General features: G+C 59.3%; 2 protein-coding genes across 6 annotated transcripts; one reads left to right on the forward strand and one right to left on the reverse strand.

The window, feature by feature from the left end:
• Positions 1-1,825: 1,825 nt before the first annotated feature.
• On the forward strand, positions 1,826-28,429 carry CTXN1 (cortexin 1). Of its 5 annotated transcripts, none has more exons than XM_068165018.1 (4): positions 1,826-2,028; positions 23,157-23,404; positions 25,837-25,946; positions 26,875-28,429. In XM_068165018.1, exon 4 carries the CDS (start codon positions 26,989-26,991, stop codon positions 27,241-27,243), a length of 255 nt encoding a protein of 84 aa, XP_068021119.1. In that variant the 5' UTR covers positions 1,826-2,028; positions 23,157-23,404; positions 25,837-25,946; positions 26,875-26,988; the 3' UTR covers positions 27,244-28,429. The 5 variants fall into 5 exon arrangements, with proteins under 5 accessions (XP_068021119.1, XP_068021117.1, XP_068021120.1 ...); XM_068165017.1 differs by lacking the exon at positions 1,826-2,028 and adding an exon at positions 18,488-18,640; XM_068165016.1 differs by lacking the exon at positions 23,157-23,404.
• Positions 28,430-33,647: 5,218 nt separating this feature from the next.
• LOC137454742 (fibrillin-2-like) lies at positions 33,648-115,708 on the reverse strand. The gene is made up of 65 exons (XM_068164987.1): positions 115,655-115,708; positions 110,170-110,472; positions 103,493-103,575; positions 103,295-103,393; positions 98,936-99,031; positions 95,913-96,008; positions 84,270-84,467; positions 83,289-83,414; positions 77,762-77,887; positions 73,067-73,219; positions 72,301-72,498; positions 71,544-71,687; positions 70,839-70,958; positions 70,432-70,557; positions 69,392-69,514; positions 68,443-68,718; positions 67,912-67,965; positions 67,578-67,703; positions 66,932-67,057; positions 64,940-65,059; positions 64,290-64,427; positions 64,156-64,206; positions 63,632-63,757; positions 62,947-63,174; positions 62,669-62,794; positions 62,238-62,366; positions 61,509-61,634; positions 61,112-61,237; positions 60,053-60,175; positions 58,831-58,956; positions 58,504-58,629; positions 57,839-57,961; positions 57,281-57,403; positions 56,857-56,982; positions 56,288-56,410; positions 55,348-55,470; positions 54,250-54,411; positions 53,735-53,803; positions 53,340-53,465; positions 52,855-52,980; positions 52,258-52,407; positions 51,579-51,650; positions 50,720-50,845; positions 49,863-49,988; positions 48,439-48,564; positions 47,670-47,786; positions 47,068-47,196; positions 46,378-46,497; positions 45,024-45,149; positions 44,733-44,885; positions 44,158-44,223; positions 43,669-43,794; positions 43,288-43,407; positions 42,762-42,884; positions 42,281-42,412; positions 41,246-41,371; positions 40,368-40,574; positions 39,585-39,710; positions 38,652-38,774; positions 38,022-38,138; positions 37,062-37,190; positions 36,598-36,717; positions 35,507-35,738; positions 34,651-34,819; positions 33,648-34,170 (listed from the first exon to the last, which is right to left on the reverse strand). The coding sequence occupies exons 2-65, from the start codon at positions 110,337-110,339 to the stop codon at positions 33,796-33,798; spliced, it is 8,622 nt and encodes a 2,873-aa protein (XP_068021088.1). The 5' UTR covers positions 110,340-110,472; positions 115,655-115,708; the 3' UTR covers positions 33,648-33,795.
• Between the last annotated feature and the right edge of the window lie 19,885 nt (positions 115,709-135,593).

Below are 135,593 nucleotides of genomic sequence, written 5' to 3' on the forward strand. Positions count from 1 at the left end.
CAAAGTCTCTCTGCAGCCTTCCTGCAGGATCCCTTCAGGCCCTGGCAGCAGCTCTGAGCTCCCCCTGGAGCCTTCCCCTCCCCAGGCTGCTCAGCCCCAGCTCCCTCAGCCTGTGCTCAGAGCTGCTCCAGCCCTGGGCTCCCCTCTGTGACCTCCTCTGGGCTCTGTCCTTCTCCTGCTGGGGACACCAGAGCTGGACCACCTCAGCCTGCAGTGGTGTTTGGAGCACCCTACCCAAGCTCCGCTCTGACCACCTCACTGCCCAGCACCTGAAGGTCTCTGTCCCACCTGTGGGCATGGCCTGAGCACCACCTGTGGCCCCATCCTGCCCCAGCACCAGCTCTGAGCACCCTCCCAGTCCATTTTCCACTCTGTAGGTCTGCTCTGAACCATTCCAGTGACATCTTCCCGCCTGGGAAGGTGCTGGGACAGGAGATGGGAGGCTGCTGGGGGAGGCTCAGGAGCTCCAAGCCCCCTTGGAAAGAGAGGAAGGGGAGCAGGGCCCCACCCCCCGTGCCCTGCTCCGGGGCTGGAGCAGGAAGGCAGAGCTGGTGCAGAGCCCAGGAGAGCAGGAGGGATGGATCCAGCCAGGGCTGGCTGCGGTGCTGAGCTTGGCTGCAGGCTGAGGGTGTGCTGGGGAGCACCAGCAGCTCCCTCACTGCTCTCCTGGCACCTCCAGCAGCAGAGGGGAGCTCTGCTGGGCTTGGGCAGCACAGTGCATGCCCAGTGCCAACTGGTGCTGAGCAGCAGCACTGCTCTGATCCCACCCTGGCATCTGGCAGGGATCTCATCCTGACCAAAAGATCCACAGGGCTTGAGCCTGGATCCTTCTGCCTGCCCCAGCAAGTGCCAGGCTGTGCCCCCTGCCCTGGCATCCCCTCTGCTGTGCCCCTGCCCTGGCATCCCCTCGGCTGTGCCTCCTCCCTTCCTGCTCTGCTGCCCACAGGTGCCCCCCACCCCCCACCCCCTGCTCTGACCTCTGCCACCATTGTCACCTCCTCACCTCCTTTTGGTGCCACAAGCACCCCTGGGGCCCTCTCCCCCTGCACAGCCTCCCCCTCCCCACGGGCACCCCGCAGCCCTGCATCCCCCCTGCCACCCCCAAGGCCTTGCCTGCCTCCCCTGCCCGTGGCACTGCCCCCACCTTGCCCACCCCCTGCAGCCCTGCCCTCCACCTCACTGCCCCCCCAGCACCCCCAGTCCTACCCTGCCCACCACAGCCCCCAGCCCCCTGCAGTCCCCAGAGCATCCCCACAGCCTTGGGGGGGGGCACCACAGCCCCTGCAACCCCCCTGCACCACCCCACGCCCCTAGGCCTAGCCCCCCTCTATCCCCTCCAGGCTGTCACAGCCCCCTGCATCCCCTGGGGGTACCACATCCCCCTGCCCCCGTCCCCACTTCCCCCTGCACCCCCGGGGCACAACATCCTCCTGCACTCCCTGCACCCTTTGGGTACCACATCCCCTCCCCCCTCATCCCCCTGCACCCCCCCACACCCCCAGCCCCTCCCTTGCATCTCCCGGCTGCCACATGCCCCCGCGCCCCCCTCCCCCCCCTTCCTGCATCCCTGCGTTATCCCACCCCCGACCCCTCCCCTGCATCCCCACCTTATCCCCCCCCGCCCCGCCCTTATCCATCCCCACATCCCCCCCCCCCCCTCCTGCCTCCTCCCAGCCTTGCGGCCCCCCCCAGGCACCACACCCCCCACACCCCTCCCCTCCCCGCATCCCCACCCCGCATCCCCAACCCCCCCACCCCACCCCGGGCCCCACCCCAGCCTTTCCCACCCCCCTCCCCCCCTTCCTCAGCCCAATCAGGGCGGGTTGGGCGAATTCAAACCCAGCCCCGCAACACCGGCGGCGGCTCCGCTGCCTTCCTTCCCTTCCTTCCCTTCCCGTCCCCGTGCGGGCGGAGGATGCGCCGGTGAGGAGCGGGGGACCGGGAGCGGGGCGGCCGGGGGGGCCGCTTCGGATGGGCTCGGGGAGCTGCGGGGTGGGCACGGCCCCATCCTGCCCACCCGGAGAGGAGGTGAGACGGGGAGGGAGGGGAGGGCGGGGGTGGGGTGGGGGGGAACCGGGAACCGGAGGCAACCGGGAAAGTTTGATGGCAGCATCAGCGGGGCGGAGGCTGAGCGGAGCCCCCGGGGCGGGGAGGGGGCTGCAGGGGCGGGGGGGGGGCTCCTGGGCGGGGGGGGGGGGGGGGGGGGGTGTTTGTGTGTTGAGGGGGGAGGGAAGGGAGCTGCTCGCTGCTCCTCGTCTCGGTGTCCCCCCCGCAGCAAGGCCGGGGCGGGAGGGGGGCACCCAGGGGCGGCTTGGGGGTCCCTGGGGAGGGGTTGTGAGAGTCGAGGGGGTGCGGACTGCCCCCCCCCGGGAGAAGGAGAGAAAGAGGAGAGGGCGGGGGGCGGCTTTGGGCAGGAAGCTCGGCGGCTGCCGGCCGGAGCGGGGAGGGGAGGGAAGCAGCCTGGGCGTTTTGGGGCAGATTCGGTGGAATCCAGGAAATTTCTGCAGCTGCTGCAAACCTGCTGCTGGGAGAGGAGTCCTGGCTGGCAGCGATGCCTGGGAACGACCCTGGGCAGGAGGTGGGAGGGGGGCCGGGGGGGAATGCTCGCTAGGCGCCCACCCCTCAGCCCCTTCCTTGCGTCTGGATGGCAGAAACTTTCGGCTGCAATGGAGGCGATTCCTCCCCCCTGGAGCTGCAGGTCTGCTGGGGCGGGGAGGGAGGGGGGGGACGACGCTGCTCGGAGCCTTGGGAGAAAGCAATGAGGCACAGCAGCCCCCCGAGGAGCTGGGGGAATCGGAACCGGCCCCCCCCCGAGCCCAGCACCGCCGCCCGCGGGAGGGGTGGGGGCCGCGGGGGTGCTCCACGCAGGGCTGCGAGCGCTGGGCAGCCCTGCCCCAGGCTGTGGGCATGGAGCACCGGCAGGGAAGGGCTGGCTGGAGGCAGCTTTGGTGCAGAGCCTCCTCCTAACCGTGAGGAAAAGAGCTGCTGGCAGCAGGAGCTGGGGGTGGGGTGGAGAGAGGAGGATGAGGATGATGATGATGATGGGTTTAGGAGCTTCACTCCCCCCCATCCTGTCATTCCCAGAGAGGTTCTGCTTCCTCCCAGCTCCTGTTGGCTGCCATAGATCCACCCAGGAGCAGGGACAGAACATGCAGCAGGTTTGTGGCTGCCGGGGGAGAACCACCCAGAGCCCTGGGGGGCTGCTGGGGAGGCAGAGCTCCGGTGCCACCCAGCCCCACAAGTGCCCCTGGTCACCCTGAGCTGGGCTGAGCTCAGCTGGCTCCCAGCAGAGCTCTGGAGGCCTCCCAGCAGCTCAGCTCCTGCCAGCCTGGGGCATGGATGTGGAGCTGGGCAGAGCCACTGCACCCTGCTCAGGAACCTGTTGGTCACCCAGCCTGGGGCTGCACCCAACCAGCACAGCTCCTTTGTCATGAGCCTGGGGGACTCTGCACACCCCTGAGGAGGAGGAGGATGCAATCAGCATCTCAGCAGTCCCTCCAGCAGCTCTTCTCACCCCAAATCAAAGCCCCTCGAGGACTTCTCCATCCTTCTGTGCCCCTCTCCCCCCTGCCACAAGCGCACCCAGACAGCCCCCAGGCCCCTGGAAGGTGAAGAAATCCTTCTGCTGGTGTTCCCTCCCTGCTGAGGAGGGTGCTGGACCCCCAGGTCGGGACTGGGAGGTGGCAGAGTGGCCACCAGGGACAGCCCAGGGCTGGTTCTGGTGGTCTCAGCCAGGTTGGTGCCCGGGAGGGGGATAGGGAAGGTCCTGGCTGGGTGCAAACTCTTTGTGCCTTGCTGCACAGCCCCAGCCTGCAGGCACAAACTGGAGCCCAGGAGGCTCCACCTGAGCAGGAGGAGAAACTCCTTTGCTGTGAGGCTGCTGCAGGCCTGGAGCAGGCTGCCCAGAGAGGTTGTGGAGTCTCCTGGTGTGCAGAGCTCCCAGCACCCCCTGGGCACTGTGCTGCTGGGCAGGCTGCTGGGGGAGCCCTGATGGAGCAGGGCTTGGGCTGGGTGAGCTCCAGACGTCCCTTCCAGCCCCTCCAGGCTGGGGGCTGTGAGTGCAGGAGAGGCAGAGGGCTGTGGCAGCAGTCTGTTCCCTCAGCCCTGTGGCTCCTCCGTGGCTGACAGGAGCTGGTGGCATCCTCTGGCCCCTGGCTCGGAGCTGCCTCCTGCTGCCAGCAAACCTCTGATGCTGCTCTCTGAGCAGCTGCTCCTGGGAGGAGAGCACTGCTGGGCTGCAGAACATCCTCTCCAAAGCCAAACTGCTGATGGCTCTGAACCTGATACTCCAAAGGGGAACTGCATGGCCATTAGGCAGCTCCCCCCCAGCTCCCCGGGCAGGGCTGCAAGGGCTGAAGGCATCAAGGGAAGAGAAGAAGCTGCCAGATGGGGGGAGGGAGGGAGGCAGGGGCTGGCTCCTCCAGGACCAAGGCAGAGAGCAGCAGGAGCTGAGGGAGGCTGCTGGGAGGTCTGTGACAGGAGGAGCTGTGGAAGGAGGTGAGGAACAATTCCCTCTCCAGGCACAGGCTGCCCAGGGAGGTGGTGGAGTCCCCAGCCCTGGAGGGGTTCAGGAAGCCTCTGGAGATGGCTCCTGGGGCCCTGGTTTGGAGGGCAGGGAGGTGCTGGGCTGCTGCTTGGACTGCAGGAGGAGCTCAGAGAGCTTCTCCAACCCAAACCATTCCATGATTCCATAGGGAGGAGCTGTGGGAAGGACCCACAGTGGGGTCTGGAGTAGCCAACCCTCCAGGGCTCAGCACCCCTGAAGTCCCCACCCTGGCTCTGCTCCCTGCAGTGTTCTGTAGCTCTCAAAGCCCTTTGTGGGCCCAGGGCTGCCCTTGGTGGGAGAACCTTTCCTCAGCCCTCCTGGCAGGCCAGGCCAGAGGTTTCTGCCAGCTCCCAGCAGTGCTGCAGGGACCTTTGGGGCCCCTGGGCATGGGGGGCTGGATGGAACCATTCCAGCAGCAGGTGATGCTGGCTCCCTGACAGCTCTACCCTGGGCTGGATCTGCCTTCCCCCAGCTCTGTCCAGAAGACCTCTGGGCACACCTTGGACATCCTGGGTGAGGGATTTGTGAGACCATTCTGCAGCTGGGAAGTTTCTGTGGTGTAGGGAGGAGGAAGGATGCTGGGAGCTGGCTGAGTGGTGGTCTGGAGGCTGGGAAGCTGCCAGGATCCATCAGGACAGATGCAGCCATGGATGTTGATGGCTTCTCAAACCCTTGCCTGCTCCTCTCCTGCTGTCCTGGCAGGGCTTGGTGCTCCTGGGTCTCTCCAAAGCAGACACCGAGGCAGAACCTCCTCTGGGGAGGACTTCTGCACTCTATTTGGAAGCAGATTTTGCTGCTTGGATTACTCAGAGGTTCAGAGCAGAAGGACTTTGAGCTGAGCTCAATGTGCCCCACAGGAGAGTGGACACTTGAGCCCCTGGACAGCTCCTGAGAGCTCCAAACCAGGCAGGACCTCCCTTGTGGAGCTCCTCTTCCAGCCTGGTTTGTGCCCTGTAACCCCAAACTCCTCTCAGCAGCAGGCTGTGGAGCAGAAGCAAACCAAGCTCTGCTCTGCTCCCACCTCCCAGAGGGGTCACAGCTCACCTGCAGGATCCCTGGCAGAAGGGAGATGCTTGGGGTGCTGGGTGGTGCTGGCCTGCAGTGCTGAGGGTGCAGGCAGCTGCCTGCAGCTTCACCTGGAAGGGTTTGGGGTCGGAGAAGACCTTCCAGAGCCTCCAGCCCAACCAGTCTCTGAGTCTGCCCAGGCTGGGGCTGAGCCATGGCCCTCAGCAGCACAGCTCTGGGGCTCTGAGACCCCTCCAGGGCTGGGGATTCAGCCACCCCCCTGGGCAGCCTGGGCCAGGCTGTGCTGGTCAGAGCCTGCCCTGCCCGTGGGGGGCTGGGAGGTGCTGCCCACGCACTGCCAGGCTGGCATCTGCCACGGGTGCCTGCACACCTCAGTGCCAGCCTTGCAAGGGAGGAGGACACAAGCAACAGGACCTGGATCTCCCCATCTGGCCTCCAGGCTGGAGGTGCTGGAGGTGCCAGCTCTCCTCTGGTGCTCATCCTGGGCGTGGGCTGTGCTGATCTCATCTTCAGGAGCAGCCTCCAGACAGAGCTCTGCTTGGGGAGGAGCAAACTGGGCTGAGAGTGTGGAGCTCCCAGGAGGGACTGCAGAGCCTGGGGGCTGGTGGTCAGCAGAGCCTGGGGGCTGGTGGTCAGCAGCCCCCTCCCAGGGCCAAGTCCCTGCAGCAGTGTCTCCCCCCGGGGCAGGAATAGGTTGCTGAGGCAGTGCCAGCACGGCCCCTGGGGGCCTCATCCTCAGGGCCATTCTGTTCCTTGGCTGACACCTGGCAGCAGTAGCCCCTGGCCAGCTGGCCCAGGGCTGCAGACAGGGCTTGTGAGCTGTGCCCACCTGGTGGGGCACCGCCAGGCCCTGGCAGCACCGCAGGGAGGGCATCGGTGGCCGCGGGGCAGGGGGAGTGCTCCTCAGCTCGGGAGGGCTCAGGCAGTGCAGAGAGGAGCTCCGGGGACCCTCCGTGGTGCAGCCAGGCTGCATTGCAGCTTTGGGAGTTTAATTGTGTGCTAACGAGGGGATTGAGGCCTGGGAGGGTGATGCTGGCCAGCTCCTGCTCTCTTCCAAGGGCTTGGTGATCTTCTCCCTCTCTCCTCTCCCTCCCTCCTCCCTGGCCTCTTCCTGGAGCAGCCTTTTGGCTTTCCCTCCCCCACTGGAATCCAGAAGGGGTTGGAGGAGCTTTAAAGGCCCCTCCTGAGCTCCTCATTGCAGGTCAGGAGTGCATGGCACACGACCAAGGCTTGGGAGGGGGTTTGGCTCCCGCAGTACCCCCCCGGGGGGTGGCTGAGAGCTGCTGCCTCGGGCAGGGCTGCACCGGCAGCCAGCTCCCTGCCAGCTCCATGGGGTTGGTGCCAGCGGTGCTGGAGACTCAGGAGCTGTGTGGGAGGACCCAGAGAGCAGAGCTGAGGTGACCACAGGGGACAGAACCTCGTCCCCACCAGCCAAGGGCAGTCTGCTCCTCCCTCTGAGGTGCCAGGGCTTGGGGTGCTGCCCACCTCCAGGTCGTGATTCTCTGTTCCAGTAAGAGCAGTGTCTGGGGCCTGGGGCCAGCCACCCTCCCTGCTGTGCCAACCTGCTTCCAGGAATGCTCCTGGGGCTGCCACCCAGGGAGAGAGCAAATCAAGCAGCAGTGACAGGCACTTGGCAGCGAGCTGGCACAGAGTGTCCTGGCACAAGGGGCAGGTCCAGCACCGCCCTCTGAGCCTGGCTGGCTGGCACTGGGCCACAGCCTGGCTTGGGGGGCACCCAAGTAGCTGCAGCCCAAGGTGGTGGTGCAGGAGTGTCTGCTGGGCAAGGGGCTGGGGAGGAGCAGCTGAGGCATTGCTCAGCCTGCAGGAGAGGAGGCTGAGGGAGACCTCACTGCTCTCTGCTGCTCCCTGAGAGGGGGCTGGAGCCAGGGGGGGTTGGGCTCTGCTCCCTAGGTGAGATCAGGTGAGAGAAGGAGAGGAACTGGCCAGGGCAGGGCTGGGTTGGACCTGAGGACCAATTTCTCTGCTGCAAGAGTGGTCAGGGACTGGAGCAGACTGCCCAGGGAGGTGGTGGAGCCTCCATCCCTGAAGGTGTGCAGGAATGGCACTTGGGGCCATGGCTTGGTGGCCAGGCTGGGGTTGGGTTGGGGTTGGGCTGGAGGATCTCAGAGGTTTACAGCAGCAAGGCCCTGGGCTGCCATGAGCACCACAAAGCCATCAGCCAAGGCAGGAGGCTGTCCTCTCCCAGCACAGCTGCACCTCGGCCATGCTGCCACAGCCTGGAGGAGTTTCTGGCCCTGGAGAGGCTGTGGCTGCAGCCTGGGGTGGGGAGAGGCTGCTGGGTCAGGGGGACCTGCCCAAGCCCCCCCTGTGAGCCAGGACAATGCTGTGGCTGCCTGGCAGGTGGTTTCCCCTGCTGGCTCTCATCTGTGTCCACCTCCCAGCACGTCCCCAGAGCAGCCTCTGGGTCTGGTTAGGCTCAGGAAGCTCAAGCACCTCAGGGCAGCCACCTTGACCCACACAGTTCCTGTGCTGCAGGGCTGCCTCGCTGCTGGCTGGGCTGGAGGAGAGCTTCAGGTGCTGGGAGCTGGAGGCAGAAGCGAGGTTGGATCAGCAGCTGCCCCGGGGGAGGCAGAGCCGGCTGGGCTGGGCTCCTGCAGCGCTGTCTCTCGCTGCTGCTGGGAGATAACAGCACTTGGAGTCAGGAGCAGCCTGCTCCAGGCATGGGAACAGCATCGATTTCCAGGAGCTGGAGGGCCCTGGCCCTGCAATCGATCTGCATTTTTATCAGCTCATCTCAGCCGATGGGAGATGCTTTGACACTGCTGCTGCTGCCGGGGAGGAGGAGGAGCTCTGCTCTGGGATTGCTGCCGTTGGTTGCCTCAGGTCTTCTGCTTGGCCCTGCAATGTCATTCACCTGCCAGGGCTGTCCCTCCTGGACTGTGTCCCCCCGATGGCAGCGGGGGTTGGGCCAGAGGAGCTTTGCAAGTCCCTTCCCACCCAACCCAGAAGCTCTCTGAGGTCCCTTCCCAACCCAACCTTTCTGTGATCCTCCTCTTGGGCTGTCCCAGGTCCCACCAGACCTGAGCAAGGTGCTCTCAGGCTGGGAGGCCATGGAGGCAGGAGGGAGCAGGGAGCCTTGGAAGAGTTTCTCCTGGTCCCTTGTCGGTGGTGCAGCCTCCTGCTGGTCCCTCTGAGCTCCCAGCGCTGCTCCCACCCTGCTGGGGGAGGCAGCAGGGCTGGAGAGGGTTAAGGAGGAGCAGGAGGGTTGGATTTGATTAGCAGAGCAGGGCAGGGAAGGCTTTGCAACACATAAAGCTGTTAGAGAGGGATCAATTGTTCTCTGCCGGTGCTGGGCCAGCAGCAGGAGGGAGAAGCTTAATTGGGAGCTAATGAGATTTGGGTTAGGTAGGAGGAGCCGTGGGTGGGGGGCGAGGGGCTGCTGGCAGAGTCCCCTCCAGCTGCAGGCCAACAGATCCAGGCTCTGTCTGGAGCAGCCTTGGAGCTCCCCCAGGGCTGGGCAGGTGGAGCTGGGAGAGTCATTGATCCAGGGAATGGGTTGGGCTGGAAGGGACCTTCAAGATCATCCAGTCCCAGGCCCCTGCCATGGGCAGGGACACTGCAGGGTGGCTGCTGCTGCTCCCCACCCCGGGCTAAGGCATCTCTGGAGGCTCTCCCTGGCTGTGCAGGTTCCTGGGCAGGAGTCCTGAGGCTCTGGCACCCTCTGCCCTCTCTGCTGCTCCCTCATTTCACTCTCCAGTGGAGCTCTTCTCCTCAGCTGGGTTTTGGTTGATGGCTTCAGCTGGCAGCTCCCCTCCAGCACACTGCAGCTGACCTTCATCCCCCCAAGGGCTCACAGCTGACTTCTGGCCCAAGTGTCCACCAGGACCTCTGTGTCCCCTGCTGCAGGTCTGCTCTGCAGCCCTTCAGAGCCCTGCTGTACAGCACCCATCTGGCTCAGCTGCAGGACTTTCCCTGCTGAGCTCTCTGTGAGCTCTTCCCTCCAGCTCCCTGAGGTTTGGAGGCTCCCTCTGCTCCCTGTGGGATCTGTGAGCAGCCAGCAGTGGCCCTCTGAGTGCAGCAGCCCCCAGGGCATTGTTCACCCAGCTCACCCTCATGCAGTGGTTTGGCCTGGGAGGGACATTAAAGATCATCCAGCTCCAGCCCCTCTGCTCCTGCCTCTGGAGCTTCTTGTCCCCTAAGCTCTCTGGGTCTGGTTCCACCTCCCCTCCTGCCCTGCTCAGAGAGGGACCTCTGTGGGAACAGCTTCAGTGGTGGTGTGGTAGGAGCTGACCTCTTCCTGTTGCCCTGGGCATGAATCCCTCTTGCCCCTCTGTCCAAGGGGCACCCTTGGGATGAAGCCATCTCTTCCTCTTCCTCCTAAATCCCTGCTGCTGGAGGCTGCTTGTGGTTGCAGCCTGAGGGACTGATCCCTGCCCTGAGAATCCATGCTCTGGAGCTGAGGGCAAGCCCCAAGCTGGGCACCCCTCTGGAGAGCTCCTGGGAGCTCCTGGAGTGGATTTTGGGCTCTCCTTGTGCCAGGCCTGGGTCCTGAGCAGAGGACACTGCATCACCTGCAGTGTAGTGGCAGAGGCCTTCCCTGCCAGCATGCTCATTAGGGTGCTTTAATTATGGAGATACTCAGCCTAATTGTGTCCCCTGGTCCCTGCTCTGCTGAGATTCTATCTGCTGCTCACTCTCTGCACCCTGGCTGCTCTCCAAGCCTCTCTGCTGTGCAGATGGAGCCTGCACAGGGGAGCCTCACCCAATGGGCCAGGCAGTTTGGGATGCTGCTAACCACCTGGGAGAAGAGCTGCAGACACCAGAGAGGACCCCAGTGCAGCCCTGCTCATGGTTGGTGTCCCCATGATGACAGTGCAGGAGGGAGCTGTGCAGGAGGGAGCTGTGGAGCTGTGCAGGAGGGAGCTGTGGAGCTGTGCAGGAGGGAGCTGTGCAGCTGGGAGCTGTGCAGCTGTGCAGGTGGGAGCTGTGCAGGAGGGAGCTGTGGAGCTGTGCAGGTGGGAGCTGTGGAGCTGTGCAGGAGGGAGCTGTGCAGGAGGGAGCTGTGCAGGTGGGAGCTGTGGAGCTGTGCAGGAGGGAGCTGTGCAGGAGGGAGCTGTGCAGGTGGGAGCTGTGCTGGTGTGTGCTGTGCTGGTGTGTGCAGCTCTCTGGGCCCACTGGAGGTGCCCAGGAGGTTCAGTGAGGCCAAGTGCAAGGTCCTGCACTTGGGTTGGGCTATCCACACAGGATGGGGATGAAGGGCTGGAGAGCAGCCCTGGGGATCAGAAGGACTTAGGGCTGCTGGGGAGGTGAGAAGCTGGAGATGAGTTGGCATTGAGTGCTGCCAGCCCAGAGCCAGCCCTGCCCTGGGCTGATGCCTGGCAGCAGAGGCAGGGAGGGGATTCTGCCCCTCTGCTGTGCTCTGCTGAGACCTCCCTGCAGTGCTGGGGCAGCTCTGGAGTCCTCAGCACAGACAGGGACCTGCTGGAGTGGGGCCAGAGGAGGCCACAGCAATGATGGGAGGCTGCCCAGAGAGGTTGTGGAGTCTCCTTGTGTGCAGAGCTTCCAACCCCCCTGGGCACTGTGCCCCTGGGCAGGCTGCTGGGGGAGCCCTGCTGGGGCAGGGGCTTGGAGTGGGTGATCCCCAGAGGTCCCTTCCCACCCTCAGCACGCTGGGCTCTGATGATTCTGTATTTGCTGTTCTCCAGAGCATGGAGGAGAGCAATCAGCTGCCTGGAGTCATCTGCCCTGACTCAACACAGCCATTACTGAGCCCCCTTTCAGCACTGCTCCTCCAAGGCAGCCACAGCAGAGCTGATCCAGCCCTGCTGATTCAGGCCTGGTAGAGCTCAGACTGATGCTCAGCTCCACCAAGCTGTTCCCACTGGCCCACTGCCTGCCTGTCTCTCTTTCTGTCTTGGCATCCTCTTGCTGTCCCCTTGGCTGCAGCTCAGCTTCCCAGAGCAGCTGAGGTGAAGGCAGGAGCCCTGCCCCTGAAACCCAAGCAGCCCAGGACCGCTGTGCCTGCGGCTCCAGCAGCTCCCCTGCCAGGCAGCTTCAGCTCCCTGGTGAGCTCTAGGGACCCTGAAGCAAAGTAAGGCAGCAGCAGCTTCCCTTCCCTTCCCTTTGTCCCCCAGCCTGTCCCTGGGCACAGGAGCACACAGGTTGGAGAAGACCTTCAAGTCCAACCACTGAGTCTCAGCTCTGACTCCTCTCCTGGAGGAGTGCAAAGGCTCTGGGCTGGGAGAGTGAGGCTGGAGAGGAGGAAGCAATTCCTTGCAGGGAGGCTGGGGAGGCTCTGGCACAGGCTGCCCAGGGAGGCTGAGGCTGCCCAGGGAGGCTCTGGCACAGGCTGCCCAGGGAGGCTCTGGCACAGGCTGCCCAGGGAGGCTCTGGCTGCCTCCTGCCTGGAGCTGTTCAAGGCCAGGCTGGGCTGGGGGGAGGTGTCCCTGCCCATGGCAGGGGGCTGCAGCTGGGTGGTCTTTAGGGTCCCTTCCAACCCAACCCATTCCAGGATTGTCCATGCTCCTCTGATCCCCTGAGCACCTCCCTGTGTAGATCAAAGCCCTCTTGGACACATCCTGCTGGGCTCAGCCCTCGCTGCCTCCGTGCCTGAACCGCTGGGAGATGCAGGCAGGTGCAGCCCCTCCAGGAGCTTTATATTAGGCACCCTCTTGCTCCTGGAATAGCTTCCCAGACAAAACTGGGTTATGATGCAATTAAGGCTGAGAAATGAATCAGTGATTTGAGGGGGAAATTAAACCTCCCTCCCCCCCCAGCAAGGGAGGTGGCAGCGATCCCACGCCGAGCTCTGCCGGCGGGCAAGGCTGTGCAGAGGCAAGGGGCAGGGGCTGAGGAGCCTCAGCCGTGCCCAGGAGCTGTGCCAGGCCACGGTCAGAGGGTGGAGACCTCCAGCTCAGGCAGGGTGGTGAGGAAAGCTGCCTCCTAACCTGGCTGCTGGTGGCAGTGCAGTTCAGGTAGCTCCTGGGTACCATAGCAACCTGCGCCGGCCACCAGCGCCAGCCAGGATGCTGCAGGAGCTGCCAGGCTGAGAGCAGCTGGGAGTGCAGGCATGGAATGGTGGAATCAGAGCATTGCTTGGGCTGGAAAAGCCCCCAGAGACCACCCAGTCCAACCAGCAGCCCACCACCACGGCCCCAGGTGCCATGGCCACAGGTTTCCTGAGCACCTCCAGGGCTGGGGACTCCACCACCTCCCTGGGGCAGTCCCTGACCACCCTGGCAGCAAAGGAATCTTTCCCAATCTAAGCTGGAAGTGCACTGCTGAAGGGTCAGGAGGAAGCTCAGCAGGCTCCAAGAGGCACCATGCATGGGTTGATCCCTGCCAGAGGTGGCTCTGGGTTTCTGCACTGATGTGGTTGAACTTCTCCTTCAAGCAGGGCTGAGAAGGGGCCTGGAGCCCTGGGCTGGGGGAACCCCAAGGTCAGGGTCAGGCTGATGGGAGAGGGGAGGCAGCATGGGCAGCTCAGGGACCAAGAGCTGTGTCCACAAGCTCCTCCCTGGCAGTGTGACCTTAGGAGAGGTCCTGAGGTCTGCAGGGGGGTGGAAGTGACTCTGCTGTGCCTGGAGGAAGCTGCTGAGCTCTGCTTGCAGCAGGATACAGCCAGGAGAGGACAGGGGAGCAGAGCTGCCAGAGCTGAGCCAGCAGCCCCAGCAGCTTGCAAGACTCTCCCAGAAGGCCCTGAGGAGCCAGCTTGGCTGAGCCCTGACCTCCAGAAGCTGGGACTGCAGCTTGGGTTCACCACCCAGCTTAATGAGGCCAAGAGCACCCAGCCAAGGCTAAGAACTCCTCTGGCCTGGGGCTGGGTGACCCTCCCTGCTCCTCCCCCTTGGCCACAGCAAACAGGAGCTTGGCATCTGCAGAAAGGTTGCTGCTCCTCCTGGGGAGCTGCTAATGAGCTGGTGAAGGGCTGCTGCTCTGCAGAGCAGATGGTCACTGGGAGCCTTCCCTTGCAGCCAAGGCACTGCTGGAGTTGCTTTCTGCAGCCCTGCTGAGGGCCCTGGAGGTTGGAGGCAGCAAGGTCCCCCTGAGGAGCTCTCAGCCAGCAGAGGGTGGGAGGCAGAGCTGCTTCTGGTCCCTCAGGAGGTGTTTCCATCTCTCCTTGCTGGAGGTGACAGCTCCAGCCCTGGGCTGAACACTTGGCCAGGTTCTCACCCCCTACTCCTCTGGGCTCAGCAGAGATGGATGCTGGAGCTGGCTGCCTTTGGTAGGATCCTCTGGACTCTGAATGGTCACAGCTGGAAAAGTCCTTGAAGCTCATCCAGTCCAAACCATCTCTAGCTCTAACCAAGGCTGGGGCTGAACCATGGCCCTCAGCACCACAGCTCTGTGCCTGGGGAGGAGCAGCTGAGGGAGCTGGGGGTGTTGAGCCTGGAGGAGAGGAGGCTGAGGGAGAGCTCATTGCCCTCTGCAGCTCCCTGAGAGGAGGCTGCAGCCAGCTGGGGTTGGGCTCTGCTCCCCAGGGCCAGGACAAGAGGAAACAGCCTCAGGCTGCCCCAGGAGAGGTTCAGGTTGGCCATGAGGAACAATTTCTTCCCTTTGAGGGTTGTCCAGGCCTGGCCCAGGCTGCCCAGGGAGTCTCCATGCCAGGAGGGGTTTCAGAGCCCTGGAGATGTGGTGCTGAGGGCCATGGGCTGGTGGTACCCTGGCAGTGCTGGGGTGAGGTTGGACTCCCTGATCTTGAAGGTCCCTTCCCAACCCAACCCAGGAATCTCTTTTGGCTTTCAGCAGGCTGAGCTGAGGAACCTCAGCAGAGACCTCCAGGGATCCAAGTTCAGCTTCCATCTGCTCCATGGCCTGGCCATGGAGGGGTCTCAGGCTGGTCCCTGTGCCCCTGCCCAGCCACCACTCCTGGCTCAGCAGCTCTGCTCCAGCTTAGCAGGGAGGAAAGCAGAGAAGTTAATTTATTACTGCAAACGACTCTGAAGTAATTAATTGATCTTGTCAAAGGCAAGAGATGATTCCAGGGCTCTGTAATCCCAGCAGAAAGATCCTTCTTGTCCCCTGACAAGGCAGCTGTGATAGAGCTGTTCCACCAGCACAGGCTGGAGTCAGGGTGGGGACATTCCACTTAATGACTCACTCTAATTAGGGTGAGGCAGGCCAGGTCCCTGTGCCCCAAGCCTCCAACCCCCTGCCCCAGCCTGCCTGCGGGCAGCTGCTGGGGCTCAGCCTGTGTCAGCCAGGCAGGAAGGGTCCCTGGTGAGCAGAAGTCTGGGCAGCTGCATGTGGAGGGGACAAGAGAGCTGGGAAGGAGAAGGTTGGTGACCAGCAGAAGGAAGGAGGATAGAGGACATCAATAGCTAAAGGGTGAGAGGATGGAGCCAGGGTCCAGGGCTGGGGAGGAGCAGCTGAGGGAGCTGGAGGTGTCCAGCCTGGAGGAGAGGAGGCTGAGGGAGAGCTCATTGCTCTCTGCAGCTCCAGCTCCCCTCTGGAGGAGCCAGCTGCTCCTGAGGAGCCACCAACAGGACAGCTCTCCCCTCACTGCCACCCAGGCTTCAGGAGGGAGGCTCAGGGCAGCCCTTGGCTCTTTCCAGGAAAGGAGCTGGGAGTGTGCCACCAGCCCTGCCAGTCGCAGGGGATGAGGAGAGGGATCTGTGCTTCCAACCTGGCTCCTTGCTCCTTGGCAGGCTGCAGCAGCTCAGCACGGTGCCTGCAGAGCAGGGAGAGGCCAGAGGCTTGCCTGACTTACAGAACCTGAGGGCTGTCTCAGCTGGAGAAGCCCTCCAAGATCACCCAGCCCAGCCAGCAGCTCAACCCCCCCAAGCCACGGCCCCAGCTGCCTTGGCCGCAGGTTTCTTGGCCACCTCCAGGGCTGGGGACTCCACCACCTCCCTGGGCAGGCTGTGCCAAGCCCTGACCACTCTGGCAGCAAGGGAATTGTTCCTCCTGTCCAACCTGGCCCTCCCCTGGCACAATTTGAGGCCATTTCTTCTCCTCCTATCCCCTGATTCTGGGGAGAAGAGACCAACCCCAACCTGGCTGCAGCCTCCTCTCAGGGAGTGGAGTCTCCATCTCTGGAGCCATTCCAAGCCTGCCTGGATGCCATCCTGTGCAACCTGCTCTGGGAGGAAGAGACCTCTAAGGTCAGGCAGCAGGGTTGGACTCAGTGATCTTCAGAGGTCCCTTCCAACCCCTGTGAGCTGTAGAGAGCCAGAAGCTCTTCCCTCAGCCTCCTCTTGCCCAGATCCAAGGGCCCCAGTTCCCCCAGCAGCAGTGTTCTCCCTTCTCTGCAGCAGCAGCAGCAGTGCAGCCTCCCAGGAAGCCAGAAGTTAATTTTCATTAATTGCCTTGGGGCAGCCAACTTCCAACCTCTGCTCAGCACATCCTGCATGGAGAGGGAGCCCTGGCCAATGTGTTTTGCCTTGAAGTGAAGCATCCCAGGGAGTGCTTGCCATCAGGGCTGCCCTCAAAGCCACGAGGAGTCCTAGCATGTCACAGGGCTCTCCCAGTGCAGCCACTGCAGCAGCTGACCAAATCACTTTGTCAGCACTAAAGACATATATATATATAAAAGGCAACAAGCTCCAGTGCTGAGATCCTGCTCTGAGCTGTGTGGCATCCCAGAGGTGAACAGAGGAGCTCTGCTCCCCTCCTTTCTAGGGTGCTTGGAACTCTAGCTCCAAGAAGGACACTGAGGGGCTGGAGTGGGTCCAGAGAAGGGTAATGGAGCTGGGGAAGGGTCTGGAGAGCAGGGCTGGGGAGGAGCAGCTGAGGGAGCTCTGGGGATGTTCAGCCTGGAGAGGAGGAGGCTGAGGGAGAGCTCTCTGCTCTCTGCAGCTCCCTGAGAGGAGGCTGCAGCCAGCTGGGGTTGGGCTCTGCCCCCAAGGGACAGGAGGGGCAATGATCTCAGGCTGCCCCAGGGGAGGTTTAGGTTGGAGATTAGGGAAAATGTCCTCCCCAGAAGGGTGAAGGCTGCCCAGGCAGTGGGGGGGTCCCATCCCTGGAGGGGTTTCAGAGCTGTTTGGCTGAGGAGCTGAGGGCCAAGGTCTGAGCTGTGCACAAGGAGAGGCTGTGGCTGGCCTGGGTGACCTGCAGCTCTCCTCCAGCCAGGGCATCCCAGGAAGGCTGAACCTTGGCTCAGTCCTCTCAGAGCAAGCTGCCAGGGGGGGTTGGAGCTGGATGGTCCTTGGGGTCCCTTCCAACCCTGACAATTCTCTAAGCTCCCTGCTGCCTCCAGCTCAGCCTCACCTCAAGCCCTGCTGGTGCCCTGCTGGGGCAGCAAATCCACTCCCTGAAGCAGGGGCAGGATCAAGGTTTCTGGGTGCCAAAGGCTTCCATGGGCCCCAGGGACCTCCCCCCTGAGCTTCCCCCAGGCTCAGGCAGCTTTTCTCAATTGGCAGAAGCTATTCCCAGGCACTGACACCAAATCAGCTGCCTGTGGGAAGGGCTCATGCTGCACTGAGCTGGGGGTGCTGGGGATCACCATCCTCTGGCTCTGCTCCACCTGGAGGAGGTGGCTTTGATTGCTTGGTGATTAACTGGGGCAGGATGAATTCTGCTTTGCTTTTGTTCTGCTGAAATCCTGGCGAGGAAGCAGGGTGGGGAGGGGCAGCAGCAGCTCCCAGCAGCCCCCCACAGCCTTGGCATCTCAGCCACCTCTCTAGCTGACTCCAGCAGCCCCTTGGAGCCTTCTCTGTCCCATCCTCAGCACCTGGATGAGGAGGGATGAGTTCACTTTGCTCCAGAGCAGGCAGCAGTGGCTGTCCCCCTGGTTTAACTCAAACCTACAGTGGCTCAGGTGGGAAAGGAGCTCAGAGCTCATCTGCTCCAACCTCTGCCATGGGCAGGCACAGCTCTCAGCTGCTCAAAGCCTCATCCAGCCTGGCCTTCAACACCCCCAGGCAGGAGGCAGCCACAGCCTCCCTGGGCAGCCTGTGCCAGGCTCTCAGCAGCCTCACATTGAGGAACTTCTTCCTCAGCTCCACTCTAACCCTGCTCTGCCTCAGCTCCAAACCATTCCCCCTTGGCCTGGCTCCAGACACCCTCAGGAGAAGTCTCTCTGCAGCCTTCCTGCAGGATCCCTTCAGGCCCTGGCAGCAGCTCTGAGGTCCCCCTGGAGCCTTCTCCATGCTGAACACCCCCAGCTCCTCCACTCTCCCTGCCTCTATCCTCCTGGGTCTCCTGGACAGCAGGCTCTGAGCTCCCTCCTGGTCCCTCCTGCATGGGGATTGGCAGGTGCCATGCTCTGCTCTTCCTCAGGTGCCACACATGCCCCAGCAGTGGTGGCTTAGAGAAGAAACTGCTCAAAGTGGCAGCCTGCTCCCAGGGCTTGGCCTGGTGACCTTCCTGAAGTGGCTGGGAAGGGCCAAATCCTTCTGGCTGGGACCCCGGGCCCAGTCTCAGGCCATTTCCTCTTCTTATATCACCTGAGAAGAAAGCAACCCCCCCCGGCTGCAGCCTCCTCCCGGGGAGCTGCAGAGGGCAAGGAGCTCTCCCTCAGCCTCCTCCCCTCCAGGCTGCTCCTCCCCAGCCCTCTCCTCCAGACTCTTCACCCTCCGGACACACCACCGACAGTGCTGACGGTTTGGAGGGGCCAGCAGCCCCCCAGGAGCCGCCCCGGGGGCTTGGAGAGGCTCTTGTGGGGCAGCGCAAGGCTCCAGGAGCCATCGCGGGGGGGGGAGCAGGCTCAGCCCCCAGCCTTGCTCTCTCCCACGGTCTGGCTCTCGCAGGCAGGCGGCTCACGAAACTTCTCTTGTCTCCAGTTGCTGGGCTCCACCTTTTATTCTAATCGCTCCTGCATCGCCATAGGAACCCGCGGGCGCCGGAGCGCCGAGCGGCAGCCTCCCCCCGGCAGCCTCCCCCCGGCAGCCTCCCCCCCGGCAGCCTCCCCCCGGCAGCCTCCTCCCCGGCAGCCTCCCCCTGGCAGCCTCCCCCCGGCAGCCTCCCCCCCGGCAGCCTCCCCCCGGCAGCCTCCCCCCCGGCAGCCTCCCCCCCGGCAGCCTCCCCCCGGCAGCCTCCCCTCGGCAGCCTCCCCCCCGGCAGCCTCCCCCCGGAGCGCTCCGGGAGCGCCGCGGCTGCTCCTTCCCCTTCCCCTTCCCCTTCCCCTCGGGATGCCAGCTGATGGAGCCAGGAGCCCCGGCCGCTCAGGTACCCTCTCCGTGCCCCAGCCCCGCTCCAGTGCCCACGCCGTGGGCAGCGCAGGGAGCCTCTGCCGTCGGCTTTCGGGGACCCCTCGTGGCGGTGGGCTCAGGAGCTGCGGCTGGGGCTGATTGCTGCTGGGGTCCTGCAGATCTGCTGCAGGTGGTTTGGGGGTGGAAGAGGGCAGGGGGGGGTGGGATGGGTGGGAGCAGCCTTGCTTGGGAGGTTATCTTCATCCGTGGCTGGGCTGGGCAGTGGTGGCAGCTCCCCGAGTGCTGGGGGGGCAGTGGTGGCAGCTCCCTGTGTGCTGGGGGGCAGTGGTGGCAGCTCCCTGAGTGCTGGGGGGCAGTGGTGGCAGCTCCCTGAGTGCTGGGGGGCAGTGGTGGCAGCTCCCTGTGTGCTGGGGGGCAGTGGTGGCAGCTCCCCATGTGCTGGGGGGCAGTGGTGGCAGCTCCCTGTGTGCTGGGGGGGCAGTGGTGGCAGTGGTGGCAGCTCCCCGTGTGCTGGGGGGGCAGTGGTGGCAGTGGTGGCAGCTCCCTGTGTGCTGGGGGGGGCAGTGGTGGCAGCTCCCTGTGTGCTGGGGGGGCAGTGGTGGCAGCTCCCTGTGTCCTGGAGGGCAGTGGTGGCAGCTCCCTGTGTGCTGGGGGGGCAGTGGTGGCAGCTCCCTGTGTGCTGGGGGGCAGTGGTGGCAGCTCCCCGTGTGCTGGGGGGCAGTGGTGGCAGCTCCCCGTGTGCTGGGGGGCAGTGGTGGCAGTGGTGGCAGCTCCCCGTGTGCTGGGGGACAGTGGTGGCAGCTCCCTGTGTGCTGGGGGGCAGTGGTGGCAGCTCCTGGTGTGCTGGGGGGCAGTGGTGGCAGTGGTGGCAGCTCCCCGTGTGCTGGGGGGCAGTGGTGGCAGCTTCTGGTGTGCTGGGGGGCAGTGGTGGCAGCTCCCTGAGTGCTGGGGGGCAGTGGTGGCAGTGGTGGCAGCTCCCTGTGTGCTGGGGGACAGTGGTGGCAGTGGTGGCAGCTCCCCGTGTGCTGGGGGACAGTGGTGGCAGTGGTGGCAGCTCCCTGTGTGCTGGGGGGGCAGTGGTGGCAGCTCCCTGTGTGCTGGGGGGCAGTGGTGGCAGCTCCTGGTGTGCTGGGGGGCAGTGGTGGCAGCTCCCTGAGTGCTGGGGGGCAGTGGTGGCAGCTCCCCGTGTGCTGGGGGGCAGTGGTGGCAGTGGTGGCAGCTCCCTGTGTGCTGGGGGGGCAGTGGTGGCAGCTCTCTGTGTGCTGGGGGGCAGTGGTGGCAGCTCCCTGTGTGCTGGGGGGCAGTGATGGCAGCTCTCTGTGTGCTGGGGGGCAGTGGTGGCAGCTCCCTGTGTGCTGGGGGGCAGTGGTGGCAGCTCCCTGTGTGCTGGGGGGCAGTGGTGGCAGTGGTGGCAGCTCCCTGTGTGCTGGGGGGCAGTGGTGGCAGCTCCTGGTATGCTGGGGGGGCAGTGGAAGGGAGGCACAGGGAGGGTGTGCTGCAGAGCCCCCCCAGGAGATTTGGGGGTGAGCCTGGCTGGGGCTGGGCTAAGCCTTCACCCTTGGCTGAAGTGTTGGCAAATGGAGCCTGGGGTACCCCTCCTGAAGCCTGGGGCAGCCCTCCTGGAGCTTGGGGCACCCTTCCCAGAGCCTGGGGCAGCCCTCCTGGAGCCTGGGGCAGCCCTCCTGAAGCCTGGGGCAGCCCTCCTGAAGCCTGGGGCACCCTTCCCAGAGCCTGGGGCACCCCTCCTGAAGCCTGGGGCACCCCTCCTGAAGCCTGGGGCACCCCTCCTGGAGCCTGGGGCACCCCTCCTGCTCCCCCTGGCACCTGGCCCAGCCCTGTGGCTGGATGGCTCCTGGACGTTGCCCACCCACATGCTGAGCCCTCAGAGGGTTCGTGAAGGAGCTCTCAGGATCCTGCTGTAGCTAACAAGGCTTAGGGAGCCCAGGGGTGGGTGGTGGTGCCTTGGCAGAGTCTGGCACTGCCTGTTCCTGGGCAGCTGCCTGGTGGTTGCTGGACAGCCACCCTGTAGATGGCTCAAGCCATAGCTGAAGGTGCAGGGGGGGAGTCTCAGCACCCTCCTGGGGCACAGCATCGTCTGTACCCAGCTTGGAGGGGCCAGGAGGGTCTCTCCCTACTGGGGGCATTCAGTGGAGGGTGCTGGGGTTGAGGCTCAGAGTAAGGAGGCAGCTGAGGAGGAGAGGTGGCACCTGCTGCTCTCCCAGCAGAATGGGTTCCTGCTCTGAGGGTCAGCTGTGATCCTGCTGGGCCTGGCTGGCTGCTGGGGAAGGATGGGGAGGTGGCCTCAGGGTGAACCTCACACCAGTGGCTGCTGGCAAAGCCAGGAGCAGGTTTCCAGGGAGAAAGCAGCAGAGAGGCTTCGAGAAGCGAGGGAAGGGAAGGCAGAAGCAGAGCTGGACGGTGCTAGCCCTGTTTGCTCACAGGCTGCATCCCATAACCCAGCTGGAGGACACAGCCCTGAGTCCTCAGCAGCTGCTGGTGAAGCTGAGAGCTTCAGCACCTTCCTTCCCGTGGGGCAGAAACCCCTCTGAGGACAGCACCCAGCAACCTGCTCCAGGGCCCTGCCTGCTGCTGGAAGTCCAACTTGCCCTGGCAGAGCCTCCAGCTGGCAGCCACCCAGTGACCCAGCAGGCTCCCTCCATGGCACCCAGCAGCAGCTCTGCCTGAAAAAGGCAATGAAAACCCTGCACAGGCTCCAGCTGCTCCCTGAGCTCCTCCTGTGACCACCAGGCACGAGGCTGCTCTTCCCAGAAAGGCTTCCAGCTGCCTCCCTCCCAGCAGGGCTGAGCTGACCCGCCTCAGACAGACAGACAGACACTTTGGGAGTGACAGAGGGAGCACAGCAGCCCTGGTAAAACCTTTTCCCATCTTAGGAGCTTAGGTGCCAGAAATCCTCCTGCTCAGGCAGCAGCTTGCTTGCCTGCAGAGCCCAGCCAGGGCTCTCTGCTTCCTCATCTCCCTGGAGATCACATTTGCTGCCTGCTTGCAACAGGCTGTTGGGCACCAAGGGCAGCCATGCAGTGAACCAAGGGGAGCAGGCAGAGCCAGGGCCCTGGAGACCCCCACCCAGAGCCCCCAGAGCAGCTCTCAGCCTTTTGTTAGTCCTTATCCTGTGCAGCTTCCCTAATCCTGCTGGGTCTGGCCACAGAACCATCCTCTGCCAGGCACTGCCAGGACCCTGGCTGCATCCATCTCTTGGGTTTCACTCCTGGGTGCCTCAGCCAGGTTTGCCTGGGGAGGAGCAGCAGGTTTGTGCTTCTCAGAGCCAGGTTGGTTTAGCACCACCCTGATGACTCCAGTCCTGTTCTTGCTCTCCCTGCACTCATCTTCTTCTGCTAAATGCCTTTTGGACTTCAAGCCTGGGGCCCCCTCCCTGCTCTCCTCCACCCCAAGCAGCTCCACTTTCTACCTTTCTTTTTTTTCAAGCCATTAGTCTCCTTCCTGCCTCTTACATAAATGATCCCAGTGTCTATTTTGGGGTGGCAAAAAGTCCTCACTTGGGGAGGTTTCACAGTGTGCAAACAGAGCAACTCCCTGGGCTGCAGCTCTGGCAGGGTGCAGCTAAACCCTGCTCCATGTCCTGGCATCTTCCAGCCTCCATCCCTGGAGCAGCTCAAGCCCTTTCCCGGTGCAGTTCTGCTTCATTGTGCAAATCCTGTTGGGCTTTTGGAACTCCTTCCAGTGCCAGGGTGGTGCAGAGCTGCTGTAGCCTCTCCCAGCACCCTGAGACCTAACTTGGGAAGCTGCCTGGATCCAGAGTTAGGCTTCACTGCTCCCCAGCCCCTCCAAGGAGCATGGATGCTGCACTAACAGTGCCCAAACCCCAGCATGGAGGGGTGGGAAGGGACCTCTGGAGCTCACCCAGCCCAACCCCCCTGCTCCAGCAGGGCTCCCACAGCAGCTTGCCCAGGAGCACAGTGCCCAGGGGGCGTTGGGAGCTCTGCAGAGGAGACTCCCCAGCCTCTCTGGGCAGCCTGCTGCAGGCCTCCAGCAGCCTCACAGCAAAGAAGTTTCTCCTCCTGCTCAGATGCAGCCTCCTGGGTTGCAGTTGGTGCCTGTTGCCTGGGGAGCAAAGCATGACTTCAGCAGCTTCAGCTGGTGTCTGGTGGTGGGAGTAAGCTGCTTGAAGGAGGAACAGATTTGCCTTTGAGCAAGGTTCCTCCACTGTAAATTGGAAGTCAGCAACACCCAAAATGTTAGCACCCAGAAACTGCTTCCTGCCTGGCACAGAAGATTTCTCCCTTGGCTTTTCCTAATTAGGCTCTGACTCTGCTTTGGACACCTCCTGGAATCTCAGACTGGTTTGGGTGGGAAGGGACCTTTAAAGGTCACCCAGTCCAGCCCCCCTGCAGCCAGCAGGGACCTCTCTAACCGCAGCAGGTTGCTCAGAGCCCCAAACAAGCTGAGCTGGGATGGTGCCAGGGATGGGGCAGCTCCCAGCCTCTCTGGGCAGCCTGGGGCAGGCTCTCACCACTCTGTGTCAAATATTTCTCCCTTCTTCCTCTCTCTTTTAGTTTCAAACCACCACCCCTTGACCCTGCTCAAACCTCTGTCCTCAGCTTTCTTATGAGGAGCAGCTGAGAGACCTGGGGTTGTTCAGCCTGGAGAGAAGGAGGCTGAGGGAGAGAGACCTTCTTCTACAGCTCCCTGGCAGGAGGCTGGGGAGGAGCAGCTTGAGGGAGCTCTGGGGGTGCTCAGCCTGGAGAAAAGGAGGCTGAGGGAGACCTTCTTCTGCAGCTCCCTGGCAGGAGGTTGGAGCCAGGTGGGGATTGGTCTCTTCTCCTAGGGAACAAGGGACAGGATGAAAGGAAATGGCCTCAGGCTGCCCCAGGGGAGGTTTAGGTTGGACATGAGAAGAAACTCCTTCACTGGAAGGGTTCTCACAGCCTGGCACAGGGAGGTGGCTGAATCCCTACCCCTGGAGGTGTGCAGAAGCCACAGAGCTGTGGAGCTGAGGGACCTTGGTAGAGTTAGAGTCTGGCTGGCCTGGATGCTCTTTTCCAGCCCAGATGATTCTGTGGTCCTTACTGCCCCCTCCATGCCCGGCAGGAAGCTCCCCCTGGGGTTTTCTCTCCTCCAGCCTCTTCTTCCCCCCCCCCCCGCCATCCCTAGGTGCTGCCTCCCGCTGCGAAGCCTGCGAGTCCTGGAGCGCAGGGATGCTGGCAGGATCTGGGTGCCATCCAGCCAGCAGGCTGAGTCATGCCGTGGTGCTGTGCAGCTCCATCCCCACCCGGAGCCCCTTCGGTACCCACTCAGCTGCTCTGCTCGGAGGTGTCTGCAGTGGGCAGGGCTGAGCTCCCCCCCCTCAGCAGATGGCATCCCGTGGCGCTGAACAGCCCCGCGGGGCTGCCGCTCCGGTAAACAACTCATCAGGGGCTGCCGCTCCCCAATTAGCCTTTGATTGGTGTCTGGGAGCCGGGCAGGAATCATCTCGGCGTGGCCTTGCCTCGGCCCTGGGCACTCAGCCTCTTCCTCCAGGACTTTTCTCCACGTTAAACAATCGCCTCGCATTGTTCCACCTGGGTTTTTTTTTCCTCCCCTTTTTCGGTTGCTTTTTCCCCTCTTCCTTCCCCCCCCCCCCCCCCCCGGTTCGTTTTTTAATGTCTTTATTTTTTTTTCCCCTTTAAAAATGGTTTTCTTTCCTTCTCTTTTTTAAATGAATTTTTTTATCTAATGGGGGAGGGTGGGGGGTGGGTTTCCTTTTTTTTCCCCCTGTGGTTTTTATCCATTTTTCCCCTTGTTTTGTTTCCCCCCTCCCCCTTTTTTTTTTCCCCTTTTTTGCCCCCTGGTTTTTTTTCCCCTGTGTTTTTTTCCTCCCTCCCCTTTCCCCCCTGGTTCTTGCCCCTCTTTTCCCCCCCCTGATTCTTACCCCTCTTTCCCCCCCTGCTTTTCCCCCTCTTTCCCCCCCTGCTTTTCCCCCTCTTTCCCCCCCTGCTTTCCCCCCTCTTTCCCCCCGCTTTTCCCCCTCTTTCCCCCCCTGCTTTCCCCCCTCTTTCCCCCCCTGCTTTCCCCCCCTCTTTCCCCCCCTGCTTTCCCCCCTCTTTCCCCCCTGCTTTTCCCCCTCTTTCCCCCCCTGCTTTTCTCCCTCTTTCCCCCCCTCGTTCTTGCCCCTCTTTTCCCCCCTGCTTTTTCCCCCTCTTTCCCCCCACTCTTTTCCCCCTCTTTCCCCCCCTGCTTTTTCCCCCTCTTTTCCCCCCTGCTCTTCCCCCTCTTTCCCCCCCCTGCTCTTTGCCCCTCTTTCCCCCCTGGTTTTGCCCTTCTTTCCCCTGTGTTTTTTTCCCCTCTTTCCCCCTCTTTCCCCCCATTTTCCCCCTTTCCCCTTTCCCCCTTCCCCCTTCCCCCCCCCTTTTTTTTTCTCTGTGGTTTTTAACTTTCTTTTCCCCCCTGTGATCTTTTCCCTTTTTTCCTCCTGTTTTTCCCCCCCTTTTTTCCTGTTTTTTCCCCCTTCTTTCCCCCCTTTTTTCCTGGTTTTTCCCTTGTGTTCCCCCTCCCCCCCCCGTGTTTTTTTTCCCTTTTTGTTTCCCCTGGTTTTTTTTTTTTCCTCTTTTTAAATTATTTTTTTAAAGTTTTTTTCCCCTCTTCTTTTCTTTTTTTCCCCTCTTCTTTTGAGTTACTAAGGGAACATGAATCTTAATAAAACTCCATCAATGGTTCCTTAAATAACAGCTGCCTTCCTGGAGCTGTCTTCTCACTGGGCTGGGGGTTTGCTGGGGGGGGTTGGTTGGTGGTTGGTTCTTTTCCCTCTCTCTGCTCAGAATTCCCCAGCAGCTCTCCAGAGTGTTCCTCCCCCAGCAGCTCTCCAGAGTGATTCCCCCCCCAGCAGCTCTCCAGAGTGATTCCCCCCAGCAGCTCTCCAGAGTGATTCCCCCCAGCAGCTCTCCAGAGTGATTTCCCCCCCCAGCAGCTCTCCAGAGTGATTCCCCCCCCAGCAGCTCTCCAGAGTGATTCCCCCCCCAGCAGCTCTCCAGAGTGATTCCCCCCCCAGCAGCTCTCCAGAGTGATTCCCCCCCCCAGCAGCTCTCCAGAGTGATTCCCCCCCCAGCAGCTCTCCAGCCACTCTGCCCCACACCTCCAGCCTTCAAGGGGCTGTTGCTGAGGCTCAGCTGTGCCTGGTGGGGTTTTGTGACGACTCCTAAGTGCCTGTGGTCCTCTTAACCCTTTCATTCTCTTTGTCCTTCTCCTGTGCATCCCTAGCCCAAGCAAGCTGGACCCTGGAGATCTTTGCTCAGTGATGTGGCTGGACACAGCCTTCTCCTCCTTCTGCTGGAGTAGTGATGCTGGTGTCCCCCTGCAGCTGCAGTGAGGTAGGTGCCCTCCTTCTCCTTGGTGCAGTCCTTGTGCCAAGGGAAAGGCAGCAGCTGGGCATGTGGCCCTCAACAGGAGTGGGCAAACTCCTGTGTCCACCCTGGGAGACCTTCAAAACCAGACTAGATAAAGCCTTGAGCAGCCCACTCTGACTCCACAGCTGGCATCCTTTCCAGGGTGAATTCTCCTGCTCCAAAGGGGTCCTGCAGCATTGGCCTTGAGAGGTGGGCACCTCTCCAGGGCAGGGCTGGGGAGTTGTGAGTGGAGAGCCAGTGTCTGTACCAGTGCCCTGGGCTGCCCAGGGGGGTGGCTGAATCCCCATCCCTGGAGGGGTTTCAAAGCTGCAGAGCTGTGGTGCTGAGGGCCATGGTTTAGCCCCAGCCTTGGCAGAGTTTTCCAACCCAAACCATTCAGAGGATGTTGGGGGTTGGAAGCACCTCTGCTATGGAGACAGATTGAGAGAGTTGGGGCTGTGCAGTCTGGAGAAGGATCCAAGGAGACCTTCTGGTGGCCTTCCAGCATCTGAAGGGGGCTTCAAGAAAGCTGGGGAGGGACTTTTGAGGGTGTCAGGGAGTGATAGGACTTGGGGGGATGGATCCAAGCTGGAGGAGGGGAGATTTAGATTAGACATGAGGGTGGTGAGAGCCTGGCACAGGTTGCCCAGGGAGGTGGTGGAAGCCTCAGCCCTGGAGGTTTTGAAGGCCAGACTGGAGGTGGCTGTGAGCAACCTGCTCTGGTGTGAGGTGTCCCTGCCCATGGCAGGGGGGTTGGAGCTGGCTGATCCCTGAGGTCCCTTCCAGCCCTGACAATTCTCCTAGGAGATCTTCAAGTCCAGCCCCAGTCCTACACCTCTTTACCTCCACAGTTCGCAGAGCTGGTGCAGCCCCAGCCTCCCTCACCCCCTCTGCTTTCATTCCCCCTCCCCAGGCGCTCTCCCCCCGGCCGGCAGTGGATCCCGAGGCGCTGCAGGCGGCCATGGAGTGAGCGGCGCCGCGGGTGCGGGGGGGCACAGCGGGCGGCGCCCTGCTCCTCGCCTCTGCCATGAATGATGCATCGACCATGGAGTATGAACTCCTCTCCCCCTCCTTGGTGGAGCACCCAGCCAGCTCTGCAGGCATGGATGCTGAGCAGAAGACCGTCTTTGCCTTCGTCATCTTCCTCCTGGTCTTCTTGGTGATGCTGATGGTTCGCTGCTTCCGCATCCTGCTGGACCCCTACAGCCGCATGCCTGCCTCCTCCTGGACTGACCACAAGGAGGGCCTGGAGCGGGGCCAGTTCGACTACGCCTTGGTGTAGACCCCGGGGCGAGCCTGGGAGGGGCTCTCCGTGCCTCCCACCCCAGCCGGCCCCAGCCCCGGCCCCCTCCGTCCCCTCCCCCCCCCCCCCCTTTCCTCCGTGGTGTTGCCCCAGCCCAGCAGGGATGCTCTGGGCCGGGAGGTGAGGTCAGGTTCTTCCCCGGGGTTGGGGTTTTCTAGGGGTTTCTCTCTTTTCTAAGCACTTTTCTGTTCTCTTGGCAGTCTGTGGGGCTCTTGGAGAGATGTTCTGGGGTGGGGGTGACTTGACCTGGCGTGGTCCCCGCTGCCCACCGCGCCCCCGGGGCGGTGCCACCTCCTGCAGCGAGGGGCAGGAGGGGATGGGGCAGGGCATGGCTGGACCTGCCCTCAGCCACAGCCTGTGGGGCTCCTGCTGCCGTGGGTGGCTTTGCCTGGTGCCAGGCCAGAGCTTTGATCCCCACCTCCTCCTTCCCCCCACCTCACCCCCATCTGCATCCTCCAGGGAGTGCTGCCCGTGGTCCAGTGCCTGTGTGTGTGTGTCCTGTAGCTGAGCTGTGTCTGTCAGGGGGTTTGTAGGCACCAGACCCAAGTGCTGGCTTTGTTCTTCTCTGTGTGGCAGGCCCAAGTGAGGGGGAGATGGAGACGCCCCCCCACACCCCCTATCCCCCCGTTTGCAGCCCCCTTTTGGCACCCAGCCCTGCAGCCTGCTCTTTGCTTCACCCCGTGGTGACCTGTCCCTGCCCAGCTGCTGGAAATGGTCTGAGCAAGGTGCAGGCAGAAGGCTGCCTGCAGACCTGCCTGGGTGGCCCTGGAGGGAGCCAGGGTCCACCACGACACGTGGGAGATGTTCCTCAGCCAGCCCGAGCCTGGCAGCCTCCCACCAGTATCCCATTCTGGGATTCCAGCAGGATCTGGGTGGCCAACCCATGTCCGGGGGGGTTGCTGGGAGTGGTCAGCCCTTCCCTGGCCTCCTGCAGGGTCGCAGAAGGGCTTAGTGAATAATGGAGGGGAGCACAAAGCTGTCCTCCTGCCCCTCTGTGGGGACCATGCCTGTTGGGTAGGGCTGCTGCAGCTAGCCCTGGGGCTAGCAAGAGCCATGGTGGGGCATGGCTGGGGGCCACTGAAAAGCTCTGTGCTAAGGGATTGGAGCCCATGGGGGAGGACCTCTTCCCCCACCGTGGAAATAAAGCTGCACTGTGCTAACCCCACCCAGCTGCTCCTCTGCTCCTTGATGCCTCCCAGCAGGTCCAGCTGCTCCTCAGTCCATGCTGGGGCTGCCCCATCTCTGTCTGAGCCATTAGGGGCTTTCACCACCTCCCTGAATCCTGGGGGTCCATACCTGGAGGAAGAGGCAGGGTCACTGTTGGCTGCTGCAGAGCAGGACGTGGGCACCACGCTTGTGACCTCCTCTGGCGGCACACTGCTGGACATAGGTCACCCCAAGCCACTCACCTCCTGCCCAGCCCAGCAAGCTGTCTGGGGGCCAGGTTCCAGCTGCCTGAGCTCAGGTTTCTCTCCTTTGCCCAGGCTGCAGCCCGTGGGAGTTCCCCTGCTGCTCTCCCAGCAGGCAGCAAGGTGCTGATGGGCTCCATCCTGCCGGCCAGGGATGCTGTGGCCCTGCCTGCCCTCCTGTGGCTCTGCATCCACGACAGGAGCCCAGGAGGAACTTGCTAAGAACCAGATGGGAGCAGGGTGGAGGTGGTGGAGTCCCCAGCCCTGGAGGTGCTCCAGAGCCCTGTGGCCATGGCACTTGGGGCAGGGGCTGGCTCCTCCAGGACCAAGGCAGAGAGCAGCAGGAGCTGAGGGAGGCTGCTGGGAGGTCTGTGGCAGGAGGAGCTGTGGAAGGAGGTGAGGAACAATTCCCTCTCCTGGCACAGACTGCCCAGGGAGGTGGTGGAGTCCCCAGCCCTGGAGGAGTTCAGGAAACCTCTGGAGATGGCTCCTGGGGCCCTGGTTTGGAGGGCAGGGAGGTGCTGGGCTGCTGCTTGGACTGGAGGAGGAGCTCAGAGAGCTCCAACCCCAACCAAGCTCTAAGGCCCCAGCCCTGAGCTCCTTCACCAAGGTCCTAGCCACCCTTCCAGGCTGCTTTGGAGGTGGTTGTCCCTCCCAGCCCCCACCTCCCTCCCAGGCTGTGAGGAAAACACAGAAGCACTTAACCCAAAATAATTTTATTGTTGCTGTTTGCTTCTGATAGTAAAAAAAAAAAAAAAAAAAAAAGGAATTCCACAAAAAAAACCTCTTGGGGGGGGGGGCAGAAGGGGGGGGCAGAGGTTTTGGGTTCCCAATGATCCCCCAGAAAAAGCACAACCAGCAAGAAATGAAAAATAGGGGGGAAAAAAAGAGGAAAAATAAAAAAAAAAATATTAACAATAGGGGAAAAAAAGAAAAAAAGTAAAGAAAAAAGAAAAAAAAAAGGAAAAAAGAAAAAAGGGAAAAGGGAAAAAAGGAAAAATGGAAAAAAGAAAAAAAAAGATAAAAGGAAAAAAGAGGAAAAAAAAAGAAAAGAAAAAAGGAAAAAAGAGAAAAGGAAAAAGTAAAGAAAAAAGGAAAAAAGAAAAAAGGAAAAAAGAAAAATAGCAAAAAAGGGAAAAAATAGAAAAAAGGCAAAAAGGAAAATAGAAAAAAGGAAAAAAGAAAAAATAGAAAAAAAGAAAAATAGAAAAAAAAGAAAAATAGAAAAAAAAGAAAAATAGAAAAAAAAGAAAAAAGGAAAAAATAGCAAAAAAGGGGAAAATAGAAAAAAGGCAAAAAGGAAAAATACAAAAAATGAAAAAATAGAAAAAAGGAAAAAATAGAAAAAATGAAAAAAGAAAAAAACAGAAAAAAGGAAAAATAGAAAAAAGGGAAAAATAGAAAAAGGGAAAAATAGAAAAAAGGCAAAAAGGAAAAATAGAAAAAAGGAAAAAATAGAAAAAATGAAAAAAGAAAAAAAACAGAAAAAAGGAAAAATAGAAAAAAGGGAAAAATAGAGAAAGGGAAAAATAGAAAAAAGGCAAAAAGGAAAAATAGAAAAAAAGAAAAAATATAAAAAAGGAAAAAATAAAAAACAGAAAAAAGGAAAAATAGAAAAAAGGGAAAAAGAAAAATAGAAAAAAAGAAAAATAGAAAAAAAGAAAAAAAGAAAAAATAGCAAAAAGGCAAAAAGGCAAAATAGAAAAAAGGAAAAAAGAAAAAATAGAAAAAAGAAAAAATAGAAAAAAAGGAAAATAGAAAAAAGGAAAATAGAAAAAAAATAGGAAAAAGGAAAAATAGAAAAATAAAAATAGGGAAAAAACAAAAAAATAGAAAGAAAATAAATATAGAAAAAAGAAAAATAGGAAAAAATAGAAGAGAAAAAAATAGAAAAATAAATAGAAAAAATAGAAATAAAAGAAAAATAGGAAAAAAATCAGAAAAAAAAAATAGGGAAAAAAAATTAAACTAGACCAGTAAAATCAAAGCAATCCAACCAACCTCCAGGCCCCCAAAACAACCCCAAAACGAAGCCCCCAACAGCAACCACAGCAGAGAGGAAGGCCCTTGGGCTCTGGCAGCTGAGGCTCACACACAGCAACCCAACTCTGCTAAGGAATCATTGTCATGAACAGGAAGTTTGTGCTGCCTTCTTCTCCCAAAGCCAACCAGAGCAAAGCACCTTCGCAACGGTCAATAAAATACAATAAAAACAAAATCCAAACCCAAACCAACAAACAAACAAAAAAATGACCAGAAACCAAACCAAACCCCCCCAAAAAAAAACCCCAACCAGGCCACCCCCATCCTGACACAAGCTCTGGAACTCCTGCCCCACCCAGAGATTGGAGCTGCCCCGCCCAGAGGTTGGAGCTGCCCAATCCAGAGGCTGGAGCTGCCCCGCCCAGAGATTGGAGCTGCCCCGCCCAGAGGCTGGAGCTGCCCCACCCAGAGATTGGAGCTGCCCAATCCAGAGGCTGGAGCTGCCCCACCCAGAGATTGGAGCTGCCCCGCCCAGAGGCTGGAGCTGCCCCGCCCAGAGGCTGGAGCTGCCCAATCCAGAGGCTGGAGCTGCCCCGCCCAGAGGTTGGAGCTGCCCCACCCAGAGGTTGGAGCTGCCCCGCCCAGAGGTTGGAGCTGCCCCACCCAGAGATTGGAGCTGCCCCGCCCAGAGGTTGGAGCTGCCCCACCCAGAGGCTGGAGCTGCCCCGCCCAGAGGCTGGAGCTGCCCCACCCAGAGGCTGGAGCTGCCCAATCCAGAGATTGGAGCTGCCCCGCCCAGAGGTTGGAGCTGCCCAATCCAGAGGCTGGAGCTGCCCCACCCAGAGGCTGGAGCTGCCCCACCCAGAGGCTGGAGCTGCCCCACCCAGAGATTGGAGCTGCCCCGCCCAGAGATTGGATCTGCCCCGCCCAGAGGCTGGAGCTGCCCCGCCCAGAGGCTGGAGCTGCCCCACGGAGAAGAGGTTTCAAGTTTGTCGGCTGCCCAAGTACAGTAATTCAAACCCTTCCCCCCCCGCCCCCAGGGAGGAACGAAAAAGCCACCGGGCAAAGAACAGAGCGAGCCCCAAAGCCCCCCCGAGCACCACGGCCGGAGGAGGGCAGAGCTCCTCCCAGCGCCGCCGGGCGGGCGGCCGAGGGGCCAGGCGCAAAGAGGAGAGGGAGGCAGGGTCCAGTGCAGAGCGCTGATGGCTCAGCTGCCGGCGGCACCCCGGGGCGGGGGGGGAAGGTAGATTTGTGTCTAGCACCTTTCTGCCCCTGCGCTGAGGCACAGGGCTGAGGGAGAACATCAAACAGCTTCAGCAACAGCTGAGGGGATGGTGGTGGAGAGAGCAGCTGGAAGGGGGGTGGGGGGAGAAGGTTTGAAGGAGGGAGAGGAGGGTCTGGGCAGGGCTGCAGCAAGGAGAGCTCAGGGCACTCGAGGCAGGCTCTTTGTAGTGCATTTGGTCTGCCTGCAGTCACCGGAGGCCGTTTGTCACCTGGGGATGACCAAGCCACCCGTGACAGGCAGAGGGGAGGGACCTGAAGTGCTCCTGGCCCTGGGGCCATCAGCACCAGAGCTGGGGTGGCTCAGGGGCATCTGCAAACTGAAGCTGCCCCTGCCAGGCTGCAGAGGTCACCTCCTGGCCCCATCCTGCTCCTGCTGGTGGGAAGCTTCTCCTGGGACGTTCCAAACACTCAGCTGGGTGGTGGCCAGGAGCTGTGCCCCTGCAGCCTGCCCCACAGCTCCTGCCAAGCCCTCCAGCTCCTCTGGCATGGGAAGCACCCAGGTGCCCTCTGCCAGGCTCAGGACATTTTCCCTGCCTGCTTCAGTTTGCCCAACCCCATTCAACGATTTGCCTTTCCCCAGAGCTCCTCCTCCTCACTTGGAGAAGGACATCTTCACCCCTGGGCCTGCTGGAGCTCTGGGAAAGCTCTCCCAGCTCCAGCCCTTGGAGGGCATGGATGTGCTGAGCACATGGCAGTGTGGGGACCTCATGTTCCCCACCAGAGCCTCTGCTCCCATGGCCTGGCTGCTTCGTGAGCATGGAACCATCAGGGCTGGAAGGGAGCTCGAGGACCATCCAGTTCCAACCCCCCTGCCAGGGGCAGGGACACCTCACACCGCGGCAGGTTGCTCACAGCCACCTCCTGCCTGGCCTTAAAAACCTCCAGGGAGGTTGAGGTCATCAACCTGAGCTCTCAGCTGTCACTCAGAGGTGACCTTTTCTCTTTGGCCAGGGGACATGGAGAGGAGAGAGAAGGACAGAGCACAGCCAGGGGAGGTGTGGGAGGGTTTCTGCAGCACCATCAGGAACAAGGCAGAAGCAAAGGCAGAAGGCAGAAGGGAAATGCACTCAACACAGCTCCTCCCAAAGCTGCCCCCAGCCCCAGCTCCCCCTCCCCCTTTCCCTGGGCTGTGGGCTGCTGGATGATCTGTGGCCATGACAGCCAAGCAGCAGCCCCACGGAGCTGCCCTTGCTGGGCCCTGGTGAGAGGAGCCAGCAGCTGAGCAGAGGGAGGGAGGCTCTGCTGGCCAGGTCTGAACCTTTGGCAAAGCTTTCAAGAGCTCTTCTGTGGCGTGGCTTGGCCTTGACCCAGGCACCCCAGGAGGTGGAGTACCCTTGGCATGGCCAAGGAGATTCAAGATGAGATTGGGAGACACTCAAGACCAGACGTGGGGACATCCAAGCTCAGACTTGGGGGACATCCAAGAGCAGACTTGGAGACATCCAAGCTCAGACTTGGAGACATCCAAGAGCAGACTTAAAGACATCCAAGAGCAGACTTAAAGACATCCAAGCTCAGACTTGGAGACATCCAAGAGCAGACTTGGGAACATCCAAGAGCAGACTTGGGAACATCCAAGCTCAGACTCGACATGCCCCTGTGCAGCCTGATCTAGTTGTCAATGCCCCTGCTGGCTGCAGGGAAGGTTGCACAAGTTGACCTTCGAGGCTCCCTCCCAACCTTGATGCCCTTCCCCGTGGGCTGCACGGTGCCAGGGGTGGGTGGGCACGGGGTGGGGGTGGTGCTGGTGGCAGAGGCGGGGGCGCAGCAAGAGAGCAGGAGGTTGTTTCCAGGTGCGGATGGCAAGGCCCAAGGACTGCACTGTCGGCTGGGGTGGGTGGGGATCTGCTGGGTGTTAGTAGAGCTGGAGCTGGAGCTTCATCCTCAGTGCCTGGCCCAGCTCCCCTGCTAAGTAGTCGAGGTGGTTCTTGGCCTCCAGCTCCTGCAGTTCGCGCCGGCGGTACAGGGGCACGCTGACGATCTCCAGCAGGTAGGTGCCAGGCAGGACCTTCTTGCGGCCCAGGTGCAGGTAGCTGAGCCCTTCCTTCTGGTGGATCCTGAAGTAGCCCTCCTCGTTGCCCTGGGAGATCAGGTACCTCACACGGTTCTCCAGCGGCTCCACGGCTGGCAGCAGCTCCAGGATGTGCTCCTTGTGAGCCAGGTCGGAGAGGTTCAGCGCCATGGTCAGCGGAGCCTCCACGTCCATGCTGGCCAGGTTGACTGCGTGGTCCTTTGGAAGGAAGCAGGCTTGTTACTGACAGGCAGCAAGGGAAGCTCTGCCCAGGGGGAGGAGGACTTGATCTGGAGGGGTTTGGCCCCCGTGGGCCACCCCAAACCAGCTCTGAGAAGTGACTACAGCTTCTCTGCCCCTTGCTGCCCCACGAGCACTGCCTTCGAGCTGGGGTTGTGCAGCCTGGAGAAGGGGGGGCTGAGGGGAGGGCTCCTTGCTCTCTGCAGCTCCCTGAGAGGAGGTTGGAGTGAGCTGGGGTTGGTCTCTTCTCCCAAAGAACAAGTGGTAGGGAGGAGATGGCCTCAAAGCTGCACCAGGGGAGGTTTAGGTTGGAGATTAGGAAAAATGTCTTCACCAAAAGGGTCTCTGGGCACTGAGGCAGCCCCCAAGGAGTGGGGACAGTGTGGGATCCACTCCAAGCAGCTATCTGCCAAGCTCTTGGCTCACTCCACCCCAGCCAGGACACCATGGAGCCCTTACCTGCTGGTGCTCAGTGCCGTTGGTGCTGCGCCGCTGCCGACCCCTCTTGGGGTATCCATTGATCTTGCACTCGTAGCAGGTGTCAGGGGACAGCAGGTTGTCCTCATCCTCTTCTTGGGGAGCAGGGAGGTATGGCCCCTTCCCAAAGCCCAGGCCAGAAATGCAGTGTCTGGGGGCAGAAGAGCAGAGACTGACCTCAGGTCCATGCTTCAGGAAGGAGATCCTGACAGGTGCTCCATGGCACCCAGCTGGGCAGACCCTGGCACAGGCTGCCCAGGGAGGCTGGGGCTGCCCAGGGGGGCTGGGGCTGCCCCCTCCCTGGAGGTGCTCAAGGCCAGGCTGGATGAGGCCTTGAGCAACCTGGGCTGGTGGGAGGTGTCCCTGCCCATGGCAGGGGGGTTGGTCCCTTCCAACCCAACCCATCATGCCTGGGGCTGGGACCTGGCTTGGCCACAGGACAGACCTGGGAGGGATGAGGCCACATCTTGTTCAGTTGTGGCCTTCAGGTTTAACCTGGCTGCACCCTGGGCTAGGAGGATCTGCAGAGCACCTGCTGCAGAGCACCTCCTGCCCTGAGCACCTCCTGCCCTGAGCACCTCCTGCCCTGAGCACTGCATTCCTGACAGGGAGGGGGAGACGCACAGCAGCACTGAGGGGCTGCAGATGGGTGAGGAGCAGTCTGGCAGGGAGGAGCTGAGGGTCATGTGGGAATGGGAGCTCAGGGGCTCCTGAGGCTCCTTCAAACCAAATCAGTGGCAGAGAGCAGAAGAGTGGTGCTGGAGGTGCCAGGGGGCACCATGCCCTGGGCAGGCACACAGAGATTGCTCTGGGGCCAACCTGCTGCTTGCTTCCTTACCCTTGTCCTGCTCGGAAGTAGCCCCCGGGGCAGCCGCAGAGGTAGCCTCCATCCGTGTTGGAGCAGCCATAGCTGCAGGGGCTGCCTCCTGCTGAGCACTCATCCACGTCCTGGCACCCACCAAAGGCTTGGTCAAAGTCAAAGCCAGAGGGACAAACACACTTGAAGCTGCCCAGGGTGTTGTAGCAGGAGGCAGAGCCGCAGGCGCTGGGGCTGGAGCATTCGTTCTCATCTGCAGCCAAGGACAGCAGAACTTGTCACACACTCAGGGCACAGAGACCCCCTGGAGCTGGGCCAGGGGAGGCCACAGCAGTGCTGGCAGGGCTGCAAGCCCTCTGCTGTGAGGCCAGGCTGAGAGAGTTGGGCTTGGTCAGCCTGGAGAGGGGAAGGCTCCAGGGAGACCTTCTGGTGGCCTTTCAGTGCTTGAAGGGGCAGAGAAGAAAGCTGGGGACAGACTTTGAGCAGGGCCTCTTGGGACAGGACAAGGGGGGGGATGGTTGGGAATTAGGGAGATTCAGACTGGAGAGAAGGGAGAAATGTTTGGCACTGAGGGTGGTGAGAGCCTGCCCCAGGCTGACCAGGCAGATGGGAGCTGCCCCATGCCTGGCACCATCCCAGCTCAGGTTGTTTGGGGCTGGTTGGGGATGCTCCTGCTGACTGCAAGGGGTTGGACTCTAAAGGTCTCTTCCCACCCAAACCCTTCCATGACTCTGTGGTGCTGCCACCACCCCTGGCCAAGGAGCTGAGCCCACAGCCCTGGCTGGGCTGGCAGCAGGGGCTCAGCCCATGCAGCTCCCTCAAGGGCTTCCTTGACTCTTTTTCCCTCCTGCAATGCAGGCAGCTGCTGGTCTCAGGAGCTCAGCACTCTGCAGAGCAGTTTCCTGAGCCTCCCCCCTGCAGGGAGAGCCTGGCCCAGGGGCAGGGGCACCACCCCCGGGCCTGCCTCTGGGGCAGGGCAGCAGCTCAGGGCTGGCTTAGGTCGAGCTGAGCTCAGAAGGGTCAAGAGTGACTGGGGAGGGACTGATAGCCCAAGCTGCCCTCTCCCCACCCTCCCAGAGCTGGGGCAGAGGGCCCCCCCATGCCACACTCACCCACACACTGGTTCCATTGGTAGTGCTGGACGTAGCCCTGGGGGCAGCCGCAGCGGTACCCCCCCAGCACGTTCTGGCAGCCATGCTGGCACCGGTGGTTCCCATCACACTCATCCACATCTGCAGCAACACAGCACAGAGGCTGGGGAGACAGCTCCTGCCCCCCCCTGCACCCATGGGCACCTGCTACAGGCCTGGTGGGCACCGGCCTCGAGGCTGCCTGGGAGTGGCTGGGGCTGGTTCTTAGCATCCCAGAGCTGTTTGGGTCAGGAGAGAGCTCTTGGAGCATGGAGTCCAACCCTGAACCCAGCACTGCCCCTGGCACCACCAGCCCATGGCCCTCAGCACCACATCTCCACCGCCTCTAGTGTGGGGTTCTGGTGGCTCACAGCAAGGACCAGACCCTTCCTGGCCCCACTGAGCTGCTGAGCGAGGCAGGAGCCCTCCCAGAGCTGCAGACTCACCTTCACAGTTGACACCAGAGCTGTCCAGGGAGAAGCCCTTCTGGCACTCACAGTTGTAGCTGCCTGGCGTGTTCAGGCACTGCCCCTTGGCTCCACACAGGGAGGGCTGAGTTGTGCACTCGTTGTTGTCTGCAAAACACCCCCAGCCCAGCCCCAACCATGTGCTTGTCTGGAGCCCCTCGAGTGGTGGAGCTTAGCCCAGGCTGAGCAGCAGACAGAGGTCAGATGCACAACCCCAGGGCAGCTGGAGAGAACCAAAGCTGGGGGCTAGGAAGACTCTTTTGGGTTTAAGGCCATCCCAGGGGGAGCTGGCTGGGGCTCTGCAGCCCAGGGGGAGCTGGCTGGGGCTCTGCAGCCCAGGGGGAGCTGGCTGGGGCTCTGCAGCCCAGGGGGAGCTGGCTGGGGCTCTGCAGCCCAGGGGCACCTGGCTGGGGCTCTGCAGCCCAGGGGGAGCTGGCTGGGGCTCTGCAGCCCAGGGGGAGCTGGCTGGGGCTCTGCAGCCCAGGGACACCTGGCTGGGGCTCTGCAGCCCAGGGGGAGCTGGCTGGGGCTCTGCAGCCCAGGGGCACCTGGCTGGGGCTCTGCAGCCCAGGGGCACCTGGCTGGGGCTCTGCAGCCCAGGGGCACCTGGCTGGGGCTCTGCAGCCCAGGGGGAGCTGGCTGGGGCTCTGCAGCCCAGGGGGAGCTGGCTGGGGCTCTGCAGCCCAGGGGCACCTGGCTGGGGCTCTGCAGCCCAGGGGGAGCTGGCTGGGGCTCTGCAGCCCAGGGACACCTGGCTGGGGCTCTGCAGCCCAGGGGCACCTGGCTGGGGCTCTGCAGCCCAGGGGCACCTGGCTGGGGCTCTGCAGCCCAGGGGGAGCTGGCTGGGGCTCTGCAGCCCAGGGACACCTGGCTGGGGCTCTGCAGCCCAGGGGCACCTGGCTGGGGCTCTGCAGCAGAGCAGTGCAGGTCTCTACTCACCAATGCAGGATGAGTGGTGCTGAGTGAAGCCTGGGGGACATTTGCAGTTGAATCCTCCAATGATGTTGACACAGAGGAACTGGCAGTTGTGCTGCTTGGTGGAGCACTCATCCAGGTCTAAAGCAAGAAGCATGAGGCTCAGCTCATCCTACTGTGACACTTACATGGGCATAGTGGGACACAGTGGTCCTGGGCAGGCCACAGGACCTTGACATGGAGCTAGAGCAGGTTGCCCAGAGTGGTGGGAGGTGTGCCATCCCTAGAACCACTCCAGACCAACCTGCTCTAGCTGCAGATGCCCCTGGTGACTGCAGGGCTTTGCACTGGGTGACCTGCAAAGCTCCCTCCCCACCCAAACCATTCCTTGGGTCCAGGCTGCACAGGATGGCATCCAGATGGCTTTGGAATGGCTCCAGAGGAGGAGACTCCACTCTGGGCAGCTCACCCACCCTCAAAATTGGGTGCCCCTTCTAGCAGTGCCCCAGGGGCCGGCATGGCACCGTGTCCATCTCTTTTTCCACGTCTGTGGCCAGAAGAGGACCTGCCTGTTGCATCCCATGCTCACCAGCCACCCCCCTGCTGCCATCAGAGATGGGACAAGGGCTCTGCTGCCTTCTCCTGGGGCAGTACCTTTGCAGATCTTCCCATCCTCCTGCAGGACATAGCCCCGGGGGCAGGAGCACTGGTAGCTGCCCTCTGTGTTCTTGCAGATGAAGTTGCAGGGCTTAGGGGACTGGTTGCACTCATCCAGGTCTAGACTCAGGAGATGAGACACATCAGCAGCCACAGCCTGCACCCCTGGGCTGCCCCCCCAGCGCTCCTGGGGCCACTCTGGCCACAAGGGGAGCCCAGGTTTGGTGGCCACAAGGGGCTAAATGGTCAGGGGGCACTGCCAGGCAGGGAGGTGTGTAAGTGGCCAGGGGCACTGGCAGGCAGGTATGTAAGTGGTCAGGGGGCATTGCCTGCCAGGGAGGGCTGTGGGTGGCCAGGGGGCAGTGGCAGGCAGGGCTGTGAGTGGCCGGGGGGCAGTGGTCAGGCAAGGCTGTGAGTGGCCGGGGGGCAGTGGTCAGGCAAGGCTGTGAGTGGCCGGGGGGCGGCAGGGAGGGCTGTGGGTGGCCGGGGGGCAGTGGCAGGCAGGGCTGTGAGTGGCCGGGGGGCAGTGGCAGGGGGGGCTGTGAGTGGCCGGGGGGCGGCAGGCAGGGCTGTGAGTGGCCAGGGGGCAGTGGCAGGCAGGGCTGTGAGTGGCCGGGGGGGCGGCAGGCAGGGCTGTGAGTGGCCGGGGGGCGGCAGGCAGGGCTGTGAGTGGCCGGGGGGCGGCAGGGAGGGCTGTGAGTGGCCGGGGGGCAGTGGCAGGGAGGGCTGTGGGTGGCCAGGGGGCGGCAGGCAGGGCTGTGAGTGGCCGGGGGGCAGTGGCAGGGAGGGCTGTGAGTGGCCAGGGGGCGGCAGGCAGGGCTGTGAGTGGCCGGGGGGCAGTGGCAGGGAGGGCTGTGAGTGGCCGGGGGGCGGCAGGCAGGGGGGGCTGTGCGTGGCCGGGGGGCGGAGGGGGCGCTGCTGGCAGCTCACCCTGGCAGGCGGTGCCGGTGATGTCGGGGGTGTAGCCCAGGCGGCAGTGGCAGCGGAAGGAGCCGATGCTGTTGATGCATTGCCCATTCCGGCACAGGTTGGGCAGCACCCTGCACTCGTCGATGTCTGCAGCAGGGAGGGAAGGACCTGTTAGACTCGGGGACCACTGTGCTTGCAAAAGACTTTTAAGGTCACAGAAGCAGAGAATGGTTTGGGTTGGGAAAGCTCTCTGGGAGCATCCAGCCCAAGCAGCAACCCAACCCCACCCTGGCCACCAAGCCACGGCCCCAGGTGCCATGGCCCCAGGGCTGGTGGCTCTGCCCTGCTCCTGCTGTACCAGGGGCAGGGAAGAGAAGCTCCCACCTTCAGCTCTGGGTTTCTTGCAAGCTCCACCACCTCCCTGGGCAGCCTGTGCCAATCCCTGACCACTCTTGCAGCAAAGGAACTTTTCCTCCTGTCCAACCTAACCCTCCCCTGCCCAACCAATTCTCCTCACTGGTGCCCAGGGACAGGGCAAGGGGCAAGGGGCACAAAGTGGAACCCAGGAGGTTCCATCTGAACAGGAGGAGAAACTTCTTTGCTGTGAGGCTGCTGGAGGCCTGCAGCAGGCTGCCCAGAGAGGTTGGGGAGTCTCCTTGAGCTTCCAAACCCCCCTGGGCACTGTGCTGCTGGGGAAGCTGCTGTGGGAGCCCTGCTGGAGCAGGGGGTTGGAGTGGGTGAGCTCCAGAGGTCCCTTCCAGCCCCTCACCATGCTGGGATCCTGGGATTCGAGCCCCAGCTTACCTCTGCCATCAGTGGAGTACCCTGGCCCATGAGGACACATTTTCTTGTACTGGGCAGTGCCAGGCAGGGGGCAGAGCTCACACTGGGGGCCCCAGCTGCGGCCACTGTTGCAGCAGCACTCGGACTTGGTGACCAGGTTGCGGTTGGTGGAGGACATCTGGCACATGGTCTGCAGCACCTCCGTGAAGCAGAATCCCTGGCGAGTGTCTGGCCAGAGGGTGGAGACAGAAGGTGAAGATCTGAGTGAGTGCCAGCACCAGGGGTGACCAAGCAGCAGGGCCAGCCTGTGCCAGGCCCTGCAGGGCAGTGGTGTGGCCAAGGTAATGCCACAGGTGACCACAGAAGTGTCAGGGCTGGAAGGGACCTCAAGGACCATCCAGTTCCAACCCCCCTGCCATGGGCAGGGACACCTCACACCACAGCAGGTTGCTCACAGCCACCTCCAGCCTGGCCTTCAAAACCTCCAGGGCTGAGGCTTCCACCACCTCCCTGGGCAACCTGTGCCAGGCTCTCACCACCCTCCTGGGGAACAACTTCTTCCTCACATCCAATCTCAATCTCCCCACTTCTAGTTTTGCTCCATCCCCCCCAGTCCTATCCCTCCCTGACACCCTCAAAAGTCCCTCCCCAGCTTTCTTGTAGCCCCCTGCAGAGACTGGAAGGCCACAATGAGGTCTCCTGGGAGCCTTCTCCTCTCCAGCCTGCACAACCTCCCTCACTCTGTCCCCACAGCAGAGCAGCTCCAGCCCTCTGCTCCTCCTCGTGGCCCTCACGGTGCCCACAACGACCTTTCTGCTCGGCCAGCATGAAAGGCCTTGAGAAGGACCATCTGGTAGGGAGGAGAGGCTGCTGAGGAGCCAGCAGGGGCTGGCCATTACCAATGCACTCTGTGCCAGAGGGGCTGACTTCGAAGCCCTCGTTGCAGTCGCAGCGGTAGCTCCCCACGGTGTTGGCGCAGCGCCCGTTGGCGCAGATGCCCGGCCTGGTGCGGCACTCGTTCTCATCTGGGGGGAGCAAACAACACCTCTGCTCAGGCACAGCAGAAATGGCAGCTTCACAGCCCCTGTGCTGCCCACTCTGCCTTGAAACACCCTCCCAAGGTCTTGAGGATCGTCCTTCAGGCTGGGAGTCCTTCAGGACCGCTTCCGCCACGCTTGGGCGGCTGAGGAAGGCATCTCCTGGCCCTGGGCTCCATGGGATGGGTTGGGGTGGGAGGAACCTCACAGATCATCCAGTTCCAGCCCCATGCCATGGGCAGGGACCCCTCCCACCAGCACAGGCTGCTCAAGGTCTCATCCAGCCTGGCCTTGAACACCTCCATGGAGGAGGCAGCCGCAACCTTCCTGGGCAACCCCCAACCCTAACCCCTAAGCCTAACCTCCCCTATCCCTAACCCCCAACTCTGTGCCAGTGTCTCCCCACCCTCACTCTCAAGAATTTCTTCCTCATCTCCAGTCTCAATCTTCCCTCTCCCAGCTCAAAGCCATTGTCCCCCACCCTGGCACTCCCAGCCCTTATCAGAAGTCCCTCCCCAGCTTTCCTGCAGGCCCCACTAAGGTACTGGAAAGCTGAGGGCTGCCTTCTCCCTAAGTCTTCCCTGCTTGGCATATTGTCCAGTGGCCAAGCTGCTGGGCTGGGAGTGGAGCTGGGCTCTGTGTCTAAGCCTGCCCAGTGCTGACCCTTCTGAAGGGAGCTTGAGACAGGCATGGAGAAGCTCCACAGAAAGGTCTAAAGCTGAAGAGAACTTCTGTGCCTGTAGGCATCTCGGAGGAGCCAGAGGAGGCTCTGACACGAGGGAAAGCCTAGGGAGGAGCTGTCTGACACGAAGCAAAGCTACCTGGACAAGGCCCCACGGACACTGCCTGGAAGTGGAGGGTCTGCAGCCCCTCTGGGCCCCCCTGCCAGCCTGGTACCTGTGCAGCCCTCTCCGTCGGGCCGGCGCTGCATGCCCGGGGGGCAGATGCACATGAAGGTGCCGATGAGGTTCTTGCAGAGCATCCCTCGAGACTCGCAGTCGTGCAGCCCCTCGGCACACTCGTCCAGATCTGCAACCAGCAGCCTCATCAGGCCCCTCCAAGCCCAACAGCAGCCTGCCAGCCTCCTGCCAGGCACATCCCAGCCACCTCCCAGCAGCTTCCCAGCCGCCTCCCAGCCCTTGGGCAACAACCAGGAACCCACTGCCCACATCTGCCCTGCTTCCACCACCTCCTCCTGCCTTGGTCCAGGGCTGGCTGCCACGACACAGACGCCCAGGTGCCAACGAGCACAAGCCCAGGGACGCCAGCTCTCGAGTCCTGCCTTCTGTCTCCATCCAGGGAGCAGCCCAAGGGCAGGGGAGGGGCGGGCAGGGGCGGGGGCAGGGGCCGGGCAGAGGGCTGCAGGCGGAGCTGTTACCTCTGCACATCCTTCTGTCCTCTCGCAGGGCGTAGCCAGCGGGGCAGGTGCACTCGTAGGAGCCAAAGGTGTTGATGCAGCGGAAGGCACAGAGCAGGGGGTTCAGGGCACACTCATTGATGTCTGGGAGGCAGGAGAGAGGACACAGCTCGGCCCTGGGCTCTCAGCAGTGCTGCTGGAGCTCCCCGGGAGAGCCTCCCCAGCCCCGCTCCCTGCCTTGGTCTCATGAGGGCTTTGTGCCACCAAGGCTTCCTGTCCTGGTGGAGCTGCAGAGGGGCAGACACCTGGTGTCCCTGCAGCTTGGGTGGGGACAGTGTCCTGGCTCCTCTCCTGCCTTCCAGCAGGTCTCCAGAGCTCCTCCTGGGCTCCAGCCTCAGAGGAAGCGGAAGGGGACCAGCGCTGATGTCCGCACTGGTGCGGAGATGAGCCCCAGGCAGCTTTCCTGCCCACCAGAGGTGGAGCTGACTGCTGCTCAGCCAGGCATGGTCACAAGAGGGGTGAACAGGGTGCCCCACAGCAGCCTTACCTTCACAAGTCATCATGGGCCCTGGCTCAAAGCCCTCATCACAGGCACACTCGAAGCCTCCCACCACGTTGGTGCAGGTGCCGTTGCCGCAGGGGTTGCCAATGGAGCACTCATCGGTATCTGGAGGGAGCCAGGGGGAAGCCAGGCCCAGGTTAGGTGGCTGAGGTGGAGAGGAAAGCTGCAGGCTGCTCTCTTCCTGCAGCCAGAGCATTGCAACCAGCCAGGAGCCAGGGGGGAAGAAACCAAAGGGGCAGAGGAGCAGCAGATTCCTTCTCTCCACGCATGCCCCCTGCCAACACGCTTCCCAGCTGAGAGCCTCTGGCCCAGGGGAGGGAGAAGCTCCCTTGCAGAGGGGCAGGAGCTCCTCAGGCAGGTCCTCACCCACACAGTTGACTCCTGTGTAGTCCAGGTTGTAGCCAAAGGGGCACTCGCAGCGGAAGGAGCCGTCGGTGTTGATGCAGGCCCCGTTGATGCACACCCCCAGGTTCTCTGAGCACTCATTGACATCTGGAAGGGAAAGCCCAAGGCCATGAAACCTCACCTGAGCCTCTCAGCACTGGATGAGGCCTTGAGCAGCCTGGCCTAGCAGGGGGTGTCCTTGCCCAGGGTGGGAGGCTGGAACTGGATGATCTTTGAGGTCCCTTCCAACCCAACCCACTCCTGAGTCTGTGACTCTGCCACCTCAGCTACTTCCTCTCCAGAGCTGAGGGCTGGACCTCTGCTGAGCAGTCAGAGCTTGGGAGAGCATCCAGTGCCAGGTTCCTCCTGCCCCTGGGGTTCCAGCCCCCCTCCAGACAGCCCAGGTATGGCTCTCTCTGGGCAACTCTCTCCCCAGAACAAACTTCTCCTCATGCCCAGCTCCAGCCTTACCTTCCCTGGTGTCACCTGGACCTGGGATGGCTCCATGGCCATAGGGACACAGCTCCTGGAAGGCAACTGGAAGAAAGCAGAGAAGTGAGAAATGGTCACAAGCTGTGCTCACAGAAAGGCTTCCAGAGCATGGCTGACAGCTCAGTGCTCCTGGGAGGCCACACAGCCATGGCTGGCTGGCAAACTCCTCATCTTGCCTTGGCTCTGGAGGCACCAAGGTGGTTTGAGCCTTATCTAAAGCCCTGCAGAGAACTGAGAGGAGATCCAAAGCAGAAATGAGATCGAGAGGTCTCTAAAGCCTCCTGGATGCACTCCTGTGTGACCTGCCCTGGCAGTGGGGTTGGACTGGCCAATCTCTGGAGGCTCCCTCCCAACCCCTACCACCCTGTGATGCTCTGCCTGTGGCTGCTGGAGCCCCAGGGGATGCTGCAGCTGCTGGGTCTCCAGGCAGCCCTCTCCAGATGGGGGATCCCAGGGTGCTGGGCAGCTGGCACTACTGCTTGGGTTGACCCTTCACACCTTCCCCACGCACCCTGCGCCTGCTGGGGGACACCTCTGGGTCCTGGCACACCTACCATTGCCTTCCTGAGGGCAGAGCTCGCAGGGGTCTCCCCAGCCCTCCCCTGGCATCTTGCTGCAGCAGCACCGAGCCTTGGTGGTGTTGAAGGCCTTGGGCACAGAGCACTTCCCATTGTCGAAGCGAGTGAAGCAGAAGCTCTGCCGAGTGTCTGCAGGGGGCAGGCAGGGAAGCACAAAGGTCAGGGCAGGCCCCCGGGGTGGTGCTGGGGCAGGCCCCCAGGCTGGCTCTGGGGCAGGCCCCCGGGGTGGTGCTGCAGCCTCCCCCCGCAGCGCTGGGCTGCGCTCACCGAAGCAGCGCCGGCCGTTGTCGGACAGCACGAAGCCCGGGGGGCAGACACACTGGAAGCTGCCAGGGGTGTTGGTGCAGGTCCCAAAGAGGCAGATGTTGGGCTCCTCCTCACACTCGTTGATGTCTAGGAGCACCAAGCACACAGCACTGACAGAGCAGCCAAGCTCCTGCCCTGCCTCGCTGCGCCACGGCCAGCCGAAGCTGCGACGTGTGGGGAGCTCCGAGGGCTGGAGGGCATCGCCTGGAGCCCCAGCCCTTGAGCCAGCCTCAGGCCAAGTGGAAGCAAGAAGAGGCCAAGGGGCAGCAAAGCCACTGAGCCTCTTCCATCACGGGAGCAAGCCTGGCCAGCTTGGCCACTCTGTGCCCAGCTTGGCCACCCTGCTGAGCTACCCTGTGCCCAGCTGAGCCACTCTGTGCCCAGCTTGGCCACCCTGCATCCAGCTGAGCTACCCTGTGCCCAGTTGAGCCACTCTGTGCCCAGCTGAGCCACCCTGCATCCAGCTTGGCCACTCTGTGCCCAGCTTGGCCACCCTGCATCCAGCTGAGCTACCCTGTGCCCAGCTGAGCCACCCTGTGCCCATCTGAGCCACCCTGCATCCAGCTGAGCCACCCTGTGCCCATCTGAGCCACCCTGCATCCAGCTTGGCCACTCTGTGCCCAGCTGAGCCACCCTGCATCCATCTGAGCCACTCTGTGCCCAGCTGAGCCACCCTGCATCCAGCTGAGCCACCCTGTGCCCAGCTTGGCCACCCTGCATCCAGCTTGGCCACTCTGTGCCCAGCTGAGCCACCCTGCATCCAGCTTGGCCACTCTGTGCCCATCTGAGCCACCCTGCATCCAGCTGAGCCACTCTGTGTCCAGCTTGGCCACTCTGTGCCCATCTGAGCCACCCTGCATCCAGCTGAGCCACCCTGTGCCCATCTGAGCCACCCTGCATCCAGCTGAGCCACCCTGTGCCCATCTGAGCCACCCTGCATCCAGCTGAGCCACCCTGTGCCCATCTGAGCCACCCTGCATCCAGCTTGGCCACTCTGTGCCCATCTGAGCCACCCTGCATCCAGCTTGGCCACTCTGTGTCCAGCTTGGCCACCCTGCATCCAGCTTGGCCACTCTGTGCCCAGCTTGGCCACCCTGCATCCAGCTGAGCCACTCTGTGCCCAGCTTGGCCACCCTGCATCCAGCTTGGCCACTCTGTGTCCAGCTGAGCCACCCTGCATCCAGCTTGGCCACTCTGTGCCCAGCTTGGCCAACCTGTGCCCAGCTCCTTTCCAGGAGACTCCTGGGGCTGGGACACACAGGAGGGCCATGGCTCCAGGCTGTGCTGGGAGCAGGGCAGGCAGAGGCAGCCTTACCAATGCAGTTGTCGTTCTGCACCTCGTAGCCAGGGGGACAGATGCAGCGGAAGGAGCCCTCCAGGTTCTGGCAGGTGCCTGGGGAGCAGGTCCCAGGCAGGCTCACACACTCGTTGATGTCTGCAGAGGAGGAGAAAGAACCAGAGAGAGTGAATGTGCTCAGCTTGGAGGAGTCAGAAGTCCTTGTAGTGATGGACTGAGGCTGGAAGAGGGCAGATGGAGGCTGGGGGAGGGCAGATGGAGGCTGGGGGAGGGCAGATGGAGGCTGGGGGAGGGCAGATGGAGGCAGGAGTGCAGCTCCCAGGGCTGCAGACTGCTGCCTTTCTTCCTCCTAAGAATGAATGTGGGGAGGGGAGGAGGGGTGATGGCTTCAAACTGGAAGAGACTGGATTGAGATTGGACATCAGGAAGGAATTCTTCACAGTGAGGGTGGGGAGACACTGGAACAGGCTGCCCCGTGGGCTGCCTCCTGCCTAGAGGTGCTCAAGACCAGGCTGGATGAGGCCCTGAGCAACCTGAGCTTAGCTGAGGGCTGTCCCTGCCCACAGCAGGGGGGTTGGAGCAGATGGTCTCTGAGCACCCTTCCATCTTAGACCATTCTCTGACTCTCACAGCACTGCAGCATGGCAGCCACCCCCAGGACACAGCCCAAGGCCCTGAGGAGGGGCAGGGTGCTGCCTGGACACTCACCCACACAGTTCTTGCCGTCGGGGGTGCGGTCGTAGCCCTCCTGGCAGAGGCACTGGAAGGAGCCAACGCTGTTGATGCACTGCCCGTTGCGACACACCTGCCCCACCAGGGAGGAACACTCATCAATGTCTGCAGGGGAAGAGGAAGCAGAGCAGGTCAGTGTCTCACCTCAGCCAGCCCCACACCTCTGGCACAGGCAGCTCAGCTCAGGTCGCTTCTGCAGCCCCTGCCAGGGGACAGCCGGAGCCGAGGGCTTGGGGCGGTGAGGGCGAGGGGCAGGGGTTTGGAGGTGGAGCAGGGCAGGCTGAGGTTGGGCATCAGGAGCAAGTGCTGCACAGTGTGGGGGGGGGGACACTGCAGCAGGCTGCCCAGGGAGGTGTTGAGGCCTCATCCCTGGGCACATTCAGGACCAGCCTGGATGTGTCCCTGGGCAGCCTGCTCTAGCTGGAGGAGTCCCTGCTGCCTGCAGGGACAAGATGCCCTTGGAGGGTCCCTTCCAGCCCGATGCTTTCTGTCGATCCGTGGGACACCCCCTGCCCCCCAGCTGATGTCAGAGGGAGCTCAGGCAGCGCTGCAGGAGACCAGGGGGCGCTGGCACTCACCCATGCAGTCGTTGTTGTGGGTCAGCTCAAAGCCAGGGAAGCAGAGGCAGTTGTAGGAGCCGACGGTGTTCTTGCAGGTGCCGTTGCCACAGGGCTGTCTGTCACACTCATCAATGTCTGCAGGGAGAAAGTCAGGGCCAGAGGAGGCCACAGCAGTGCTGGCAGGGCTGGAAGCCCTCTGCTGTGAGACCAGGCTGAGAGAGTTGGGGTTGTGCAGCCTGGAGAAGAGAAGGCTCCAGGGAGACCTTCTGGTGGCCTTTCAGTGCTTGAAGGGGCGGAGAAGAAAGCTGGGGACAGACTTTGAGCAGGGCCTCTTGGGACAGGACAAGGAGGGATGAGTTGGATCTAAAAAGGGGAGATTTAGACTGGAGAGAAGAAATGTTTGACGCTGAGGGTAGTGAGAGCCTGGCCCAGGCTGCCCACAGAGGTTGGAGCTGCCCCATCCCTGGCACCACCCCAGGTCAGGTTGTTTGGGGCTGTGAGCAACCTGCTCTGGTTGCAGATGCTGGGCATGGACTGGATGAGCTTTAAAGGTCCCTTCCCACCCAAACCACTCCATGCTAAGGCCACAGCTGATCCAGGGAGCTGAAAGCTGCAGCCTTGGGTGTGCAGGCATGGAGCAGGCAGCTCCACAACCCCCTGCAGCCGGGCTGGAGAGGGCACCACGACCCTCGGCTGGCCTTGGCACTGCCCAGCGGGTGCTGGGGAGAGCTGAGGTCCAGCCTGCTGCCTGCCTGCTCGGTGGCAGGGCTGTGGCTGTCACACTGACCCATGCACATGGTCTGCTCCCCCGTGGCCTTGAAGCCGTTGTGGCAGATGCAGACGTAGCTGCCCTCGGTGTCCACGCAGTCCCCGTGGCTGCAGACGTTGGGGATCTCCTGGCACTCGTTGCGACCTAGACCAGAGCAAAGCAGGAGCCAGTGAGCAGCAGGGGTGGGCAGCACTGGGAAGAGCTGAGGCCCACTGCCTCCTGCAGCCCCTGCCTGGAGAGGGCTGGGAGCAGAAGCACAACAGGAGCTTGGTTTGCTGAGAGGTGGCTTGAGTGGGAGCAAGATCTCTGGCTGGTGAGCTCTGAAATAGTCCTGGAGCTGCCAGGCTGAAGCTGCACTTCACACTGACCTCATCTCATCCCTCAGGAGCCCACAGGCCCTGGGAATTGCTCCAAAAAGGACAAACATCCCATAATCACTCGGTGATGTCTGCAGAGGAGGGGAAATAACCAGCTCCTGGCTACGGTTCCTGGCTGTAAGCAGCCAGGTCACGGCCCTCAGGCTTTGATGGAAGACCAGGAAGCAGGTATGAAACAGGCCCTGGCAGGTCTCCAGGCTGAGAACCTGAGGCTGTTTGGTCTGGAGGAGAGAAGGCTGAGAGGAGATTACAGACACCAATAGATGTCTAGAAATAGCTGAGGGGTGGGAGGCAAGAAGAAGGTTCCAGGCTCTGCTCAGTGGTGTCCAGGGACAGGACAAGGGGCAAGGGGCACAAACTGGAACCCAGGAGGTTCCATCTGAGCAGGAGGAGAAACTTCTTTGCTGTGAGGCTGCTGGAGGCCTGCAGCAGGCTGCCCAGAGAGGCTGTGGAGTCTCCTTCTCTGGAGGCTTTCAAGATGTGCTCCTGTGTGACCTGCCCTGGGTGATTCCTCTTTGCCAGGGGGGGATGGAGTGGAGGATCTCCAGAGCCCCTTCCAAGCCCTCCCATTCTGTGATGCCCTTCCCTGGGTCAACACATGATGGTCCACAGAGCCATCTGAAGAGCCTAGGCAGGGGCACCAGGGCCTTGCACAGCTGCCTCTGGGGTAGGCAGCAAAGATCTCCCTACTTCAGGTCAGCCTGGAGAAGAGGAGGCTGAGAGGAGACCTCATTGCTCTCCACAGCTCTCTGAGAGGAGGTTGCAGTGAGCTGGGGGTTGGTCTCTTCTGTCTAGGAGCAGGGGATAGAATGAGAGGAAATGGCCTGAAACTGTGCCAGGGTTGGAGATGAGGAACCATTTCTTTGCTGCAAGAGTGGTCAGGGACTGGCAGAGGCTGCCCAGGGAGGTGGTGGAGTCCCCAGCCCTGGAGGGGTTCAAGCAATGTGTGGCCATGGCACCTGGGGCCATGGTTTGGTGGCCGTGGAGGTGCTGGGTTGAAGGCTGGGCTGGGTGACCTCAGAGGGCTTTCCCAGCCCACACTGTGCTGCTGTTGTGTGAGCTTACCCACGCAGGCTCCGCTGGGGGACAGCTTGTAGCCGGTGGAGCACTCGCAGCGGTAGCTGCCGGGGATGTTGATGCAGTCGGCGTTGCGCTGGCAGAGGTTCTCTCCACTGCTGCACTCATCAATGTCTGGGGAGAAGAGCAAGGAGAACCTCCCCTCTGCACAGTGCCAAGCACCCACCAGGCACCATCAGCCTGGCAGAGCCAGCAGGGCGAGGGGCAGATGGTTTGGAACTCAAAGAGGGAGATTCAGACTGGAGAGAAGGGGAAAATGTTTGACCCTGAGGGTGGGGAGAGCCTGGCCCAGGCTGCCAGAGAGGTGGCAGCTGCCCCATGCCTGCCACCACCCCAGCTCAGGCTGTTTGGGGCTCTGAGCAGCCTGCTCTGCTTGGGGATGTCCCTGCTGACAATAGAATGTCTGGGATCTGAGTTACACCTCCAGACTTTGAGACAGCTAAAGGGAAGGAAAACCCAAAACAGGGGAGAGGAAACCCCAGGGAGGAGCATGAACAAAACTCAGCCCCTGTGGACCACCCAGGGAGGTGCAAACTGAGGATGCCCAGAAGGCTGAGAACCTGCAGGCTCTGCCCATGGTGCCCCACGAGATGGGGAGATGCTGGGCAGCCAGGGGACCCTTGGGCAGCACTTTGATGCTGAGGGTGCTGAGACGCCCACAGAGGTGGGAGATGAAACCATCCCAGCTCAGCTTGGTCGGGGCTCTGGCTCTGCACAACCTGCTGTGCTTGGGGATACCCCTGCTGGCTGCAGGGCGGGGGGTGGACTGGGTGGGCTTCAAGATGCCTTCCCAGGGGAGGCAGCTGTGGGGCCAGGCTGTGAGCAGGCCCTGGCTGGGGCTGTACCTTCACAGATGAGCAGGATGTTGTTGTAGCTGAAGCCGATGGGGCACTCGCAGCGGAAGCTGCCGATCTGGTTGATGCAGACGCCGTTGGTGCAGATGGCTGGGATCTCGCTGCACTCATCAATGTCTGCACACACACACAGCTCCCCTCAGCACCCCTCAGCTCCCCTCAGCACCCCTCAGCTCCCCTCAGCACCCCTCAGCACCCCAGCAAGGAGAGCAGCCCCCCTGCCCTGCCTCGGGGGTTGCTGCCCCTCCTCGTCCTAACAGTAAAGGGTGGTGAGAGGCTGTGGGGTGAGGGCTTCCAGCTGGATGAGACTGGACATTAGGAAGAAATTCTTCTGGCACAGGCTGCCCAGGAAGGCTGTGGATGTCCCCTCCCTGGAGGTGTTCAAGGCCAGGCTGGATGAGGCCTTGAGCAAGCTGGGCTGGTAGAAGCTGTCCCTGCCCATGGCAGGGGGTTGGAACTGGACGATCTGTAAGGTCCCTTCCAACTCAACCCAACCCACTCCAAGGGACAGGGCCAAGAGACAAAATGTGGAGCAGTTCTTGGAGGATTGATACTGTGGAAGGGGAGGGAGAGGGGAGGGAGAGGGGAGGGAGAGGGGAGGGAGAGGGGAGGGAGAGGGGAGGGAGAGGGGAGGGAGAGGGGAGGGAGAGGGGAGGGAGAGGGGAGGGAGAGGGGAGGGAGAGGGGAGGGAGAGGGGAGGGAGAGGGGAGGGAGAGGGGAGGGAGAGGGGAGGGAGAGGGGAGGGAGAGGGGAGGAAACCAAAAGGGGGCAGGAAGCTCACAAGCACCATGGGAAGAGGACAGGACACAGAGAGCAGAGCTGGCTCCATGGCCATGGGAGCTTGACTCACCAATTGGTTTTCCAGTGTGGATGTCGATGATGAACCCAGGAGCCTGGTTCCCACACAGGATCTGGTACTCAGCTGGAGGGGGAACACTGAGGTCATGCCCAGCAGGCAGAGTGGGGTGAGCAGAGGGATGAGAGGGACCCCAGCTGTGGCTGGAGGGAGCACAGGAGGGCTCTGCATGCAGAGACTCCACACAACATTCCATAGATGCTGCCCCAGGTCCTTCTAGGGCAACACGACCTTGGCCAGGACCTTCCTGCCCTGTGTCCTCCCAGTGCAAGCTCTGTCCCCACAGGGCTCACCACAGACATGAGGCTTTCCCTGCCCCCCTCTGTTTCCTGGACACTCTGTGGTGTCTCCCATTAGCTCTAACATTCTGGCAGGTGGTTGCTCTGCTCTGGGACCTGGGAAGTCCACCTGGAAGTCCTCAAGCAGGAGGTGTCCCTGCTGTGGCTGGGAGGTTGGAGCTATGGTGGTGCTGGGTTGCTGGTTGGACTCAGTGCTCTCAGAGGTCTTTTTCCAACCCAAACCATCCTATGGTTCCATCATCTTTAAGGTCTCCTCCCACCCAAACCCATCCCACGGCTCTGTGACCCTGGCTGCCTCCGGCGCCGCGAGGCGCGGAGGGCGGTGGGCAGGGGGAGGGGGCAGCGAGATGCCCTCCCCAGGAGGGCTGACTTACGGCTGGCTGGAGTGGGGCAGGGCTCACAGGGCTTGTTCCAGGCCTTGCCAATGTTGTAGGAGCAGCAGCACATCTTCTTGGTCATGTTGAAGGAGAGCTCGTTCTCACAGGTGTCGTTGTAGTTGCGGTAGCAAACGCTCTTCCTCATGTCTGCAAAGGCAGAGCCCAGCTCGGGCCAGCCCCAGCAAGGGCAGCTGCCAGCCCCCCAGGCTGCCACCCTGCCCCCTCCTGCTGCTCAGGGGCCTCAGCAAAGGTCCAGCAAAGCCTCAACACGAGGAACAGCTTCTTTGCTGTGAGGCTGCTGGAGGCCTGGGGCAGGCTGCCCAGAGAGGTTGTGGAGTCTCCTGGTGTGGAGAGCTTCCAACCCCCCTGGGCACTGTGCCCCTGGGCAGGCTGCTGGGGGAGCCCTGCCGGGGCAGGGGGCTTGGACTGGGTGAGCTCCAGAGGTCCCTTCCCACCCTCCCCATGCTGGGATGCTGGGATCATGAGTCCTAGCCCCTGCTCAGCTGTGTAGCCCACACCATGCTGCCCAGGGCACAGCCCCAGGGTCTCAGGGCACTGCCAGGGCCCTTCCCTCAGCCCCAGAGCCAGCCATACCCATGCAGTTGTTTCCTCCATTGACTTGCATGTACTCAGGGGGGCACACACAGGTGTAGTTGCCAAGGGTGTTGTAGCAGGTCCCAGGGCCACAGATGCCAATGTGAGCAGAGCACTCATCAATATCTGCCAGACACAGGACAGCAGGTCAGGAATGGGCACAGGCTGCCCAGGGAGGTGGTGGAGTCACCATCCTTGGAGGGGCTGAAGAAATGTGTGCCCATGGCACTTGGGGACAGGGTCAGTGGCCATGGAGGTGCTGGGTTGAAGGTTGGGCTGGATGAGCTTGGAGGCCTCCTCCAACTGAAACAGTTCCAGGACTCTGTGATCTGGGGTCAAAGCCCTGGGCAGAGGCAGAGAAGCTTCCAGCGTGGGTTTGGGGCTGTCTTTGGCACAAGGGACCAGGCTGGTGTGGCACTGGGAATGTGGAAGGGGAAGGGATTGTGCCAGTCAGTGCCAGGGCAGCCCAGGCATGGTGCAGGTACCTTCACAGATCCGAGTGTCCTCGTTGAGGTAGTAGCCCAGGGGACATTCACACTGGAAGCTGCCAAAGGTGTTCACACAGTTGCCACCCTGGCAGAGGCCTGGCAGCTCCTGGCACTCATCAATATCTGGGGAGAGAGAGCAGCTGGGAAGTGTCCACTGCCTGCCAGAGCTGCCCAGGCAGCGTCTCCAGCCTGGCATCCCCAGTGGCTTCAATCCACCACCCCCAGCCCCCGCTGCAGAGCAGGTCCTGGGAGAGCAGACACTTGCTGCTCACCACTGGGTGCTCAAGGGCCTGGTGGGCACCCAGCCAGCCCAGAGCCATGACAGACAGTGCCCACACAGCACTGGGCTTCCCCAGCACCCAGACCCCTCACAAGGGGCTGGGCCAGCTTACCTTCCAGGATGACAGTGATGGGGTTGGGTCGGAAACCTTCTCCTCCAGGGCACAGGGTCTTGTACTCAGCTGTGGGAAAAGGCAGGCAGGGGGCTCCTGAGCTGAGCAGGCTCCCATGCAACAGAAGTGGGAGGGAGAACCAGGAGAAACCCAGGAGACAATGGGGACAGTGGTGCAGGTGGAGCAGGGGACTCCCATCACATCCCAGGCCAGCTCAGGTGCCCTGTCTCTGCCTGCCCAGCCTTGCTGGAGGCTATTCCACATCCACTGCCCTCCCCCAGGCCACTGGACTAGGAACCACTAACAACAGACACAAGCAGCTGCTGTCCCCCATCCCACTTCACCTCTGCACAGCCCTGGGCTGCACTGGCACCACAGAGTCCTTCTTCTCCCTCCCTTCCCCTGCTCCACAGTGAGGACAGCACAGCCCAGAGCCAGGGACCCCAGGGAAGGGCTCCCAACTCTCTCCTCTGCTCTTCACCACCCAAGCTCACCCCAGGCACTCCCCAACTCACTGGTGTTGGCTGGGGGGCAGAGCTCACAGGGGTTGCCCCAGGCCCGGCCCAGCGAGCAGCAGCAGGAGGCTCTTGTGACCCCAACGCCAATCTCTGCGCTGCAGGAGATGCCTCCGTCCCCCCGGTCCTGCGTGTCCAGGAAGCAGTTCCCAACACGAGTGTCTGCACAAGGACACAGGGAGTGAGCAAAGCCTCCCCTGGGCACACTGCGGGGCACAGGAGGAAGGGAGGGGACCACTGCCCCAAGAGGGAGGGGGGGAGAGAGAGGGGGAGAGAGAGGGGAAGAGAGAGGGGGAGAGAGAGGGGGAGAGAGAGGGGGAGAGAGAGGGGGAGAGAGAGGGGGAGAGAGAAGGGGAGAGAGAAGGGGAGAGAGAAGGGGAGAGAGAAGGGGAGAGAGAAGGGGAGAGAGAAGGGGAGAGAGAAGGGGAGAGAGAAGGGGAGAGAGAAGGGGAGAGAGAGGGGGAGAGAGAAGGGGAGAGAGAAGGGGAGAGAGAGGGGGAGAGAGAGGGGGAGAGAGAGGGGGAGAGAGGGGGTGGGTCTCAGTTCCATCCCAGATGTTCCACACCCATGCTGTAGCAAACCACATCCAGATTGGCCTTGCAGCTTCGGGAGCCCTTCCAGAGCAGTGTGCTCAGCTTGCCTGCTCAAAGCCACACTGCATCCTACAGAGGTCACAGCATGGTGACCACAGAGCCAAGCAATGCCATCCACAGCCCAGGGCAGAGCTGCCCAGGGAGGCTGTGCCTGCCCCCTCCCTGGAGGTGTTCAAGGCCAGGCTGGATGAGGCCCTGAGCAGCCTGGGCTGGTGGGAGGGGTCCCTGCCCATGGCAGGGGGTTGGAACTGGATGAGCTTGAAGGTCCCTTCCAACCCAACCCATTCTGTGATGCTGTGAATCCACACTGGTGACACCAGGCAGGGCCAGGCTGAGCTGGGGGTGGCTGCTCCTCTGCTGCTGCAGGGAGAAGCCTGCCAGGGACAGCCATGGCAGGGCAGATACTGCTCAGCCCCCCCAGGCCCTGGTAGAGGCCAGTTCCAGCTGTGCAGGACCACCAAGCTCTTGGACTGAGAGTGTGCTCTCCCCACAGGTCTCCACTCACCCACACAGCCCACACCAGTGGGGTTCAGCTCGAAGTCCTGGGGGCAGTTGCAGAGGTAGCTGCCAGGGGTGTTGACACAGAGGCCATTGATGCAGTTGACAGGGTCTGCACACTCATTGATGTCTGAAAGGATGGAAGGATGAAGACTGAAAGAAGAAGATGAAGACTGCCACAGAAACCACAGCCCCAAGCTCCATCCTGTGTGTTCAGGGGGGATCCTCATGACCCCATGGTGGAAGGTGTCCAGAGCAGGGCCACGAGGAGGAGCAGAGGGCTGGAGCTGCTCTGCTGTGAGGCCAGGCTGAGAGAGTTGGGGTTGTGCAGGCTGGAGAGGAGAAGGCTCCCAGGAGACCTCATTGTGGCCTTCCAGGATCTGCAGGGGGCTCCAAGAAAGCTGGGGAGGGACTTCTGAGGGTGTCAGGGAGGGATAGGACTGGGGGGGGATGGAGCAAAACTAGAAGTGGGGAGATTGAGATTGGATGTTAGGAAGAAGTTGTTCCCCATGAGGGTGGTGAGAGCCTGGCACAGGCTGCCCAGGGAGGTGGTGGAAGCCTCCTGCCTGGAGGTGTTTGCAGCCAGGCTGGAGGTGGCTGTGAGCAGCCTGCTGTGGTGTGAGGTGTCCCTGCCCATGGCAGGGGGCTGGGACTGGCTGAGCCTTGAGGTCCCTTCCAGCCCTGACAATTCTGTGACTCTCTGGTGGGTCTAAGGCTCCCCATGAGGTGGTAGGCAAAGCCCTTCTAGACACAGCCCTTGCCTTGCCCTGCCTCACACCACCCTGCCCAGAGCCTGCAGGAAGGAGCAGAGCCACACCAGGCTTCTCCTCAAGCCTTCCTCACCCACACACAGGGACCTTTGGGTGGCTTTAGGCTGCAAGTGGCACTCCCTGTGGAGGCTGGGACAAAGACCACAGGGATCCAAGAGCCCCTGCAGAGTGCTGTACCTGTGCAGTTGCCTCCACTCCTGTCCAGCTCATAGCCGTCGTCGCAGGCGCAGCGGAACATCCCCGGCAGGTTCTGGCAGGTGCCAAAGACACAGATGTTCTGGAAGGTGCACTCATCAATGTCTGCAAAACAGGCACAGGTGGCTCCTCTGGCAGAGGCAGGACCAGCACAGGCCTCTCCTGCTCCCACCTCCAAGCACAGCCACAGCCCAGCTGCGGGCAGCCCATCCCAGGGTGGTTCTGGTGCCATGGGACACCACCTCCCAGGCCTGGGCATGCTGTGTGTGTGCCCTCCCCTCACCCCTCTTCTGCTGGTGCTCCACATCTTGCATGGATCTTTGGCTCAGCCCAGCCTCTGTGCAGGCTGAGGACCAGCTTCTCAAGGTGGCACCTCAGGGGCCTTGCACCACCAGGCGATGGTGGTGCCCTGCTTAGCTGGATCTCACTCAGCAATGGACCAAGTGGTGACAGCACAGTGGAGAGCCCAAGGGCAGAGGGGAGGTGGGCAGTGGGGGTCATGGAGCAGCAGTCAGGGCTGTGGAGCAGCAGTCAGGGCTGTGGGCACTCACCCTGGCAGGCCTTGCTGTCCTCAGTGGGGTTGAAGCCCATCTCACACTCGCAGCGGTACCCCCCGGGGGCGTTGAGGCATTGGCCGTTCTCACACAGGTTCACATTGTCTGCACACTCATCCACGTCTGCAGAGAGGCACAAGCAGGAGGCTCCCGTGGGCTCCAGCAGAAGCTGAGACCTTCCCTCAGCTTGCCCAGGCAATCCCCAGCAGCTGCTTCCCATTCCTCCCCTGGGAGCCTGCGAGGAGGGGGCTGCAACCCTCCTCCTGCCCTCCATCCTCCCCAGGCAGCTGCTGAGGAGGTGCTGGACCTCTGCTGAAGGTACCTCAGCAGGCTGTGGGGCAGAGGAGCTTTTGGGTGACTCCATGTGCCAGCAGGATGCCCAAGCCAGGTCCTAGCTGCCAGCTGAGCCCAGGGGCCTCACCTGAGCAGGAGAAGCCATCCCCATTGAAGCCCTCGCGGCAGGCGCAGCGGTAGGAGCCAGGGGTGTTGACACAGTTGGCATTCAGGTTGCACTTGTGCTCTTCAGTGGCACACTCATCCAGATCTGGGCAAGGAGAAGACCTTTGTCACTGGTTTGGCTCTGGCCAGCTGCTGTAGGGCCCAAGGAGGCAAGCAGATGGCCCAAGGAGGCAAGCAGATGGCCCAAGGAGACTGCAGCCTCCAGGCACGTGGAGCACTCATGAGGCTCCAGAACATCTCCATCAGCCTCCAGAGCCATGAGACACTCCCCTGGCCCTGCTGACACAGGTCAGGCACTGGCACAGGCTGCCCAGGGAGGTGCTGGAGTCACCACCCCCGGAGGGCTTCAAGGAACCTGTGGCTGTGGCACTTGGGGACAGGGTTTAGTGGCCGTGGTGGTGTTGGGTTGAGGGTTGGATGACCTGAAAGGTCTCTTCCAACCCGAAAAGTCGTTGTGTGGCTCTCAGGTGGCCCAGCAGAGGTGGGGAGAGGCAGCTGCCCAGCTGGGGGCAGCACTCACCGTTGCACTTGAGCCCATCCCCGAGCCAGCCGCTGCGGCACTTGCACTTGAAGCTGCCGGGCACGTTGATGCAGGAGGCATGCATGTCACAGTTGTGAGCACCAATCTCACACTCATCGATGTCTGCAGGGAGGGAGGAGAGCACAGCTGACCCAGCTCAGCTCCTCCAGCACAGGAGGAAGCAGCAGAGTGTGATCCTGCTGAGGGGGCTGGGCACCAATGGCTCCCGGAGTCATCTCCTCTGGGGAGCTTCCAACCCCCCCCAGGGATTGTGCTCCTGGGCAGGCTGCTGTGGGTGCCCTGCTAGGGCAGGGGGGGTTGGACTGGGTGAGCTCCAGAGGCCCCTTCCAACCCCCACCGTGCTGGGATTCTGTGAACCCCAGCAGATGGGAACAAGGGAGGAACAGGCTGCCTGGAGCTGCTCCCTGCTCACCCCTGCAAGATGAAGACAAAAGGAAGGGGGAGGCCCTGGCTGGGCTGGAAGTCAGGCAAGTGTCACCTCCTGCCGGCTGCCTGGGCAACCTCCACCTGCCCTGGAGGAGTTCCACAGCACCCAACCACACCCCCAGCATCCCCCAGCCCAGGCATGGTTGCTTCATCCAAGCAAGAGGAGTTTGTGAGGGCTCCCAGCAGCACCCCTGGCTCCAGAGCTGGGCAGTCCCCACCTGTGCAGCCTGTGGTGCCCTTCTTGACAAAGTAGCCCAGCTGGCAGTGGCAGATGAAGGAGCCCTTGGTGTTCTCACACTCCCCATGCAGGCAGATGTTGGGGTTGAGGTCACACTCGTTGACATCTGCAGGAGACAAGAAAAGATTTGCTTGGAACACCACCAGAAGTGTGGGGTGAGCCTGGGGCCTCCCTTCTGCCTCCAGCTACCAGCAGCCTGCTGGGGGGGAGAGGCAAATTGTCCTCACCAATGCAGGTCTCTGGGGGGGAGAGGCAAATTGTCCTCACCAATGCAGGTCTCTGGGGGGGAGAGGCAAATTGTCCTCACCAATGCAGGTCTTCATGTCCAGGGATGCCATGAAGCCGTCGAAGCAGAGGCAGCGATACTCCCCGGGGATGTTGGTGCACTGCCCTCCGTCGCAGATCTCTGGGTTGTCCTCACACTCATCAATGTCTAGAGGCAGGAGACCATTGCCAAAGGAAAGGAGTCAGAGCCAGGCACCCCACGAAGGACACTGAGGGGCTGGAGCAGGTCCAGAGAAGGCAACAAAGCTGGGGAAGGGTCTGGAGAACAGGGCTGGGGAGGAGCAGCTGAGGGAGCTCTGGGGGTCTTTAGGCTGGAGGAGGCTGAGGGGAGACCTCGTTGCTCTCCACAGCTCCCTGAAGGGAGGCTGGAGCCAGCTGGGGGTTGGTCTCTCCTCCCACGTGCCAACAGCACAAGAGGAAATGCCCTCAGGCTGCCCCAGGGGAAGTTTAGGTTGGCCATGAGGAACAATTTCTTCCCAAGAGGAGCTGTCAGGGCTTGGAGCAGGCTGCCCAGGGTGGTGTCCCCATTCCTGGAAGGATTGAAAAGCTGTGGAGATGTGGTGCTGAGAGCCATGGTTCAGTGGTGCTGGGGGCCATGGTTCAGTGGTGCTGGGGGCCATGGTTGCGTGGTGCTGGGGGCCATGGTTCTGTGGTGCTGGGGGCCATGGTTCAATGGTTCTGGGGGCCATGGTTGCGTGGTGCTGGGGGCCATGGTTCAGTGGTGCTGGGGGCCATGGTTCTGTGGTGCTGGGGGCCATGGTTCAGTGGTGCTGGGGGCCATGGTTCTGTGGTGCTGGGGGCCATGGTTCAGTGGTGCTGGGGGCCATGGTTCTGTGGTGCTGGGGGCCATGGTTCAATGGTGCTGGGGGCCATGGTTCTGTGGTGCTGGGGGCCATGGTTGCGTGGTGCTGGGGGCCATGGTTCTGTGGTGCTGGGGGCCATGGTTCAGTGGTGCCCTGGCAGTGCTGGGTTAAGGGCTGGACTGGATGAGCTAAAGACCTTTTCCAACCCAAACAATTCTGTCATTGCATGAGGAGGGAGCAGGAGGGAGCCTCAGGAGGAGCTTTGCTCCAGACCACAGCAGCCTGCAGTGAGGAGCTGGACACCACAGTGCGAAGCAAAAACATCTCTCTTGGAAGTGACTTCAAGCAGGTGAGCTCCCCCACAGCCCCCCTGAAGCAAACATCATGACTGAAGAGAGGTCCCTTGGGGCAGAACCGCCAAGAGCCAAGCTGGCTGCTGACCTGCACAGGACCTCTTGTCCGGCATCAGAGCGTAGCCCTCGCCGCAGCTGCACTCGTAGCTGCCCTCCGAGTTGGAGCAGTGCGTGTCGCAGCCTCCGTTGCTGATGGTGCACTCATCGATGTCTGCGGCACAAAGCAGAGCGCTCAGGACACCGCCCGGGCCACCGGCTGGGACGTGCGGCCTCGGGCACGGGGTGGGAGCAGTGGTGAAAGGGAAACAAAGCTCCCCCCAGGCAGGAGGGAGCTCCTTTTGTCTCCTCTGTCAACTACCGGCAGCTCGCAGCAGCTTTGTGGCCGGTGACAGCCCAGAGCCCTGGGGCTGCGGAGCCTGGAGAAGAGCAGCCCCAGAGGAGAGCTCCTCAGTGTCTGCCACTATCTGAGGGGTGGCTGTCAGGAGGATGCAGCTCTTGGCAGTGCTAGGCTGAGGGGCAGTGGATGTGACTCACTCCCAGGGGGCTCCACCTCAACAGGAGGAGAAACTTCCTGGCTGTGAGGCTGCTGGAGCCCTGCAGCAGGCTGCCCAGGGAGGTTGTGGAGTCTCCTTCTCTGCAGAGCTTCCAACCCCACCTGGATGCATTCCTGTGTGCCCTGCCCTGGGGGATCCTTCTTTGCAGGGGGGGTTGGACTGGATGAACAGGACAGGGGGCAATGGGTGGAAGCTGAGGCATAGGAAGTTCCATGGAAACAGGAGGAAGAATTGTTTCACTGTGAGGGCGACAGAGCCCTGGAACAGGCTGCCCTGGGGGCAGGTGGAGTCTCCCCCTCTGGAGATATTCAAAACCCATCTAGATGAGTTCCTATGTGATCTGCTCTAGGTGCCCCTGCTCTGGCAGGGGGGTTGGACTGGATGATCCCTCGAGGTCCCTTCCAGCCCCTAACACTGTGATCTCCAGAGGTCCCTTCCAACCCTTCCCATTGCGTCACCGCCAGTAGCATCAACCTGGGAGTAGCTCAAGCAGCAGGTTGCCCACTCGGGTACCACATGGAGCTTTGCAAGAGGAGTCAGAGCAGGTGGGTTTAGGGCTGGTAGCAGGGTGCTGGGGGGGGAGCAGCACTCACCAACACAGCCTTGTCTGTCTGGGGTGGCCTGGAAGCCCGAGTCGCAGGCGCACTGGTAGGTGCCGATGACGTTGACGCAGCGACCGTTGCGGCAGAGGTTGTCACTGAGGGAGCACTCATTGATGTCTGGGGGGGGCAAGAACACTTTGAGCTCGCTGAAGCCATGGCCAGCATCATTTGGTGCCATCCCTGAGGAATCCCCCACCCACTGCTGTCCCCCAAACTGAATGAATCATTGCCCCCCTGGTCAGCATCAAAGCCATGAAGTCCCCGGGGGCGACCTCAGCCCTCCCTGGGGGAGTTCCATCCACACATGGGAGCGAAGGAGAGGTTCATGGGGGGCAACATGAGACCCTCGGGCAGGCTCTGGGCCCAACAGAGCTTGCCAGCAGCTCACCTATGCAGGTGTTGCCCTCAGCAGTCAGCTCGTGGCCAGGGGGACAGATGCACTCGAAGCTGCCGTCGGTGTTCATGCAGATGCCACCACGGCACAGCAGAGGGTCCCGCTCACACTCGTTGATGTCTGCAGAGAAGGACACAAGAGCCATGTCCCAGCACCAGAGGGACATGGACCTGCTGGAGAGGGTCCAGAGAAGCCCATGAAGATGGTCAGAGGGCTAGAGAATCACAGGCTGGGAGAGTTGGGGCTGTTCAGCCTGGAGAGGAGAAGGCTCCAAGGAGACCTCAGAGCTGCATTGCAGTATCTGAAGGGGACCTGCAGGAAGGCTGGGGAGGGGCTGCTTAGAAGAGCCTGTGGGGATAGGATGAGGAACAAAGGCTTTGAGCTGGGAGAGGGCAGATTGAGACCTGAGAGGAGAAAGAAATAGTTTCCAGTGAGGGTGGGGAGACACTGGCACAGGCTGCCCAGGGAGGCTGCCCCCTCCTGGAGGCGTTCAAGGCCAGGTTGGATGAGGCCTGGGCTGGTGGGAGGTGTCCCTGCTCCTGGCAGGGTGTTGGAACTGGATGAGCTTTAAGGTCCCTTCCAACCCAAACCATTCTCTGATGCTCTGAAGTGGAACATCAAGAGGAAAGAGGCTCTCAGCTTTGTGCTGCTGGTGCAGAGCCACCACAGGAGCTTCCAGCACTGGCAGAGAGAGAGCAGGGGCCTGTCCCCCATGGTCCTTACCCATGCAGTTCTTCATCATCATGAAGCCACTCTCGTAGCCCTCGAAGCACTCACACTCGAAGCTGCCTGGGGTGTTGACGCAGCTGCCGTGGCCGCACAGGTCCGGTGAGATGCGGCACTCGTCGATGTCTGGGGGAGCAGAGCAGTTAGGGTGGGCACCACCAGGGCACTGGGCTGCCTGCCCTGCACGTGTGGCACGTTCAGTGTCTGGCCCAGCAGAGCAAGGAAGTCCTCTGCCCCAAGGGAGAGGCAGCACTGAAGCTTCCTCTCTCCTTCAGGACTGATCCTTCATCCCACAGGGAGGAGCCTTCTGCTCTTGGCCTGCCCTTGGCCTCTCAGCACGTCCCTGGGGACCTCCCTGGGGACCACCATCACACTGAGCAGCCCAGGGTAGGTAAGGCTGGTCTGGAGAGGAGCTGCTCTTGCCTTACCTGTGCAGTTCCTCTCCTCAGCATCCAAGGCAAAGCCATTGCCACAGAGGCATCTGAAGCTGCCGATGGTGTTGCGGCAGGTCCCATGAGTGCACAGCCCAGAGAAGACCTTGCACTCGTTGACATCTGTGGGTGAGGGCAGAAGAGTTTCATGGAGGAGATGTCTGCCACGGACCTGGAGTCCCAGGGCAGGGAGCAGCCCCTTAGGACCGCAGCCACGGGCCGAGCACAGCCCGGGGGCGGGAGCAGCAGCAGCTGCTGCCCTCTTTGCTTCTCACCTTTGTAGAAAGGCCTTCCTGAAAGGACATCTCCTCGGTTGGCAAAGCCAGGCCCCCGGGGGCAGATGGCTTTGTACTCACTGGAGCCAGCCTTGGGGCACTCCTCGCAGTCGATGCCCCAGGCGGAGCCCACGGAGCAGCAGCACATGTCCATGCGGTACTTGCCCGGCAGCGGCTCCGTGCACTCGTCCTCGTCCCACCTCATGTAGCACTGCTCCACACGCACGTCTGGGGAGGCAGCACAGCTGAAGCCCTGCCTGCAGCACCCCAGCCCTGCTCACACCACACACCTCCCTTCCTGGAACAGCTTGGGCTGGGGTGCCCTGCAGACGATGCCCAGCTAGGGACCGTTGGGAGGAGGCTGCCTCCTGTGGGATGCTCTAAGGGATGGAATGATGTGGGCATGGCCACGTGGGCAAGAGGAACAGAGAATGGACCCTCCATGGTGGGGGTAGTAGTGCAGATGGCCACTAGGAAGGGAAGAGGTTGGTCACTGTGTGCAGAAAGCAGCAAGGAGCTGGTTTAGGGCCATGGGCCCTGGCATTGCCCAGCTTGGTGACCTCTTTGGCTGCCCCTGAAGCCCACGAAGAGCACCCAAGGACATGAACTTATGGCAGCCCTGCCTTGGTTAGGTGCTGGGCTTGGCAGCCCTTCCCAGGTATGAGGTGCCATGAGGTCTCCTTACCCACACACGTCCTGGCAGTGCCATCCAGGGTGAGTCCTTCTGGGCACTCGCAGCGGAAGGAGCCGGCGGTGTTGACGCAGCGCCCGTTGGGGCAGACCCCAGGGAAGACCTCACACTCATTCACATCTGTAGGCACAGCAGCAAGAGGTGGGCATCAGGGGGGCACATGGAGAAGCCCAGTGTGGGCTGAAGGTGTCCCTGCCTGAGCTGCACAGGAGGCAGCAGTGTGCCCTTATTGCAGGGAGGGCAAATGGACTCCTGGGCTGCATCGAAAGGAGAGCTGCCAGGAGGCTGAGGGAGGGTCTCCTCCTACTCTGCCTTAGTGAGGCCACACCTGGGCTACCTCATCCAGTTCTGGGCTCCTCAGTACGAGAGACAGAGGAACACACTGGAGAGAGTCCAACAAAGGACCCAGAAGTGCAGATCTCCCAGCAGACTCCAAGATGCAGAACAACCACCACCAAACCAACCAACCATGCCCAGGTTCCCCACAGAGAAGTCCTCTGTGCCCTGCAGCACTTTACCTTCACAGGTGACCCCTTTCATCCTGGCATAGCCCCGGGGACAGGCAGTATCTGGGAGAAAGCAGAGGGACATCAGCGAAGGGCTGGGCTGCCCCCTGCCTCCCCCGTGAGCTGCAGGCCAGGCAGGTCCTCACCGATCTCACAGCGCTCACAGGGGCTGCCCCAGGCTGCCCCCAGGGTGGCACAGCACTCGGACTTGAGCGTGGCGCCGTTGATGTTCACCTCGCAGCGCCCGTCCTGGATGTTCAGCCAGCAGGTCCCCTTCATGCTGTCTGCAGGGGCAAAGGCAAGGAGTGAGTGAGGAGCAGCTCCAGGAGGGAGGCTCCCAGCTTCAGGGCAGCCAGGCTGCTGCACGAAGCAGCTTGGAGAAACCAGCCCTGAGGAGCTCAGAGAGAGCAGCCCTGAGGAGCTCAGAGGGAGCAGCCCTGAGGAGCTCAGAGGGAGCAGCCCTGAGGAGCTCAGAGAAACCAGCCCTGAGGAGCTCAGAGAAACCAGCCCTGAGGAGCTCAGAGGGAGCAGCCCTGAGGAGCTCAGAGAGAGCAGCCCTGAGGAGCTCAGAGAGAGCAGCTCTGAGGAGCTCAGAGGGAGCAGCCCTGAGGAGCTCAGAGAGAGCAGCCCTGAGGGGCTCAGAGAGAGCAGCCCTGAGGAGCTCAGAGGGAGCAGCCCTGAGGAGCTCAGAGGGAGCAGCCCTGAGGAGCTCAGGGAGAGCAGCCCTGAGGAGCTGAGCGAGGGCAGGGCTGATGGGGGCAGTGCTGGCAGCAGAGCTGCCAGGGGGCAGCCTTACCCACGCAGATGGTGCCGCTGGGGTCCAGCTTGCTGCCCGGGGAGCACTCGCAGGCGAAGGAGCCGGCGTTGTTCCTGCAGACGCCGTTCACGCAGGGGTTGGAGGTGCACTCGTTGATATCTGTGGGAAGAGAGGGAATGTCACTGCCAGGGCTGCCCTGGGACCAGCTGCTGAGGGAAAGGAGAAGGGAAGAGAGGAGGTTCTCAGCTGTCCTGGGGAGGAGCAGGGCTCCAGCACTCCTCACAGCACAGAAGTTTCTCCTTAAGTTCAAATGAAGCCTCCTGGGTTCCAGCTGTCCTTTGTCCTGTCCTTGGGCACCACTGAGCAGAGCCTGGCCCCAGCCTCTTGCCCCCCACAGCTCCTTTAGCTCTTGCTGAGCATTGCTCAGCTCCCCTCTGGGGCTGCTCTGCTCCAGGCTCAACAGCCCCAGGGGTCTCAACCTTTACTCCTCACCAAGATGCTCCAATCACCCTCACGGCCCCCACTGGACTCTCCCCAGCAGTTCTCTGTCCCTCTTAAACTGGGGAGCTCAGAGCTGGACACAATGCTCCAGGTGTGGCCCCACCAGGGCAGGGCAGAGTAGAGGGGGAGCAGAGCCTCCCTTGACCTGCTGCCCACACTCTTCTTCATGCAGCCCAGGAGCCCTTTGGGCTTCCTTGGCCACGAGGGCACATTGCTGGCCCATGGGGAACTTGCTGACCACCAGCAGTCCCAGAGCAGTACTCTGCCCATGGCAGGGGGGTTGCAACTAGGTGATGCTTAAGATCCCTTCCAACCCAACCCATTCCAGGACTCTGTGGAAGCTGTGAGCTTCAGGCCTGAGGATCCCCTCAGGTGGGCCTGAGGGTGTTTGGTGCAGCTGGGGAATGCTGGACCTGGCAGAAGCAGAGGAGAGGCCACACAGCAGTTGCCATTTTTCACCTTCTCTGCAGAAAACAGAGAGACATTTCTGGTCCAGGTGCCAGTTCTCAAATGTTTGAGGACTTTGTGGTCAGGAAACAATTTCCCTCACTCCAACCTCTTCAGCTCTCAATCACATCTCCCAACCTTGCAATTTGGGTCAGGTTTGAAGCTTGAAATTTTTGGGGCCCCAGAGGAAATTGCTCTGGTTTTCAGGCCCTGAGAAGCCCAGCTGCTCTGGCTGTGGATGGCCACTGCTTTGAAGGAGGTGTGAAAATTCCCCCTAGGCAAAAAACAAACCCAAAGCCACAAACCCAAAGCCTTGGAGCTCCTCCAGTTCAAACCACTGCGGTCAAAAGGGAACCAAGGATGTGTCAGACCTTCAGCTCCCACTCAGGCAGGACCTCAGACCACAGCTCACTGTTTGCACAGCCAGTGAGTGGCCAGCTGAAGAGGAGCCAGGCTGTGTGCCCAAGTGGCTAAGGAGGCTGCCAGCATCCTGGCCTGGGTCAGCAAAGTATGGCCAGCAGGAGCAGGGCAGGGATTGTCCCCCTGCACTCAGCACTGCTGAGGCCACATCTCAAATCCTGGGGGCAGTTTTGGAGCCCTCTCTCCAAGAAGGGCATTGAGAGGCTGGAGCAGGTCCAGAGAAAAGCAGCAAAGCTGGGGAAGGGTCTGGAGAACAGGGCTGGGGAGGAGCAGCTGAGGGAGACCTCACTGCTCTCTACAGCTCCCTGAAAGGAGGCTGGAGCCAGGTGGGGTTTGGCTCTTCTCTCAAGGAACAAGGGACAGGACAAGAGGAAATAGCCTCAAGTCACACCAGGGGAGGTTTAGGTTGGGCATGAGAAACAATTTCCTCCCCTTGAGGGCTGTCAAGCCCTGGCCCAGGCTGCCAGGGCAGTGATGGAGTCTCCATCCCTGGAGAGGTTTCGAAGGTGCAGAGCTGTGGTGCTGAGGGCTGTGGTTTGGTGGTGCCCTGGCAGTGCTGGGGGTTAAGGGTTGGACTGGATCACCTGAAAGGTCTCTTCCAAACAACACAACTCTGTGATTCCACACCTTGTGAAGGTGTCCCCTCTGCCCTCAGCCACTCACCTTCACAGGTGTCTGTCTCTGTCCTGAAGACAAAGCCCTTGGGGCAGGTGCAGGTGTAGCTGCCGGGGGTGTTGCGGCAGAGGCCATTGTCACACAGCAGCCGGTTCACAGTGCACTCATCCACGTCTGAGGGCAGAGAGATGTGGGTTGGGAGCTGCACCACCACTGTCCTCTCTTCTCTGCCAGCCCTACAGGGAGAGCTCTGGCAGCCACAGACATGGAAATGCAGCACAGGAAGGCTCTGGATGCCTCCTGCCCAGAGGTGCTCAAGGCCAGGCTGGGTGATGCCTTGAGCAGCCTGGGCTGGTGGGAGGTGTCCCTGCCCATGGCAGGGGGCTGGAACTGGATGCTCTTGAAGGTCCCTTCCAACCCAACCCATTTTGGGCTTCTATGACTCCACAAGCCATTCTCACACACGCTGAGGAGAGCATCACCCCAGGCATGCTCACATAGCTCCTTGTGCTCTCCCATGGGGACAAAGCAGCCCTGAACAGGGACAGCGCTCAAGGGCACCAACTGCTGCATCACCTCAGGCTGCTGTGCAGCTTGGGGAGGGTCTGCAGCTGGCTGCCAGCCTGAGGATGTGCCAGCAGCAGCAGCAGCCAGCTCGTGGTTCCCTCTGCCTCGCTGGCCGCCCTCGACTCACCCACGCAGTTCTTGCCGGTGGGGTCGGACTCGTAGCCCAGGTTGCAGATGCAGCGGTAGCTGCCCCGCAGGTTCTCACACATCCCATTGGGGCAGATGTCTGGGTTGAGGGCACACTCATTGATGTCTGCACAGAGAAAGAACTCTAATGAGAGGGAGCACAGCAAACACAAGCACAGGAAGCTTCCACCTCCTGATCCTTCGTTGTCCCTGGGTGGCAACGTGCCAGGTCCCCGCGAGTGGCAGACTCTCCTCTAGCCACACAGCTGCACGAGAAGAGCTGAGGGTGGCATGAGGTGTGCCAGGCTGGCAGCTGGCCCATGGGACACACCTACCTCTGCCATCAGCTGTGATCCCGATGCCACTGCTGCAGAGAGCCTGGAATTCAGCTGTGGAGCAAGGACAAGAGAGCCATGAGCTTGGCTAGAGACAGAGGCACAGCTCTGGGCCACGCTGGCTGTGCTCTTTGTGGTAGAAGATCAGCTGAGGGCTTCCAAGCAGCCTCTGCTCACAGGGATGCAATGAGAACCCCAGGGACAGGACAAGGGGCCAGGGACACAAACTGGCACCCAGGAGGTTCCATCTGAGCAGGAGGAGAAATTTCTTTGGTGTGAGGCTGCTGGAGGCCTGGGGCAGGCTGCCCAGAGAGGTTGTGGAGTCTCCTGGTGTGGAGAGCTTCCAACCCCCCCTGGGCGCTGTGCTGCTGGGCAAGCTGCTGTGGGAGCCCTGCTGAGGCAGGGGGGTTCGGACTGGGTGATCCCCAGAGGTCCCTTCCAACCCCTCCCCGCTGGGCCTGGGGGATTTCAGCGCCCCCCACGCAGGGGCTCAGGATGTGTCCCTCTTGCACGCCCAGAGGAGAAGCTCACCGGAGTTTTTCGCCGGGCAGGGCTGGCAGGGCTCTCCGAAGCCGTGGTCGGGGTTGGCACAGCAGCACTCAGACTTGGTGACTGCCCCCGGGAAGGGGCGGGCACAGGTCCCCTTCTTGATGCCCCCGTAGCAGGTGCTGCGCATGTGAGTGTCCACGCAGACCCTGCCGTCCACGCCGATCGCCAGGCCCCCCAGGCACTCGCAGCGGAAGGAGCCCTCCGTGTTGATGCACCAGCCGTTCATGCAGATCCCAGGGGTCTCACACTCGTCAATGTCTGCAAGGGAAAGGACAAACTGCCCTGTGAGCGGCGGCAGGACGCACGGACGAGAGGCTCTGGGCCCCTCTGCTCTCTCCGGATGCCTCCGGCGGGGCCGGGCGGAGGTTTCTAGGCTGAGTCTCTCTCTCTTAGCTTCAAGCCACCACTTCTTGTCCTGTCCCAACAGGCCCTGACAAGCAGCCTGCCCCCCGAGGAGCAGCTGAGGGAGCTGGGGTTGTGCAGCCTGGAGAAGAGGAGGCTGAGGGGAGACCTCATTGCTCTCTACAGCTCCCCAGAGGAGGTCGGAGCCAGCTGGGGGTTGGTCTCTTCTCCCAAGGAACAGGAGAGAGGATGAGAGGAAATGGCCTCAGCTTGCCCCAGGTGAGGTTTAGGTTGGAGACTACAAGAAACCTCTGCCCTGAAAAGGTTTCTCAAAGCCTGGCCCAGGCTGCCCAGGGGGGTGGCTGAATCCCCCAGCCCTGGAGGGGGGTTTCAAAGCTGCAGAGCTGTAGCGCTGAGGTTTAGCCCCAGCCTTGGTGGAGTTGGAGAATGGTTGGAGTGGGTGAGCTTGAAGGTCGTTTCCAAGCCAAATGGTTCTGTGATTCTATGAGGAATGTGGAGAAGAGGCTGGGGAGAGGCCAGAGAGGGAGGCTGGGGAGAGGCTGGAGAGTGAGGCTGGGGAGCTGCTCACCGACACAGTAGCGGCCGTTGGGAGCCAGCACGAAGCCAGGCTTGCAGATGCACTTGAAGCTGCCATCCTCGTTGATGCACATCCCATTGAGGCACATGTTGGTGGTGGCACATTCATCATGGTCTAGGGAGGCACAAAGAGACAGCCTGAGCTGAGCCCCAGAGCTGCAGCAGGGCTCCAGAATTCCCTGCCCCCAGCTCATGGCCACAGTGTTTGTCCTCCGGGCACACTGCCCACTGCTCCTGCTGCTGAGAGCTGTCCTGCTGGGGCCCTGCTGCTGTTGAGGCCCTGGGTGCAGCTTCTGGAGGCCAGGACCACTCGAGGGGAGCACTGGCACCCTGCTGAAAACCCCTTCTTTTCAGCTGCACTGTGGCTTGGAGATGAAGAGAGCACAGCACCCAGGACAGCAACCGCCAGCCCTGGGCAGCTGAGCCCCAAGCAAGAGGACGTTTAATAAATGTTGATCAATATCTGAGGGCTGGGGGCAAGAGGGAGGGGACAGGGACAGGCTCTGCTCAGCTGCACCCTGTGACAGGACCAGGGGCAATGGATGGAAACTCCAGCACAGGAGGCTCCACCTCAACAGGAGGAGGAACTTCTTCACTGTGAGGCTCACAGAGCCCTGGAGCAGGCTGCCCAGGGAGGTTGTGGAGTCTCCCTCTCTGGAGCCTTTCCAGCCCCATCTGGATGTGTTCCTGTGTGCCCTGTGCTGGAATCCATGGTCCTGCTCTGGCAGGGGGATTGGACTCAATCATCTCTGGAGGTTACTTCCAACCCCTCACATCCTGTGAGCCTGAGGGAAGCCCAGGTCTTACCAAGGCAGCCCTCACCAGCACAGCTCTTAACAACACAGCTCTTGCCAAGCTAGTTCTTACCAAGCCTACTCTGATCAACACAGCTCTTGCCAAGCCAGCCCTTACCAACACAGCTCTTGCCAAGCCAGCCCTTACCAACACAGCTCTTGCCAAGCCAGCCCTTACCAACACAGCTCTTGCCCAGGCAGCCCTTACCAAGCCAGCTCTTGCCAAGCCAGCCCTTACCAACACAGTTCTTGCCGTCGGGGGTGATCTCGAAGCCGGCGTTGCAGATGCACTGGAAGCTGCCGTCGGTGTTGACGCAGCGCCCGTTCCTGCACATCACTCCGTTCATGATGCACTCATCGATGTCTGCCAGGCAAAGAACCAGGGCAAAGTAGCAGCAGGTGGGTGGCAGAAGCACTTCCAAGCTTTGCAGCGTGGAATCATGCCGGTGGGGGTGGTTGGCAGGGCTTTGATTGCCACCAGTCAGTTTTAAGGGAGGCAAAAAAGGCAGAGAGAGGAAACTCCTCCTGGGGGGAAGGATTTCAGGACGCTGCTGGCATCTCAGCTGAGCTGCTCGGAGGTTGGGAGGTTGGTTGGTGCTGGGGACTCCTCAGATCACCTCCCAGGAGGAGGCAGAAGGTGCTTACCAATGCAGGCCTGCTTGGTGGGGGTGCTCTGGAAGCCCTCGTGGCACTTGCAGTGGTAGGAGCCAGGGGTGTTGACGCAGTCGCCGTGCACGCAGGGGCTGCTGGAGCACTCATCCACATCTGCAAGGACAGCAGCCTGAGGACCAGCACTGCAAAGCCACCAGGGCAGGCAGCTCCTCTGCTTGGCATCATGATGGCCAGCAAGGTCCCTCTGGATGCCATCTCCTTCCCTCAAGGTCCCTCTGGATGTTCACCAGACCCACCAGTGCTGTGTCAATGTTTGGACTCGATGATCTCAAAGGTCCCTTCCAACCCAAATGCTCCTGGGACTCTTGGTCAGCAGCAGCCTTGTGGCTGCCAGAGGGCAGCTGTCACCCTGTGTGATCCTTGCAGGGCCAGCACACACCTCCCACCCTGCTGCTTTGCCAGAATCCCAGCATGGTGTGGTTGGAAGAGACCTCTGGAGATCATCCAGCCCACCCCTCCTGCCACAGCAGGGTCACCCAGGGCAGGCTGCCCAGGATGGCATCCAGACCCAAACCCTCCACCTCCAGCCTCTTGTGGGGAGCTTGCTTGGGATGGGGGCTGTGGAGCAGCAGCTGGAGGGGCTGTGAGGGGCAGGGCTGGGGCTGAGGTGGGTTTGAGGTGGGTTTGCTGGGGCTGAGGTGGAGCTGATGGGGCAGGGGCGGGGCTGAGCCTGCTCACCGATGCACTCCCCCCGCACATCCTGCTTGTAGCCCATGTTGCACTCGCAGCGGTAGCTGGAGGGGGTGGGGATGCAGCGGCCGTTCAGGCACAGGTTGGTGAAGTGCTTGCAGATGTCGATGGTCTGGTTCAGAGTGGCAGTTCCTGCAAAGCACAGAGATGGCAGCAGGCAGAGGATTACAGCTCCCGGGGTCACAGAATCAACCCCCCAAATCCCTCAGTCCCAGCAGGGGGATTTGTGGAAGGGACCTCCAGAGCTCATCCAGTCCAACCTCCCTGCTCCTTGAAGCTTGAGGAGGGCAGATTGAGACTGGAGATCAGGAAGAGCAAGGCTGGGGAGACCCTGGCACAGGCTGCCCAGGGAGGCTGTGGCTGCCTCCTCCCTGGAGGTGTTCAAGGCCAGGCTGGGTGAAGCCTTGAGCAGCCTGGGCTGGTGGGAGGTGTCCCTGCCCATGGCAGGGGGTTGGAGCTGGATGCTCTTGAAGGTCCCTTCCAACCCAACCCCTTCTGTGAACAGCCTGGAGCCAGCCCCAGCTCCCTGGCTCTGCCAGCAGACGCTGTTGGAGCTGCTCCTGGGCTCAGGACCCGGCACAGCACCAGCTGCCCACCCCAGTGCTCCAAGCCGTGTCAGAGCAAACCCTGCAGCTCTCCAGGGCTGAGCTCTGTGTCCAGGGCTCGCAGCAGCCCGTCCAGGGGACGTGTTGTGGGACATGCAGCCAAGCTGGGTCAGCACAGGCAGGGAAGTCACTCCAATTACCGATGCTGGAACTCCCTGGGCCCATTCCAGGCAGGCCTGGGATTCCTCCTTGTCCGTTTGCCCCATTTGGTCCGATGCCTCCGGGTCCGTTGAGTCCTGGCCCGACACCATTGGGCCCAAACCCAGGAATGCCTGGAAAGTTCCCAGGGAAGCCTGGCACCACCGGGAGGCCTTCGATGCAGAGCCTGCGGTACTCGTCTGAAACACAACAGCTGCCTCAGTGCCCCCCCGAGCCCGAGCCCCCTCCTGCCCCAGCCACACAGACGGAGCTCCAGGGGGCCAGCAGGGCAGGGGGGGCCAGGGGGACTCCAACAGCCTCCAGTCTGGAGCAGGAGCTGGGGCACAGCTTGCCAGGGTGCTTGGCAATGGGGTGCACAGGAGAGCTGGCCCCAGGGCTCCCTGCCTGCAGGGGAGGTCACAGGAGGCTGCCAGCTCAGAGCTGCTGGTGAAGGGAGAGAGGCTGAGGGCTACAGCAGCAGTGCTGTGCCTCCCCGAGGCCTCCCCCTGCCTGGGCTCACCCTCCCTTGGCTCTGAGGCTCTCTTCTGGTGGGAGCCAAAGAGAGACGACGGAGCAGGAGGAGGAGGGAGGGAGAAGTCCTTGCCTTGGCTGAACTCATCTGGCTCAGCTTTCAGATGAGCCCCAGGCAGGGGAGCCAGCATCCCCATGTGACCTTCTCTAGGTGTTGTGGGGACAGCTCTGCAGCTCCAGCCCGGGGCAGCACCAGGGCCAGCAGCAGCAGGAGGAGGTCTCTGCTGCGGCACTCACCGGAGCCTCGCACTGGGCACATCTCCGGGGTCTGGCCCAGGGCCCAGCAGCGACCTGAGTCACAGCAGCACTGCAGCTTGGTGTACTGCCCAGGCAGGTCCCCAGCACAGCGCCCCCCGATCAGGGCAGAGAAGCATGTCCCAATCCTCTGGTCTGCAAGAGAAGGGCACACACTCACCACAGGGCACCAGCACCCTCCGGGGCAGCTCCTGAGTGCCCATCACCTCTGCTGGCCAGCCAATGGCCCAGCCCAGCCTCCCCTCCTGCCTCATCCCCCTAGAGCAGGAGGCTCTCCAGCCCAGCCTCCCCTCCTGCCTCATCCCCCTAGAGCAGGAGGCTCTCCAGCCCAGCCTCCTCTCCTGCCTCATCCCCCTAGAGCAGGAGGTTCTCCAGCCCAGCCTCCTCTCCTGCCTCATCCCCCTAGAGCAGGAGGCTCTCCAGCCCAGCCTCCTCTCCTGCCTCATCCCCCTAGAGCAGGAGGTTCTCCAACACCTCTAGCTGGAGCACATCAAGGTCTCATTCCCCAGGGTTAGATCTCAGGTTCCCATTGAGGCTCCCAAATGCTAGGAGCAGCTCAGCCAAGAGCCAAAAAGGAGCAGGAGGTGGGCAGCAGGAAGCAATCCCCTTCCTCCCCCTGCTGCCCACACTGCTCTTGGTCCTGGGTGGGGAGCTCACAGTGCTGCCTCATCTGCAGCTTCTCACCCACCAGGCTGTGCTAAGGGGACCTAACCCCCCCCAGTGCTGTGCTAAGCAAGGGCCTTGCCACAGCCACAGTGGCCCTGCACAGCTCAGGCTCTCCAGGTCCTGCCTCTCCTCCCCAAATCTGAGTTCATGTCCCAGGCTTCCCCTGAGGAAGTCTCCCCTGCCAGCTCCCAGTGGTCCCAGCACCTCTTGCTAAACAGAGGGAGCTGCTTCCCAGTTCCACCTCCCTCCAGCTTGCTCTGTCCCATTCCCAGTGGATGCTTCTTTCAGGTCATGGCTTAGTTCCCACAGCCTGGCCTGAGCTGGGGGGAGAACAAGCCCTGGGTGGTGGTCAATGTCCACAAGCCTGCCCAAAGCCCCAGCCACCAAGCCTGGCTCCAGGGTTGGGTGTGTGGCTTCTGGACAAAGCCCAGGGGACTGAGGGTCTCCCACACCTCTAGCAGGCTCCACCTGGCACCAAGTCCTCTAGGAAAACCTGGAATCTTCCACTCATTCATCTCCCCTCCTTCTTTCTCAAGGAAATTAATGAGGGGGAAAGTCTGCTCAGATTTGTCACCTGTGCCCAGGGGCTGACATCAGCCAGCAGCTGCCACTTGCCTGGAATCTAATTGGAATTAATTGCAGGGAGCTGTTTGATCTCTGGGCTGTGCTCACAGCTCTCTAATCACAGCTGAGTGGCCTGCAGAGGACACTGACCCCAGTTAAAGCCAGGGTGACCAAAGCAGCAGCAGGGCTTTTCCCAGATCCTCCCTCCCCACCACCACCCTGCAGCAGGAATTAGTCCCTGGCAGGAAATTTTATCCACCAGAGAGACCTGAAGAAAGGAAAAGTGATGAGGGGGAAGGGAAAGTTGAGTGAGGGGCTGGAATGCCAAGCTGGGTGAGCTCCTCAGCCTCCTGAAGGGAAGTACAAACCACAGGGGGGCTCAGGTCACCCCAAGCCCTTCCTCCCTGGCAAGTGGCAAGAGTGCAAGGGCAATGCCCAGGTCTTGGCAGGCTTCAGCAGGTGCTGGAGTGCAGCAGAGGGCTGGAGGTATGAGCAGAAACCACCTTGGAGCTGTTCTGCCTTCCTCTGGAGCTGCTGAGGGCTGCACAATGTAAGGCAGAGCAGGCTGCATCCTTCCAAGTGGCAGGACAAAAGGAAAGGTCTCAAGTTGCCCCAGGGCAGGTTTAGGTTGGCCATGAGGAACAACTTCTTCCCCCAAAGGGTTGTTAAGCCCTGGCCCAGGCTGCCCAGGGCAGTGGTGGAGTCTCCATCCCTGGGGGGGTTTCAAAGCCCTGGAGATGTGGTGCTGAGGGCCAGGGGCTGGTGGTGCCCTGGCAGTGCTGGGCTCAGGGCTGGGCTGCGTGGTCTGAAAGGTCTCTCCCAGTCAAAAGGATTCCCTGGTTCTGTGATCAGATGTCAGCCAGGGAGGGACATCCCTGCTGCCCCTGCAACACAGCTGCAGGCACAGGCTGTGGATGGGGAGTGCCCATGGGAAGGCTTCCAGGGGAGCAAGGAAGGACCCAGGGATGGGGAACAGCCCAGACCTGCTCTGCAGAGGAGCTGGGGAGGTTTGCTCCAAGTGTCTGTGGAACCAATGCAAACAAATGGTGACTTTTACCACCTCCTCCTCCTCCTCTTCCTTCCTGCTTAGGCCACAGGTTATGGCTCATAAATCCCCAGTGCCCCAGGCCAGTGACCAGCTGGGGCTGGGGCCTCCAACAGCTTCACCTCACTGAGCTCAGAGCTCTGGGAGCAGGTTGCTGTGTGTGTGGGGAGGGTTGTCTGGATCCCTCTGTGCCCAAAGAGCTGCTGCCCACACACAGCCCAGGGCACTGCAGACACCTCCCACGCCCAGCCTGAACCTCCAGGTTCACAAAGCTCTTTGCACAGAACCTTCTCCCCCCTTCCTCCCACAGTGTCCAGTTTCTAGCAGGAAAATGACTCCCAGGCTTGTATGGACAAGGGACAATAGGCACAGAGAGGAAGCCAGGAGGCTGCATCTGAGCAGGAGGAGAAACTTCTTTGCTGTGAGGCTGCTGGAGGCCTGGGGCAGGCTGCTCAGAGAGGTTGTGGAGTCTCCTTGTGTGCAGAGCTCCCAACCCCCCCTGGGCACTGTGCTCCTGGGCAGGCTGCTGTGGGAGCCCTGCTGGAGCAGGGGAGTTTGGTCTGGGTGAGCTCCAGAGGTCCCTTCCCACCTCTACCACTCTGTGCTTCCATGATGCTATGTTTAGCCTGGAAGTGCCTCATGCACCCTGGGGCACCAGCAGGAGTGATGTGGTCACTTTATGGTGGCAGCCTTGATCTCTTCCCCTCCCTTTTGGGGAAAGTCAACACCTTTTTATTGCATTGGAACAATCTCCTCTGGTTTTTACAGCTGGAACAGCAAGAGGCTGAGCTTGAGCTGCTCCCAGCTCTCCATGAGCTGCCTTCACTGCCTGCCTTGGTCAAACAGCAGCTTGGCTGGAGGAAGTCTGTCATGGCTGGGAAGGGACATTTATGGACTGCTTCAGCCACCTGTGCCTGACACAGAGAATCCAGCTCCACACATGTTCATAACAGCTTCATTCACTGATGCTTGTTAAAAGCAGGCTCAGGGCTTTGCAGGCAGCAGGAGGAGCTGCTCCAGAAGGTTCTGAGGCCTGGGGCTTGTTTGCTTTCCAGTACCATGGGTGGCTTTGCATGGACAGCATCAAAGGGGCATGTCCAAAGGAGCACAAATGGCCTCCCAGGAGCATCTCCAGGCATGCAGGTGGTGTTCCCTCTCCTGCTCAATGGCAGCACCCCTGCTGATTGCTTCCTGGCCTCTGTTTTGCCAAGAGTGCAGCAAAGCTCTGAGAGCTTTGGGTCTTATCTCTCCTTGGGCAGCACCAGCAGATTTGCCACCTCCAGCTCCAAGCAGGGCCAGACCTTGCTTAGCAAGGCAAAGCCCTGGGCTCAGAGGAGGTGGGGAGGGTGCCACTGAGGACTGCACCTGCCTGGAGAAACCCTTTTGTCTGCTTTGGTCATTATGCAAGAGAGAAAAGAGGAGAAAAAGGAAAGGGAGACCTTCTGGTGGCCTCTCAGCAGCTAAAGGGGCTGAGAAGAGAGCTGGGGACAGATTTTGTTGGGACAGGACAAGGGGGGATGGTTTGGAACCGAGAGAGGGAGAAGGAGGAGAGGGAGAAGGAGGAGAGGGAGAAGGAGGAGAGGGAGAAGGAGGAGAGGGAGAAGGAGGAGAGGGAGAAGGAGGAGAGGGAGAAGGAGGAGAGGGAGAAGGAGGAGAGGGAGAAGGAGGAGAGGGAGAAGGAGGAGAGGGAGAAGGAGGAGAGGGAGAAGGAGGAGAGGGAGAAGGAGGAGAGGGAGAAGGAGGAGAGGGAGAAGGAGGAGAGGGAGAAGGAGGAGAGGGAGAAGGAGGAGAGGGAGAAGGAGGAGAGGGAGAAGGAGGAGAGGGAGAAGGAGGAGAGGGAGAAGGAGGAGAGGGAGAAGGAGGAGAGGGAGAAGGAGGAGAGGGAGAAGGAGGAGAGGGAGAAGGAGGAGAGGGAGAAGGAGGAGAGGGAGAAGGAGGAGAGGGAGAAGGAGGAGAGGGAGAAGGAGGAGAGGGAGAAGGAGGAGAGGGAGAAGGAGGAGAGGGAGAAGGAGGAGAGGGAGAAGGAGGAGAGGGAGAAGGAGGAGAGGGAGAAGGAGGAGAGGGAGAAGGAGGAGAGGGAGAAGGAGGAGAGGGAGAAGGAGGAGAGGGAGAAGGAGGAGAGGGAGAAGGAGGAGAGGGAGAAGGAGGAGAGGGAGAAGGAGGAGAGGGAGAAGGAGGAGAGGGAGAAGGAGGAGGAGATGCAGAAAGCCCTGGACAGCAGCAGTACCACCAGCTGTGCCCACGATGGCCATGGCAGCCCTGGCACACCCCAGGCCATTTCCCAGGAGAAAATGCAGGTTCCAAGGGCACCACTGGGTTCAAATCACCAAGGAGAGCTTTCCAGAGGAGCAGAGAGACCTCTCCCTGCGTGCCTCTGGCCCTGGGCTCCGCTCGGCACTCACCAATGCAGCGAGAGCCGTCGGGGCTGGTGATGAAGCCTCGGGGGCAGGTGCAGACGTAGCTGCCGGCGGTGTTGGTGCAGTCGCCGCCGTCGCAGACGCCGGAGATGGCTCCGCACTCATCCACGTCTGCAAAAGAGCAAAGCGGCAGGGCTCAGGCTCCCCTCAGCAAACCACCTCCCTGCCCCTCTGCAGCCCGCACCCGGGAGCCGAGCTGGGCACCGAGAGCTGCTGTGCTCTGCTCCTGAGCAGCCCTGGAAGTGAAGTCGGGAGGGAAGTGCCTGGCTGCGGTCTCACAGTGCCATGCAGTGGTTGGCAGTGCCGGTGCAGCCCTGAGGAGGGACAGAAGCAGGCAGGAGACGTTGCCTCTAAACTAGAAGTCCTTAGAGCTGCTTTCCAGGACCTGAAGGGATCCTGCAGGAAGGCTGCAGAGAGACTTTTGCTGAGGGGGTCTGGAGACAGGACAAGGGGGAATGGAGACAGGACAAGGGGGAATGGTTTGAAGCCATTAGGCAGACCAGGGTCAGACTGGAACTGAGGAAGAAGTTCTTCAGTCTGAGAGTGGTGAGAGTCTGGCACAGGCTGCCCAGGGAGGCTGTGGCTGCCTCCTGCCTGGAGGTGTTCAAGGCCAGCCAGGTTGAGGCTTTGAGCAGCTGAGCCTAGCTGGGAGCTGTCCCTGCCCGTGGTGATGCGGTTGGAGGAGGTGAGCTCTGAGCTCCCTTCCATCCATTCCAGGATTCTACCCCATGGCTCTGTGTGGTGGAGCTCTCACAAAGAGTGGGATCAAAATGAAGGGTTCAGAGTCTAAGGTGATGAGTGCAAGGCTTGGGGAAACCTGCCTGATGTGGAGGGAGCAGCAGGAATCAACTACATCTACCCAAGAAACTGTGGGGATGGGATGGGAGCACTGAAAACACAGACACCAAGAGGAGGTGGAGGGCACAGAGCTCTGCAGCCTCACAAAAGGAGAGGAGGAAAACTGCAGCTGAGATGCTACAGAGTCAGGCTGGAACAGAGCAGGCAGATTCCCACCACTGGTAAATCATCTCTGGTCTGTGTGCCCAGGGACACTGCCAGCTCTCCAAGGCTTGGGATGGATCCAGCTCACCTAATGATGTCTGCAGAGGATTCCCAAGCCCAGGCATAAATCCCAATCAGGGCAGGGGGGTGTGAAATCAGGCTGCACAGAGTGACCATCAAGGACTAAGCACTCTGTCCTCAGCCCTCTGAAAACATCCTCACCAACTTCATCCTCCCTTCCAAGCTCAGACAGGCTGCCAGGAGCCTGCACCTGGGGACATGGTTCAATGGCCACGATGGTCTCAGCCTGAAGGTTGGACTCAGAGTTTTTTCCAACTGAGACAATTCTACAGACCCCTCTGGAGAGCCTTCCTACCCTCCAGCAGATCAACATCCCCTCAGCCTCTCCTCCTTTTTCACCCAACCTGCTGCAAACAGAATCCTCTTCTGTTTCCCACTGGCTGCAGCTGAGAGTCCTGCAGGATCAAGTGAAAGCTCCATCCCCACAGGCTCCAACCCAAGCCCCAGCACCTAGAGCAGCCTACACCTCATACATCAGGAGGGGAAGCTGCTTCCTCTTTGGCTCCTGAGGAGCTCTGAAATTAAGCTTTCAGCCAGCCAAAGACTTCAGCCTCCTTCTGCAAGCAGCAGAGACACATCCTCTGCCCTCGCTGTGCTCTTTGATGCTCCACCAGCCAGACAGGGCCGGAACCCTGCGAGGGCAGCTCTGCAGAGCTACACAAACCAGTTCCCCCAGCTGGGCCCCTGCAGTGAGGGAGATTTTATCACCACAGCCTGCCCTGTCCTTTAATTACAGCCCTGTGTTGGGTTACAGTCTGCAGAACACTGGGAAGGGAAAGAGCTTTTCTGCAGCAGAGCCTCCTCCCTGCTCTCCTGAGGCTGCTGGTGGCAGGGAGCTGGAGGCCAGCTGACAGCAGGCACCTCCTGCCCATCCCTCCTCATGGCAGCAGGGAAGAGGCTCCACGTTTGTGGGAGCAGGAAACACATCCCCTGGGTAAGAAAGTGCAGAGGGAAGTCCAAAAGGTTCCCCTCAAACTGCAGCTTTTCTCTTCATCCCCCTTGGAAACCCAGCTCAGAGGAGAGCAGCAGCAGCCCAGGAGGCAGAAGCCAAGCTGGAGTTTCTCAAAGCCCATTTGCACATCCTGTGCTTTGAGGAGCAGAGCTCCAGGGCTCTGTTGTGCTTTTGTCAGTCCTGCCCCACCACATCATTTGCCTTCTTTGTGTTCTCTTTGTCAAGAGCCTCCTCGTTTGGACTCATTCAGAGCTGGAGCCCAGGCAGAGCCGGCTGGCTACGGACACCTCTGATCGACACCCAGCTGCCACAGCTCCAGGGAGGGGAACTCTTCCAGCCCCAACCTGGCTACTTCAGGACTTTTCCAGCTCTCTGTTCAAAAGCTAAAGCAAGCCTCCTGTGCACTCTGCTCCTCAGACAATGGCAGGATTCAATGCAAACGTTGATTTTGGATCCGCTCTGCAGCTCGCCGGGTTGGAGTTGGCCCTGAGCGCTGAGGCAGAAAGGGCTTGGAAGCCAAAGGCTACAGAGCTTCAGTCTGCAAAGCCCATCCAACACGGGGTGCCCACAGAGATGCTGAAACCCCAACCTCTCCATCTGCTGCACAAAAAACCCCCAGGCCTCGATGGAGAAACCATCTCCATGTCACGTAGCAGAGGTCATGCCGCAGCAGCCCTCTCCCGTGCGGCTCACGGGACCTCCCCTGCCAGAAAGCACAAAGAAACCACAGAGCAGGGTAATGGAACCCTCCAAACCACACCAAATCCATGGAAATGAGCCTTTAATGGAGGCCAAACAATCAGCTCCTCTGTCCAGAGCCTGGAGGAAAATTGAAAAGCCCCTAATGGCTGTCGTGCTCCTGGCGTGGGGCCAGCCTGGCCCTCGGCTCAGGGGCAGCCCAGGAGAGCTCCCTCCAGCCCAGGAACGTGGCTGGGAGTCAACAGAGGCAGAATCAGAGCCTTGACTTCCTTGGGAAACGTGGGGAGCAGATCCATGGAGAAGGAGCAATAGGCACAGACTGGAAGCCAGGAGGCTCCACCTCAACATGAGGAGAAACTCCTTTGGTGTGAGGCTGCTGGAGGCCTGCAGCAGGCTGCCCAGAGAGGCTGTGGAGCCTCCTTCTCTGCAGAGCTTCCAACTCCCCCAGGTGTGTTCCTGTGTGACCTGCCCTGGGTGATGCTGCTCTGGCAGGGGCTTGGACTGGGTGAGCTCTGGAGGTCCCTTCCAGCCTCTCCCATTCTGTAATTCTCTGATTTCCCTTCTGGGGTTGACCCAAACTCATCTGCTGCATCCAGCTGCAGAAGCTCAGGACCTGAGCTGGCTCCCTTATCAGCACAGATCTAGGACAAGAGAAGCATCTTTGTTCACCAGGGACTGAGAATGGAGCCTTCAGCCAGGTGCCATTTGTGTTAGGAGATAAGGATCACTATGGGAAAGGAACAACATCATCTCCACTCCTGCCTCTTCCCACCAATAAACAGCCCAGAGCAGGGCAGTGGTGTGAGCTGCTGCTGTGCTAAGGAGGGAGGCATCATTAATCACCAGGCACAGTGACACCAGCTCTGACCTTTGGCTCCAACACAATCCCATCTGCTGCCTTCACCTCCCCAGATTCCCAGGGAGGGATCCTCCAAGCAAGAAAACACAGGCTCCTGGGAGCTAGGGGAAGAATTTACCACTGCTAGTTAAGCTGGGTTTAATATTTCCTGGATGCTAGGCTGGGATAAGGAATGGTGGAAACAGGAGGCAAGCAGCTCCTCATCCTCAAGCAGGATGGTCCCAGAGCAAGCTGAGCAACAGCTCCTTGCAGCAGCTATAAAGTTAGCACAAACAGACTCGACAAGGGAACTCCTGCAGAGCTCAGACTTCAGGCTTGGAGCACACCTGGAGGAAGAAAACTTCCTCCTGTGCTCCTGGGTGCACTCCTGAGCAGCCCCCTGGGCTCAGCCTGGAGGTGTCTTGGCCTGGTGCAGCTCCTTTGGCAGCGCAGCGCGGTGCAGCTCCTTTGGCAGCGCAGCGCAGAGCAGCTCAGCGGAGCAGGAGCTCCAGGCTCTGTCAGCTCACTCCTGCCACAGCAGAGCAGCAGCAAACAGAGAGCTCAGACCTCCAGGGAATCATTAAGGCTGGAAAAGTTCCCTCAGAGCATCCAGTCCAACCTTCTACCCAGCACCTCCATCACCACCAGACCGTGCCCCAAAGTGCCACATCTACTTCAACACCTCCAGGGCTGGGGACTCCACCACCTCCCTGGGCAGCCTCTGCCAGTCCCTGACTGCTCTTGCAGCAAAGAAATTGTTCCTCATCTCCAACCTAAGCCTCCCCTGGTGCAGCTTGAGGCCATCTCCTCTTGTCCTGTCCTTAGTTACTTGGGAGAAGAGGCCAACTCCAGCCTCCCTCCAGCCTCCTTTCAGGGAGCTGTAAAGGGCAAGGAGCTCTCAGCCTCTTTTGCTCCAGGCTGCACACCCCCAGCTCCCTCAGCTCTCCAGCCCTGCTCTCCATGCTCACACACAAAGAAGCAGCTCAGACAAAGCCCTCACAAGATGCTGCCTCTCTAGTCCCCTGTCCCTGTGATGACTCCCAAGGGGGTCATGTCCTGGAGGGGAGCATCTCCTACACCTTCCACCTGCCTGCTGGGGATGTGCTGATGACTCAAGCCTGGGAAACAAGCCCTCAAAAGCAGTCTCAGCCCTCTCACTCCAGAGCATCCCTCCTGTTGATCTCATTCTCCCTGAAGGACCCTGGCTCAATAAATCACAGCAGAGGCAAGCATCCTCTTTTGGTGGTCTCCTTAGCAATGGAGGCAAAGCTAAGTGATGGAACAGACCCTGGAGATGCTGGAGATGTCTCTTTTTATGGCCTGCCAGGAAGGAGAGTGAGAGGAAGCTGTTTATGGTCACACCAGGCTGCTCTGGGCAGGGGGGACCCAGGCAGAGGCCCCTCACATCTGGCTGACAGATCTGACAATGGATTGGTTTTAATCTTGGTGCAGAGGAGATTCCTGCTAAACCCAGCTCAGATGTGCTCTGCCTGGGCCCCAGCCAGCACAGCTGAGGCAGGCCAAGGCCAGAGCAGCTTTTGTCTCCCATGGTTCTAGGGCAGCCCAACCTTTGCCCACTGGGCAGCCAACCTGCAGAGGACATCAGGGGATGTGGGGAGCTGCTGCTCCCCTCCAGGGGCACCTAAAATAGCTGCTTTGGGCTCTGCTGGTTGCCAGCCCTGGGATGCCAGAGCACTGCAAGGAGTCCTTCTGTTGAACCTGGAGCAAGTCTCATGGCATCCTGCCAAGGAAGAGCCACAGAGGTCTTCTCAACATCAAGGAATGTCCACCCCCTCCCCCCACCCAGAGTGGGAACCTCTGTGGCTGGTGTCTCATGCTGGAAAAGCTTCTCTGAAGGGCTGAGCCCAGGTCCCACAGCATAGAGCCTGCTGGGATCATCACTCCTCTGGAGCCCTCCCTGCAGAAGTCCTTGGCCTTACCTTCACACCTGTGGCTGGTCTCACTCTGCTTGTGTCCTGCAGGGCACTTGCACTCGTAAGAGCCAACTGTGTTGATGCAGTTCCCACCTTGGCAGAGCCCAGGGATGGCCTGGCACTCATCCACATCTACAGGAGGAAGGGCAAAGGGGTTAGAAAGTGGAAGCAGAGGAAGGCTGCACCCCAGCATGCTGGGAGCACCGTGAGAAAGAAGCAGCTTTGCTCCAAGGAAGAAGCGAAGGAGGCTGGGAGGAGACCTCCTGACTCTCTACAACTCACTGGAAGGAGCTTGGAGTGAGGTGGGGTTGGTCTCTTCTCCCAGGGAACAAGGGATAGGCCTCAGGTTGCCCCAGGGGAGGTTGAGGTTGGACATTAGAAGAAACTCCTTCCCTGGAAGGGTTCTCAAAGCCTGACCCAGGCTGCCTGGGGGGGCTGAATCCCCATCCCTGGAGGGGTTTCAGAGCTGCAGAGCTGTGGTGCTGAGGGCCATGGTTCAGCCCCAGCCTTGGCAGAGTCAGAGGATGGTTGGGCTGGAGGACCAGAAGGGGCTTTCCAAGCACAGTGATGCTATGACTGAGCAGTGGATTTACATCTCCTAACTCTTCTCTGCCTCAGGGCTCCTGGCAGGCATTCACCCTTCACCCCTCCAGTGCACATCAGGGTGGGTAAGGGAACATCCTCCAGGTGTTCATAGATTCATAGGAGGGGTTGGGTTGGAAGGGACCTTCAAGATCATCTAATTCCAACCCCTGTGCCATGGGCTGGGACACCTCCAACCAGCCCAGGTGGCTCAAAGCCTCTCAGTCTTGCTTCATAAGAGAGATGCTCAAGCCCCTTCCTCATCCTTGTGGCTCTCCAGGGGTGCTTAGAGTGGCTTGAGCTTAGCTCTCCTCTGGCTGGGGCTTGAGCTTAGCTCTCCTCTGGCTGGGGCCTGAGCTTAGCTCTCCTCTGGCTGCCTCTGAGAAGCCCTTCCCTGGCATTTACCTTGGCAGGCTCCGGTCCGGATGTTGGGAATGAAGCCTCGGCGGCAGGGGTGGGGCTGGGCAGGGCACATCTCACATGGGTGACCCCAGGCCCTGCCAATGGTGGCACAGCACATGGTCTTGGTGCAGACAATCCCACTGAGCTGGCCCTGGCACATCTGGTTGTTGACTTGGCTGAAGCAGGGGCCGGTGCGGTAGTCTGAGGGGCGAAGGAGAGCATCCAAGGGTTAGACCAAGACACAGCCTGCAGGGTTTGCTGCCCCACACAGAGAGCCTCTTCCCCTTCCCACCACCACAGCCTGGCAGCTGCAAAGTCACCAGAGAATGGGTTGGGTTGGAAGGGAGCTCCAAAGCTCCTCCAGTCCAACCCCCCTGCAGTCAGCAGGGACATCCTCAAGCGGATCAGGTTGCCCAGAGCCCTGTCCAGCCTCACCTGGAATACCTCCAGGGATGGAGACCCAACCAGTTCCAGGGCTCCACCACCCTCATGGCAGTGCCATGGAAAAAACCAAACCCACAAATCTACAGTCATGGAAAGACCAAAAAAAGACCAAGCTGGAGAGCAGTACTGGAGCTGCTGCTTTGCTTTCTGCTCTGTGCTTCATGCAGAGGTTCCTCAGCCTGCCCTTCCCCAGCCTGCCCTTCCCCAGCCTGCCCTTCCCCAGCCTGCCCTTCCCTAGCCTGCCCTTCCCCAGCCTGCCCTTCCCTAGCCTGCCCTTCCCCAGCCTGCCCTTCCCCAGCCTGCCCTTCCCCAGCCTGCCCTTCCCCAGCCTGCCCTTCCCTAGCCTGCCCTTCCCCAGCCTGCCCTTCTCTAGCCTGCCCTTCCCTAGCCTGCCCTTCCCTAGTCTGCCCTTCCCCAGCCTGCCCTTCCCCAGCCTGCCCTTCCCCAGCCTGCCCTTCCCTAGTCTGCCCTTCCCCAGCCTGCCCTTCCCCAGCCTGCCCTTCCCCAGCCTGCCCTTCTCTAGCCTGCCCTTCCCCAGCCTGCCCCTCCCCAGCCTGCCCTTCCCCAGCCTGCCCTTCCCCAGCCTGCCCTTCCCCAGCCTGCCCTTCCCTAGTCTGCCCTTCCCCAGCCTGCCCTTCCCCAGCCTGCCCCTCCCCAGCCTGCCCCTCCCCAGCCTGCCCTTCCCCAGCCTGCCCTTCCCTAGTCTGCCCTTCCCCAGCCTGCCCTTCCCCAGCCTGCCCTTCCCTAGTCTGCCCTTCCCCAGCCTGCCCTTCCCCAGCCTGCCCTTCCCCAGCCTGCCCCTCCCCAGCCTGCCCTTCCCTAGCCTGCCCTTCCCTAGCCTGCCCTTCTCTAGCCTGCCCTTCCCCAGCCTGCCCCTCCCCAGCCTGCCCTTCCCCAGCCTGCCCTTCCCCAGCCTGCCCTTCCTCAGCCTGCCCTTCCCTAGTCTGCCCTTCCCCAGCCCCACAAATGTCCAGGCAGGAGGTCTGCAGAGGTTAAGTTAGGCAGGGAGCTGAGAGGTTGGGGTTTTATGTTGCCAGTCCCTGGCCTTGCTGTGTTCAAATCTCTTCTGTGGAGGTGAAAAGGTGCTGAATGATTTCCCCCTTCCCCCCCCCAAAATAAAAGCTCACTGCAGTATTCTTGCAGTCTCTATCTGCAGGTGGAACCCACAGAATGGGTTGGGCTGGAAGGGACCCCAAAGACCATCCAGTTCCAACTCCCCTGGCATGGGCAGGGACACCTCCTGCTAGACCAGGACAGCCAAGTCCTCATCCACATCCCACTGCTGGACACTGGAAAAGGAAGGTTGAGTGAGCTTGAAAGAGGCAGCAGGAAGAAACCTCAGCCTCCAGTGGGGAATTCACCTCCTTCCCAAGAAATGCACCAGCAAAGACCAAACTTCTGAAGGACAACTACCTGTGAGAGGGCTCCTGGCAGAGGGGATCCATACCTGGGCTGGGAAAGGGCTTCAGACACCTCCTGGGTGTGCAGATTTCCTTCATAAAAATCTGATTGGTGCCTCATTAAAAAAAGTTAATAATTTGCCCATCAAAATTAGCAACAGATGGGAGCTGGAATGCAGCCAAGCTTCCTGCTCCAGACTGCAATTTCCTTGGCTTCTTTCCCTTCCAAAGAAGTCAGCTACAGAGGGAAAAAGTAATCTCTCTTGGTGCCTTTCTTTGTGGTGCTCTCCTCACAGCCCTGCTCTCATCATGGGTGAATCCCACCAGGCCTCAGCAGAGCCAGCTGGGAGCTGCACACTTAGCCCTTTCCTCTCCACACCTCGGTTTTGGGGCTCTGCCTCGATGTGAGTTGACCTTTCTGAGTCAGCCAGAGCCCTTCTCTAGGTACCACCCCAAGGAGCTCAGCCACAGGTTCCTCAGAGATTCAGTGAATCCCAGAGTGGCTCAGGGTGGAAGGGAGCTCAGAGATCATCTCCTCCAACCTCCCCACCAGGGCCAGGGACAGCTCTCAGTTAGGTTTGGCTGCTCAAAGCCTCATCCAGCCTGGCCTTGAGCACCTCCCTGGGCAGCCTGTGCCAGTGGCTCCCCAGCCTCATGCTGAACAACTTCTTCCTCAGCTGCAGTCCAGCCCTGCTCTGCCTCAGCTTCCAACCACTGCAGCCAGCAAGAGGAGTCAGCAGTGAGGTTGCAAAGGGCTCTATGGAATCACAGAATCATTAAGGCTGTGGAAGACCTTGGGGCTCACCCAGTCCAACCATAACCCAGCTCCCATGGCCACCAACTCACATCCTGAAGCACCACACCTACAGCTTCCTGAACACCTCCAGGGGTGGGAGCTCCACCACCTCCCTGGGCAGCCTCTGCCAATCCCTGACCACTCCTGCAGCAAAATCAGTTGTTCCTCATCTCCAGCCTGACCCTCCCCTGGCACAACTTAAGCCATGACAGAAGCCTCAGCCAGCTGGCACGACCCACAGAGGATCTGCCCCCTTGCTGCTCTCTCTGCTTTCAGAGCCTCACCTGCCCCAGGCAGGGCTCTGCAGCATCACCCAGCCTGCACCAGGGATGTCAGCAGATGCTGCAGAGCTGTGCTGGGTCTTATCTGCTCAACCCTGCAGCCAGCACAGGCCCCAGCTGTGCTCAGAAGAGGAAGTGTAACAGGAGTAGAGCTCAGTCCCTGTGTCCATGTTGGGATGGTTGTCATGGAGATCCTTAAGATCCCCCAGAGCTAATGATGGTCATTCCAACCTGAGGTCCCTGGGGAGACACTGGGTGGGATCCCTGCCATTACAAATGCTCTTCCACCACATTCCTCCTGCAAGCAGCTTCCTGAAAACCTCCCTGTAGGCATCCTGAACTTTCCTACTCAGTGAGTCCAGGCTGCAAGTGCAGGAATGCTTCCTGGTTGCTGTGGACATCTGCTGTCAGCCATGCACTGCATGGAAGGGCTGGGAGGTTCCAAGGGGTTCAAGCACTTGAAGACATCCCTGACAGGCTGGGGAGCAAGGGAGAGTGCCACTGGCAGGGGCCCAGCCCAGCAGAGCTCAGCCTCCTTGGCTCCAGGATGGGTGCAGCCTTTGTTGAAGGCTCTGCAGTGCAGCAGCTCCTGGCCTCTGCAGCTCAGAGCTTGGCACCAGACCACTGAAGGTCCTGAAAGGCCACCAGAAGGTCTCCCTGGAGCCTTCTCTTCTCCAGGCTGCCCAAGCCCAGCTCTCTCAGCCTGGCCTCACAGCAGAGCCCTTCCAGCCCTCAGATCTTCTCTCTCTTTCTGTTCTCAATGAATGACTTCCATCAGCAGGAGGTTTGGTGCCCCAGGCACAGCCCTGCCACTCCTTCTGTCTGTAACCTTCTGGACTTCTGGAGCACAACCTCCAGCCAGCGCTGGGAGCCAGCAGGAGCTGCAGCAGCCAAGAGAAGGCACTCAGCTGGCAGAGCCCTCTGCCCAAAAAGCTTCCCACACAGCTCTGGCTGCCTGCTCCCTGGAGAGCCCACAGAGCAGCCTGGCCAAGCCCTTTGGGACCTGTTGGGCCAGCTGATAACTTCCCCACGAAGTGCTGAGGGAGCAATTCCTGCCCTGCTGCTGGGGAGACCATAAAGGGATGGGAAAGCAGAGAGGGGAACAGCATCCAAGAGCCACCAGCCAAGAGACCAACAGAGGGGAGCCAACCAACCCCCCTGTGATTATTCCTGCTGCTGGGAGTGGGGGAGGCAGGGATTTGCCAGGGATCAGAGGTCTCAGCAGCTCCAAGGCTCTGCTGAGGCTCTCAGGCTGCGCTGGGACGTGACAGCCTGGGTGGGAGGGGGGAGATGGTGGACAGGAGGAGAACAGCAGTGAGGGTCTCCCAGTCAAGGGCTCCTTTCTCATGGAATACTTTCTCCACCTAGTCATTTCCTTACCTCATCCAAACACAGCCACATTCCTGATGTTTAACTGTTTGGACTTGAGCAGAAAAGCAAAAGCTGGCTGGGGGTGGCTCCTCAGGCCAGACATTCCAAGTGCTGCAAAAACACACTCCAAGGAAATAGTAAAGGCAGAACTTTTTTCAAGTTTTCCTGTCCTATTTTTACAGTTTCCTGTCAAAGCCTCAGCCCTGATGAAACCTGAGAGAGAGCTCCACAGCACAACCCTCCTCCTCCTCCTCGTCCTCCTCCTCCTCCCAGGGCTCTCCCACTCCAGCAGCAGCTGAGCCACAAAGCACACAGACAGCACCACGGGGCCAGGAGCACCAGAGGGGTTGTAGGGAGGCCTGGGAGGGTTGGAGCTGGGGTGGATGATCTTCAGAGGTCCCTTCCAAGCCCTGGCACTGCCATGCTGGCTCCTCCATCCTGGAAGAGACCCCCAGGTTCTGCCTGCTAGGCACAGAGGTGGAGGGGCAGGGATGGAGGTGCTGGGAGTGGCACAGAGGTTTGGTGGCTCCAGACTCTTCCCCACACAGCTCTGCCTGCTCCTCCTAAAGGCCTTTGGCAGAGGTCAGGGCTGTGGGCAGGCTCCTGGAGATGGAGGGGAAAATACCTTGGGGCTGGGGGCTGGACTGGAGAAGGTTCCCCCTGCATTGGGTGCTCCTGAGGGAGGGAAGCAGAGCTTCTGTCTGCCAGGTGGGAAGCATTTGGGGGCAGACTTTGCCTCCCTTCCTTCTGGGACAATGAGTTGGGAGGAGGTGATGGCAAGGATGCCACTGAGCAAGAGCTTCTGCATCTCAAGGGGCAATGCAGTCCCCAGAGGGGAGCTGAGCTGGCTCAGGCATCCCTGCAGGGCCACGAAGCACTTTGTGGTCCCTTTCTTGCCAGCACGATCTCTGGGGGGGTTCCAGCCGATGGGATGGGATCTGTCCAGCCCTACTCAGCCCTTCACTAGGAGCAGCACTTGGGAAGCTCAGGGCTGTGCCTGCAGTTCGAAGGGAGCAAAGGGACCGTGTTGCTCTTGGCTGCTTCCTGCTGTGGCTTTCACATGGAGGGGAAGGGATCAGACACATCCTGTGTGGCTGCTCCATTTCTCCTAAGCCTCCAAATTCGACTGAAAATTTGGGGAGGGGATGGGGGGCAGGGAAATCATTATGAAGAGGAAATAGCCTATTATGAAAGGCAAAAGCAAGAGCTTATTATTGCCATTATGAAGGGGAATAGCTGAGACAAAGCCACTCCTAATCACTCTCCTCTGGAGGGGGAGGTGGGAAGGCTTTGCCAGCAAGAGTAATGGAGACTCCTGCAATATTCCCACCATCTGGAAATCCAAGTGGATTAAAGCAGAGTTTATGCTGAGGCACAGCATCCATCAGTGTGCTGCAAGATGGTGTCTTGGATCCTGCTCTCTGTTTACACATGGCACAGGGTGTCTGGCACTGGGAAAGCTACGGCTGGAGGGAGGGATTTGGTTTCCACACACACACAACCCCCTCCTTTTCCTGACTATGAGAATTAGACCCCACCAAGGTTTGAGGGGACTTGCTCTTCAATCACCTCCAGACAGGAAAATCCACAGCAATCCTTCCAGTGCTTAAGTATCTGGAGGACTGGGTCCAGTTCTGGGCTCTCCAGTTGAAGGATGTACTGGAGAGCATCCAAGAGAGGCTCCGAGGATGCTGAAGGGACTGCAGCACCAGTGTGAGGAGACAAGGCTGAGAGCCCTGAGGCTGCTTGGTCTGGAGGGGACAAGGCTGAGAGCCCTGAGGCTGCTTGGTCTGGAGGGGACAAGGCTGAGAGCCCTGAGGCTGCTTGGTCTGGAGGGGACAAGGCTGAGAGCCCTGAGGCTGCTTGGTCTGGAGGGGACAAGGCTGAGAGCCCTGAGGCTGCTTGGTCTGGAGGGGACAAGGCTGAGAGGGAATCCTACTGATGATGATGTTATTGGGAGGCAGGGACACCTCCCAGCTAGACTCAGATGCTCCAGGCATCTGGAGAGGTTCTGAAAGGCTGGGGACTGAGAGAATAAATTAACCTGAATAAATCCAACTCCCTGGAGAGGTTCCAGGCTTCTTGAGCAGGCTGGGGATGAGAAAGAGCTGCTGTAGAGTCCTGGAAAGGCTCAGGTTGGAAGGGAGCTCAGAGCTCATCTCCTTCAACCCCTTGCCATGGGCAGGGACAGCTCTCAACTAGACTCAGCTCAGAGCCCAAGGCCTCATCCAGCCTGGCCTTGAACACCCCCAGAGAGGAGGCAGCCACAGCCTCCCTGGGCAGCCTGTGCCAGACTCTCACCACCCTGGTACTGAAGAGCTGAAGAAGAGGACATGAAGACCTAGCAAGGACCTCCTGCAGTGCCCCAAACCTGGGCACCACAGTCTCCATGGAAAGTGCTACTCTCCAGATCTTATTTTCCCACCCTCAAGGCAGACTTTCCCTCATGGAAGGCAGCAGCTGGCACCCACAGGGAAGGCTCCAGCACTGGGGATGGAAAAAATAACCCCAAGGTAAACCTCACCCTTGGAAACCAGGAGGAGCTTCCACACCTCCACCTGAGTCAAAGGCTGCCACTTTCTCCAGCACATTTTTTCCTACTTGCAGGAGCTGAGCCCTGACATCAAAACTGTTTCATTTTTCCTGTAACTCTTAAAAAGAGAGAAGCCCAAGTTGGCCTCCCTGCTCCCCACAGATTCACTTTTCCTGTGCTGCAGCTTTTTTCCTCCCACACTGATGTAATTGTGAGGTCATGTTACCACATGGCTGCCTGGGGTCAGCCCCTCAGAACTTCGGGGATGGAGATGTCAAGGAGGGAGAGGAAATGATGCTGAGGTTCTCTGAGTACCCAGCGATTAAGGTATTTACCTCTGGAGTGGAGAATTTCCTGAATGAGGTGTGAAGGTGGTTAGGAGGCTTCCATCACAAAGCAGCCTCTCACTGGAGCCCCAGAGCAGTGCAGCTCATGGAGCCCAGGGCAGCAGAAGCTGTTGCTTGGCTCTCAGGAGTTTGGTTGATTGGAGTTTAAAAGGGGAGGGGAAGGGGGGAAAAAGAAAGATAAATTCTCTCTCTCTCTCTCTCTCTCTCTCTCTCGTTTGAGGCAAAAAAGAAAGTCAAATGGAAAGCCCTGGAGGAAGCTGGAGGCAGAGCTGGGGGGGTGGATGGCAGCACCACAGATGGGCACTGCTTGGGCCAGCTTATAATTGGCACCCCCAAAGCCCTGCCAGGAAGGTGACCTCAAGGGGATGAAAGGGAAAAGGAGACCTCAGAGGGGGGAAAGGGAAAAGGAGACCTCAGAAGGGGGAAAGGGAAAAGGAGACCTCAGAAGGGGGAAGGATCAGCTCTCTGAGCACTGAGAACAACCAGAATTGAGCTCTTTTTTTCCCCCCCTGGAGAATCCCAGCTCCTCAGCACAGATCTGAGTGGCTGTGGAATGGGTTGGGAGCTCTAGGGGAGCAGGGGGACTCAAAGGTCTCTTCCAGCCTCAACAGTTCTAGTGGTCGATGAGGAACATCAGCCTGTGTGGGAAGGAGAGAGGTGAGTGAAGTCTCACCAGACAGTGAATGGCACTGAGATGCCACAGAGATGCAGGCAGGAATCCAAGGGGTTTCCAGCACACTCAGCCACGTTCCCAGCTCCATCAGGGAGCCCTGGGCTGAGACCTGTCCTTCCCTACACACAGCCTGAGCGTTTCAGGTTGGAAAAGCTCCTTAAGCCCATCGAGTCCAGGCTCTGCTTGGAATTAACCTTCCTTCAGAGATTAAACTGAGAGCTGGGGATGCTCCCTGGTGCTTCCAAGCTGCTCCTTGAGCCTGGTTTCACTTGGGAGAGCCCCAAGGACCCTTGCAAAGACCTCAACCACCACAGCCCCAAGTGGAGAAACCAAACACAAACCCCACAGCGGCCAAGTCTCCGCTCAGGGACTTCACCTCACCAAGCCCAGAGACGGAGCAGGGCTTCATTTTCTCCTTGGAAGGGTTAAGTTCTTTGCTGTCAGCCTGACTACTGCTGCTGGGTCACTCAGCACCACCTCACCTGGCTGCAGACCCAGAGCCTGTCCAGCCAGGAGCCTCCCTGAGCCGTGTCAGTTCTCCCATCGCCTGGCAGCGCAGGCTCGCTGTTTGTCTTGGCAGCCCAGCGCTGTGTGTACACAGCTGGAGAGCTTGTTTTGTCTCTGAGTACAAGTCTGGCCTAACCCAAATCTCTGAAGGCTTTGTAAAAATGCTCTCTTTATTTAAAGAATTTTATACATTACAAGATGTCTCCAAAGCTTGCCCCTGCTCAGACCCCTTCCTTCCTTCCTTCCCCGGCCTCTCCAGGCACGCAGGGCCCAGCACACTCCGGAGCTCTCACTCCTGGCATTGCTGGGTCCAGAAGTCTCTTTAAGAAATGTCCAGCTCCTTTTCAGTTAGTTAGTTAGTTAGTTATTATTTACTTTGTGTTCCACACACAGCCAACTGTCCATATGGGTTCCCAAACCTCAACACTTCAGACCCTTGGCAGCTAGGAGCGACCCAAAGGAACACGAGGGAGAGTGAGCAGCTCTCCAGATGCAGTTCAAGGGTTTAGGGGAAGGAATCTTGCAAGGTAGAGCCTTCAAAAGAGAAAGGCTCTAAAGGCTCTTGTCCTCACACCCTGCCAGGGGGTCCAGCACACCTTCCCAGCACTAAAGCAGAGCCAATCACAGGATCATTGTGCTTGGAGAAGAGCTTTCAGCTCATCCACTCCAACCAGTCTCTAACTGCCAAGGCTGGGGCTGAACCATGGCCCTCAGCACCACAGCTCTGCCCCTTTGAAACCCCTCCAGGGATGGGGATTCAGCCACCCCCCTGGGCAGCCAGGGCCAGGCTTTGAGAACCCTTCCAGTGAAGAAGTTTCTTCTAATGTCCAACCTCAACCTCCCCTGACAACCCAAGGCTGTTTGCTCTTGTGTTATCTCTTGTCACTAAGGGGAACCAACCTCCACCGGGCTCCAGCCTCCTTTCAGGCAGCTGCAGAGAGCAATGAGGTCTCCCCTCAGCCTCCTTTTCTCCAGGCTGAACACCCCCAGCTCCCTCAGCTGCACCTCATAAGACCTCTGTGTGTGTGTGCTGGCCAAAGGCAGGGAGAGGGCTTTGAGAGCATCCAACTGCAGTGCTCAAGAGGTCTGCAGGAGGAGACGGAGGAGGAGGAGCTGGGAGCAAGGCAGAGTTCCTTCAATAAAGGTCTGCTGGAGGCTTTGAAAGACCTCTCCCTTCCCTGCATCCAATAAATGTGAGGCTCCAGCCACAGCAGAGGCCTTTTACAGGGCACCTGCAAGCGTGAGGCTCAGCAGAAACCTCCTGCAGCCCAGGGAACATTGCACAAGCCTGTCAGGTTCTGCCTGGCCGCTGCTCAAGCAGCGCTGACTGATCCTGGGCTACCGGAAACCAACTGTTATTCCTATCTCACCCTCTAAATCATGGTGCCAAGAATCCCCCAACATGGAAAAAACAACATGAGGAGGCAAGAGCAGGCCAAGTTTGGGACATTGGAGCTGAACAGAATCAGCCCAAACGTGGGGAGGGGGGGAAGGGGGGGGGGAGGAGAAGCCAGGAAAGCAGAAAAGTTCCAGGGTGCTTTGATCTCAGTCCTGGGAGTTTTACACACTGGCTTCGTGTTTCAGTTTCATTTCTGCTCCCTGCCCCTCTGCCCCCCACCCCCCAACCACCCCCCTCCCTGTGCCAACAATCCTATCAGTGTGGTGTGGTGTCCACTTCAGCCAGCAGCAAAGGGAGAAGCCACAGAGGCCAGCCAGAGCCTCACAGCCCAGCCAGAGCCTCACAGCCCAGCCAGAGCCTCACAGCCCAGCCAGAGCCTCACAGCCCAGCCAGAGCCTCAGCCTTGCCCACAGTGCCCAGCTGGAAACCCACCCTGGTCCCTCAGCCCAGGCTGCCTGGCTGGGGGACAGCAAAGCCACATGGCACTGAGAGTCCTCTTCTCACTGTGGCTCTTCCTGCAGCAATTTTGGTTGGCCCTGGCTGGGCAGCTGGCATGGAACAGCCTGAGGCTGACAATAAACCAGAGCTGGCTTCGTGCTTCCCTTCCAAATGCTTTTGCCACAGTAAGAGGTTTGGGTTGGGCTGGTTGGGTTTTTAATTCATGGAAAACCTTAAGTTCTGGTCAGCAGGTTCCAGGCTTTTCCCCCAAGTGAGCCTAGGAACTAACCCAGCAAAGCAGCTTGCAAAGGTTGGGACCTCGACCTCTGGGAGTTCCAGGTCCATGCTCACTGGGGGATTCTGAGCCCTGGGCACTGATGACATCAGGAGTTGTAATTCAGGAACAAGTTCTGCCCCATGAGGGGGGTGGAACACTGGGACAGGTTGCCCAGGGAGGTGGTTGGGGTCCCATCCCTGGAGATGTTCAAGGTGAGGCTCAACAGGGCTCTGAGGATGTCCCTGCTGAGTGCAGGGGGGGTGGGCTGGGTGACCTCTGGAGGTCCTTTCCAACCCAACCCATTCTATGACTATGATTTGTTTTGTAATGGTAACATGGAGCTGACCTCCTTCCCCCCAAATGCCTCCTCCAGCACACAGCACAGCTCCAACCCAGGCCAGAAATGGAGGTTTGAGTTGGGTTGCAGCTGGGCAAAAGGAGCAGGGGGCTGCAGAAGTGGGGAGCAGAACACTCGCCCCCAGCCCCCAGCCCATGGAGCTCCTGCCTCAGCTGGCCAAGTCCTTACACTGCCAGCTGTGTGTGGGCCCAGCTCCACCTGCTGAACCCAGAATTCCAGCTGTGGCCTCCCCACTGCCCAGCACAGGAGGACAACCACTCCCCTGCTCCTGCTGGCCACGCTGTTCCCAACCCAAGCCAGGATGCTGGTGGCCTTCTTGGCCACCTGGGCACACACTGGCCAACGCCTGGGGCTTATTCCATTGCCCCAAGCCTAGAGCCTCTTCCATTGCCCCAAGCCTGGAGCCTTCCTGGGGCCGTTGTGACCCGAGGGCAGGACCCAGCTCTTGACCTTGTTGAGCCCCATGCCATTGATGCAGCCTGGCCAGGTCCCCCTGCAGAGACAGAGAGCTCTAAGAGAGCCCTCTGCAAACCGCCCGAGGCTGCACCCATCCCTTCCTGCAGATCATTCACCTGCAGGCTCTGCCCGAGGCACCCCCCAGCCAAAGCCTGGGGAAGGCTGGGGGGCAGCAGGGGGCTGCGCTGGGGGGCAGCAGGGAGCTGCGCTGGGGGGCAGCAGGGGGCTGTGCTGGGGGGCAGCAGGGGGCTGCGCTGGGGGGCAGCAGGGGGCTGCGCTGGGGGCTGTGCTGGGGGCTGCGCTGGGGGGCAGCAGGGGGCTGCGCTGGGGGGCAGCAGGGGGCTGCGCTGGGGCCCTGGGGCTTACCTCGCTCGCACTGGGGGCCGGTGAAGCCGTAGACGCAGGCGCAGCGGTTGGGGCCGATGCAGCGCCCCCCGTTCTGGCAGCCATTCTCACACACAGCTGTTGGCACAGAGAGAGACAGAGCTCAGACACCTCACTCACAGCTCCTGCAGGACCCCAGCTGGGGCTGGTGGGGCTTGGAATCATGGATTTGTCAGGGACCTCAGGGCTCAGCCAGCCCCAGCCCCCTGCCATGGGCAGGGACACCTCACACCACAGCAGGTTGCTCACAGCCACCTCCAGCCTGGCTGCAAACACCTCCAGGCAGGAGGCTTCCACCACCTCCCTGGGCAGCCTGTGCCAGGCTCTCACCACCCTCCTGGGCAACAACTTCTTCCTCACATCCAATCTCAATCTCCCCACTTCTAGTCTTGCTCCATCCCCCCCAGTCCTATCCCTCCCTGACACCCTCACAAGTCCCTCCCCAGCTTTCTTGCAGCCCCCTGCAGATCCTGGAAGGCCACAGGGAGGTCTCCTCTTGGCTTGGGACATCCCCTCCACCCACCAGGAGTCTCCTGCATGCAGTGACCATACAGAGACAAAGCTGGGGAGGGTTTTTTAGTCTTTTTTGCCCCCTGGAGAATTGCTTCCTGTTTATGAATGAAGCCTTTTAGAACAGACCATCAACTCTTGTTTCACTTGAGAGGATTTCCTGAGCTCTGGAATCTGGGCTCCTTCAGGTCAGCACTGGGATTTAAATGTCAAGGGGAACTGATAGAATTGGGGGGGGGGGGGAAGCTGCACAGAGGCAAATGTTTAACGTGTGAAAAGAGCAAGAGAGGAGAGGGCTGCTGGCTGCTCACTGCCAGCTGCCCAGAGCCAAGATCCAGGCTGCTCACAGCTTCAGGGAATGGGTTGGGTTGGAAGAGACCTTCAAGATCAGCCAGTTCCAACCCCCAGCCATGGGCAGGGACAGCTCCCACCAGCCCAGGCTGCTCAAGGTCTCACCCAGCCTGGCCTTGAGCACCTCCAGGGAGGAGGCAGCCACAGCCTCCCTGGGCAGCCTGCTCCAGTGCCTCCCCACCCTCACCCTGATGATTTTCTCCCTAATCTCCAGGCTAGATCTCCCCTGCTGCAGTTTCAAACCACCTCCTCTCATCCTGGCCCAGCAGACCCCGGCAGAAAGTCTCTCTCCATCCTTCCCTTTGAATGCTGAAGGGCTGCAGGGGCAGCACCACTTCTCCACAGGACATCAGCACCTGCAGGTCCTGACGGATGCCACCACCCCACTGGGATGCCAGCAGACTGCTCTGCCTGCTGGGACACCTCCCAGAGCTCCTCCACAGAACTGCACAGCTGCCCAGCACCAGCATGCACTGGAGATGAGAAGGATAGAACCTGATGAGAGGTGCACAGCACCCTGAGCATCCTGGGCTGCTGGGAGGGGTCCCTGCCCATGGCAGGGGGTTGGAGCTGGGTGAGCCTGAAGGTCCCTTCCAAGCCAACCCCCATTCTATCAATCCATGAATCATCTGCAAGCCCTCAGGGTGGCCTTCAGTGGTCTGGTGGCAAGCTCTGAGCTGCAAGAGGCCAGGTGCTGCTGCACTGCAGAGCCTTGCACCCATCCTAGAGCCAGGGAAGCTGAGCTCTGCTGGGCTGGGCCCCTGCCAGTGGCACTCTCCCTTGCTCCCCACCCTGTCAGTGATGTCTTGCCAATATCTGAGCCATGATGAAAACTCTTCTGAGGACATTCTAGGTGGAGCTGGTGGCAGCACATCGTTAAGGTCACCTCTCACGTTCCACTCTAAGCCCTGGGCTGCTGTTATTTGATGGTCTGCCCAAGCTGGAGCTGCTCAGGGTGAGATGTTCCATCTGCTGAGCCTGCCTCTGCTCCAGCCCTCTGGAAAGCTCAGCAGAGATGAATCAGTGGGGGCTGAGGAGCAGTTGAGGGGAACACAGCCCAACTCTAGGGCCAACAGGGGCAAACTGCAAGCCAGGAGGTTCCATCTGAGCAGGAGGAGAAACTTCTTTGGTGTGAGGCTGCTGGAGGCCTGCAGCAGGCTGCCCAGAGAGGCTGTGGAGCCTCCTTGTGTGCAGAGCTTCCAACCCCCCCTGGATGTGCTCCTGTGTGACCTGCCCTGGGTGATGCTGCTCTGGCAGGGGGGTTGGACTCAGTCTCCAGAGGTCTCTTTCACCCCCAACCATTCTGTGACCTCTGAAAGTAAACTCTCACAGGCTTAGAACCTTGGAACTGGTGAGGCTGGGGGAGACCTTGGAGATCACCAAGTCCAGCCACTCACCCAGAGCTCCCAGTCCCACCACTGCCACTAGCCCACACCCCTCAGCACCACACCAAGGTGGCTTTTGGGCTCCTCCAGGGCTGGGGACTCCACCACCTCCCTGGGCAGCCTCTCCCAGTGGGAACCTCACACAGTGGGGGCTGGAAGGGACCTCTGGAGATCATCCAGCCCAAAGGCCCTGCTAAAGCAGGGCACCCACAGCAGGCTGCATGAGGCTGTGGGCAAGGGGGCTGCAGGGGAGGGGGGCTGCAGGGGCAGGGGGGCTGCAGGGGGCTGCAGAGAGCAGGGGGGGCTGCAGGGGAGGGGAGCTGCGGGGGGGGGGGGGGGCTGCAGGGGGGGGGGGCTGCAGGGAGCAGGGGAGCTGCAGGGAGCAGGGGGGGCTGCAGGGAGCAGGGGGGGGCTGCAGGGAGCAGGGGGGCTGCAGGGAGCAGGGGGGGCTGCAGGGAGCAGGGGGGTTGCAGGGGAGGGGGGCTGCAGGGGAGGGGGGCTGCAGGGAGCAGGGGGGGCTGCAGGGAGCAGGGGGGGCTGCAGGGGGCAGGGGGGCTGCAGGGAGCAGGGGGGCTGCAGGGAGCAGGGGGGGCTGCAGGGGGCAGGGGGGCTGCAGGGGGCAGGGGGGCGGCAGGGGGCAGGGGGGCGGCAGGGGGCAGGGGGGGCTGCAGGGAGCAGGGGGGGCTGCAGGGAGCAGGGGGCTGCAGGGGAGGGGGGGCTGCAGGGGAGGGGGGGCTGCAGGGGGCTGCAGGCACTTACGCTGTCCGCAGTAGGTGCCGGTGTAGCCCTTCTGGCAGAGGCAGGACTCCTCGCTGCAGCTGCCACCGTTCATGCATCTCACATTGCAGGTCTGGACTGTGGAGAAGAGCAGGGAAATGTCAGCTGGCAAGGAAAGGGCTGCTGGAGGTGGGAGGTGAGCACCTCAGGTGCAGTGAGAGTCCAAAACCTGTCTCAGATTCACAGCCTGGGTTGGGCTGGAAGGGACCTTCAAGCTCATCCAGTCCCAACCCCCTGCCATGGGCAGGGACACCTCCCACCAGCCCAGGCAGCTCAGGGTCCCATCCAGCCTGGCCTGGAACACTTCCAGGCTTGGAACCTCCACAGCTTCTCTGAGCCACCTGTCCCAGGGCCTCACCACCCTCCTGGGGAAGAATTTCTTCCCCATGTCTCATCTCAGTCCAACTTCTGGACCCTTCTGGAGCCATCACCTCTCACCCTGCCACACTCCATGACCTCTGCACCAAGCCCCTCTCCATCCTGAGCTGCTCAGCTCAAAGCCTTCAGCTTCAAGCCTTGGGAGATGCTTCAGGAGAACTTCTTTGGTGGAGGGAAAGCCAAAGCAAACCAAAGAAGCCCAAAGCCATCATCTTGTCAGACATTTCTCCTCTTTTTCTCCTCACAATCCCCCTGTGGCCTGCTGGTGAAACTCATTTCACCCAAGAGGGCTTTGGGAGGACTCTGAGCAGGGAAGCACAGCTCCTCTATTCTTTCTGGGTTCAGAGGGCAGCATTCCCACCAGATGATGACACCCTGGATGTGACAAATGCACTGGAGGAAAACAATAGCAAGGAAGGAGAGCCAGGAGCTTTCAGCCCCATGTAGACACCAACCCAGAGTGGCCTTTAACTGTTTCAGCACTCCAGAGTTGAAGGAGAACCCAAAGAGGAGGTTTAAGGGACTTGGGGGTGCTGCTGGGGGAGAAGCTGGACAGGAGCCAGCAATGGGCACTGGAAGGCCAAGGGCAGCCTGGGCTGCAGCCACAGCAGTGTGGCCAGAGCTGGAGAGAGGATCCTGCCCCTCTGCTCTGCTCTGCTGTGCTCTGCTGTGGGGAGACCTCACCTGCAGGGCTGGGGCCAGCTGTGGGGCACCCAGCACAGGAAGCTGATGGAGAGGGGCCAGAGAGGATCACAAAGATGCTGAGGGGGCTGGAGAACCTCTGCTATGGGGACAGGCTGAGAGAGTTGGGGCTGCTCAGCGTGGAGGAGGCTCCAGGGAGACCTTAGAGCTGCATTTCAGTATCTGCAGGCAGGCTGGGGAGGGACTGCTCAGGAGGGGCTGTGGGGATAGGACAAGGAGCAGGGGTTTGGAACTGGAGCAGGGCAGGGTTAGGTTGGACAGCAGGAGGGAGTTCTGCACCATGAGAGCTGTGAGACACTGGAGCAGGCTGCCCTGTTGGAATTCCATGAGGTTCCTCCCCACCCAGCTCCCCAGCCTGGCCAGCTCCCACTGCACAGCCTGCTGGGGTCTCCACCACTGCTCCCAGCTTGGCAGCACCGTCCCAAGGCTGCCACCTCGCTCCTAGGGAGCTTGGGAGGAAGGAGGAGTGGGAAGGGAGGTCTCAGGGCTTTGCTTTTGGAATGCTCAGCACATGTGCTCCACATTTACTCCAAGCACTGCTGGTGTGGTTTGAATTAGTCATGATGTCTCCTCTTCTTCCTCTGCTCCATGGCCAGGGGGCAGGCTGAATTCAGATGAAGGCTCCACCAGCCCTGAAGCCAGGCTTGGGGCTCCAAAGCACTGCCCAGGCTGTCAGCCACGAGAGCTGCCTGGGCAAAGGCCCTGTGCCCAGCAGGTGCCCACCCTGCAGCCCCCCAGCCCTGGGAAAGCCACCAGGGCCAAACTGGGAGGCTGCCCAGAGCCAGCAGCAAGTGCCAGGGCAAGAGGAAACAGCCTCAGGTTGTGCCAGGGGAGGTTCAGGCTGGAGATGAGCAACAATTTCTTCCCAGGAAGGGCTCTCAGGCACTGGCCCAGGCTGCCCAGGGAGGTGGTGGAGTCCCCATCTGAAAGCCACCTCGGTGTGGTGCTGAGGGAGGTGGTGCAGTGGTGGCATTGGGAGCTCTGGGTGAGGGGTTGGCCTGGATGGTCTCAGAGGTCTCTCCCAACCTCCCCAGTTCCCTCATTCCCTGGTTCTGTGGCTGAGCTCACCCTGGTTAACCTTCCCAGGCTGGGATGGGATTGGCTTTGCTCTACAGCAGAGCTGAAGGGAAGGGGGGGACCAGGTGACCTTTGGAGGTCCCTTCCAACCAAGACCATTCTATGGTTCCACAGATGGCTGCAGCTGCTCCCCAGAGCCCTCAGCAGTGCAGGCTGCAGGCAGCTTCTCTGCCTGCCCCCTCACTTCTCCTATCCAAACAGTCCCTTGCAAAGGACTCCCAAAACCTCTCTTCTCCCCAAAGTAGGAAACCAAGAGGTTTTTTCTGTGCTCTTTGTGTTATGACAGGCAGAGGCAGAGGGCTTTGATTGCCTCTGGAATGCACAGGCTGTCTGCTTTACCTCCCTGAAGCATTCATGATAAAGGCAGATCCAAACATCCCCTCAATGAATGCCAGATTTGATGAAGCCCCTGCAGAGGAACCCACCCCCACCCCCCAGCCCCCACCCCCTTCCAACACAGCCTGAAATCCACCCCAGGCTCGGGGGAATGCCAGGGCTGTGCCCAAATGTATAGAGAGCTTACAGCATTCCTGACATTCCTCCCTGATTGCTTCCATATGCAGCCTGCTCCAGAAACCTTTGTGCTTCCAGCACCTTCCTCCCTGCAGGGCTGGGAAAGGGCTCTGGAGCAGAGCTCACACAGCCCTGGTGCTGAGCACTGGGGTGGGGGAATGACAGAAGGGGTTGGAAGAGACCTTGCAGACCATCAGGCTCAACCCTGAGCCCAGCACTGCCAGGGCACCACCAGCCCCTGGCCCTCAGCACCACATCTCCACAGGGATGGAGACTCCACCACTGCCCTGGGCAGCCTGGGCCTGGGTTTGGCAACCCTTTTGTGGATGAAATTGTTCTTCCTATCCAATGTAAAGCTCCCCTGGGGCAACTCGAGGCTTCTCACCCCATCACTTGTTCCTTGGGAGCAGAGGACAACTCTCATCTGGGTCCAACCTCCTTTCAGGCAGCTGTAGAGAGCAATGAGGTCTCTCCTCAGCCTCCTCCAGACTGAACATCCCCAGCTCCCTCAGCTGCCCCTCCCCAGCTCTGTTCTCCAGACCCCTCCCCAGCTTCATTGCCCTTCTCTGCATCCCACAGGATTTCTCCCACCAAAGGAGCAGAAGTTGCAAGCAGGTGGCAAATCTCTGGGAACCAAGGGCAGGGAGAGGACCTCCAGTGAAAGCATCACCAGCAATGAAAGCCTCCATGCCTGCTGCCCAGGTCCCATCAGAACCTGGCTGCCAAACCCAGAACACATCACTGATGCACAGAGGGCAACTTCCTTTCCTTGTGACTGGGAGAGACTGAGCCCAGAGCTGCTCTGGGCTGAGCACAACCAGCACCACCAAATGCCCCAAAGCTGCTCTGGGCTGAGCACAACCAGCAGCTCCAAATGCCCCAGGGCTGAGCACAACCAGCAGCTCCAGAAGCCCCAAAGCTGCTCTGGGCTGAGCACAACCAGCACCACCAAATGCCCCAGGGCTGAGCACAACCAGCACCACCAAATGCCCCAGAGCTGAGCACAACCAGCACCACCAAATGCCCCAAAGCTGCTCTGGGCTGAGCAGAACCAGCAGCACCAAATGCCCCAGAGCTGAGCACAACCAGCAGCACCAAATGCCCCAGGGCTGAGCACAACCAGCAGCACCAAATGCCCCAGGGCTGAGCACAACCAGCAGCACCAAATGCCCCAGGGCTGAGCACAACCAGCAGCACCAAATGCCCCAGAGCTGCTCTGGGCTGAGCAGAACCAGCAGCACCAAATGCCCCAGAGCTGAGCACAACCAGCAGCACCAAATGCCCCAGGGCTGAGCACAACCAGCAGCACCAAATGCCCCAGGGCTGAGCACAACCAGCAGCTCCAGAAGCCCCAGAGCTGAGCACAACCAGCAGCACCAGAAGCCCCAGAGCTGAGCACAACCAGCAGCACCAAATGCCCCAGGGCTGAGCACAACCAGCAGCACCAAATGCCCCAGGGCTGAGCACAACCAGCAGCACCAAATGCCCCAGGGCTGAGCACAACCAGCAGCTCCAGAAGCCCCAGAGCTGAGCACAACCAGCAGCACCAAATGCCCCAGGGCTGAGCAGAGCCAGCAGCTCCAGAAGCCCCAGAGCTGAGCACAACCAGCAGCACCAAATGCCCCAGAGCTGCTCTGGGCTGAGCAGAGCCAGCAGCTGAAGTCCTCTTACCTCCAGCCGAGCCGCAGTTGGGTGAGAGCTGTCCGTTGGAGCATGTGCACATGTTTGGCCGTGAACAAAAGCCATCCCCACAGGAGTTCCTGCAGATTGCTGCAAGAGGAGGAGGACACAGCACAGTTAGCACCCTGGGAGCTTGCCCACAGCTGTGGTTTGTGCTGCTGGGTGGCCTGCACGGGGCTGGCTACTCACGGACGATGCATTGGTTCCCTCCGGGCAGCGTCTTCCAGCCGGGGCAGCAGTAGGAGTGGAACCTGGAGCCACAGACGTTGGGGCTGCAAAGGAAAAGCAACATCTGGCCTGGGGTTTGGGCAGTGCAAGCTCAGCTTCTGCTCTTCGTGGTGGCTAGAAGGTCCTTGAACAGGACAGGCTGTGCTGGATGGCTCTGGGCACTGAGGGATGCTGCCCAGAGCAGGGTTTGGCTGGAAGAGAACTTAAGATCAAGCCCAACCTAAAAGGAGGTTGGAGCCAGGTGGGGTTGGGCTCTCCTCCCAAGGGACAAGGGACAGGACAAGAAGAAATGGCCTCAAGGTGCCCCAGGGGAGGTTCAGGTTGGGCACAAGAAGAAATTTCTTCACTGGAAGGGTTCTCAAAGCCTGACCCAGGCTGCCCAGGGGGGTGGCTGAATCCCCATCCCTGGAAGGGTTTCAGAGCCCCAGAGCAGTGGTGCTGAGGGCCATGGCTCAGCCCCAGCCTTGGCAGAGTTAGAGTTGGACTGGGTGAGCTTAAAGGTCTTTTCCAACCAAAAAAAGTCTGGCTCCATCCTCTTGCCCCCCACCCACTAGCTCCTGCTGAGCATGGCTCAGATCCCCTCTGGGGCTGCACTTCTCCAGGCTCAACAGCCCCAGGGCTCCTCCAGGGATGCTCCATAAACCAAGAGGGAAGCAAATGGCAGCTGAATGAAGCTGATAATGAAGGAGGTATCTTTAACCATGGTGGCAAGCACCACCTCCTCCTCCAGGACAATCAGCCAAGGACCTCATCAAGCTGTTCACAGGGACCTTGGGAGAGGTCCTGGACACCCTGGTACTTACTCAGGGTCCCCAATTGTTCCTCCCAGCCCAAACTTTGCTGAGCATATGCTAAGAATTAGCAGAGTTTCAAACCAAACCATGGGGAGAACCCATTTTGAATGGCTTGGAATTAATGGTGTCACAGAAATGACCTAGAGGGAGAATGAAATTGGATTCCAAAGCAATAACTCAGGGAGGAGAAGGGGGTGGGGGGTGGGGGGGGGAAGGAAAAATAACCTCTTCAGCAAAGCTGTGACAAAATTGCTTTGGAAAATTAATAGCAGCTCTCTGAGGCTTGGGAAATACAAGCTGGAAAGTCCTTGTTCTCATCAGGGGGAAGGTGGGGAGCAAAGGCACCTCACTGGCAAACAGCCCCCTGCAGCCAGGGCTTGTGGTTGAAGAGCTGAGATTGGGAAAGCCAAGGTGAGAGGAAAAAAGCACTGAACTGCAGGGAGCTTGCCCACAACAGAAGCAAAGGTTTGGGTCAGCTGGGAAGGACCTCTGGGGTGGACTGCAACCAGCAGCCCAACCCCACCCTGGCCACCAAACCATGGCCCCAGCTGCCATGGGCACAGGTTCCTTGAACACCTCCAGGGCTGGGACTCCACCACCTCCCTGGGCAGCCTGTGCCAATCCCTGAGCACTCTTTGTTCCTCATGTCCAACCTGACCCTCCCCTGGCACAATTTCAGGCCATTTCCTCTCACCTGATACCTGGGAGGTGAGACCAACCCCACCTGGCTGCAGCCTCCTCTCAGGGAGCTGCAGAGAGCAATGAGGTCTCCTCTCAGCCTCCTCTTCTCCATCCTGAACACCCCCAGCTCCCTCAGCTGCTCCTCCCCAGCCCTGCTCTCCAGACCCTTCCCCTGAGCCTCCTTTTCTGCAGCCCACACCACTCCAAGTCTGGAGTGTCCATTCCCAGCTGGGGGTTCTTTTTCCCATGGCTGCAGGAGTGGATGAAGACCTTCATGCACTGAGGACACAGCTGGGGGGCAGCAGGATGCTCAGGATGACCTGACTTTGCTGTTGGATACCTTCTGAGCCTCCAAAGTGCCCTCAGCCTGGACCCCCCAGGCTGTGCTGCCTGCCCTCTCCTACCTTCAGCACCGAGGACAACCCTGCTGGGGTCACTCGAGGCATCTGACAATCCCTGGCAGCCCTGAGTCCTTCCCAGCCGCTTGCTCAGCCAGCAGGCAGCAGCTCCCTGCCCTGGGCTGTGTTTCCCAAGCTGCTAACAGAAACAGGCTGCTGCAGCACCAGCCAGATGCCACTCCTGTGGTGTCCCCACGGGCAGGCTGGCACCTCGGGCAGCCTTGTGGGCTGGGCTGTCTCCCAGTCCCTTCCCATGCCTCCAGCTCCCCTGGGGACTTGGGGGGGAGGCTTCTCTTGCCAGCTCCCTGAGTTGCCACAGCACATGGCCACAGCTCTGCTCTTGGTGGGGATTTTGTCTCTTGGCATCTCCCAGTTCTCAGATGCAGCCTTTGGTGCCACCCATGGAAACTCAGCCCTGGCCCCTCCTTATCTCAACAATTCCATTGTTCATTCATGCAAGGTCAGGCTTGATGGGGCCCTGAGCAACCTAGCTGGAGATGTCCTGCTCACTGCAGGAGGATTTGGACCTTTGAGGGTCCCTTCCCACCTGATGCATTCTGTGACTCTATTTGAAGTGGCCCAAGAGAAGTGGTGGAGTCCCCAGCCCTGGAAGGATTTCACAGCTATGGAGATGTGGTGCTGAGGGCCCATGGTTTGGTGCTAAGGTGACAGTGCTGGGTTCATGGGTAAGGGGTTGAAATTAGAGCAGCAAAGGAGGCTTAAGTCAGAAGTTTCCAGCTGCTGCCTTCATTTTGCTCCTCCTTGCTTTGTAGTGTTCCACTTCTGGCTCAGTGGAGAAACCCCAAGGTCCACACCTGTGGAGGACATGGAGCTGGAAGCAGCTGAAATGTGCTCAAGGAGCAACTGGATGAGAGTGAGAGAAGCTCCAGCTGCAGGATTACTCAAGTGAGGTTTGCTCACACTAAGCCCAAGTCTGGGAGCACAGAGCCCCACGTCCTGCCCAGGGCAGGAATGTGGTGTGGGAAGGCAGGAAAGATCCCAGAATCCCAGCATGGTGAGGGCTGGAAGGGACCTCTGGAGCTCATCCAGTCCAACCCCTCTGCTCCAGCAGGGCACCCACAGCAGCTTGCCCAGGAACACATCCAGGTGGGGTTGGAAGCTCTGCAGAGAAAGAGACTCCCCAGCCTCTCTGGGCAGCCTGCTGCAGGGCTCCAGCAGCCTCACACCACAGAAGCTCTCCCTTGTGACAGAGCTGCTAGAGTCTGACCAGGCTCTTCCTCATCCTTTTTAAGCAGAGGTGCCCCAAATGTGCCTCCTTGCAGAAGAAGAGTCCTCTGGGCATGCCTGACCTCCCTCTCACACCTAACCCAACACTTAGAGTGCAATGGGGCAGAATATTTCTCTTGGAGGGATCCCACAACAACCATCTAGGTCCAGCCTGGGGGCAACCAAAGCAGCACAATTCCACCTCAGAGTCCTGGAGTCCTCTTTGGCTGCACCTGCTTGCAGTTTCTCTTGGTGCAGCTAAGGACATCCACCACAAACCTGCTTTTCACCATGTGCACAGCTCCTGGCTGCCTCCGCTGAGCCCCCACAGCCTGCAGGAGAGAGGCTGCTTGCACAACCTCCAAGCTCAAGGTAAGAGATGAGACCTTTCAGCTTCCACTGCCTCCCTGCTGCTTACTCCAAACGTTCTCTACAGCTCCAAGGGCAAGAAATCAATTCCTTAAGGAAAGCAAAGCTGAGCTTCTGCCTTTCAGGGACCCCACTCAGGGGTGGGGAGGAAATGAAAGCCTCTCAGCAGAGTTACAGCAGCAGAAGTTTGCTGACCCCCACTCAGAGCTCACTTCTTTCCAAGCCAGCTGAAACATCCTTCTAGAGCTGGAGACTTGGGATTGTTTGAGTCCAACCACAACCCAAAGCCCTCAGAGATCCTCCAGTCCAGCCAGCAACCCAGCACCACTGGGGCCACCAAACCCTGTCCCCAGGGGCCATGGCCACACATTTCTTGCACACCTCCAAGGGCTGGGGACTCCACCACCCCCCCTGGGCAGCCTGTGCCAATCCCTGGCCGCTCTTGCAGCAAACAAATTGCTCCTCACACCTCCCCTGCCCCTCCCTGCCTTTTGGTGGCTGAGAGCAATGCCAGAGGTGTGACAAATGCCTCTCCACCCAGCCCTGCTCCATCCATCTTCTCAATGGCAGTGGCCATGCCATAATTAATGGGCTTGACATAATTAGTTGTGTTTCAAGTCAGGCTGTAGCTGAGCTTTTTTATTCCTACTTGAACAAACAGGCAAGCCAGGAACTTCCAGGAAGCCCTCCAGGAGCCAAAGAGCTCAGCTGCCTGCAGACTAATCATCTTTGCCTTTCCCCTTTGTTAAACACATTCCTGCTCTTGGAAACTGTTCAATAGTTCATTAAAGTTAATAATCCCATTCAAACCCTGCCCCAGAAATGGATTTGTCAGCGCTGGGCCCTTCAGGAGAGGGTCAATTCAAATTGTCTCTGCCTTAATGAGTTTAAGGACAGCTTAGATCGGGGCTCTGGCTGTGATTTAGGGCTCCAGGTTGCTTGCTTAATGGTTATTTGTGCGAGCATTGGGGCTGCTTGGTTTGACATTTAGTTCATGCTTGGCATTTAGTTCATCCTTTCCCCCATTATTAAAGGGGATCAGGATGGGAAACCAGCTCCAAATAAACACATTTCCAGCAGGAACCTGCACAGCCCTTCCCCTCCTGCATTGCTGGAGCCTCTCCTGCACGACCAGACCTCCACAACCGCCCTCCTGCCCAGCCAGGTCACTCCAGCCACCAGAAGAGGCCTTGAGCTGGGCACCTCGGGGTTCCTAGAGAACAGCTTCACTCCAGGAGCTCTGCAACAATGAAGGATTCTGTGCCTTTCTCGTAGTACTAATTGACCAAGAGTGCACAGGACCATGGACTTGTTTGGGTTGGAAAGTCCTTTCAGAGCATCCACTCCAACCAGTCTCTAACTCTGCCAAGGCTGGGGCTGAACCATGGCCCTCAGCACCACTGCTCTGCAGCTCTGAAACCCCTCCAGGGATGGGGATTCAGCCACCCCCCTGGGCAGCCTGGGCCAGGCTTTGAGAAACTTTCCAGTGAAGGAGTTTCTTCTCAAGTCCAACCTAAACCTCCCCTGAGGCAACCTGAGGCCATTTCCTCTTATCCTGTCCCTTGTTCCCTGGGAGCAGAGCCCAACCCCACCTGGCTCCAGCCTCCTCTCAGGGAGCTGTAGAGAGAAACGAGGTCTCCCCTCAGCCTCCTCTCCTCCAGGCTGGACACCCCCAGCTCCCTCAGCTGCTCCTTCCCAGCCCTGTTCTCCAGACCCATCCTCAGCTTTGTTCCCTTCTCTGCACCTTCTCCAGCCCCTCACTCAGTGAGGAGCCCACTCGTGATCTTCTTCTGCCCACTGGCACCCTGTGATCCTGTGTCCCTTCCAACCCAAGCCATTCTGTGAGTCCATCATCAGGGAGGTTCAGGCTGGACATGAGGAACAATTTCTTCCCCAGAAGAGTTGTCAAGCCCTGGCCCAGGCTGCCCAGGGCGGTGGTGGAGTCTCCATCCCCCGAGAGGGGCAAGAAGAGAGTGACACCGGGGGACACCCTGTGTGTCCCTGCCAGGAGAAGGAGCTAATGACTGCTGTTAGGAGCTGGTTTAGGAGCCCAAGCCCCCAGGCCAGTTGCTCTCCATCCTTCCCCAGTCCCTGCCTGAGCAGGAGGGAGTGGCCACAGGCGCTGGAATTCCAAGAGCAGCTGTGGCCAGCCCCACAGCCCAGCTCCAGGCCAGCTCTGAGCTCCAGCTCCAGCCCAAACAGCACATCTGACTGTCTGGGCTGAAGGCACAGCAGCTCCAAGCCCATTCAGGCGCTGGAGGAGGCTGGCTGGGGCCCGGCTCGGCGCGTGTGTCACGTTCTGCTCCCTGCCTGTCCACTCACACAGGAACATTTTCCAGGAACTGCAGCCAGGCAGACTTAAAATAACCCAGAATGGATGCTGGGGCCAGGAACCATCTTGAGAGCATGCAAACATGCTCCAGCACCAGCTGCAGGGCTTCCTAGCTGAGCCCTGCCTCCCTCCCGAGGTGGAAAATGCTCTTGGGTCCAGCTCTTGCACCAATTTGTCTGGAGAGGAGACCACAAACCACAGCTCTGCTGCACAACAAGGGGCTCAGTGTGACACCTGCCCACCAGCAGCAATCACAGGGCTGTTTTGCTTGGAACAGACCTGGAGGACTGAGTCCAACCATCAACCCAAGGCTGTCAAGTCCACCACTAAGCCATGTTCCCAGCACCACATCTCCACGGCTTTGAAACCCCTCCAGGGCTGGAGACTCCACCACCTCCCTGGGCAGCCTGGGCCAGGGCTTGACAAACCTTGCAGGGGAGAAGTTGTTCCTCGTGGCCAAGCTACACCTCCCTGGTCACAGACTCAGAGAATGGGTTGGGTTGGAAGGGACCTTCACAATCATCCAGTTCCAACCCAGGGACACCTCCCACCAGCCCAGGCTGCTCAAGGTCTCATCCAACCTGGCCTCAAACACCTCCACGGAGAGGACATCCACAACCTCCCTGGGCAAAGCAGCAGAGGCCAGCTTAGAGCTCTCTGCTCTCATGGAGACCTTCTTGCCCCTTCCCTTCTGGCCTGAGCTTTCCTCTTCCTGCAGGTCTGCAGAGCAGACTCCCTCCCGAGCTCAGGAGAGGACAAATCCCTCACCACACCTCCAGGTGCTGTGACCATCACCCAAGTTTTGCTTTGTAAGAGAGCAAAGAAGATCCAACTTACCCTCGTAAGCTGTCCTGGCCTCTCCTCCTCACTCTGTTTGGTGGTGGCCTCTCCTCATAGCCTGCAAATCTGTCTGTCTGCAAGTCCCCTTCGTACTGCCCCTGGGCTCTCTCCACATACATCACTGCTGTACATCCCAGCATGAACCTGGCCAGCCATAGCACCCCCATGATGGCACCGAGTCCTCAGCTCCTCCAGCTGCCCCAAAAGCTTCTTCCAGCTGCAGGCTCTGCGCTGCCTTGGTGGAGGATGGGTTTGGGCAGCAGCCCCTAAGCGCCCAGGTGCCGTCCTGCTGCTCCCTTGCTAGAAGCCAAGAGAGAGGAAAGAGAAGAGACACAAAAATGTTCTTCAGGGCTTTCACATTCTGAAAGTGGTCACTCAAGCCAAGCAGCTCCTCCCCAGAGTTCCCCCAGCAGGGTCAGAGAGTCCCACCAAGCTTGGCTCCCTGCAGCCAACACGTCCACCCCACCGCAGCACTGCCAAACCTCTCTTCCCCAAGAGCTGGAGACAAAGGGAAGACCTCCCAGGGCCATGGCTCTGCCCTTGCATCCAAATTCCTGCCCTCCTGATGGAGAAACCAAGTGACAGAAGCACATCTGCCCTGGGGCTGCCCTTGCTGGCGGGTTAGGGCTCTGACCTCAGCAGAGAGCCTTGGTTCAGAGCAGCCACAGGACCGGCAGGGCTGTGGAGCAAGAGGGCATGAGGAAAGAGCCCACCCTGTTCAGGGACCTTCTCCCCAGGTGCCACAGCTCTGATGCACTGCATCATGTTCCAGACAGGCCATGGCACAGGGAACAGCCTCCCAGGTACCTGCTGGCAAACCCATCAGAGGGATGAGGACACCAGTGCTGAGGTGGACAAAAGGGTCCCTGCACAGCTGGGGCTGGAGCATGAGCACTTGGGGCACCAAGCCAAGCCTGGTTTGCATGGAGGATGAAGAGAGAGAGAAGATGGAGGGGTGGGCATGCTGGAGGCACCACACAATACCAGGTTGGAAAGGACCTCAAGGATGTAGAAGGAGAGCTCCTGAGCTGGGACAGGCAGCCAAGCATGAGGGGCCATGGAGAGGAGAAGGATACAGGGTCCAAAGCCTCTGTGGAGGGGGTGGGGGCCAGGAGACCTCTCACAGCCCCAGCTGTGGACACACCTTGGGATCAGCACAGCAGAGCAGAGAGTGGGCACCAGCAACTGAACCTACAGGCTGCCCATGCTGGGCAGGGGCCAGATCCTGAGTCACACCAGGGCAGGTCCTCAGCCATTCCCCAGAGATGCTCTGCCCCAAGCCAGTCCATCCTGAGGAACAAAGCCCTTTCTGCTTCTCCTGGGGTCAGGAGCAGAGCCAAGGGGCAGAGCCCAGAGGGAAGCTGGGCACCAGCCCTTGCCATGAGGTGCTGAGCAGAGAAGGAGCCCACAGCCACCCCTGGAGCAGCTTCATCTGAGTCCTCACAACCATGCTGGGGCTGAGAGGCTCCAGACACCGAGTGTGCAGCCCTGGGCAGGGGGTGCAGAGCCTGGCACACCACAGACCTCCCCCTCTAGAGTCACTGGTGATACTCTCGGGGGGGCAACTGGGGCTGAGGGTGCCAAGGTGGGTGCCAGGAGCCGGCAGGGCTGTGGGGCCAGGGGTGGGAGCACAGGGAGGCTCTGAGCAAGCCTGAGGAGAAACGGATGGTGAAGGAATGTGCTCCACAGGCTGTGCCCCCTTCTCCTGCTCCCTCTTCTTCCTCCCTCCAGCCCCTTCATCTCCCCCTTCCCTCACAGCTCTCTGCTCTGCCTGGCAAAAGGGGGCTGGGGAAGCCCTTTGCAGGGTCAGAAGGCAGCAGCTCTCCCCTCAACACCCCAAAAGTCGATTCCTGCAGGGAGAACTCCTCTCAGGTCTCCCCTTCCCACCATCCAGAGTGGAAATCATCTGCAGCTTCTGGGCTGAGCCTCCCCTAACTGTCCCCCACAGCTTTCCCACAGCAGCACTTTCCAGTCCCAGCCTGGCCCCAGAGCAGGCAGGAAAAAAAAGAGGGGGGTGGGGGGGGGAGATAAAAATTAGCCCAGACAAGGAAATATCTGAAAGGGGAGGAGGGGGGAAAGAGCTAAATAAGTAAGATGTGAAATAAACTCAAAAATCAATAGGGGGTTAACTAAAGAAAAAGAAAGTTAAATCGATTAAAATGAAATCAATTGAAAGCTCACGAAAGAGTTAAACCAATCAGAGAGTCAAGGAAGAAGTTAACTCGATGTGAAAAGCAAATCACTTGAAAGTTCAATTGGGAAAGGCAGTAGGGAATAAGTGAAGTGAAAAGAAAGGTGACAAAAATGAAGGGAAACGGTACAAACAAATTAATTCCACTTGAAAAAAAAGGAAATCGATTTGATAAAGAAGTGTGAGAAAGAAAATGGATGGAAGGAAATGCACTGAAAGAAATGCATTCGAATGCATTAAAAGGAATAAAAGGCATTAAAATAAATACATTAAAAAGAAATAAATAAATGCATTAAAAAGAAATAAATAAAAATAAATACATTAAAAAGAAATAAATAAAAAATAAATACACTAAAAATAAATAAATAAAAATAAATACATTAAAAGTAAATAAAAATAAATACACTAAAAATAAATAAATTAAAATACATACATTAAAAATAAATAAATAAATAAAAATACATTAAAAATAAATAAATAAAAATACATTAAAAATAAATAAAATACACTAAAATAAATAAATAAAAATAAATACATTAAAATAAATAAATAAATATAAATAAATTAAAAATAAATAAATTAAAAATAAATACACTAAAATAAATAAATAAAAATAAATACATTAAAATAAATAAATTAAAATACATACACTAAAAATAAATAAATAAAAATAAATACATTCAATAAATCAAAATAATTAAAATAAAATGAAATAAAATAATAAAGAAAGTTAAATTAAATTAAAAATAAATACATTCAAATGCATAAAAATGAAATACCTTCGAACTAATAAACACTTCAACGTGATAAATACCTTCAAAATAACAAATGCCTTCAACATAAAACGGCAAATAAATAAATTCAAAGGGAAAGAAAGGTAAAAGTTAAATAAATGTTGGAACAAAAACCAACCCCAAAGAGATGAAAAGTTTAACTGAATGAAAGAGTGGCATTAAAAGCCCTTAAATACAAGGCTCAAACTCCCTCCCAGTGCTCGCAGTGTCCCAGCTGGGAGGCTCTGGAGGGCAGAGATTGGGGTTGGTTTTTTTTCCAGGCTCTACTGTTCCAGCTGCAGTGAATGAGAGGAGAGGAGAGAAGAGAAGAGTGGGAAGGGGAAAAGGCAGAGGGCTGGGAGCAGAGACAAAGAAAGTGCCCTGCCGGCAGCCCTGGAGCTGGGCTCCGCTCGCACGCCGCGGGCTGGCTGGGGTAAGGTTATCCTCAGGCAGACAAAAGGCAGACAGAGAGGAGATGAAGGTGAGGGGGGAGAGGGGGGAGAGGGGGGGATGGAAATAAAATCAAAAAGTAGTGAAACGCGCAAAGGTTTTTTTTTTGCACTTGAGGAGATTCGCAGCCCGGGCGCCGCGGAGGGGGAATCCAGATGCATTCATTTCCCTTTCGGAGGAGCCTGACAAATGATCGATACCCAGGCACGCACCCTGAGAAGCCTTCACACGAGAGCGTGGAAAAGTCATTTACGGCGGCGCGGGGCGGGGGGGGGGAGAGGGGGGGGGGGTTTGGAAAGGCTTCCAAAAAAAGTGTTTTAAAAATTAAAACTTAAAAACCCAAAAGAAGAGAAAGGCTCAGAAATCTTTTTGCCGCTCTGAGAAATCAAACCCAAACCCCCCCCCCCTGCCCCCTCCCTCCCCAGCAAAGAGAGAGAGAGAGAGAGGATCGATCGCTCCCCTCCAATCCCATTTGAAAGGGATTTAAGCGAAAAAGTTTGGAAGGCAAAGAGGTTTCCAAACTCGCTCAGGGCTTGGAGTGGGCGAGTTGGGAACAAATAAATAAATAACAAATGAATCAGTTCAGGGAAGAAAGACAAATAAATAAATAAATGAATGAATAAATGAAACAAACCACGAACCGGGCAGAGAGAAACAGAATCAGGCAGAGGAGAAAGAGAGAGAGAGAGAGAGAAATCAGCTCGCAGCTATCTGCGGCTCCGCAGTTCAGTCGCCTGGGTTGTTTAGGTTGTTTGTTTGCTCTTAAATACCTTCAGGTCCTTGGAGCTGGTGATGTGCCCCAGAGCTCCTTTGTTTAGTGGAGAGCTGGGTCAGAAAAGAAGGGAATAAACCCCCTCACTCCTGAAGGAGGGAAGAAAAGGTACAGCCTCATCCAAATTGGACAGGGGGAGGGCCTGAAAAGGGGTGCAAGGAGGAGTGGGAGCAGAGAGGACAACCCTACCGCATTCTTCAGCCAAGAGTTTTCCAACTCCGAGGAGGGGCTGGGGGGGAGAGGTTGGGTTTAGCCAGAGCCCGGCTGGCTGCAGACACCATTATCACCTTCCCAGCCCAGGGCTCGCTGGGGTGGCTTCATTAGGGACCTAATGGGGGGGGGGGGGCTGCTTGTCCCAAAGGCAGGCTGGAGCCGCAGGAGGCCATTAGGAACAGACACTGCACATCAAAGGGGCTGGGGGCGAGGGGGGGGGGCGAGGGGAGGGGGGAAATAATACAATAATTCAGTTTCAATTTGGGACTTAATTTCCTTTTTCTGGGTTGGGAGGGTGTGGGGTTTGTTGGTTTTTTTTTTTTATAATGCTGGTGTGCTAACAGCAAAAAAAAAAAAGGGGGGGGGAAATTCAAGCAAAAAGGGGCAGATTTTAAGTAAAAAAAAAGAAAGATTTCAAGTAAAAAGGATTTCAAGGGAAAAGAAAAAAGGTTTCAAGGGAAAAGAAGAAAAAAAATCTCAAGTGAGAAGAAAAAATTCAAGTAAAGAGAAAAATATTTTGAGGCAAAAAAGAAGGATTTTGAGGCAAAAAAAAAGAAGGATTTTGAGGCAAAAAAGAAGGATTTTGAGGCAAAAAAAGGATTTTGAGGCAAAAAAAGAAAGATTTTGAGGGAAAAAAAAGAAGGATTTTGAGGCAAAAAGGAAGAATTTTGAAGCAAAAATGAAGGATTTTGAGACAAAAAAAAAGAAGGATTTTGAGGCAAAAAAAGAAGGATTTTGAGGCAAAAAAAAGAAGGATTTTGAGGCAAAAAAGGAAGGATTTCAGGTAAAAATCACTTTTCTTGCTGATCATTTCCTCCACCTAAACGATTAAGGAAAGAGATGGCTTGCAGGAAAGGTGACCCAGCTCAGGACTTGCATCCTCAGAAGCTACCTCAGCTGCAGCCAAGGATAAAATCCTTGCAGTTTAAAGCATTTTCTCCTAAAAAAAAAAGTAAGGAAAAAAAAAAGAAACAAAAGAGCAACTGTTGATGATGCTGAAGTCTTTTTCCCAAGGCAGAAGTTGAACTCTCAGCTCCCAATCCCATCCCACTCTGGCTCCACGCAAAAGAAAAACCCACCCACCCTTCATATTTCTTCTGTCTCTTGCTTTAGGACTCATTGCTGAGGGCTTTGCTTTAAATAGCAGACAATAAAACACACATGGCCTCCTCCTCCTCCTCTTCCTCCTCCTCCCTGAGCTCCCTCTGCTCTGTGCCACCACACAGCCACCACTTTCCCAGCAGATGAAGTCCTCCAGCTCCCACAGATGGCTGAAGTCTGCTGGAATCCTCCCCAGCCAGCCCAAGCCCAGCTGCTTTTCCAGGTCAGGGAGGTTCAGAGATGTTTCTGCCCCACATGGCCAGCACCTCCTCCCTGTCCCACCGCCCTGCTGCTCAGCTCCCTCTTTACCACCCCCAGCGACCAGGGTTCAAATGTGCCGTGGGATCGGTTCACAGAGGTGCAGGAATTCCAGGGCAAGCCCCAGGCTGACAGGGAGGCTCATCGCTGCTCCTCCTGCCTCCCTTTGAAACCTCCTGGCTGCTGCCTTTGTTCTTTTCCCTCTTGCTCATCAGCCCCCTGCCAGCTTTAGAGGAGTCAGGACGATGCTCAGCCTAATTAACAGCCAATTTGTGCGGACTAACGGGGAAAAGGCAGAGCTGGCTCCCATGGGCAGCCAGTGATGGCGCACTGCAAGGAATGCAGCTCTGTCAACACTCTGCAGGGCTCTGCAGAGCTCAACCAACCCCTCCCCAGGCCTGATCCTGCAGGACCCATTGCAGTTTAACAGCCGATGTGAGCTGCACCTGGGTGAGAAGCACAGAATGGTTCAGGTAGGGAGGGAGCTCAGAGCTCAGCTGCTCCAACCTCCCAGCCATGGGCAGGGACAGCTCTCAGCTTGGCTGCTCAAGGTCTCATCCAGACTGGCCTTGAACACCCCCAGAGAGGAGGCAGCCACAGCCTCCCCGGGCAGCCTGTGCCAGAGTCTCACCACCCTCACACTGAAGAACTTCGTCCTCAGCTCCACTCTAACCCTGCTCTGCCTCAGCTTCAAACTACTCAAACCTTGTCCTGTCTCCAGACCCCCTCAGCAAAAGTCTCTCTGCAGCCTTCCTGCAGGATCCCTTCAGGTACTGGAGGGCAGCTCTGAGGTCCCCCTGGAGCCTTCTCCACCCCCAGCTCCCTCAGCCTGTGCTCAGGGCAGAGCTGCTCCAGCCCTTGGAGCATCTCTGTGACCTCCTCTGGCCTCACTCCAACAGCTCTGTGTCCCTCTCACGCTGGGAGCACCAGAGCCGGAGGCAGGACAGGAGGTGAGGTCCCTTCCAACCCAAACCATTCCATGAACCTATGAATCCTTCTTCAGGGACAACCTCAGCCCTCTGTGCTTCAGCTTCTCCGCCCCAAGCCAGGGACCTGGTGCCACCTTCCTTCCAGACAAGGCTTCTGCAGGGAACAGGAGGCAAAACCAGACACGGGGAATTTCCAGAACCTTCTCCTCCAATTTCACAACTTTATTGAAGCTCAGAAGTGGAAGCCAAGCAGCACCACGTGAAGCCTTTAAAGAGAGTCAGGAACAAATTCAGACAAAGGTTTCCTCAGGGAGATTGTTCTACAACATTAACTCCTTCCCTTGCTCTCCAGCCTGGCCTGACCAGAAGGTTTTTAACATCAAACCAGACTTTTATCACCTTCTCTGACACTCTGAAGAGCACAGCCCAGACCCTTTTCTGCTGCCTGACCTTCAGCTGAGCCCAGCAACATCTCTGCCTAAAACACAGAGTGAGAACCATCCTGAGTGGACACCAAGGCACTGGGGATCATCAGAGCCAGGGAAGGGAAGGGATGAGGTGATCCACAAAGGACCTGGCAGTGGTGGGGTGGACTTGATGATCTGAAAGGGCTTCTCCAACCTAAGTAATTCTAATTCTCTACAGTTCCCTGTAAGGAGGTTGCAGTGAGGTGGGGGTTGGTCTCCGCTCCCTCCTCTCCCTCCTCTCCCTCCTCTCCCTCCTCTCCCTCCTCTCCCTCCTCTCCCTCCTCTCCCTCCTCTCCCTCCTCTCCCTCCTCTCCCTCCTCTCCCTCCTCTCCCTCCTCTCCCTCCTCTCCCTCCTCTCCCTCCTCTCCCTCCTCTCCCTCCTCTCCCTCCTCTCCCTCCTCTCCCTCCTCTCCCTCCTCTCCCTCCTCTCCCTCCTCTCCCTCCTCTCCCTCCTCTCCCTCCTCTCCCTCCTCTCCCTCCTCTCCCTCCTCTCCCTCCTCTCCCTCCTCTCCCTCCTCTCCCTCCTCTCCCTCCTCCATCAGGTGATAGGAGAAGAAATGCCCTGAAATTGTGCCAGGGCAGAGCTAGGTTGGAGATGAGGAACAATTTCCTTGCTGCCAGAGTGCTCAGGGGTTGGCACAGGCTGCCCAGGCAGGTGGTGGAGTCCCCAGCCCTGGAGGTGTGCAAGAAACCTGCAGCCATGGCACTTGGGGCCACGGTTTGGTCGCCCATGGCAGGGGGTTTGAAGGGAATGATCTTTAAGATCCCTTCCAACCCAAACTACTCCACGATTCCCATGGGAACTGGGATCCACAGCGAGCCCAACAGCCCCTGCTGCTTGGCTGGAGCCAAGGGCAAGGACCAAGCCCCAGGTGCCCTCCCCCCCAAGGTGCTGTCAGTGTCCCGCTGCAGCCGAAGCTCCTGGCTGTGTGTGAGCTCTGCAGCCTCCAGCCTGCGCCCACAGTTGCAACATTCCTTTTGTTTTCTAGGAATTTGACTCCACCAAGGAGGGAAACCACAGGGAAATTGTTTCAGTGTGAGCTGGGGATGCTGGGGCTGAGGCATGGTGTAGAACACAGAGCCCAGCAGCCAGGCTGCTCAAAAAAAACACACTGCAGTCAAACCTAAGCAAAGTCACTGCTGTGTGGCCTCTCCTTCAGTGCTTCTTTCTCTTTTCTCTTTTCTCTTTTTCCCCTCTTTTTCTTCTTTTATCCCCTCTTTTGCTTTTCCTCTCTTTATTCCTCTTTTTATTTTCTTTTTCTTTTTTTGTTCTTTCCCTTTTTCTTTTTACCTCTTTTTTCCCTCCTTTCTTTCTTCGTTTTCCCCTCTTTTTCTTCTTTTTTCTCCTTCTCTCTTTTTATCCTCTTTTTCTTCTCTTTTTCTCTCTTTTCTCTCTTTTTCTTTTCTTTTTCTTCTTTTCACCCCTTTTATTTTCTCTTCCCCCTCTTTCCCCCCTCTTTCCCCCTCTTTCCCCCTCTTCCCCCTCTTCCCCCTCTTCCCCCTTTCCCCTCTCTTCCCTCTCTTCCCCCTTTCCCCTCTCTTCCCTCTTTTCCTCTTTTTTCCTTTTCCCCCTTTTCCCCCCTTTTTCCCCTCTTTTTCCTCCTTTTTCCCCTCTTTTCCCCCATTTTCCCCCCCTTTTTCCTCCCTTCTTCCCCCCTTTGTCCTCCCTTTTTTCCCCCTTTTCCCCTTTTTTCCCCCCTCTTTTTCCTCCCTTCTTCCCCCCTTTGTCCTCCCTTTTTCCCCCCTTTTCCCCTTTTTCCCCCTCTTTTTCCCCTTTTCCTCTTTCCCCTTTTCCTCTTTCCCCTTTTCCTCTTTCCCCCCACTTTCCCCCCTCTTTCCCCCCACTTTTTTCCTCTTTTACTTTCCCCCCCCTTCTTTTCCTCTCCTCTCTTTAGTTTTCTTTCCTCTCTTTTTTCTTTTCCTTCTCTTTTTCCTCTCTTTAGCTTGGCAGGCAGCAGCAGCCGTGCTGAGCCCAGGCAAATGGAGATCAAAGCCAGGCAAAGTCTGCTGCAAGAACTCCAGGGCTGGCCATTTATGAAGATTTTTATTCATAAAAAGCCCTGCAGTGAGTGCAGTTGGGATTTCAGGGTGGAACTTCTGACATGGGAGCTGCCTTCTTTAGAGTGAAAATTGCCTCTCTCTGCTGCCAGGGGTAAGGTGATCCTCCCCCTCCTCCTCCCTTTCCTGTGCAGTTCCAACCAGGGGGACAAACACCTTTCTGCTTGCCCTCAGGTGGGGCTGGGGTCTGCATCCAGCCCTTGCTGCTGGGGGTAGGGAGTCTCACAGCCATGGAGTGGTCATCTTCAGGCTCCCCCACTTCAGCTGTCAGCTCCAGCCCCAAAGAGGTCCACGCTGCTCTCTCTTCCCTTGGTTGCATTCAAAGCCCCTCACTTCCTAACCCTTTTTCACTCGTTTTTGGGGTTGGGGTTTGTTGGGGTCTGGTTGTTGGCTTTTTCCTTTTTCATTTGTAGCTCTTTTCTTCCCTTTGTGCAATCTGCAGCACAGAAGTTTAACTTGGCAGTGGTGCTGGAACAGATGGAGAACACTGGAGCAGCTCCCCAGATCCCAGGAACTTCTGCTCGATGCTGTGTGCAGGATTTCCAGCCACTTACTGCTTGGATCTGCCAAGGCAAAGCCTAGAAACAGTTTTCAGATCGAGAGGAGCTGGAATTTTCTTCAGGACATCAGCAATCCACGAGTCACCACAGGAGCATGCTTCCTGCTGGGCAAGGTCCAGGCTCTGCAGATTCCATGTGAGCTGATCTGGAGTGCAAACAAGAGGACAGTTTTAGGGCAAGCTGCGCTGTCCCCTCCTGCAACTCACTTTGGACAAGTGCTGGTGTGGGGAAATCCAGAGCAGTGTGGGCAGCAGGGCAGGAGAGGGGATTCTGCCCCTTGGCTCTGCTCTGCTCAGACCTCACCTCCAAGCCTGCCTCCAGCTCTGGTGTCCCCAGCAGCAGAAGGACACAGAGCTGAGGAGTGAGGCCAGAGGAGGTCACAGAGATGCTCCAAGGGCTGGAGCAGCTCTGCCCTGAGCACAGGCTGAGGGAGCTGGGGGTGTTCAGCCTGGAGAAGACTCCAGACCTCAGCTGCTCCTTGTAAGCTTTTGCCCTTGAGACCCTTCCCCACCTTGGTGACTCTCCTCTGATGCCAGATGTCCACAGAGAATGCTGTAGTGGGATGGAAGATGTGCTGGGAAGGTTTCACACAGGGCTTCCCAGATGCTCACATGTGGAGGAGATCCTTCATGTGCCTCTGCTCTGCCTTGGCTTGTCTGCAGCCCTGTTCTAGGAGAGAAGACAGGAAATCCTCCTGTGTGTTTTCATTCAACCCTTCCCATCTCTCAGCAAATTATTGGTACCAGAGACTTCAGCTCCCTGCCTGTGGCAAGCTAAATAAACCCCCCCACTCCTAAACTTCTGCTGCACATGTGGCCAGCAGGCTGCCACATTCCACTGAGCCTGTCAAAACATCTCAGCAGTCATTCTCCTGCACCCAACGAGCTGTTGGTCTTCAGCAGCAGAAGGGAGAGAAGAGCCCAACCCCCCCCCAGGCTCCAACCTCCTCTCAGGGAGCTGCAGAGAGCAATGAGGTCTCCCTTCAGCCTCCTCTCCTCCAGGCTGAACACCCCCAGCTCCCTCAGCTGCTCCTCACCAGTCCTGCTGTTCAAGGCCCTTTCACTTTGCTGCTCTTTGGGCACACTCCAGCACCTCCATGTCCATCTCAGCGGCTACAAGCTTGGGAGGGGTCTGGAGCACAGCCCTGGGAGGAGAGGCTGAGGGAGCTGGGGTTGCTTAGCCTGCAGAAGAGGAGGCTCAGGGGAGACCTTCTTGCTCTCTCCAACTACCTGAAGGGAGGTTGTAGCCAGCTGGGGGTTGGTCTCTTCTCCTGGGCACCCAGCACCAGAACAAGAGGACACAGTCTCAAGCTGTGCCAGGGGAGGTTTAGGTTGGATGTTAGGAAGAAATTCTTCCCAGAAAGAGAGATTGGAATGTGCTGCCCAGGGAGGTGGTGGAGTCAAACCATCTCCCCTTGTCCTGTCCCAAAGGCCCTGGCTAGACACAGGAAGCCAACTGACCCTTCGGGCTCCACCTGAAGGAACACATCACAGTAACACAGAACTGTTAGGGTTGGAAGGGACCTCAAGGATCATCTAGTTCCAACCCCCCTGCCATGATTGTCCATCATGGTTGTCCATCAGCCTTCCCAGCAGGTCCCTGGGCTGCAGCCACACAGGTTTGGGCACCAGAGCTCTCAACCCAAGCCAGCAGTGCCACACCACAGCCCTGGGGCCAAAGAATGGTTTGAAACTCAAAGAGGGAGATTCAGACTGGAGAGAAGGGAGAAATGTTTGACACTGAGGATGGGCAGAGCCTGGTCCAGGCTGCCCCCTCCCTGGAACCATCCCAGCTCAGGCTGTGCAGGGCTCTGAGCAACCTGCTCTGGTTGGGGATGTCCCTGCTGGACTGGACAGGACTGGATGAGCTTTTTAAAGGCCCCTTGAACCCAAAGCATTCCATGAGCCTAAGGCAGAGCAGCTCATCCATGGCCCTGGATGGATCCTCTTCAATCTCCAGTGCCATGTGGTTGCTTTGTGCTGTTCAAAGGAGGTCCACAGGACTGGATCCATTTGCCTGTTCAGAACCCCTTGGGAACTGCCAACTCCTTCAGGTTTCACCCTGCCTGGACCTTCTTTGCTTCATTTCTTGTCCCAGGCTTTGCCTCCACAGAAGGTGCTGCACAAAACCTCCTCTGCATGGTGAACCTTGCCAGACCACACAGGCAAGGCTGGAGCTGGAACAGTACAGCCTGTGCTGGAACAGCCTCCCCGGCGTGGAACTGGAGTCCAGTGCCACAGACAACAAAACCACCCCAGGCAGCAGCTCCAGCTCTGCCTTCCCCCTGCACCAAGCTTGCAGTGCCTGAGCAAAGCTCCTCTCTGCCACCCACACACCAGGTTACACCAGGAGAGGGGGGAAGCAGCTCCCCTCAGATGAGTATAGCAGGGACAGCTCTGCCCTGAGCACAGCATGGACCACAGCCAGACCCTGAGACTCTCCTCCTGCCCCACAAGAAAGCAGTGGCAAGGCCAAGCTGGATGAGGTGTTGAGCAACCTGGGCTAGTGGGAGGTGTCCCTGGCCATGGCAGGGGGTTGGAACTGGATGATCTTGAAGGTCCCTTCCAACCCAACCCATTCCATGATTCTGTGAGATCTCAACTGGACCATGGCCTCTCTCATCCCCTGAGCAGCAGGTGGCAGCTGGCTGGAACACTCTGCAGCAGCTTGCTCCAAATGGTAATGGTGGTTTAGCAGCTTGGAGTACCTCAGACCACTGGCCAGCCCCACACAAGGCTCTCCTTGGTTCCTGGTCTACCTCTGCTGTCTAAGAAGAATCCAAAATCCTCAGGATACATTCTTCACCCTCATGAGGGTGGTGAGACACTGGAAGGGGCTGCCCAGAGAAGTTATGGAGGTTCCAAGCCTAGAAGTGTTCAAAGCCAGGCTGGATGGAGCCTTGAGCAGCCTGGGCTAGGTGGGAGATGTCCCTGCCCACAGCAGAGGGGCTGCAAGTAAGGTCCCTTCCATCTTTAAGGTCCCTTCCATCTTTAAGGTCTCTTCCATCTTTAAGGTCCCTTCCATCTTTAAGATCCCTTCCATCTTTAAGGTTCCTTCCATCTTTAAGGTCCTTTCCATCTTTAAGGTTCCTTCCATCTTTAAGGTCCCTTCCATCTTTAAGGTCTCTTCCATCTTTAAGGTCCCTTCCATCTTTAAGATCCCTTCCATCTTTAAGGTTCCTTCCATCTTTAAGGTCCTTTCCATCTTTAAGGTCCCTTCCATCTTTAAGGTCCCTTCCATCTTTAAGGTCCCTTCCACCTTTAAGGTTCCTTCCATCTTTAAGGTCCCTTCCATCTTTAAGGTCCCTTCCACCTTTAAGGTTCCTTCCATCTTTAAGGTCCCTTCCATCTTTAAGGTCCCTTCCATCTTTAAGGTCCCTTCCAACCCAAACCATTCTGTGTTTCTGGGATGCATTTGAAATGAATCCCTGAAAGGCAGAGACAGCCCCAGAGTGGTGGTGCACAAGAGAAATGGGGCTCTGCTCCAGTGGCCCTTCCCAAAGGGCCAGAGGATCCCTGCCTCACACCATGAGCTCACTGCAGCCTTCAGCATCCTCGTGTGAAACACACTGCAGACGTCTCTGTGTCTTGGGCTGTCTGGCAGAAGATCCTTCTGGGCCTCCTGGGACTTGCATCATTATTTTGTCCTCTTGTGAGCATTAGTTAACATTTTCAGGCTCTGTGGAAATAGATTTCCCTTTTTCTTCTCTTGGCTCAGCACCAGGCTGTGCTTGTCAGGGTCGTGTGCGAGTCACCAGCACCCTCTGTTCCGAGTTAGGCTATCAGCTGATGTCATTCTTTGGCCACAGGAACCTGAATGTCTTCAGCCCATTGCCTGCAGGCTCTCTCTTCCAGCTCAGTGTAATGAGAGAATGAACCAAGAGCCAGCAGCAAATCTGTTTCCTTTTAACACAGAGAGCTCTGAGCTCTCACTTCTCTGCCTTCCCTGGGAGGTGCAAAACACCCTGGGTCCTGGTCCTGCTCGGCCCTCCCTGCCTGCTGCCAGCTGGGAACTAACAGCAGAAGCAAATTTCCCTCAGTGCCAACACCTCCAGGAGCTCCTCCCTTGCAGAAGGCTGTTGGTGGCTGATGTCTGACATGATGCAGGTGGTGGATATTGGCCTCAGAGGGCCAGGGATGCTGCCAGGAGAGGTGCTGGGGTGTGCTGACACCAGCCCTCCTTGCTGGGGCATGGTCAAGACTTCACTGAGAGGTGGAAGGAAAAGCCTGAAGGAAAAGAATGATGCTCAGATGTGACTCCCTGGGGAACAAAGGGTTAAGTGCATGCCAGGTGCTGCTGGGAAGGACACTGAGGAGCTGGAGCAGGTCCAGAGAAGGGCAATGAAGCTGGGGAAGGGTCTGGAGAACAGGGCTGGGGAGGAGCAGCTGAGGGTGCTGGGGGTGTTCAGCCTGGAGAGGAGGAGGCTGAGGGAGAGCTCATTGCTCTCTGCAGCTCCCTGGAAGGAGGCTGGAGCCAGGTTGGGACACCTCCAACTAGAGCAGGTTGCTCAGGACCACATCAAGTTTGACCTCAACCTCCCCTCTGGGCAACCTGTTCCAGTGTCTCCTCACCCTCCCAGTGCAGAACTTCCTCCTGATGTCCAGCCTGAGCCTCCCCTGCTCCAGTTCCAAACCATTGCCTCTCACCCTACCACCACAGTCCCTTCTCAGCAGGTCCTCCCCAGCCTTCCTGCCAAGGGATGAGCCCACACTGGCCAGGCCTTGACAAGAGCCTTAGGGGACATCTCCAGGGGAGAATCTCAGCCCAGAATTGCAGTCTCACTTTCTGCAAGGAGCCACAGGACAAATCTGTCCTCTCTTTTTTCACCCTGGGATCTTCTGTTTCCTTGCTCCCTCCCAGCCCAGCCTCTGGTGTTTCCATGGCTGTTCCTGCAGGGACACAAGCAAGGGCACTCAGCAGGAAGCTCCATATCACCCAGCATGTGCAGGCTTTCCTGGTCCTGCTCACAGGAGACATGAGTTCATTCGGGCTCCCTTTGGCTAATCACTACCAGGCATGGAAAAAAAACCCTCACACACCAGAGGAGAACATAAACATCACTGTGATGTGCACCAGCTTATGGAGACAGGACTCTGGGAAACACATGGTTCCAGTTTAATGAATTCTCTGACATTTCCAGCCCTTTCTGGAGTATTATTATTATTTAGTAGCTTTTTTCCCCTCTCCTCCTCTCCTCTCCTCTCCTCTCCTCTCCTCTCCTCTCCTCTCCTCTCCTCTCCTCTCCTCTCCTCTCCTCTCCTCTCCTCTCCTCTCCTCTCCTCTCCTCTCCTCTCCTCTCCTCTCCTCTCCTCTCCTCTCCTCTCCTCTCCTCTCCTCTCCTCTCCTCTCCTCTCCTCTCCTCTCCTCTCCTCTCCTCTCCTCTCCTCTCCTCTCCTCTCCTCTCCTCTCCTCTCCTCTCCTCTCCTCTCCTCTCCTCTCCTCTCCTCTCCTCTCCTCTCCTCTCCTCTCCTCTCCCCTCCTCTCCCCTCCCCTCCCTTCTCCTCTCTTCTCCTCCCCTCCCCTCCCCACCCCTCCCCTCTCCTCTCCTCTCCTCCCCTCTCCTCTCTTTTCCTCTCCTCTCCTCTTTTCCTCTCCTCTCCTCTTTTCCTCTCCTCTCCTCTTTTCCTCTCCTCTTTTCCTCTCCTCTCCTCTTTTCCTCTCCTTTCCTCTTTTCCTCTCCTCTCCTCTTTTCCTCTCCTCTCCTCTTTTCCTCTCCTCTCCTCTCCTCTTTTCCTCTCCTCTCCTCTTTTCCTCTCCTCTCCTCCTTTCCTGGCTGGTTCCTGAGCTGTGAATCCTGGGGGCTTGTTTGGATGTTATTGTTGTGTTTTATGAGGACAATACCACTGGGCAGAGCTGTAGACATCAGATCTCTTCTTGCTGGAGAAGATAAGCTTCCTGCAAGAGCTCTTGGCTCCTGCCCAGCTCTCCGTTAACTCCTTCTGGGATTGCTCAGGCTCTGACAGCTGGGGATGGGTAACAATGGAGCCAGTGGTCAAGAAGCCTCCAGATGCTCTGAAATATTTTATCTAATCTTCTGGCCTAAAACAATTTCAGCCCCTGCACTTGGATTCTTCAAAGGCCTTCATGCCTGCTTTGTGCTCACAAGCAATTTCCTGGTGGGGAGCAGGGAGGAGGCTGCGCTGCCCAGCGGGACAGCAGGAGCTGGACGTGTGCAGCATGCAGAGCCTCAGCCAGCTTGCAGGCAGCACCAAAGGGAGGCTCTGCAGAGGCACCTGGCCAGGCTGCATCCATGGGCTGAGGTCAAAGGGATGAGCTCCAACAAGGCCAAGGGCTGAGTCCTGCACCTGGGTCACAGGATCACGGGATCAGAGGATGTGAGGGGTTGGAAGGGACCTCTGGAGCTCATTGAGTCCAACCCCCCTGCCAGAGCAGGGCCATGGAATCCGGCACAGGGCACACAGGAACACATCCAGATGGGGCTGGAAAAGCTCCAGAGAAGGAGACTCCACAACCTCTCTGGGCAGCCTGCTCCAGGCTCTGTGACCCTCCCAGTGAAGAAGTTCCTCCTCCTGCTGAGGTGGAGCCTCCTGTGCTGGAGTTTCCATCCATTGCTCCTTGTCCTGTCACAGGGTGCAGCTGAGCAGAGCCTGTCCCTGTCCCCTCCCTCTTGACACCCAGCCCCAACAACAGCCCCGGGAAGGCTCCAGGCTTGGGGCAGAGTGGATGGAAACTGCCTGGTGGGAAAGGATCTGGGGGTGCTGGTCAGCAGTGGCTGAAGGTGAGCCAGCCCAGAAAGCCACCAGCACCCTGGCCTGGACCAGCAATGGTGTGGCCAGCAGGAGTGGGGAAGTGATGGTGCCCCTGTGCTGGGCACTGCTGAGGCCACACCTTGAGCACTGGATTAATTTTCACTCCAAGAAGGACATTGAGAGGCTGGAGCAGGTCCAGAGAAGGGCAATGAAGCTGGGGAAGGGTCTGGAGAACAGGGCTGGGGAGGAGCAGCTGAGGGAGCTGGAGAAAAGATGATGACATAGACCTAGGGGTTGCTGTTTGGGGGACAGGAGCTCAGCACCCTGCAGCTGAGGGTGGCTGCCTGGGCACACAGCCATGGGACTGGGCTGCTCCTCCTGCCACACCTCTGCCCACTCTATGTTTGCAGCCTCCTCCACCACAGCATCATCATTCCCACTTCACAAGCCCCACCAAGCACCCTCAGCCTGCCTGGGCCCTGCTCTGCAGCAGGGCAGAAGAGGCAGATCCAGGATGCAGAGAGCCTCACATGTGCCTGAGCAGAGATTCCTGAGCATCCCTCCTTGCCATTTCTTCCTCAGCAACCAGCCTCCTGCTGTGCACCCTGGATTCCAGCTGCTTGCTGAAGTGGATGAGCATGGGGCAAGCAACAGGAAGAAAGAAGGAAGGAAGGAAGGTAAAACTCAGGCTAAGACCTAATCCCACCACCCAGGGCTGACTGCACCAGCCCTCAGCCAGGGGCCTGTGGATGACCCTGGGTTGCCTCTTTGTAGGCAGAGGCTGAATCCACTTTCAAAACATTTCTTTATGTGCCTGTGCTGCCTGGGGAAAGGAATCAAACCAGGCACAGAGCAAACAGAGCAGCAGGCTCTGCTTCTTCACACTTCTTCAGATCCTCAGTAGATGCAGCAGGGCCAGGATGTGTCCTCCTCCTGTGAATTCTTTATATCTATATATGGGTTGGAAGGGACCTCAGAGATCCTCTACTGCAACCTCCCCACCATGCCCAGGGACAGCTCTCACCTAGACTCAGCTGCCCAAGGTCTCATCCAGCCTGGCCTGGAACACCCCCAGGCAGGAGGCAGCCACAGCCTCCCTGGGCAGCCTGTGCCAGGCTCTCACCCCCCTTCTACTGAAGAACTTCTTCCTCAGCTCCACTCTAACCCTGCTCCACCTCAGTTTCAAACCATTCAAACCTTGTCCTGTCTCCAGACCCCCTCAGCAAAAGTCTCTCTGCAGCCTTCCTGCAGGATCCCTTCAGGTCCTGGCAGGCAGCTCTGAGGTCCCCCTGGAGCCTTCTCCTCTCCAGGCTGCTCAGCCCCAGCTCCCTCAGCCTGTGCTCCCAGCAGAGCTGCTCCAGCCCTTGGAGCATCTTCGACCTGGCAATGTTGGCTCTAAGGTTGGACTTGATGATCTCCAAGGTCTGTTCCATGCAAAACACTTCTCTGATCTGTGGGGTTTGTGTAGCAGCAATACCTGCAGCTGCTGCTCCTTCTGCCCCCTCAGGCTGCTCTCCACCTGAGCTGAGCAGGGACCTGCAGCTTGCCGTGGGGAAAGAGCAGCCCTGGTGAGTTCCCTCCCGAGCACCGAGGGAGAAGCGCCCAGGCTGGCTCCAGCAGCTCCAAATGTGTGGAGTGGGGCAGTGGCCAAGAGCTTGGAAGCAGTCCTGGGCTGTGAGTGGAGCTGAGCCCTGAGCTCAGCACCGTGGCAGCTCTCCACGTGGAACGTGAGGGCTTTGGAGAGCTGCACCTCTGCAAGCCTCTCTTCCAGGAATGTTCTAGGAAGTGGGCAGAAAACTCCTGGTTTTGGTGGAAGCTGGAGCGGCCTGGTGTCCCCCTGGGGGTGCCAGCAGCCTCTCAGGATGCCAGAGGCCCAGGATGCCTGGGTGGGGGCTGGGGCTCCCAGCGCCCCCCGCCTCACCTGCCTGCTTGCCTCTCTTCCTCCCCTTCCCTCTCATTCAACCAAAGCTTTTTCCCTGCAGCCGGCAGAAAACGAGATCTGGAGCTGCTACCAAAATAAACAGAGGGCTGTCCAGGATGGGAGGGAAGAGGGAAGGGAGAGAGCCTGGGGCTGGGTTGTGAGAGGAGCACGGTAGGAGAGGGTTGGATCTCCCAGCCCAGCCAGCGCTGGAGGAGATGCAGCACCGTGAAACACCAACGGAGTCAGCAGAGCCGGGAGGGGACCCCAGGCCTGCTCTAGCTCCTGCAGCTTCAGGGCTGCTTATTGAGGGATTTCTCTGCCTTTTCCCTCGGGCAGGCACAGAGCTGGGCATGTGGGGCTGGTTCTTTCCAGTGATGGGGAAAGCAGAAGGAACGAGAGCAGCTTCGTTCCCCTCCCTGCAAACAAGACACCCAACCAAGAGGCTGGGGGCAGTGAAAGGTCTTGCAGAAGAGGCAGGCAGCCTGCAGAACTCTCCCAGAGACCTGCAAGGCTCCAGCACAGCCTGAAGCAGTCTGTGATGCTGTGACGTTTGGAAGGGCTCTGATGACTTTAACAAACCTCCTCCAGCAGCTGCTGTGTCCTCAGGTGCAAGCAGCCACTTCCATCCCCCGGCCCTGGGCTGCCGGTCTGGCAGTGCCTCTCTACCCATTGCCTTTCCTGACCTCCAGCCCCGCTCGGGGTTGCTTCTAATTAAGCCGAGTCGGGTTTAATTCAGCAATTGCTCAGCACCTGACAGAGCTGCTCCCTTCCCCAGCTCTGCTCCAGCTCATCTTCATCACGTTTCATGGGTCACTTCCCCCCCTAACGACCTGCTCCCGGCCGGGCGGCTCCGGCTCTCCCCCGCGGCCAGCTGCGAGGCTGGGAGCCTGCAGGGTGTCCTGCCCGGCCGGCCCGGCAAGATGAGGAGATGGTGCTCCCAAGAGGCTCGGCTGAGACCTTCAGACCTGTGCATGAGCAAGAGGAAGGTCCCCAGGTGTCGCCCAGCTCGGGGAAGGGAATTCTTGGCTCACCCTGAGGGCACTTTTTCCATCGCGTTTGCCACTGGCACTGCCCTCAGGGCAGGCTCGGGGTGGAAAAAGATCTGCCCAGCATCTAAACCCAGCACTGCATCCCCCTGCTGGGCTGGGCTGCTGCGGGCTAAGCCTGAGGTAATCTCCTCCAGTGGGAGCAGCTTTTCTGTAGCTTCTCTTACAGAGGCAGACCTCTGCCCCGAGTGCAGCCCAGACCTTGCAGGAGGCAGGATTTGCATCTTGACTACCTTGTGCTGCAGAAAAAGAGTCAAAGGAAGGGACCTTGAAGATCCTCCAGTTCCAGACAGCATCACAGAATGGGAGGGGTTGGAAGGGACCTCCAGAGATCATCCAGTCCAAGCCCCCTGCCAGAGAGGGTCACCCAGGACAGGTCACACAGCAGCTCATCCAGCAGGGTTTGGAAAGTCTCCAGAGGAGACTCCACAACCTCCCTGGGCAGCCTGCTCCAGGGCTCTGCCACCCTCACAGGGACAAAGTTTTCCTTCTCTTCCCCTCCTCTGCTCCAGCTTGCCCCCAGTGCCCCTTGAGCTGTCCTTGGCCATCCCTGAGCAGAGCCTGGCTCCAGCCCTGCACATCTTTACCAACAGGAATGAGGGCAGCCCTCAGGCTCCTCTGCTCCAAGACAGAGCCCCAGCTCCCTCAGCCTGTGCTCACAGGCAGATGTTCCACTGCCTGCCATGGGCAGAGACACCTCCACCAGCCCAGGCTGCTCAAGGCCTCATCCAGCCTGGCCTTGAACACCTCCAGGGAGGGGGCAGCCACAGCCTCCCCGGGCAACCTGTCCTTAAGTGCCTCCCCACCCTCACAGTCAAGAATTTCCCTCCAGCCTCAATCTCCCCTCCTCAAGCTTCTTCAGGATGCCCACCCCCCCCAACCCATGGGCACCACCACCTCACCCATGGGCGCCACCACCTCACCCATGGGCGCCACCACCTCACCCATGGGCACCACCACCTTATGCTTCCATCTGCAGGCTCGAATTCCACAAGGGAGATATCTGCTCAAGCTCCCACAGCCCTTTGGCTCCTTTTGGGATTTGAAACCTCCCCCCCCCCAAAAGAGAAGTGTCCCTCCCTTCCTCCCCTTTGCATTTCCCTACTCCCCCCCCCCCAGCACACCTTTCCTTCCCCTGGAACAGAACCCCAAAGATGTTGGCCTGAGATGAAAGCAAAATGTATAAATATTTTCGACAGGAGAAGAATTCCACCAGTTTGCTCCAGCTAATAGGTTTCAGATGTCTCACATACTTCATTCATTCAGCCCCATTCAGTCTCCTAGGAGCCCCTGCTCTATTTATTAAACACAGCAATTGTGGAATGTTCAGCACTTACAGGATAAAACACACCAGGCTGGGCTGGGTTTGGGCCTTTTTCTCCTCTCCCTAGTTTTTCAGGGGGTTGGTTTGGTTGGGGTTTTTTTTTGCCCCCTAACCCCCCAGCATAATTAGCTTGGTGATTTGCCCCCAAAGTGCCACCCTGCTGCCAGGCTCAGTGCCTGCTCCAGCGTCTCCTGCAGCTGGCCCAAAGTGCTGCACCACAGCTTAAGCCCTTGGGGGTTGTGCAAGCCTCACCCCCACCCCCCCCACCCCCCAAGAATGAGAGCATCACAGAATGGTTGGGGTTGGAAAGGACCTCCAGAGGTCATCCAGTCCAAGCCCCCTGCCAGGCCAGATCCACCTAAAGAAGGTCACACAGGAAGGCATCCAGGGGAGATTGGAAGCTCCCCAGGGAAAGAGAACTCCACAGCCTCTCAGGGCAGCCTGCTCCAGGCTCTGCCACCCTCACAGGGACAAAGTTTTCCCTCCTGTTCCCATGGCTCCTCCTTTGCTCCAGCTGGCACCCAGTGCCCTTTGTGCTGCGTTTGGACATCCCTGAGCAGAGCCTGGCTCCAGCCCTGCACATCTTTATCAAGAGGAATGAGGGCAGCCCTCAGGCTGCTCTGCTCCCAGCTCCCAGCCCCGGCTCCCTCTGCCTGTGCTCGCAGGGAGATGTTCCACTGCCTGCAGCAGCTCTGTGCCTCTGGGCTGGACTCTCTCAAGCAGCTCCCTGAGGTCCTTCTTGAACTGAGGGCCCCAGATCTGGACACAAGATTCCAGATCTGGCCTCACCAGGGCAGAGCAGAGGGGGAGGAAAACCTCTCTCCCCAACCCCTTTCCGATAGCCCCCAGGACGCCCTTGGCCGCCGGGGCCGCAGGGGCACATTGCCCATGGGCTGGGTTGGGGTTTCCTTGACCTTCACTGGGAGCATTCTGCTGCCTCCCCAGCACAGCTCCTCTCTCTGGGTCGCTGCTGAGCTGTGCTGTTGGACACTTGGCTCTCACTCAGGTCTTGTCTCTGCAGCCTCAGGAACTCTTCCCAGCACCAGACGAGAGTCAAGCCCTCGAGTGCTGCAGGATGCCAGTGCTAATTTCAGCAGCAAAGGGCTGGAGAACACGAGATCTTTCCTAGAGGGATTCAGATGGAAGCAGACATAATAGAGGAGCCATTTCTCATCCCAGTGCTGGCAGCGAGAGCAGAGGAGGATGTCTGGGCTAGGAGCACTGGAGAGAGGCAAGAGAAGAAGGAGTTTGTTCCAGCAGAAAGGAACCTGCCAGCACTGGGTGACTGGTCAGAATGGTTCATTGGAGCCTGGCACTGGCCCAGCCCTTCTGTGGGGAGAGAAGGATGAAAAGCAGATTTTAAAGGGGATGTGAGGCCCTGAGGCTGGGCTGGGAAGAGCTGCTGGGAGCCAGCAGCTGAGAAGTGTCCTTGTTGCTTCAGGACACCTCCAGTCTGTGTGACCAAGGAGCTTCTGTCGGGGTCCTGAGTGCACTAGGAGGACTTGATGGCCCCCAGCCAGCCTGGCCTGGGAGCCCTGAGTTATGCCCACAGTGAGCCCACCCCCAGCTCTGTCTCTGGGGCTCTGGACTCCAGTGACCATCCACATCTGGGCCCTGGTGGCTGCAGACCCTGCCTGGAGAGCTTTGTTGCCCCTCTCAGCCAGCAGCTCTCTGTACCTCAGGGAGCAGCCAAGCCTCTCCCAGGCAGCCTGGAGGTGCAGAGCTCACAGCCTGAGCAGGCACTGCAAGAACCAGGAGATGGGAAAGCTGCTGCCTAGGAGTGAGCAGAGCCTCAGGTTGCCCCAGGGGAGGTTTAGGTTGGACATCAGAAGAAACTTCTTCACTGGAAGGGTTCTCAAAGCCTGGCCCAGGCTGCCCAGGGGGGTGGCTGAATCCCCATCCCTGGAGGGGTTTCAGAGCTGCAGAGCTGTGGTGCTGAGGGCCATGGTTCAGCCCCAGCCTTGGCAGAGCTAGAGAATGGTTGGGCTGGAGGGTCTGAAAGGGCTTCTCCAACCCAAACCATTCTGAGCAAGACCTGGGGAAGGCAACAGCCACAGAAGGCTTCAGGAGAGCTGTGATCTGCAAGCACTGCCGATGGATGTCCTCTCAGATCTGTGGGCAGTGCCTCTGTGCTGTCCTTTGTGTGGCTGGAGCAGACTCCTCCAGCCCCTCCAGCCCCCCTTTGCTGAGCTCTGGTGACCACACTCTGTGTCCACACTCTGGGCTTTGTCTTCCCGCAGTGGCAGAGGGTTTGCAGGAAGAGCCAAGCCCTAACCAAAGACATCATGGCAAGAGTGACCTCCCCCCAGGGTGGGATGAGTCATCTGGGGCCCTTCCTTGGCTGAGCAGCTCCACAGCCATACCCACAGGGGAAGACCCCCAGGGACCTGCCCTGCTGTCACTATTTCCACACCACCTCCCACTTCAAAGCCCCCAGAACCAGCCTGCCCCCAGACAGGTTCCCAAGGGAGTCTCTGCTTCAGGCAGGATCCTTGCCCATGAATCCCAGTGCAGGAGGTTTTACAGGAAGGGCTGAGTGCTGCTGTGCCTTGGAATGCACCAAGAGTGCTGGGACTCACTCAGAGCAACCTCAGCACAGCTGGGACAGCTTTCTGCTGGGGCACAAGGGCAGCCCTGCTGTGACTGCAGAGCCGAAGCACAGAGGGGCAGAACTCAGCACTGGGGAGGCCACTCCTCAGTCCTGGAGCCCCTTGCTCCAAGAAGGACATTGGGAGGCTGGAGTGGATCCAGAGAAGGGCAACCAAGCTGGGGAAGGGGCTGGAGAACAGGGCTGGGGAGGGGCAGCTGAGGGAGCTCTGGGGATGTTCAGCCTGGAGAAGAGGAGGCTGAGGGAGACCTCATTGCCCTCTGCAGCTCCCTGAGAGGAGGCTGGAGCCAGGGGGGGGTTGGGCTCTTCTCCCAAGGAACAAGCAATAGAACAAGAGGCCTCAAGTTGCCCCAGAGAAGGTTTAGGTTGAACATGAGGAACAATTTCTTCCCCTTGAGGGCTGCCAAGCCCTGGCCCAAGCTGCCCAGGGGAGTGCTGCAGTCCCCATCCCCTGAGGGGTGTCAAAGCTGCGATGTGCTGCTGCCTTCCCCACAGAGAGGGGATGGAAACACGAAGCTTGTGACCTGTTGCATGCTGCTGGGAAGAAGCAGCAGGAGTCAGGGGGGAGAGAGGTGGCCTGAAGATCCACCAGAGTCATGGGGCTCAGAAATATTTGCCTCTGGAGAGCAGATGAGGCAAGAGGGGTTGAAGGGTTTGCTCTTAGCAGCTCAAGCCAGAGCAGGAAGGATGCTGCAGGCAGGATCCTGGTTTGAAGTCACCTCTCCAAGGACCCTTCAGCAGTCTCTCCTCCGTGCTGACAACGGTGTGTGGCAAGAGGGTGGTGGAGTTCCTCAGGCACTTGGTTCACAGATGGCTGAGATGCACAGGCAGGAGTGGGAGCAGCTCCCAGCCTCCTGCAGTCTTGCATTTTCCCTTCCCAGCTGCCCCTCAGCTCTGCCTCGCTGCCACCAGGACTTGGGAGTCCAGCCCTGGCCACCACAAAGGGCTGGAAAACAGCAAATCCCTCCAGCCAAAGGCTCCCACGTTCAGTTCACACAACACAACTCCCCAGGGACCTCCTGGGCTTGCCACTGAAATCAGGGCCTCCTCAGCTTCCCAGAAGTGCACTTGGCAGACAGCTCCAAGGCTGGGTTGCCACAGAGGCATCTCTCAGAGCCTCCACCCCTGCAGCTCCAGAGCTTTCAGGGCACTCCAGAGCAGCTCAGGGCTCCGAGAGCCTAGATTCAAGGACCTGGAGCAGGAACCTGTGGAGCAAGCCCACCTTCCAGCTGCCCATTTCACAGGGGTGTGCTGAGTGTCCCTCAGTGTGCTGCCTGTCTGCAGCTCTGCTGGAGAGGTGCCCACCCCGGGAGCCTCAGCCAGCCCCAGCCCGAGCAGCTGACCCTGTATTGGAAAAAGCCCTGGAGAGGATTCCTGCCCATTCCTGACACTTGGTGCCTCAGGGCCACTCCCCAGCCCGTGGTGGCTTTCCAGCCTTTCTTGTGAGGCTGGCTGAGCATCTGCTGGTCATTAAGATTTCTCTGGTTAGGAAAATGCTGACAATTGCCCCTGATCACTCCAATTAGGTCAAGCTCCTCAGCACAAGCTCCTGCCACGGCTCCTGCCTGGGAATTTGCCTTTCCTGACCGTCCAGGCTCTGCACCACCTGCCCAGGTGCTGCGAGGAAGGCTGCTCTTCGGTCAGCCCTTGGGTCCTGCTGCCTGGGGTCTCTTCTCGGCAGTAACTCTACAGGAAACCCCAAAACATCTGCACCAAAGGCTGGTTGGTAACTCAGCTCAGGAGGTCAGGGACACACAGAGGTGGCAGAACCATAGACTCACAGAAGAAAATTGGTTGGACAAGACCTTGGTTGGACAACTCTGCCAAGGCTGGGGCTAAACCAGCACCACAGCTCTGCCTCTCTGAAACCCCTCCAAGGATGGGGCCTCAACTACCTCCCTGGGCAGCCCTTTGCAGTGTTCCACCCCCCTCATGGTGCAGAACTTGTTCCTAACACCCAACCTGAATGTCCTTTTCTAATTCCAAGCCATTGCCCCTCGTGCTGTCACTGCAAGCCTTTGGGAGCAGTCCCTCTGCAGC

The sequence above is a fragment of the Melanerpes formicivorus genome, unplaced genomic scaffold (assembly GCF_026170545.1).
Source record: "Melanerpes formicivorus ecotype bairdi unplaced genomic scaffold, bMelFor1.0.p_v2 SCAF_83, whole genome shotgun sequence".
NCBI lineage: Eukaryota > Metazoa > Chordata > Aves > Piciformes > Picidae > Melanerpes > Melanerpes formicivorus.

Bases quoted from the DNA above. Each gene is read 5' to 3' on its own strand.
- CTXN1 (XM_068165018.1), top strand. From the start codon at position 26,989: ATGAATGATGCATCGACCATGGAGTATGAACTCCTCTCCCCCTCCTTG.
- LOC137454742 (XM_068164987.1), bottom strand. From the start codon at position 110,339: ATGGGGGTGCTATGGCTGGCCAGGTTCATGCTGGGATGTACAGCAGTG. The intron at 71,688-72,300 runs GTAATTGGAGTG...TGTGCTTTGCAG, and splicing joins CCCAGGGAGTTCCAGCATCG to GAACTGCCACTCTGAACCAG. The intron at 47,787-48,438 runs GTCAGTGTGACA...TTCTCCCTGCAG, and splicing joins GGAGCAGACCATGTGCATGG to ACATTGATGAGTGTGACAGA.